Source organism: Phoca vitulina, unplaced genomic scaffold, assembly GCF_004348235.1.
Source record: "Phoca vitulina isolate PV1807 unplaced genomic scaffold, GSC_HSeal_1.0 scaffold1, whole genome shotgun sequence".
In the NCBI taxonomy this organism is placed as follows: Eukaryota; Metazoa; Chordata; class Mammalia; order Carnivora; family Phocidae; genus Phoca; species Phoca vitulina.
The window spans coordinates 77,923,878-78,068,056 of NW_022589704.1; the positions used below are offsets into that span (position 1 = coordinate 77,923,878).

Genomic DNA, 144,179 nt, shown 5'->3' on the forward strand with positions numbered 1-144,179 from the left:
GCCAGTTTTCTCTTCAGGGATAAAGAAATGAGGCAGAGAATAAAGATTGAGGCCAGATTCCAGGGGAGGGGGTTGGTTGTAGATAGAGGAGCTATTGAGTAGGGTAACATTCATCCTCAAAACTGTCCCCAAAGGCACCCTTTCACCCTATCCCTTTGTGTTTCTACAATCTACACCCCTAAGTCTTTGCCCCTCTACATAGTCTTGTCCACCCTGTGCAGAACTCCATGCTTCATACCTCTTGTTCTATGTCTATATATACCTTAAAACTAGTAGTTGGGTTTCATTTTGCTGCACATTTTCTGGGGCAAACCCAAAAGACCAGAAAACTTGAGACAAATTTTTACCAAGAAGAGTTTTCTGGGACCAGAACCTAAACTTAGTTATCAAAGGTATTACTGGAGAAACAGTAACAAGAGATATTTCCTTCTCTCCTCTTGTGCCCCAAACCTTCTGTTTTTAACTCAAAGTCCATCAGGTTTTTTCCTTGCAAGGTGACATGTGGCTTATCCAATAAACTGAGTCTGATTCCCCACTCCCAGTGTCCTCCATGAAGTCATTAATTATTGCAAACTTTTATTTTTTATTTTTATTTTTATTTTTATTTATTTATTTATTTTTTTAAAGATTTTATTTATTTATTTGAGAGAGAAAGAATGAGAGACAGAGAGCATGAGAGGGAGGAGGGTCAGAGGGAGAAGCAGACTCCCTGCCGAGCAGGGAGCCCGATGCGGGACTCGATCCAGGGACTCCAGGATCATGACCTGAGCCGAAGGCAGTCGCTTAACCAACTGAGCCACCCAGGCGCCCTTTTATTTTTATTTTTTTAAATTTTTTTTATTGTTATGTTAATCCCCATACATTACATCATTAGTTTTAGATATAGTGTTCCATGATTCATTGTTTGTGCATAACACCCAGTGCTCCATGCAGAACGTGCCCTCCTCAATACCCATCACCAGGCTAACCCATCCTCCCACCCCCCTCCCTTTAATTATTGCAAACTTATTGAGCATCTACACTATGTTGGGAACCATGGCATGGAATGCCAAGAAGAAGACAAAGCAAGCTCCTATACAGATTTCACTTAGAGAAATTGAATATACAAATTGACAATGGCCAGGTCATCTGTAAAAATAGAATGCTGACCTGTCCAGGGAAGCAACTCCATTATCTACAATAAACAAGCCAGAAAGCCAGCCTGCTGTACATCAGACTTACAGTGAGCCTGATTGCAATCTCTAATAATAATCCAAGAAGCCAAACAATAACTTTTGTAACAATTAGTGCAGAATGGTCAAGACTTGACTAATAACTGACAGCTTCCCTGAATTTTGTTCCTACTTCAAACTTAGGACCAATCCAGAGAAAGCCAAATATGCACCCCTTAACCAATCACATGGAATGCCCTGCTTCTAGTTGGTCCCCTATAGCTCCCCCAAGCCAATAGCATCTAATCAGGGAATACTTGCAGCCTTCCCTTTTTTTCCACTAGAAAGCTCTTCCACTCCCCTGCATGCCTTTGAGTCTCTGCCAAAACGCAAGTGATGGTGGCTGACTCTCTTGCTATGGTAAGTTCTGAATAATAGCCTCTGCCTTTCTCATTTACTTGGTCTTGGTTTATTTCCACACTTTAATGCAAAAGAGTTGTTTTTGGCAGTTCAGACACTGAACTGGTGGGTTGTAAATCGGGAAAGGGTAGAATGCTGAAGAAACACCAGTATTCTCTTACCCAAATCTGGAGAGGTCTGGTCCAAACTCCCAGTCAAGGAAGCTACAGGTAACTTGGTTATTGCATGAGTGACAGCCTGTAAGGTGCAAAGCAGGAAAACAACTTTATTATTTTAACTGCACTGTCCTTGAACCATTTGTACTATGGCAAAAAAAAAAAAAAAAAAAAAGAAATCCCCTAGGATTAGATCAGGGGATGGGAATGATTTGACCAGGGCTGTTGTAAGTTGCCATGGGAACCTTATAGCCACATAAAATAGCCACAGAGGCAATGCTGTGGCAGTGGTGATATTCTAAAGGACTCTAGGGAGCAGACTACATCCTTGCCTGTGATCTGGGAATTCCTATAGCAGAACCGGTTCTGCTCTGGCAAAGGTGGAGAAGCTGGGAGTTCATGTTATCTTGAATTCAGGCCTTTGACAGCAAAGGCCTTAAACCAGGGATTATCAGACTTTGTAAAGGACCAAGAAAATATTTTAAGGCTTTTTGTTCCAATATTCAACACCACCCCTGTGGCTTGAAAGCAGATATAAACATTTGGCAAGTTGTACAAATAAGTGTGCAAATATGCAAATTAATCTGGTTGTACTGCAATAAATATTTATAGTCATCAAAATTTGAATTTAATATACTTCTTATATGCCATGAAAGACTATTCTTCTTTTTATTTTTTCCCCCAATAATTTAACAGTGTAAAAACCATTGTTACCTTGCAGGCCATAGAAAAACTCAGTGGGCCAAATTTGGTCCACAGGCCATTGTTTGGGGATTATAGCCTTATACCAACAGAAAGCCACTGCGTATAGCAGCATGAGAGTGGGAGGGAAGGATGTTTCTAGAAAATGGCTCCAGAGATGACCATTAGATCCAGGTATATTTTGTCAAAGGAGGCACAAAAGTATCAGCTGCTGTTCTGGAAATAGAGGGAATGAGGGTATCCAGTCTAGTAGCCAGGCCAAAGCAGGGGCACTGAAATGGAGTTCAGTACAAGGAGGCAAGGAGCTGTTCCTGCAGGAGGGTTGCTATGTCATAGCAGGAAATCAGCAGGGTGGGTGGGGGGGAAGTGAAGGCCAGGTCCTGGATATTGGAAGGGATGTTGTTAGAGCTCTTAGTCATGGCTACCATCCCAAGTTTGGACCCAGGTTCTGTATAGTAGCTAATCAGAGCAAAGGCAAGTCACTTGGCAAGGACTTAGTCTTACCACATATGTCAAAGCTCTGGACGCCGTATTGAGTAGTGGTTAAGATCACAGGCTCTGGTGTCCGATTGCCTAGGTACTAATCTCATCACACTTTCTAGCTTGGTGACCTTGGGCAAGTTGCTGGGGAATAAGGAGTAGTATCCCTCCATCCAGTGTTGTTGAGGAAGTTATTGGTGTGAAAATCAAAACCATCTACTTACTTAATCACTTACTACATTAGACAGATTTTACTATTCCACTGTTTTCCTCAACGTAACTTTATTATTCCAGCTAACTCTTGGTTGGAATGTAAAAGTTGCAAGTAACTTTATTATTTATCCCAAGAACTTTCTGAAAGACCAAATAACTCTCCAACAGAAAGCATCAGATGATAGTTTATACCCCAGGACTGTTAGACTCTTTGCTTTCTTTGCTGTGCCCAGTAATTCTGAACTATGATGTCATGATTTGTACCCAATCCCAGTCAAGTCCTCTGTTTAAAAGACCTATCTTAAATCAAAATTTCAATAATATCCCAACATTGCCTTTCTCTCTCTGAGATACAACCAAGACCCTGTCAAGGTAATGCTCTCCATTATAGCAGTGAGTAAGAACCGCAGCTTTGTCTTATCAACGTATTATTTTGGTGATATTTTTGAGTCATCATATAGAAAGCTCTCAGGTTGATGCTGGTCTCATCATAAGTACTCTATGAAGTTAAGCGTATTGATGCCCAGTAGCATTATTCACGATAGCCAAAAGGTGGTAGCAACATAAATGTCTATTAATGGATGAATGGATAAACAAACTGTTATGTGTAGTAGTGTATACATGCAATGGAATATTATTCAACCTTAAAAAAGAAAGAAAATTTTGGCACATGCAACAGCATGGAAGAACCTTGAAGACATTATGCTAAGTGAAATAAGCCAGTCACAAAAAGACAAGTATTATATGATTCCACTTATGTGAAGTACCTAGAGTAATTAAATTCATAGAGATAAAAGGTAAAATGCTGGTTGCCAGGTGCCAAGGGAGGGGAGAATGGGGAATTACTGCTTAATGGTTATGGCATTTCAGTTTGGGATGATGAAAAATTCCTGGAGATTGATGATGGTGATGGTTGCACAACAGTGTGAATGTATTTAATGTCACTGAATTGTACACTTAAAAATGGTTTAGATGATAAATTTTGTGTTATTTATATTTTATCACAATAAAAACTATATAGATGTCCTAAAGGAATTGAGACTTTTTCACTGTGGCCTTCACATGTCCTTGTCCCTTACCCCTAACTATTCCATTCCATTCTTCTTGATAAAGTACAGAGCTCTCAAATAATGGCTACTAATCTATAATGTCTCTATCCTCAAAACTAGCTATAGTTTGACTAATACCCCTGCTAAATATACATATAGTTTATATATATTTTATATAGTTTGACTAATACCCCTGCTAAATAAACCCTGCTAAAATCCATAAAATATTCTGTTGTAATTCCCCACATTAGAATGAGCTCCTTTGTGGCTGTCTTGTTCCGGGAATTTTCTAATAAAGGCATATGCTAATGATGGTCTGGCTGATTTTCTTTGTGTGTGTGTTTGTGTGAGTGTGTGTGTGTGATGAAAGAGGGACAAAAGCAGAGACTAGAGAGACACAGAGGGAGAGAAAGAGAGAGAGAGAGAGAGAGAAACAGCACCAATGAGCTTGGAGGTCTGTAATCTCAGTACTGCTTAGGTTCCCAAAGCTTTCCTTGGAATATTAATACCTGGTCTAATTAGGTGGAAGAGATTCAGGAGGCCTTAAAGGAGGTCAGCAACGGCATCTGGGTCTGGATCTTTGGACTTAATGTTGAATTCCACTGACAAACATCCAGATGCCAAATGCTATTAATTTATATTCTGTTCCAGGCAGAGTGGATCAGAGTCAGGTAGCCCTGAGGCCACGGAGACCCTTACAGCTGGAAGGAACAGGAAAAGTCACTTCTGCTTGCTGGTGAAGTTTGAAGACAGACTTGGCCAGGAGTCAGTAAGGAATTCTGAGCACTTGTAAGTGAGGAATCCCACTGATGTCTATGGGGAGAATGTGGAATCCAGTGAAAACATCCTGCAGTACATGACCAAGAGATGTTGAGACATGATATTGGTTAGCACACTGTGTCCTGAGACAGCAGTTTGTGGAACATGAGGGTAAATCCAAGTTGTCCAGACCCCTGGGTGTTGGAGGTGCCTATAGAGGATTTCAAGAGCTGCCTGTGACAGAGGACTCAATAGGCTCCTAACTTGGAGATGGGCACAAGTATGGCGTTGGATCCTTGAGGGCTGTGATGGTCAATTTTATATGTCAACTTGACTGGGCTAAGGGGGTGCCAGATAGCTGATAAAACATTGTATCTGGGTGAGTGAGGGTGTTTCTGGAAGAGATTAGCATTTCAATCTGTAGCCTGAGTAAAGAAAATCCCCCTTATGAATGCAAGTGGTCATTCAATATGCTGAAAGGCTTGAATAAAAAAGGTAGAAGAAGGGGCAGATTTGTTCTCTACTTGAGCTGGGACTTCCATCCTGTCCTGTTCTTGGACATTGGTGCTCTTGGTTCTTGAACTTTTGGACTTGGATTGGAACTTAAACCATTGGCTCCTTCATTCTCAGGCCTTAGGGTTTGGACTAGAACTACACCACTGGCTTCCCTGGGCCTTCGGTTTCCAGATGGAAGATCATGAGACTTCTCATTCTCCATATTTGCATGAGCCAATCCCTCATAATAAATCTCCTCTTACAACTATCTGTCTATTTTATTGGTTCTGTTACTCTGGAGAACCTGACTAATACAAGGACGGAAGCACTAAACAGAAGCCTTGCCTTTGCAGCTTTGGCTTAAAACAACAACCAATCTAAAGAATAGTCATCAAGAAAATGTTAACTTAGATTCAACATATTCAATTAAATAAAAACAAACAGGGAAAGGTATGCCTATCCTTATAGAAAGATTGATTTTAGAGATGTTTAAAAAACCAAAAACTCGGGGCGCCTGGGTGGCTCAGTTGTTAAGCGTCTGCCTTTGGCTTAGGTCATGATCTCAGGGTCCTGGGGTCGAGCCCCACATCGGGCTCCCTGCTGGGCGGGAAGCCCGCTTCTCCCTCTCCCACTCCCCCTGCTTGTGTTCCCTCTCTCGCTGTGCCTTTCTCTGTCAAATAAATAAATAAAATCTTTAAAAAACAAAACAAAACCAAAAACTTGGTGCCAAAAGTAGAAATCTTTGATTATCTAAGAAGTTATTTAAAGAGTGAATGCCCTGAGTCAATAATGGCAGATGAGTGAGGGGTAAAAGAATTATACCAAAGGCTGATCATCCTGAAATACATGAAAAGCTTCAAGAACAAATGTAATACAATCACAAATTGCAGTCCAGAGTTCTGAACTGATCAACAAGCTGGGCAGGGGGTAACCTTCTCCCAGTGAGCACCAGTTGGACCCAGTGCTGTTTGCTCTTAAGCCCAGTTGCTGAAGGATATCCAAGCAGGTGGCTGAATCTTTTATTGGTACAGTGGCTGGTATTCATCATCTTATGGAGAAAGGTAAAAACTTTTTTCTGTTATTCATGTACTACTTTTTATGGTCCAAAGGAGCAGTCACTTAATGGCTAGAGAGTAGGCAAATTAATAATAATGGACCAGACTCTCATCCCATGCAATCAGGTAGATGTTATTCTCTACTGAGTTATGTGGCATAAGAATCTCATCCAATAACAGTAATAAATAATGGGGTAATTTCCATGCCAACTGCTGACGGTGTCCTTGCTTCTAACCAGGGTTTTGTATTACTGTATTTCTACCTTCAGGAAACGACACTCTCAGAACTGTTTTAAAAGCCTGCACTTTTGGGGCACCTGGGTGGCTCAGTTGTTAAGTGTCTGCCTTCGGCTCAGGTCATGGTCCCAGGGTCCTGGGATCGAGCCCCACATCGGGCTCCCTGCTCCGTGGGAAGCCTACTTCTCCCTCTCCCTCTCCCCCTGCTTGTGTTCCCTCTCTCGCTGTGTCTCTCTCTGTCAAATAAATAAATAAAATCTTTAAAAAAAAAAAAAAAGCCTGCACTTTTTGCTTTTTATTGCTGCCGTTTTTATGGGTTGTCTCAGAGTCCAGAGTTGAATTTTTAGGTCCCTAAGAGAGGCAAATGTGATAAAAACAGTATTGTTAATGGAGCTTGATGCGATTATTATGGAGGGGAGTTCAGTATCTCCCAGAGATTTGGGGGACTTTAGGACTTGGGGGACTTTGAATACAAGTTTTTTTCAAGGTGATTTGTATGATACTTGAGGAAGAATATGTACTTTGCAAATAATGATTATTTTGCTAGTGGTTTGGATCTTTTCTTTGGTAGTATGGACTGACTGACTGACTAATGAAGTTTAGTGAAGTAAGCTTACCTGGGGTTCTGAATCCAATAGTATGTAATAAGTTGATTTTATATAGTGTGTATTTAAAATTTCTGGAGATAGCTCAGAAGATAAGCATAGTAGAATCTTTGTATGGACTTATAAATACTCCTGTTTTTCTCTTCCCTGTGTCATTTTGGATGATCATTTTGCTATATTATCATAGGATGGTTTACTACCATCACTCTGGTGTTCTAGATGCGATGTGCCTTAACCTCCACCTTCTTGGGATTTGTAGGTACTTGCTTTTGTACATCTATTTTAACATATCATTGTTTGGATGTTACTTGGATCGGCTGTATACTTGTCTGTTTTCTCTGCTAGACTGTAAGTCCCTTTAGGCTCTCTGTTTTTGTTTTTATTTGTTTATTTATTTATTTATTTGCCTCATGGAATAAGTTATCACTCCCGATTGACACAAGTGGAAACTGAAACACAGAGAAGTCTATGTATCCAAGGTTGCAGAGCTGGCTGGCACAGAGCCAAGGTGGGAGCTTGGGCAGTTTTGCTCCAGAGCCCATAATCTTAACCACACTCTGTTGCCTCTCTTGTGAACAGCTAGCATGGCACCATAGACATGGTTTGTTGAATGAATCACTTCACCCACAAAGATGGTATATACACATAAGATGGTATTCTTGTGAACAAAAACTCTTTCTTGGGAAATGGGGCAGATGTGTTCCAGGAATCTTCCAGTTCTTACATCTCTGGAGGTGTGTCACATCTTTTTGGTCCTTCTATCCCCAGCAATGCTGCTCTGGGTCTCTGGATCTTTCTAATAGAAAGAGGGAACATCCAGTACTGAACCTGCTTCTGTGAGCTTGGAAAAACTCCTGACATAGCCTCCTCAGGCTCTAGCCCCAAAAAACTCCCCTTGTAGGTAATCTTCTTGGCAAGGAGATTGTTCTTATTCATCACATGGAGTAAGAACTCCTGACATATCATTAATATTCCTGAGAGTAGGGGAAATAACATGAAATAGAATATGTCTCTTATAGTAAATGATCCATTTCGATGAAAAGAACATTTACTATAATACTTCATTTCCATATCCTTACAGTCCCATTTTAAGACTTAACAGTTTCTAAATTATGAAAGAAGACTTTGACAAATACTCTGCTGCATTCCTCCAGACTGTCTTCCTGGTGGCAATACATATGGAGAGAAGAGACTAATTTTGGATCCAGACAGTCTTTTGGTTCTCTGAATGGATTTTCCTAAACAGACTGCTGAATGCCTCAAAAATGAAACCTGTGATGTCTAGCACAGGTTGTATAGAATACACATAAAAAAGATTCCAATACTCATCGTCAGATGGGTTCTGATATGCCCTGGCTGACGGAAGAATGTGTGCTTGTGAGATCAACTAAAGGAGAGTTGGAAAATATTGAAGCTTTGTTGTTGTTGTTGTTTTTATCCCCAATCATGGAAAATAAATAAACATTTGTAAACAAACAAATATCATACATCTGAGAAGGATTCTGATAGCAGAATTTTGTATCAGAAGAACAGTTGCTCTAGGGGGTTTCATAATTATTTCTTGTGAATAGCTTTTTGTTGCTGTTGTTGTTTTAGGGTAGCAAAGTTCTTTGGCCCAGGGACTGACTTTCTTTCTTTTTTTTTAAACTTTTTTTTTTAAGGTTTTATTTATTTGTCAGAGAGAGAGAGAGCACAAGCAGGGGGAGCGGCAGACAAAGGGAGAGGGAGAAGCAGCCTCCCCGCTGAGCAGGGAGCCCGATGTGGGACTCAATCCCAGGACCCTGGGATCATGACCTGAGCTGAAGGCAGACCCTTAACCAACTGAGCCACCCAGGCGTCCCCGCCCAGGGACTTCCTTAAATGAAAGCTTAACATTCAAGTGCAAATTGTCTTGTATATAGCTCTGTGACTGAGCCCATCTTACCATTTCCTAAACCCTCCCTATGAGTCAGATACACGCAACTTCATCATGAGAGTGGAATCTGCTTATTTGTATTGAGGAGTGTGGGCATATGTATGTTGGGAGCTAACCAAAGGAAAGTCACCATGAAATCAAGAAATAGAACCAAGCCTTATATTCGAGAACAAAACAAGGCACAACAGCAGAAGATGAAAATCTGAACCAGATATGACAGAGAAAAGAGTGAGACTCCATACGTTTGTAAAAGTCTTGAATGAGGCATTGAACTTTCTAAAGTATGTGAGATGGGATTTTCAGTCAATTTTAGATTTTAAGGATCAGAGTGACCCCAGATGTTATGTGGATTAAAATTAATTCAACAATATTTACTAAGCACCTTGTATGTGTCAGATGGTCTTTTAGGTCCTCAAGGGTGTGTCAATGAACAAAACCATGGTACTTGACCCACATACCATACTCCTATTATGCATGCTAGAAACCATATCAACTGCTTATAGGCATCACTGAATTTGACTTCACCTCTCAGTGAAGATAAGAGTTCTAGAGATTAAGTGACTTGCCTAAGGCTACACAGCCAATAATTGACACTACAAAGATCATACACTTAAGCTCTTCACTGGATCATATAGTGCAGCTACTTGGTTTAAGGTGGGTAAAATATTAACCCCATTTTTTATGTGAACTAGTTGGGGCCCAAAGAGACAACATAACTTGTCTAAAACATGTAAGTGGTAGAAGAAACCACATTTCATATGCCTGGCTGCTCAGATGGTGCTTTTTCATTGCTCTGTACTGCCTGCAAAACTAGATATGAAACACAATTTGTATGTTTATCCAGTATTACAAAATACAATTTAATAGCTGAAATAGAATATAAGACTGTCTTCATGAGATGGAATTGATATATCATAATAATGAATGCAGAATAGTCATGATTAAAAAAAAAAAGGTTATTGAATAGCTACACTTGAGCCTTTATTTTTCAGATAGATCTAAGAGTTTCCAGAATATACTGTTATATTTGAATAGGGTATTATATTATTACTGTTAATACCTTAAAAACTATTTCTCCTTTTCAAATTTGCAGTGCTCTTCTAAATATGCATGGTATTTAGCTCATAAAGAAAAAAAACAGACAAATCAAATGAATAAGTTATTAAGGTGTCAGTAACATACTAAATTATTAGGATGGATGAGAGCATTTAAGAATAACCACAATATGAAAAATTCAAGTAATTCTCTTTAAGTGGTTCATAATTTCCTTGTCCTTATTACTTCTCCTGTCCTCCATACCCACAAACTTCAAGTTAATAGAAAACAGGAACACGGGTGTGTGTGAGTGTGTGTGTGTGTGTGTGTGTGTGTGTGTTTGCAGGCTCAGGATATTACATTTGTGTATCCAAGCGTTGGTTATTTTATTCAGTTTATTTGGAATTTGGAAAAGCAGGAAACACATTTAACTCTTAAGCATCATGGGAATAAGTCACATAACACAGTCAGGAACCTCTCATAACAAATTAAATATAGCCAGGTGTGAGGGAAAATAAATTCCATATGTTTAAAAATGATTGGAGTAGATAGAATTTCACTGGAAAATATAAGTGGAATTTGGGGGTGTTTTCATTAAAAAGTTTATTAAACTATAACATGTCTGATGGCCATTGCTTATCTGAGAATAGGGTGAAATTACCATTGTGGGTATTTATTCAAAGTACCTTGTTCAAACTAAACCCAAGACTTGACTTGTTCAAAGCAGGCTTCTCTTCCTTCATGGGTTAGAATATTCACTGAGTCCTTATAAAATGTCTGGAATCAAAATGAATGTTTAAAAACTTCTTTATTCCTGAGAGATGGCAGTGTGTCCAGGATCTGGGAAGACAAGTGGACTCTTACTCCAGCTGAGGAAAAGCTGTTAAAATAAGCCTGACCCTGTGTTAAGTACTTTATATAGATAAGCATGTTCCATGCTCACCACAAGCCTATGAAGTTCTATTATTATCTTCCTTGGTCAGACATGGGGATGGAGAGATTTAGCAACTCACTCAACTTTCCCCCTGCTTGTAAGGACTAGTATTTGAATCCAGATCTGTCTGGTTGCAAAGCATTTCTACTGGGTCATGTTACCCCTCATTGGAGAGAATTATAAAGTGATGAAGAAAATAAAATAAATAATAGTGAAAAGAATGCCTGCATACAAACAGGGTAGAACAAGGGTGTGAAGTGGTGGTAATAGATTGCAGACATGTAGAAATAAAGCTACTCAGTTACCTTCTGGCTGGCTAGGTGTTTCCTTGTTGCTGGACGTCAGCCATCCTCCATCCACTGCCCGACATGAGCACCAGTCCTGATGCTATGTTCCTGGATGGTGCTTTCTGTCATTTCTCCTTCATAAGGGACCTGATACTTCACTTTGTTCTTTCCATTATGGTGCTGCCTTTAATGATCTCATGCTCAGTCCTGGCTGAACTTGACCTATTATTACAGCACCTGCCTTTTTCTTGTGGGTTACAAAATAATCATTTGTTGTTGTTGTTGTTGTTGTTTTTAAGATTTTATTTATTTATTTGAGAGAGAGATATTGAGAGAGAACACCTGTGGGGTGGGGAGGGGCAGAGGGAGAAGCAGACTCCCCACTGAGCAAGGAGCCCAACATGGGGCTCAATCCCAGGACCCTGGGATCATGACCTGAGCCGAAGTCAGCTGCTTAACTGACTGAGCCACCCAGGTACCCCAATAATCACTTGTTTTTTTAAGACATTGTTGGATTTGTAGTGACTATCTAAGGCACATTTTTAAGTGCTTGACAGTTTTCTTTTTTTTAAGATTTTATTTATTTGACAGAGAGAGACACAACGAGAGAGGGAATACAAGCAGGGGGAGTGGGAGAGGGAGAAGCAGGCTTCCCGCGGAGCAGGGAGCCCGATGCAGGGCTCTATCCCAGGACCCTGAGGTCATGACCCGAGCTGAAGGCAGACGCTTAATGACTGAGCCACTCAGGCGTCCCTAAGTGCTGGACAGTTTTCAAAAACATACAGACTCTCTTTTGCTCTTTTTAATAAGTGTGATAGTCAGAATATGGCAAATATTATTATGCATAGGTACTTCAAAGAAAGTAATCTAATGGAAATTTCTGGCCAAGTAAGAAGATCACTATGTCAGCTTGGGAATGCTTTCAGAGGAACACAGAAGACTTAAACAAGTTAGGGCAGCCTTCAAGGATGCAGTGGCTCAAGGACAAGGGGCTGCAGTCCCTGGCCTTCTCCTGATTTCCCTCATGGTGACAAGATGGCCGCTGTGGCTTCAGCTGTCGAGGTAGTGGAAGGAGAAAACTGCAAGGGAAACATGACAGCACCTCTATCAGGAGAGCAAAACTTTCTGAGTAATCCCCAGAAAATTTCTGTTCGCTCTAGCTGTACATACACAGGTACAGATTATTTGGGGAACTGCCGTAGGGGTGGGAATGTAGTACCATACATAGAAAAATAGTTAAAACCTTACTTTATAGTTGTCTTTATCTACTTAGGGTAATCCCATTTGGTTTCTGGTTTCTAGAAGCACCACTGCCCATAGCAACTCTTTCAAAGAATAAGCTATCGATCATCTACTCTGTGTGTGCACGTGTGCTTGTACATAGGGCTGTATTTCTATGCATTTTTCTAAAAAGTAATTTAACAGTACAAAGATAATGAGCACTTTACACTGTGACTCACTTCCTTTTCACAGGATGTCTCTGGCCCTAGCCATGAAATGGGGTTAATGAGTACTGTTGTTAGAACAGTATGTGCTCCAGTATGGAATGTCTTCATGTTACTGAAGTGAAAGAATGTATTAAGGTAAAGCCCCTCAGGATATCAAGAAGTTTTCTGTTGATTTGCTGCTAAAGATGGCACATGATTCAGCAGGGTAAGAAGTGAAAATCATTGGACATAAACTTTCAGCTCCAGGAACACATGGTGAGGGTTAGCAGGCTTAAATTCAGGAGCTTGGGGTATGGAAGACAGCATACTTCACATCTCATCCTTGCTTTATTCTGAAAAAGATTGTAATGACTTTCTGGGGAGGAGAAATTACATCTTGTTGGTAATCCCAGGAAGCATGGAGGACAAAGACCAAAGGAAGAAGAATGGAGAAGGGTAATAAAATTTATTGTCAGCTGTATGCTGGGAACTGTGTTGGGCTCTTGAATTATTAACTCACTAAATCCAGAGAACAGTCCCACAAGCAGGTATTTATATTCCACTTTTATAGGTAGGAAAGCTGAACTTTAGAGAGATTAAGTGCATTTTCCAAGGTCACATAGTAGTGAGTTGGAAGGTCAGATCTTGCTAATCTCGGAGTCTGTGCTTGTTGCCCATACTGCTCTCTATAATTGATACACTATCCCCCAAAACACTACAACTAGCTCTTAGTGTGAAAAATGTGCTAGACACACAACCTAATCTACCAGTTCCAAATATTTCCTTCCCAACTCTGACCAGTTCCTACTTCATTTTCTTTCACTCTGAGTCAGTCTGTAAAAGGGTGATAATGCTTCTAAATGCCATCTCTAGGGATTTAACTCTCAGGAGTGGGAATAAGGACTGGTTAGCATCAAATCCCTCCAGACCATTTCTCTTACCTGCCTTAAAGTCCCAGGACGGGAAAACCAGTTCATAGACATATTGCAAAAGATTAGCTGTTTGGATCATGAACATTTGCAATGTGAATATACAAAATACAATTTCAGAGTAGTATTAAATTAATATAAAATCTGAACAGACCAGTTGCTTCTCTTTCACTGTGGCATTCTGGGTTTACACTAATTTGTATCAAGCAGGCAAAGAACCCTTGGGTGGCTGAGCAGACTGCTCAGAAGGGATGACTGGAATAGTAAGTGTAATCCCAGTTGCCTATGACTTTATGTATCTTACCCCATGTTACAACCGTACTGTTAGAATTTTTCTGTCTAGGGTAATTTGGTTTTGTAGTGTAGATCCCAAGCTCTCAGTTTGCTCCAGGTCCAGAAGGAGCACCCCAAAATATGAGTCTGCATGTTTTACACTTAATGAGTAAATTAGTGGATGGCATGAAATGCATTGAGTAGTGATTGAAGATCTGGATTCTTGCAGCTTCTGCCTTCTTAGGGGGAATTTCCCAGGCCAGCCAATTTGTAGGTAAGTTGGTGTTCAGGTTAGGGTTAGAGCCTTCCTTGTGTCTCTTTTCTGTCTTTCCTACTTTGCAATGTCAGAGATGTCAGTTCGGGAACTGAAGTGGAGGAGATGCCTCTCAGAAGTCAAGATTCTGGTTCATTAGTGATCCTTACCCCCAGCTCCATGGAGAATGTAGTTCAAAGCTAATGCCCTGATTTCCCTCTTCTGAGCATCCCACACAATGGGATGCATGTTGAGAGCATGTTTACTGTAATTAATTTGTCTTGTAGACAGCGGATATATCCACTGATCATTTCAATTTCAAACAGGAATTGTTATTCACTCGAGCTAATGGTATTTGCAGCTGTTCCCTTTTGGTTACTCATGGTTAACTCACCTGCTTAACGGGTAGACTGCTAGTGATGGCACAAATGGGTGGATTTAGGTAGGATGATTTTATCAGACAATGAAAGAGGTATTCCCCTTATTTTAAGAAGTGATACAAAGTATTAAGTATCCGCGTTCTTCTTTCCCAACCTCTGCACCACCTACAAAACATCTTGGCTCAGCTGCTTTACATTAATAAAACAAGGTTTTAGGTTCAAGGTGAGCCTTATGGATGTGTGATCTGTGCAGTCCCACTGGGACCCATATTCAGAACCCCATACTTGGTTTAATGCTCTGTGGTTGCCATCTTGACACTTAAGAATTCTCTGACAAGGGGCCCAGCATTTTTATTTTGTGCAGGGCCTTGCAAATTATGTAGCTGAAGTTGCCTAGATTATCTACTTTCAAATCACCAAAAGGAAATGGTTGGAGAGAGTGAGAGTAGAAGTTGGCAGTTTCATAATCCCAGAGACTTGCATGCTGTGAGCAGACACAGACACAAGAGAAATGATTAGTGAGAGTGGAGCAGGGGAGCAGGACTTGGCAGTAGTTTTCCAACTTTCAAGTCACATCTTTGCATCAGGCTTAATTATGGGGTTTATAACATGAATTCCCTGAATAGAGATAGACTAGTAATCGCACCATTTGAAAAATGCTTTCCAAAGTCAAATGCCGATGCTTTTCGAAGTTGTTGATTCTTTACTCTTGCTTCTCCATAAGCTCAGATAATCACAGCTTGATGGCTAACCTGTTGTGCAAGAGCCAGAGTAACTGGAGACAGGGCTCCCCAGCACCCTGGCATGAAGATGCATCCTCTTTCTCCCAGACATCCTTCCCGTCTGCCTACTTGTGGTATGGCTAATATGCAGCAAACTAACAGGCGCCGGATTTTTTATTCATTTGAAAGTATAAATAACAGTCTTGCTATTGCCATCTTTCAAGAAACATACCCTATGTGGTGTCCGATTTGGGGATGCATAATTTTCAGCAGCAGGCATACCTTTGTCTTTCGTTTAAGCCATGCTACCTTTTCCCTTGATTGTACACTAAGTCCTTTTACTTCCTATTTCCTGACTCCTCTGCTGGCCCATAGCCTTTCCACCCCCTTACTTCAGTCCCTCCACACTTCTCTCATTCGAATCACTGTTAACTTGTGTCAGATTAGTCCCCATCTGATACATAGTCCTCCCTGAAACCAGGGCAATCCTTCTAAAATGCAAGTCAAAGATAAACTAATGAGCAGGACTGATTTTGCCACCTTCATAACTTATTCAGTTCAATGGCTTCCTTTCTTTTTAAAAACAAGGTCCCTCTCCTCGTGACGCAAAGATCCTTCAGAGAGACATTGAAGATGCCTTTGCCTTCTTCCCCCGTCTCATCTCTCATCACTTCTTCACGCATACCCTCAGCTCTAACAGTTCCAGGAAAAAGTCACGTTCTGTCTGAACTAGAGATTTGTGCCCATTTCCTTTATTTAAAGCTACTTACGCTGTCTTCTTCAACTGGATCACCTCTACTTGCTTTTCAGGGCTTAGATGAAATGTGACTCCTCACTCCTAGTTAGTCAGGTACCCCTCTTCTGTGCTTCCAGAGAAAACTGGAATGATGCAGCACTCTGTCATAGCACTTACTGCTGAGTATGATACATGTTTCCTTATTGGTCTTCTGCCACTGGGCTCGACCACCTTGAGAAAGGACCCATACATTTTTGGTATTTGATATGTGATGCTCGTAGCTTAATAAGTGAATGAATAAGCAAATGGGTCAGTTAATGGAATGGACCAAAAGATATGTCATTATTTATGAGAATTTCTAAAATGTCAAGAATTAGAACTTCCATGTTCCTCTAACAGGCTCTTATTTGGCAAGCTAACCAGGCTTGGCAATTCCTTGAAAGGACTCAAATAAAAATCCTTCTGGACCAAGTCAACAATATAATATTGTAAATCAGAGTTGTTATAGAATTATGAAATTTAAGCATGGAAAAGAAAATAGATTGTTATATTTAAACAAATTCTATGAAGTATAATTTCTAAATCTACAAATGGCAAATTTCAGCTTTGAGGGGATATTTCCCATGGGCTGGGTGGACCGGGGCAAGAGTGCAGCTTCCTTGGAGTGGGGGGAGTATATTGGTGTGAAAGGCAGGGTGAAAGTCAATTTCCCCCTCTATGTCTTCTCTAAAACAAAGGGCCTTGGGTTGGAGCTTCTTTGAGAGGAGGAAAGAGAACATGAACACAGTAGGGTAAGTAAGGAGAAGGAATTCCATGTTCAACTTCAAATAAAACTAGTTACATATCCCCAAGAAGTGAAAATATTTGAGTCCTATTAAAGATGAGTGTAATGTCTTTGAGGTATCACTCTATGCTTATTTCTATCTATAGAAAAGTATTTTGAGTTCCATTATTGAAAGCAAGAATGATAAACCCATGGCCCTGGTTGGACAGATCTCAGTCCTCCATCACAATATATTTTCCTTCTGAGCCTGGATTGGGCCTCAGAATTATTCTCAATAATATATTAGAGTTGCCGAATAAGGTAAAATCAATCTGGCAATTAATTCTTTTTCTAATGGGTATATATATCTATCTATCCATTGGTTGGGTTATCCTAATTTTGGCACCTCTCCTTAATTTCATGACCATGGTTAGGGGGACAAGGAGAGCACATGAGGATTTATGGACCCAACTCCCAGTATCAAAATTTGTATTTGTGGGGTGCCTGGGTGGCTCAGTCATTAAGCGTCTGCCTTCGGCTCAGGTGATGATCCCAGGGTCCTGGGATCGAGCCCTGTGTCGGGCTCCCCGCTCTGCAGAAAACCTGCTTTCTCCCCCTGCTTGTGTTCCTTCTCTCAGTGTGTCTGCCTGTCAAATAAATAAATAAAATCTTTAAAAAAAAATTTGTATTTGTCAGGGTTCTCCAGAGAAACAGAACTAGGATGTGTGTGTGTACACACATGCACACGCAAACATGCACACATATACATGTGTATATGTATGTGTGTATATACACATATTTATGTGTGTATATAATAAATATATCCATGTAAAATATATTTGTGTATATATATAACGTGTATATATATAATGTGTACATATATATTATATATATATTCAGAAAGAAAGAGAAAGATTTATTTCAAGAAATTGGCTCATGTGATTATAAGGGCTTCCAAGTCTGAAATATGTGGGGCAGGCTGGCAGCTGGACACCCAGGGGAGAGTTGATGTTGCAGTCTCAAGTTCAGTCTGGAGGTAGAATTCCTTCTTCCTAAGGAGTCCTGTCTTTTCTCTTAATGCCTACAATTGATTGGATGATGTCAATCCTCATTTTGTAGGGTGATCTGATTTATTCAAAGTCTACCAACTTTGATGTTCATCACATGTAAAATACACCTTTACAGCAATATCTAGACTGATATTTGACCAAATTTCTGGGTACCATAGCCTAGCCAAGTTGACACATAAAATCAACCATCACAAGCTCTATTGGCTGAAAAGAATACGCATGTGATGAAAGGAATTCTTCCCTCGCTTCCTTCCTTCCCTTCTTCCTTCTAAGTATCTGTACACTATTGTACATGGTATCTTATGTACCATGTGCGATCCTAGAACTGAGGATACACTGGAAGATTCCACAACTCCAGGAAGGATCTTTTATAGAGACTAAAACTTGAATGAAGCAATCGGAAAATCTTTCTGAGCCAAGCTTTGGGCAACAAATGCAAAGCAGAAATTTCAGGAACAATGAATATTATGCTTTTCTTTGGTTATAAGTGATCTCAGCAAATAACTTCTGCAGAACAATTCTTCTTCACTAGTAGCAGTGTTTTAGTTTTGTGAAACGAACCTGAATATCTTCTGGTTTGAGGACTTTCCAGAAAACTCTCCCTTGCTAAAGATATTTCTTCTCCATGCTTATTTTCCTTCTCTTATAATGAAATACATATTTGTTTCCTTAACATGCCACTTCACAAGGTGTTTTCTGTTCAATTCTTTGTGCTGATGTAAACAGGCATAATAAATACATTACAATTTTTTATTGTGGTAGAATATATATAACATAAAATTTACCATCTTAACCACTTTTTAGGGTAGAATTCAGGGGCATTAAGTACATTTACATTATTGTGCAACCATCACCATCATCTGTCTCCAGAACTCTTTTCATCTGCAAAACAAACACTATACCCATTAAACAATAATTCCCTATCCTGCCTTCTCCTTAGTCTCTGGTAACAACCATTCTACTTTCTGCACCTGTGAATATGACTACTTTAGCTACCTCATATAAGTGGAATCATGCACTGCCTTAGTGGAATCATGACTGCCTTATTTCACTTAGCCTAATGTCCTCAGGGTTCATCCATGTTGTTGCATGTGTCAGAATTTCCTTCCATTTTAAGGCTGAATAATATTCCATTATATGTATACAATATATATCCACCACATTTTGTTTGTCCTTTGATCTGTTGATGGACACTGGATTGCTCTCATCATTTGGCTACTGTGAATAATGCTGCTATGAACATGGGCATGCAAATATCTCTTTGAGTCCTTGCTTTCAATTCTTTGGAATATATATCTAGAAGTGGAATTGCTGGATCAATTGTAATTTTATTTTTAATTTATTAAGTACATTTCAAAAGGTCTTGATTCATATTGACTTCTCAGCTTCTTATTCCCAGAACTTCATCCATCATTTATGATTCTAAGAGGGCATGGAGATAACCCTGGTGGGTGATGAGGAGAAAGAGAGCATAGAAGCTCGGGAGGCAGACAGTGAGGCAAGTATGCTTTCCTTACCCAGCCCCTATTCCAGGCCATAATGCCAGGGTGAAGGGTGTATTGGATGAGTTGAAGGGGAAATTGAAATCAGAGAAGAGTTTGCTTCATTTTCCATTTGGGATTCACCTTGAAGGGTGGTCTCGACACCACTATGGGCAGCCATATCAAGGTAAAATTGGTAGATGCAGAAAATAGCTAATGGCACTGATGGGTGAATTTGAGCAAGAGGAGGTGCAATTTATAATATGGGCATCAAATTGCCTTTCATCTGATGGAAAACCTTCTGGGACAAGACAGGGAGTCACCACTAGTCTGCAGGGTGGATAAGAATGGCACTAAGAACTGAGGGTAGAACATGATGGCAGAGATGCCCAGATTTAGGGAAACAGACCTCAAGTTCACCAGCTACAAATGTCAACATGGCAAGCAAACACATGACACAACAGAAGAATATAACCACTGAAGGTGGCAAAAAGGAGAAGGAATAGGGAACACAAATGTGGAGGATCCAAGAGTTATCTGAAAAAGACAGTTATAAACTGAGTTATCGTTAGTAAACCAGGTTAGGTCTCCCTGTTGCCCTGGGTGATAGTGCATGAGGAAGATCACAGCAGTTGTAAGAATATAGATTATTATATAGACTATGATGCTGACAAACCTACAACATGCAGATTTTCTCATTTACAGATTAACTATAGAACTGGTGAATTGAAGGAAAATATATATAATAAACACATCATATTAAAATACAACCATTTTAGAATAACCTCATAATTAACTCAATATTGTGTTTTGTTTGGGTGAGAAGAACTCATCTAAGGTCCCTTAGATGTACAAAGTGGTGTTTGGTGGCTGGTCTGTGAAAATCTCATTACTCCTTATATTTAGAAGAAATAAGGCTCAGTGGAAAGTAGCAGGGGCAGACACATAAATTACTGGGTTTTTCCTGCTGCCACCAACTATCACTGAGGAAATTAGCTTCATAAACTGAGGAACAAAGTTAGTCACCTCCATGAATCATGATAGGTTTAGTTACACTGACTTGTTGGGAGAATTTTAAGAGTTACCAAGAGTGAGGAGGAGGTGAGAAAAAGACCCCACATTTTGTGACGCATGAACCATCACAGACTTCCTCTTCTCTCCCTTTAAGGTAACTAACATATGCTGCAGCCCTTTATGACCAGACAGTGTTTCAATATGTCAAGGAAACAAAGTACTGATAGAAACAATACTAATATTCTTCCATTTTAATCAGTGTTTCTCAGGAAAAGGAAAGATTTGTTTAACAATCTACCTTTGGTGCATCTGAGCCACAATGTGGAACTCTACACAGAGTAGAGATTCTGGAAGGCTTCAAGTCCTCATTCAGTTATTAAGAAGTAGGAGGAATTTCTTGCAAAAAGAAAGAAAGAAACAAACAAACAAACAAAGCCAGCCATCCTCTGCCATTTTCTTGCCATTATGTATTCAGCTCTGAATCAGTCTTGTTGGATATATGGGGCTCTCAGCAAGGTCCTTGTTCATGGTTTGAATCTCTAGCATGGGATAGAATATTTACTCATTCAGCAAATATTTCTTGAGCATCTACTATGTTTAGGTACTCCTAAAAATACTGAAGTATATTGATGTACTGAAAGATAATTCCATTCTCTTTTATTTCTGATGTTTTCCCCACAAACCAGTCTCTTCTGCCTCACTTATGAATAATTGAAATGAAAAAGGAAAAATAATTAAGAAAGAAAATAGGAACAGGTCTAGTGCCCAAAGCTCACATGTAGAGGAAAGATCACTGTACAAGATGATTCCTCCTGAGTGAGACTCAGTCTTCAGCAAGAGTTGTTTTGCTATTAACCCAAAGTAAGAAAATCTTCTTTGAGGGGCGCCTGGGTGGCTCAGTTGGTTGGGCGACTGCCTTCGGCTCAGGTCATGATCCCAGGGTCCTGGGATCGAGCCCCGCATCGGGCTCCCTGCTCAGCAGGAAGCCTGCTTCTCCCTTTTCCACTCCCCCTGCTTGTGTTCCCTCTCTCACTGTCTCTCTCTGTCAAATAAATAAATAAAATCTTTAAAAAAAAAAAAGAAAAAAAGAAAATCTTCATTGACATTTTTCCTTGGGTTTTGTATTTATAGTTAAATCATGGTCTTTGGAATTTTGTATTCATAGTTAAAATATTGGGGCAATGTATGTGCGTATACATGTCAGCAGTGGGGAAGGGGTAGTGTGAGCGTATTTGGAACAGGCTAAGAGCTGTGATCTTAGTTTAACAATGGAGGGGATTATAGAATGAGATGGAATGACTAGGAGGAGGTGTGTCTTGAAAATGTGGTCCAAACTAATCTATTTCCTGTGTACGGTTAGGCAGTCTATATTTACCTCTCACACATTACTTTCAGAAAAAAATATAAGTCCATTTGGCAATGTTGTGTTTTCCCAGTTTGCTTTAAATGCACTAAAAAATGGATTCTGAGCATCATAGCATTTTATCTGGTCAAAAGGATAATAACTTTACACTACTATGTTTTTTTACTATACTTTAACTACTGTAAAATAATATTATACCAGACATCCTCATATATATATTTGTGAACTTTTCTGATGATCTTTCTTACAAGACGTTTTTATAGGTAAGATTCCTCAGTGAAAGTTATACATATTAAATAATATTAATTTGAAAAATTTTTGGATCAAATTATGCTTCCACTTAAGATGTGTAAGAAAACCCATTTCCCACCATCCTCATCAGCCTCTGAGGTAATTTTTTTAGAACTTTACCAGTTTTCATTTGCATTTCTTTAATCGCTAAAGAAGTTAATATTTATCTGTGTTTATTGGCTGTTAGTATTTTTTTTTTTTGAATTGCTTTTTTTTTTTTAATGTCTATTTTCCCCTTAGGTTTATAGTATCTTCAAATAATAGCATACTGAATGCATTTTGAAAAATCTATCAAATCCTTTTTAACCTTATAATGACTGTCTGGAATGGTGAAGATAAATTTTACTGCTTTTATTGGAAATATAGAGAAGCAGCGTTCTTCTAACAAGCTCATGGTGGAGGCAATCACAGAATCCTGGTCTTATCCACTTCTTTTGCTTCCCCTTTTGTCCTGCCTTCTCTCAACTACCCTGGGTGACCAGCACACTCATTAGCAATAGCAGTAATTGAACATGAAGAGTATCCCATAAAACAAGATCAGACGATATGGGTGACTTCAAATGAAATGTGGCTCAGTTCCTAGAGATGCAGTTTACTGAGCAGCTGTGAAACATCAGAAGGGACAGGAGACTTGAAAAGAGAATCGAAGAAATCAGCCCCTCAAACTGCATCTGATAAACTAGGCATCTCCTTGGTCTGCGTTAGCGTTTATACTTTGTAGTGTCGTATGTGAGCTACTCAGGTAAAATTCCAAAGCCGAAGAAACAAAAATGGAAGAGGTCTAGGTCATAATTTACAACTATGTCAATCTGCAGTAGAAAAAAATTATGTAAATGCAATGGATTATTTAGAAAGCTTTTGCAGTCCTAATTTCTAAGTAATGTAGAATACCTGAGGTATCTAAAGTTGTATATATCTTGAAGAATTTGACAGTTGTGTGGCAGAAGATGGTTCTACACTGAACTATATTCAGTCCCATCAAATAAATATATTTATTGTTGAAACTGAAAGGAGAAAGAGAAACAGAGAGATCTATATCTTTTTCATTAAGGAATCTGATAGTTAATGCTAAGTATTTCTGAAAAATTCCCTATTTCCTAACCGTTCTTTACAGATATTTTTATATTAAAATATAATAAATGGTCAGAGGAAGACCTTACTGTTTTAAAATTAGTTTAAATTAACTCAAAAGTCAAACAATACTGTAGCATTTTTCAAAGACCATTTTATATATTGGCTAGCAAAAAACTTAAGGAAATTTCCTTTGGGAAAGAGGGAATAATGCCAGAAATAATTGTTAAATATAAAGTGGTTTCAGGAAAAGATTATTAACTCACAATTGCCCTACAGACATATATAAATACTGAGGAAGTCTGAATTCCATTGGGATTTTCATCACTTAGTCCATAGTGTTAGCAAAGAAATCTGAAATCTCCCCATTAGCTTTCAGAGTGGGGCTCAAAGGAAATGTAAACCAGATGAGGCCTGTTTCCAGAGACCTGGAGCCCAAGCTGTCGGTGAGGTCCCCGGCACAAGAGGAAGAGAGAACACACAGCCACACTCAAGCAGTCTAAACTTACCAAGTCTTGACACGGAGAGAAATGAGTGTTATTTACTTTGGCGACCACTTGCCTGATAGGAGATATAAGGTCAACCAGCTGGTTTTGAAACTTAATTTACTGTCTTCTAGATTCACATTGTATTTATTTGAGAAGGAAGAGTAGCCAAAGGCTCTTATTTATTTTGATGTGACCAACGCTAAAGGAAGCTAAAGTGGATTTTTGAAGCATCTATTACCTGCTAAATGCACATTACCCATTAGATTATGGGGTTGTGTTCCAGCCCCAAGTCATTTTGCTGGCAAGTCAGATTAGAGTGAAATTTATTACAGGTGAAAGAGGGTGTCAGTTTCCAGTGTGGTTGCTCTCCTGAAGTGCAGGAAGGAAAAGGAGAACGTGATATGAAGGCAAGAGGTTATATTTGTGGTGTTGTGCTTAAGAATGTGTCCTTCTAAAATGATTTTTAAAAGTCACTCATTGAGCATTTATGGGGTACCTAATCTGTGGCAGGCACTGCTTATCATGTGCTGGAGAAGAAAAGGTGAATAATATTCACCAGTGAGAGGTACCATCAATCTAGTTGTGGAGCCCTTAAAAATGAAAAGCTACATTACCTATTTGAGCAGAGTGAGTTTTTGAGAATTTAATGTAGTGGGACATGAAAACATGACTAATGGTTGCTTTGAAGAAGCAGGCATGGGGAATGGGACATGAACTGCTGGATTTCTAAGGGCTCAGTTTTATCTCCTGGAAAGGTGGAAGAGTCCTTTTGTGTTCCAGAGTTGAACTCTACAGCACTTGGCAATAAAATCTTAGTTCCCATGGTAATAGAAAATTGACAGGATGGATGACGATTATAGTGGTGGGTGAAGAAGGGGCTTCGGGGGAGAATATCCCACCCTGAATTGCAGAAATTGGGATTTTCCTTACTACGACTATCCCAGAAAATATAAGAGAACGGCATAGTAATGAACCCAGAAGGACCCATCGGTGGTGTCTATCTCTGGCTTTAACAGACACATACCAGACATGCCAATTTGCTCTTCCATTCCAATGTGATGAATATTATATTAGCAGGACAATTTATTCAGATTTTAATGTGGCTAGATATGAAAACTCAATCACGATGGGGGTTGAGAGCTATAGAATCTCCATGCCATTTTGTTGGTCTCTGGTAACATTGACTTCTGACACATTGAGTAAAGGAATTTTTCCAATAGTTGGAAAGTGGCTGTGACTAATTTCTTAGAGACAGACTCCCTTGGTGTCCATTAGGGGCTGTGTAGCAGAGATTTCTTGCAGAGTAGGTCACCTCCTATGCTACATATCTGCCAAACTGGCAGAAGTGAAACCGGGTCACCTGCCTCCAGGAAGACTTCTGATGTCTTCCGGTTGTTTGCTTAGGGAAGCCGTCTCCCAGTTAAATGGGAAACATGCATACAGGGCAGTGTGGGCAGTGCAAAATTGGCCTAGGTGTGAGGATTTCCACTCTATCGGCCTAATTCAACTTTGTTTTTAATATAGACACAGCCTATTCCCTTGACTCTCTTTTATGGACACACATTAACCAAGGAAGAAACTGAGGTTTATTGACCATATTGTCACTTAAAACATCAGTGCCTAAGCTGCTGAAGGTATACAAATAATGAGATCTGTGTTACTGCCATCTTTGGGGCAGATCTGCTAGCATGAGGATGTTACAATGCAACTGCATTGCAGGGAATCAGATGGACTACAGACCTTGAGAATACTTCCATATCTAGTTGAATTTAGATTAAGTGTAAAATCCCCTAGAATTATATACAAGACTTAAAGTCTATAAAAGTGTATGTGTGTGTCCATGTTTGTCCATGTGTGTGAAAATATGTGTGAGCTTGTGTCTGGGAAGAGTACATGGCTTTGATAACATTGGGATGGTGGGCAAGAAGAATTATTTGGCAGATTCTATTCATTTAAAAAAGTAGTAAGATCTAAGGACTATTTATTCTCTTGTCTGTAGTAAAGTCTTTGGTAGTGGAAGATTGTTCCTATTTTGCTCCACGTTGAGCAACCCTCAGCCCTTTTGCTGTGTTAACGTCTCAACATCATCACTTTTTTTTTTAAAGATTTTATTTGACAGAGAGAGATACAGTGAGAGAGGGAACACAAGCAGGGGGAGTGGGAGAGGGAGAAGCAGGCTTCCCGCCGAGCAGGGAGCCCGATGTGGGGCTCGATCCCAGGACCCTGGGACCATGACCTGAGCCGAAGGCAGACGCTTAACGACTGAAGCCACCCAGGCGCCCCTCTACATCATCATATTGCAAGAAAATCTCTGCTGCACAACTTGTAACACTGGGAAACATTTAATGAGTTATCAGCAAACACCAAAGATAAAAAGAACTTTGATTGAATTTCATAAGCTGCTTAAGATTCCTGTGTTCTGCAGATTGCAGTGTGTGTTTACACTTCTGTTAATAAAATTCTATCAAGCACATGACAGGCACCAATTAAAAGCAGTCACAAAGCATATTCTTTCCATAATCCCTGAAGTAGACTCTTTAAACATTGGTTTGCAGAAGCATTACCTGGCATGGAACATCTTTGATCCTCAGCAACTTCTATAGCCTATGGGATTTCAGCCATTTCAATGCAGGAGAGTCAGAGGAAACAGAAACTGACTTTTGGTGTTTGCTGAAAATATCAGGTATGGTTCAAGCTGCTGAAACTGTTGATATCTGTCTTAGTTGGGAAATCTGAGCCGTAGTAACAAGTAGATCCCCACTTTAAAAATGGCTCAGATATAGTAGAATTTTAGTTCTTTTTTTTAAGATTTTATTTATTTATTTGAGAGAGAGAGAGAGAGCACAAGAGGGGGGAGGGTCAGAGGGAGAAGCAGACTCCCCGCTGAGCAGGGAGCCCGATGTGGGACTCGATCCCGGGACTCCAGGATCATGACCTGAGCTGAAGGCAGTCGCTTAACCAACTGAGCCACCCAGGCGCCCTAGAATTTTAGTTCTTACTCACTGAAACTCTAGCAGGTATTTCTGGGTAGAGGTTGGCTGTCATTCAGGTAGTGTCATTAGGACCCAGGCACATTCTGTCTATGGCTTCACCATCATTGTCACCTTTAGCATCCAGCCTGCAGCTGCACTTGTTACAAGAGTTAGGCAGGAAGTGGTACACATCATTTCTGCTTACATTCCACTGATTAGAATTCAGTCACAGGGGCACACCTGACTCATGGGAAGCTGGGAAATATAACTGTGCCGGAGTCTGAAGTGTAAGAAAATAGAAATTTGTTGAATAGCTAAACATTGCCCTGATACCTAAGTATGATTCCTGTTGGACAATTTCTTTTTTTTAAGATTTTATGTATTTATGTACTCATTTACTTGTTTATATAGAGAGAGCATGTGAGTGGGTGGAGGAGCAAAGGGAAAGGGACAGAGAATCTCAAGCAGACTCCACACCCAGCACAGAGCTTGACACGGGGCTCAATCTCACCACCCTGAGATCATGACCTGAACTGAAACCAAGAGTCAGACGCTCAACTGACTGAGCCACCCAGGCACCCCCCGTTGGACAGTTTCTTTTGGAGAAGGACATTTGGAAAGGGCTTGCCTGTGGGTCTGCCTTAAGAGGGTTACCTCTGGGGTAGAGTCAGGCTGGATGTCCCAAGAGAGGGAAGTAATCACAATTCCTGCAAGTTTCCTGAGAATGTATCTTAATTCAGATCCTCTCCTTCTAGCCAGCGCACCTTGAGAGTTGATCAGTCTGGGAATCCTGACAGAGAACATCTCTGGCCCAGACATTGGTTTTAAAATGTATCTGAGATTTTGTTTTTATTCAGGTATGGTGAGGCCAGCAGATTAGGAGATGATTGCCTTTGAAAAGATAGCTTGTTGCTCATAGTTCCTAAGAGGAGGGGGAATACCATGCCACACAGAGCTACATGGGAAGCTCCAGGGTTAGTTAGGGGCAGAAAGGAGCAAGGGGAGCATGGACAAAAGCTTCATTGTGATTTTCGTAGGCAGGGATAGGTGAGACAAGGTAAACATCTAAGCCTTTAGGACTGGATAGTTTGAACAGTTTTGCTGGTCTCTGGGATATAAGGGTAGGTAGCCTCTACTTGTCAGTATCTGGTTCCAGGGTGATTTGGGGCAGGAGGCATAGTGTCCTGGATCGCAGGGAGTAGTCTGATAAAAGGAGGTAGATGTGGGCATGGATTCTGGATTGATTGGTTTGGTCACAAGCACGTTGTTTCCTCTCTCTAGGGAATAGCTAAGTCTGAGAGGGGCAGTCCTTTTCAAGTACCACAAAATCCCAAGATATTAAAGCACCATAAAAATATAGAAAAAATTTGAAAATATAATTAATACAACGTCTAAGTTCTCATGAAAGGCCTTGGCATCAGTGGCCCTGGGGAGATGCCGCTCTCAATTGTCTTTCGTGGCAGTGTATGTAATCATGAGGCATCCCAAGAGAGTCTCAGAAGGAGGACTACCATGCTCTGACTACTCACTGGAAGGTTTATATAGAGGGGAGGCACATGTTTATGATATCTGAGTTATTGCTCTTAATCTGATCCCTTTGGTACATGCGGGCTCAATGGGCTCATTTGTACAGATGACCAACATCCTACCTGCAGTTATTTGACTATTTCCCTCTCGCTACAGGCTTAGTGGAGATTGAGAACTAGTTGCTAACATTTATTGTAACATTTCACACATCTGAAGACTGCCTTAGACACTTCTTTTTGGGGATGCTTAATCCTAACTTTCTCTTTTCTCCTGAGCCTTGTTTTCCTGAACTTTATAAAAATGTTATTGCTTCCCTTATATAGAAGGGAGTACAGAATACTAAGTGCTGATAACAAACTTGAACTTCAGGAATGACTACTCTTCATGTAGACACGCGTTTACATTGTACTTGAGAGCCTTTGAGCAAACTTAATAAGCCTGCAATTAGCTTCGTTCCAAACTGTTCTGCAGTAAGAAAAGTATAGGAATCTGGGGGCATGGGACAGATGAGCTAGGATCGAGGGGCACAGATGGGGTCCAGAAAATCATCGGAGTGCTGGATCCACAAAAAGGAGATAAACGGTGGTGAGGGTGACTGAAAACTTCTGTGGGTTTTCTAAGGTAAAAGCTACCTCCCTGTGCAGCTCTGAATATTCAGTAGAAACTTAATTTGCATTGAGTGGTAATTTGGAAAAATCAAGGAAAAGAGGCTGTGTCTAGTGCTGGGGTCAATGAAAAAGGAGAGAGATGAGGAAGCCTAACAATGCAGCCAAATCAGAAGATTCAAGCCTAAGGGGACCTGCAATCCATGTGCCCTCTCTCCCCTCAAGGATCTCTAGATTTGGAGGCAATGAGTTACCCCTTCCTAGGGTTTCCAGATTTAGTAAACAAAATATGGGATGTCCAATTAAATTTGGATTTCATATAAACAATGAGCAATGTTTTAGTAATAAGTATTTTCTCGGGCAAGACTTAGGACAATCCTGCATTTTATCTGGCAACTCTTTTCCCTCCTGGTCCTACATCTGTGGTGTTTGAAATGATATTTTTGTAGATCTAAAAGGTCAAGGTGATCCTCCTAGGTCACTAAAAGATTAGAGGTATGTTCTGAGATTTAAGTCACACCTCCATTGGCGATTCTCATTTCGATTGGGGAACTTAGTGCGAGATTTCTTTTTCATTGTATTTTCCTTCTGTTGACTACATAGAACAAAATGACAAAGGGAGATTGAGAAGACGCGTCAGAACATGGGCCTCCTGCCTATAGTTAGGAACTTTTGGACACTAGGGAAATGTTGAGGGAAGAGTTTTGCATAAAGGACATTTTAAGGTGACCCATGCCCTCTTTTTGAAAAATATGTCAAGACAGTAGTTAAAATATGGCATCCTAAGAATATTTTCTTTTTTTTTTTTAGAGTTTATTTATTTATTTGAGAGAGAGAGTGAGCAGGAGCAGGGGGAGGGGCAGAAGGAGAGGGAGAAGCAGACTCCTCACTCCCCATTGAGCCCCCATGTGGGGCTCAATCCTAGGACCCCGAGATCATGACCTGAGCTGAAGGCAGCTGCTTAACTGACTGAGCCACTCAGGCACCCCCTAAAAGTATTTTCTATGCAAATGTAAGTACTTGGGATAAAAAGGCTAAATGTTAATTTGGAAGACCTTGCATATATAGCAACTACTTTGAGAAGACAATTAACCAAAAAATTCAGGGTCTTATTTTTCTAAACCCAGGAAAAATGAGTGGTATCATTTCTTCTTTGGTACAGAGTTATTGCCTGGAGTGGACCCAGCCTGACCTCTGTATTCCTCCCAGTACACCCTATAGCATTTTGCAGTGGTCAGGGAAACAGCAAAACCACGGACAGTGGTTTCTGGGTAAAACTGGGTGTTACGGTCTCCCAAATGAACTTGCCGAGAGAGGGTATGGAGGAGGAGCTGAGCTCTGAGAGTGGGACTGGAGTCTGTTAGGGATTCCAGAGCCAGGGGCCCAGGAAGGGCTTCTTCCGGCTGGGGTGTGTGTGCAGAGAATCTGAGCTCCTCTTATAGAACACAGATGCTCTATTGGAAGGAAGCAGCTCAGAGTAAAAGCTGGGCAGCATCCAGGGTCATGAACTTAGAGTTTAAAATATCTGTCCCTGACCCCACCAGCCAGTTAAGATTTCCTGCTGACCTTAGAAATTCAAAGGATTCTAAGTTGGCACAAAAATTAGCCTCCTCTTCATAATCCAGATGTCTAAGAGTTTCCAGGCTTGGAAACAGGTAGCAAATGTTTTGTGATTTTGCTGTTGTTAATTAATGGCTGAGTTCAACACCTTGAATAATAGAAATAGCCAAACTACACCCCAAAATAATACAAGTTGAAAGGAACAAATATGAATTCACTGGGTTAGATAAATTATGAGAAAGAAGGATTTAAGAAGTAAGAGCAGCTGTGTTATTCTTAAGGAAAAGAGGCAGCTGGAATCTATAGGATCCCAGTCTGGGTCAGTGGCCCAGTAGACTAAATTTTAAAACTGATTGTTAAGTGTTAGGAAATAAAAAATCACAAACCAGCTCTACTAGAAGAAGACATTCACTTGTTTGCAGTGGAAACAGTATCAACAAAACATGAAATTCTAAACTTGGGGATTATTTTTAAGGAAAAATAACTGTTAAAAGATAATTTTAAAGGGTATAATTATGACTCATGCAAATATAAAATAAACATGTGCTGAAGATTTCAGTTAACTCATTAATTGAGGAAACCAATAAAATGTAACAAGCAATTCAAAGGAAAATTCGAAGAACCATATAATAACACACACATACACACACACACACACACACACAAAGAATACTGAAAATAAATTTACAAATAAATGCAAAAGTGGCTTTTTGCAGAGGGTGAGTGTGGAGGGTTGGGGGGGGAATCAATTGTATTTCCACCTAGATATAATTAATTTGCATGTCTGTGGACAAGAATCCTTTGCATTGCTATTAGTTATCTACAAATTACAGAGTTCTAGAATAGCTCAAAGACAATGAAAGATGCAAACCCCAAGGATTCAGAAGATCTGGAATTAGATAAGTCCTAGTTTTCCATTAAAGATATCCAGTAATCTTGTTGGTCTATTTTAAAGTCTTTCACAATGTATCCTGACATATGTGACACTTGAAAATATGGCAGAAATATTACCATGAGACTTTTCAATATCCAGCTAGAGCTGTGGTTCTCAAAGTGTGGTCCCTGGACCAGCAACAGAAGTAGCACATGGAACTTGTTAGACACGCCAATTCTTAGGACCCATCCCAGACTGGAAACTCTGGGAGCAGGGCCTAGAAATCTGGCTTAACGAGCCCTTAGTGTGATTCTAACGTTCACCCAAGTTTGTGAAGCACTGATAGATGATGCAACACTTATTACTGGTTAGGATCTAAACTCAGTAAAGTTAGATATTACCTTGTAGGAGATTGAAAAGTTGTAAATGATTCTTGTTGGGTGGAGATGCAAATAATTTCTGCTTTGTAGACAAGATGGCAGCAAAGGCTGTGATTTTTGCTTCTTTTCCTAGAAATTGTATTTCAGCATTCTATTTTTCATTGACTATATAGCAGTTTCCCCTGTCTTTGAACCAGCTTTGTCATCCTGCTGATTTCCTTATTAATGAAGTAAATACATTTGTGACAAGTGTTCACTATATATTTGGGAACCGTCTTTAACTTCATGAAAATTATATTTTGACATAATGTAACTTAAATAAGAGGTACTTTGACTTATTAAAGGGAATGCAGTGCAGGTGAAGCAATTGCAGATTATTATCATCATTAAAGGTCAGCATGTGGGACTGGATCTGTTTGGACCTTTTTTGGACAATAGTGATGTAGGAAAGATGTTAGCACTCAAAGCCGACAGCCAAGAAAGAATTCTTGAGACATCTTTGGTGCAAAAAGGTGGTTTTATTAAAGCCCGGGGACAGGACCTGTGGGCAGGAAGAGCTGCACTGGGGTCATGAGGAGTGGCCCATGATATACTTTCAAGTTGGGAGAGGGTTAGGGATAGCATAAATCTCAAAGGAATTTTGGAAGCAAGGTTTCCAGGACCTTGAGGGGGCTAGCTATTGTTAGGAAAATGTCATTTATTACTTTCTGATAAAACCTTAGTCATGAGACCCTTCAAATATATATTGGTGGGTCATATCCTTGGGGGATGATTGCCAACATGTATCTTGGGGGGTAGAGATAAAGGAAGCTTCCAAAGGAATTTTTATATGTTAAAGTACACTTACAGGATCCTGGGGTTCAGGCTAAGATTGCCTTTTGCCCTTAACAAAGTATTAACATCGAGGCAGCTGAGTTCCTAGAGGAATGTCACTCGGCCTGTTTCAAGGACAATGGGCTGCAAGTAGTAAGGAAATTTAATAATTTTACTTTGGCCTTTGTTTCCCACATCAATAGGCTACCATAAATCAGGCTTTATTATAAACTTTTCATACAAGTATGAGTTACCTGAATATTATCCACTTCTCCCCATGGTTGTCTCTGGATGGATTCTCACGCCATTCATTTCTTTCTGTTCCCGCTTCTTGCTCCTCTCTGCTGCCGCCATGCCACCACAGACATCCAGTTTTGCTTTGTCTCTCTAGAGGTCTATGGCAATCCTCACATCTACCGATTGAGAATATCGGTGATGAAAACACATTAATGACTAGAGAGAAAAACTGAGTTGAATTTTTATGATAAAATAAAAATAAACCTCAAAGGTTTTTAATTATGCTCTACTTGGAGCTTCATATAAATACCTTAAGGATGCTTATTAGTTTTTACCTGCCTTTCTGGGTAGCTTGGTGGAAAAAAGTTTAAGACAGAAAAGGAGTCCTAAGAAGACTTTCTGTCTTTGTCAACTTCTGCCAAACCCTCAAGGGAAACACACATTGTATTTTTTTAAATTTATTTTTATTTTTTATTATTTTTTAAAGATTTTATTTATTTATTTGACACAGAGAGAGAGAGAGTACAAGCAGGGGTGGAGGGGTAGAGGGAGAAGTAGACTCCCTGCTGAGCAGGGAGCCCAATGTGGGTCTTGATCCCAGGACCCTGGGTCATGACCTGGAGCTAAGGTAGACGCTTAACCAACTGAACCACTCAGATGCCCCCACAGCTGTATTTAAGGCAACTTTCTGGGCTAGGAAAATGTACCTGGGAGTTCTGAGGAACAATTTTGCTATGCTTTCAAGTGGAGGAGACTTTCTACTAAATTACAGAATTTTCTATTTGCTCAGATAAAATTGGTCACTAAAGGGGCTCAGTAGGGAGCCACAGACAGATTTAAAAGGCAGAGCATAAAAACTAGAGTGAAAGGTCTTAAAGATGATATTGGACTGAAGAAACCTAAAAGTCAGTCATTACTACAAATTCATTTCAAAATGTGTTGTCTCCAAGCCCCACTGTAAACAGAAGAAAGATGGTGGATCTAAACACAGGCAGGAGCATGTACAAAATCCCTTTGCATCCACCTATGTTGATCTCATGACTTTTTCTCCATGTGCTCTCTGCTGTGGTTCTGTGGTTTGTACACTTATTAACACATTAAACACAATGTCACCCGTACACTGTTTTCTTTGACCTGGGTGCCATTTAAAACACGTCATTTTTGAGCGTCTTTTAATTTGTTATTTGCCACCTTATCTGACACATGAGTTGGTCATTCTCTCCTAGACTCCTTCTCCTTTGAGATTCTCCCAATTATAGGTTCAGGTTTTATACTACATGTAAGAAAATGGTTCATTAAATAAACATAGGCACTATTACACTCTTACAAGGAGAGGAAGAGAGAGGAAAATGTGGCAAAACCTTATAAAACCTTATAAAACCATAGATTTGGAATAGGTCATAGATTTGGAATAGGGGATCATCACGTCCTTAGCGAATTTGAACCTTCCCAAGAACATGAAGTTATCTTCATATACATAACCCATGGTTCTGACAGATTAACTTGATTTTCTGTTTCCCGTATCTGTCCTGGTGGTAATAACAGAGGCAGTATGACTCTCTGCACACAGTCTTTTCATCTCTGTGAACCATCTTATAATGTAAACCAGAGTGGTTACTCCACTTCCCTTAGTCTCTGTGAGACCTTAACATGCTATGTAAACAAGGAAAAGGCCCCCTCAGTGCCTAACTCTCAATGGTAATGAACTTCAAAGACATTTGTGGTATTCCATTCACAAGTATTTCTAATTTGGGGCAGATGCACATATGCAAAACAACATTGTCAGCTGTAAGTGGTATTTACATCGTGAAGCTTTCTGCCCAAGTACTGTTCTCTCCCTTCCTGTTGTAATTTATATAGAGGAAATAACTAGGAGGTAGGGAGAGAATGGTTGGTGGCAGTTCAGACTGGCAGGCTGGATGTGTGTGGCCTTGGGGAAAGTCTGCTTTGACTGAGACCACTGACTGAATTTTCATCACTAGAAAGAAAGAATGCTCAAGGGAAATCATCCGCATATAAATTCCTTTGCCCGGAAATCAGGAAGGGAAGAATTTTCAGAGATGCCGTAGGATACCTTTTGTCTCTTAAAATGCATTAATAGTAAGTGCAGCTCTGTGCAGACAGAGCTCAAAGCTTCCCCCAGCCAACCCAAAATTACAAAGTATAATATTGTCTTTATTTGTCTAAATCCATTCCTTTTTTATCAACAGTCTGTGAGATGGGAGGGAGATGGGAGAGGCAAAACATCTGGGAATGAGAACCTCTCTTCTTATCCTTGACATTAATTTTAATGAACATTTTTCTTATTCTTTTTTATTTAACCAAATTCTATCAATTTATTTCTTAGAATTAACTCTCTCTTCTGTTTCTTTCTGTCCATGTCACACTGCTGCCATTTCACTTCAGGTACTAAATTCTTATGCCTGGAAAACTGGGGAACTACTCCTGGTCTCTCTTTCTTCACCAAAGGACTGTTTTAAGTCATTCTAAAACTGCAACTGATCAAATCACTTTCCTGCTCAGATTTGGCATTCACACCTTTCATTTAGAAACTCTTTGAGTATCTACAGTATGCAAGTGATAGTTCTAGACCCTGAAACATTGCTCCCATTTTTGTTTTCAGTTCTATCGTCTACATTTTCCAAGCAATTTGTCTGCTCGCTCTGTCCTGAACACACCTGTTAAGTTTTTGACCTGTAATTTTTGCTCACTTTTTATCTCCACCTGGTGTGCCTGCTCCTCTTGTTACCTGCTAAACTCCTACTCCTCTTAGAAGGTCTGATCCAATTCCACTCATCTGTGAAGCCTTCCATGAAGCTGCTCTGGACCTCATACCTCTCTTTTCTCCAAACTTATGTAATTAACAGTTGACTTTATCAGCCAATTGACTTCATTTACTATTGAGCATTGCGTTTTATTTGTTCATGTTTCACTCTATGTCTCCACTGTGATTATATGTTTTGGAAAAGAGGAACATACATATCCATGAGCATAATCATTATTTGAAGCTGGTAAGCTTCTCCTTCTTATCTCCACTGTTAGTATTTTTAGGTCTCTTCCCTTGGGCAGTTTAGACTCCTCAGAGAATCAAATTCAGAGAATATTAGCCTGAATATTAGCATTTTGGGAACCAAGCAAAGGAAAATGGCTGGAGTTCTCAACATTCAGTTGGTAAGCTTCTATTTAATCTCCCTGTTTTCAGTAAAGCACAATGAGCATGGAGAGTCCTCAGCCAGAGACACTGACTCTCTCCAGTGGGATCAGTTTGAGGCCACGTTCAAGGTGTTCGTGTGTTTCAGATGACCTATAGTGAGAGCCACTCCACAGGGTCTTTGGCCGTGAAGGAGTTGCTCCCTGTGGTAATTTCTTCAAAATCTCTTAAATATGGTTGTTAAAAATGTCTCTTTTATATTTATTATGAGTCATAAATTCAAAAACATTCTACATTGTGTTCTCTGGATGTTAAGTAGAGAAGATTCACCCAAGCACAGATAAGTAAACAACTCAAATTGGAAAATAATTTACATATCTTGAAAAAAAAACCCAACATTACTAACTAAAGCACCTATTGATTAGAAAGGAATACAACTCTTGTTGCTAGAATTTGGTACACGTATTCAATTTGTACCATTAAAGTAAAGGGGGGGAGATTCTTACTGATTTCTGAATTTGACACCTGTTAACATGCTATTTTGTATCAGTGACATGATTGGCTTTAAATGCCTGAACACTGGCAGTACCAGCACATTTTTTTCTCTTTTCATTTCTTGTACCAAGCTCTTGATGTCATATAAAATATCTTCCTGGAGAGCACATTGATGGTGCTTTTATCATAATTATGATTATTATCACCTACTCTCATCATTTGGGACCATCCATTTTCTTCCTGTATGAAAGGAATAGCTTTTTAAGTCACATGGCCTTTTAAAAGAGCAGGAATTGAAAAATAAGTTGAAACTTCCATCTGAACTGACCTTTGACTTAAATATAGCTGCAGACTTTTTAGGGATTGTCAATCTCAGTGTGAGACAATACAGTTTTTTCCTTTTAAAACTTTTCTTTAGAAAGCTATTTCATAAAAAAAAATGAAAATTAATAGGTCCTATGAAAAGATGAAGGACCAAGTTCTAATAATAGCTGTGAATTCATTGTGTTTGTTGAAGTTAGAAAAGGGCATTTGTAAAACTGTAGCACTCTATAAAAAGGAATTGCAAAACTGATTTGTAAATTAGCCAGTGTCTCCAGTTCCCTTAATTCCAGGGATAGAGATGGTCTTCACTGCCAACGGAAGCATTCCAAAATAAGGATCCAGCACACTACCTGGTATACTTTAAATACTAAATACTCTGTCAAAGTTTGTACCTTCTAATGTTAGTAAGCTCAATTACGAGTGTTTTATATTTGGGTAGTTTAAAGGCTCCTTTGGGAGATCTAGCATCTAATCTATGAGGGAATCTTGCGGGATTTGCATTAGTGACTGATGAATAATACAGACTTGAAACAAATATTTAGCTCTCATTTACAAATGAGTGTTGAGGGAAATTCAGAAACTGTTTAAAAAGTCTAATGAAATACTTGAAAACAAATTACTCTTGAGAAAGTATAAGCTTTCCAATTTAGGCAGTCCTTCAAAAGATAGCTCATAGATTTATAAATTTTATATTTTTAATGTGAAATAGTTCAGGTGTGTAGAATTGTACAGAGAATAATATAACAGATACTCACTCATAAGTCTACCATCCAGACCCAAAGCATATATATTTGCCATAGTTTTTTCATATTACTTTTGTTTTTAAAGAAATAAAATTGAGAAAACTAAAGCTAAAGCCCTACCGCATTTCCTTTCTTTGTCTCTTCAACTATCCTGAAATTTATGGAAATCATTCCCATGTGAATTTTTAAATTTTTACCAATTTAAAGTATTGTTTGGATATTTAGAGTGATTTTAAGTACTGAATTGTTTTAAGTACTTAAAGTGTGTATAAATGGTATTATATTTTATTAGTCTTATGTAACTTTTTTTATTCACCTTTATTTTTTTAGATTATTCACATTATAGATAGATCTAGTTCTTCTATTTTATGTCTTGCTGCTTAATAAAATATTATTGCAGGGATAAACCAAATTTTATTGATCCATACCCTTACTAATGGACAACTCAGTTATTTCTAATGTTTTGCTATTACAAACAGTGCTGCAATAAATACATTGGCCCATGCCTGCTTGATAATATGTTTAAAGGTTTCTTTAGGACAGTGGTTCCCAACAGAAGATGATTTTGCCCCTAGGGGACATTTGGCAATGTCTAGAGACATTTTATTTATTTATTTATTAAAGATTTTTTTGATTTATTTGAGAGAGAACGTGAGACAGATAGAGCATGAACAGGGGGATCAGCAGGCAGAGGGAGAAGCAGACTCCCCGTTGAGCAGGGAGCCCAATGTGGGCTCGATGTGGGGTTCAATCCCAGGACTCTGGGATCACAACCTAAGCCGAAGGCAGACATTTAACCCACTGAGCCACTCAGGTGCCCCTGTCTGGAGACATTTTGGATTGTCACATCTGGGCAGGGGATGCTATTGTTACCAGATGGATAGAGGCCAGGGACACTGCTAAACACCCTACACTGCACAGGGCAACAAAGAATTATCTGGCCCTAAATGTCAATATTGCTAAGGTTGAGAAATTCTGCTCTAGGATATGTAACTAGAAAAAGTAAATAGAGAGACATACTGTGATCATGGATGTTGGATTCAGTAGCCTAAAGGTAATAGTGCCTCTCAAATTAATCTATAAATTCAGTCTAGTTCTAGTCAATATTCCCATAGGGTTTTACATAGAATTTGACAAACATTGTTCTATAAGTATATTTTTTAGTCTTCCCAGCACTATCAGTGGGTCTAATGCACACTGCTAATGGCTCAAATTCATAAATTTGGAACATACAAAGGGAGTCTGATTATCTTCCAATAGCATGTTTTTCAATTAAGAATTTTTCTCAGACTGGATTTGGGGTGGTATCATTTGGCACACTTGGTGCCATGCTTTCTTTTTCTTAAAGTACTTATATGGACTTGGCCATAACACTTGCAGCCTTTCCAGCTCCTATAGGCTACAATGCCTATAAATAACATTTTAACACTTCAGCATGGACTGGTGATAGGATCCAAAGGCTAGGTAACTTAAACTCTGGGGGCAATCAGTGCCCTAAATAAGAATCCAGATTCTAGATAGCATTATTTCAGAAAGAAGCACACCTCAGAAGTTAATTTCTCAACTTTCCTAGCCATCCATATCTTCATTAACTCTTGGAATTTTACTAAATATTATATTTAATGTCAGAGATGGGTTTTTATTGTCACATTAGCATGATGAATACTGAAATGGGCTCTCCTTGGTGAAATAAAAGTGGTTTAAGTTTAAGTAACATGGTTATTTAAAGTTTTCATTTTGGTTTTAGAGAACCATCTCTCTATGCATGCAGGTGAATATTCCTGTTGCTTTTCTGTTGCGGATTATGAAAGACTTGGCTTTGATTGCGTCCACTAGGGAGCTATAAACTTCCTTGCAGAATCTTTGAGGTCTGCTACACATTTCAAGTTTCTGCTAAGTTTACCATTTCCCCAAGGCCCTGACGAAGTTAGAACGAGATCTTAATTATTGTTGTGACCTTGTTGACCAATACTGGTATCATAATATATTTGGCCTCATATGGTCCATTCTGACAGCTTCATTATAGGCTTGGGAGCTGTGGCTGGTTGTTGTGGTAGTCACTTCTTCCTTCTTCTCTTTAAATTTAATGGCTTCATGAATAAATAGAGTGCTGAGTACTACAGTCTTCTTCCATGATTGTATGCTCTGATTTGTCTGGGTTTATATAATAATTATTTATTTATTTTACTCATTCACTTGACTAATTACTGAGCACCAACCTGGTTTAGGATCTTACCTAACCTGCATATGTGGGACTTTCTTCCATATTGCTTTTATACCAGTTGTCTCCTTTTATAAACTCCTGAGTTAGGTACCCCTCCTAAGGGCTCCAGTACACTCTGTGCTTCTCTAGAAATAGCATTTGCCACACTGGAATGTTACTGCTTATCAGCAATCTGGATTCAGATTAACTGGTTCCGAACCCTAGCTCTATTCCTTACTAGCTCTATGACCAAGGGACGTTACATATTTTCTCCGAGTTTTTATTTCTTTACCTATTAAATGGAAACGATAACCTACCTATATAATAGAGTTGTGGTAATTATGTTTACTCATTCAGCACATAGTTATTAAGGAACTACTGTGTATCAGTCCACCATTCCTAATGCTGATATAAGGCAAGGGACAGAACAAAATCCCTGTCCTGCTTACATTTTAGTAGGAGAGAGACAATAAATATATAAAGATGTAGCATGATGTGGGCCTAGAGAGTAATTAAGAGTATACATTAGATAGGAAGGGACATTGAATAGAAACTGAATGAAGATGGAGAGCACTGAGAGAAAAGCCAGGTTTTTGGAAGGTGCAGTGGGGTGAGGGTGGAATGGGATATAAAGATCAGTCTTGGCCATGTTAAGTCTGAGATTCCCATTATTCACTGGAGTGGAGAAGTTGAGTATCTGGTTTTGTTATGAGCTGAATTATATCCTCCCAAATTCATATGGTAAAGTCCCTACCCCAGTTCCTCAAAATGTGACTTTATTTGGAGACAGGGTCTTTAAAGAGGTAATTAAGGTAAAATGGGTGGGTCCTAATCCAATACAAGCGGTTTCTTATAAGAAGAGGAAATTAGGACACAGACATGCACAGAGGGAAGGCAATGGGAAGAAGGGGGGAGCCAAGGAGCAAGGCATTAGAAGAAACCAATACTGCTGACCCCTTGGACTTCTAGCCTCCATAACTGTCTGAGAAAATAAATTTCTGTTGTTGAAACCACCCAGTCTATGCTATTTTGTTATGGCAGCCCTAGCAAACTGATACAAGTTGAATAGCTACATAGGCAGTCTACTGTTCAGGGGACACAAATGAAGCTGGAGTGATTGGTATGTGGAAGGTGTTTAAAATTACCAAAGGCAAATAGATCACCTAGGAAGGTATGAGGCCAGAAGTAAGAAAAGGTCTGAAAGCTGAGGCCTGATACACTCCCACATCAAGACATCAGGGCGATGAAGAAGAACTAGCAAAGGAGATGGAAGAGGAGCTGCCCTATAAGATAAGAGGAAAGCAGGAGAGTGGTATTCAGGAAGGCAAGTATAGGAAGTATTTCAAGACAGAGGGAGAGGTCAACTTTGTCAGATCTATCCGAGAGGTTGAACAAGATGAGGACTGAGAAGGGCTCAATTGGATTTGGCAACTTGGTGAAAGTTAGTGACCCTGAGCACAGTGATTTCAATGAATTGTGGGAACAAAAGTCTAAATTGTGTCATTTCAAGAAAGAAGAGGAGGTGAAGATCCAGAGACAGTGAGTAAAGACAACTTATTCAAGGATTAAATAAGATAATACATTTAAACTGCTTGGAACCATCCCTGGCACACATTATGCTTTCGATCAGTGTTAGCTGTTGCTTTTAATATTCTCATTACTCTTATTATTTACTACTTGGCTGCAAGCCTCACAAGGGTAGGGACCGTGACTGTTTTTGTTGAGGAGTTTATTTTCAGTACCTAGTATAACATGTAGACTTTTCTTTCACTCATATAGAAAAGGAGACTCAAACAAATCTTTTGGTAAATTGATAAAGATTTTCTCTGCCACAAAGGAGAAACTGCTATTAGCTCCCTAGTTAGAAATAACTGTACTGTAGAGCTTCTTTTAAAAAAGCCAATTCACTTCTTTGAACTTTTGTGGAAGTTCACAGAAGAGTACAGGTCACTGATGGTAGATACACTAGTTCAGAATAGTCAAAATTGAGTGTTATCATGCAAACAATAGTGTCGTAGCTGAGTTATGAGACAAATACTGTTGAGAAGCAGAGCAACCCCCCCCCCCCCCCCCCCGCCACACACACACATATGGTAAGGGTTTAGAGGGAGACAAGAAGCTGAAGAAAGGGGAAAGAATGACATGGTTTTCTCTAACCAGTTTGCTGAGCAGGATTAAGAACAGAGTTGCATTATGTTCTGTCCTCCTGACAGTGTGGTACTTCTCTTGTAGGGACCCTTCAGTTCACAGAGCACTTTGACCTATGTGACCTCATGTATCCATCTCAACAGCTCTCTGAAGAAGACACTGTAAACTTTATCTTAACAAGATGAGAAAATTAAGGTTCTGGAAGATTTGGCAACTTGTTTATTGCCAGACAGGGGGAATTAGTTAGGCTCCTTACTTATTTAGTACTTGTTTGTGACTTCAACATATCTGCTCTTACACCGCTGAATTTGAAGAGTTCTCCTCTGGGGTGAGTATCTTCCAGGCCTGCCTGCTTTTCTCCTCTACCACACACTTTCTTATTTCTCTTTAGAAAAGCTTTGAATGGTGTTAAAGATCCCTTTTGTCTTCTTTTATATTAAGCATTTATTATAGATTTAACATAATATTGAAATAAATGCCACACATCTTGGCTCTTCAGCTAATTAAGAATTTGGTTAAAAAAAAAGCTGTAGAGGGTGCCTGGGAGACTCAGTCGTTAAGCAAATGCCTTTGGCTCAGGTCATGAACCCAGCGTCCTGGGATCGAGCCCTGCATTGGGCTCCCTGCTCTGTGGGAAGCCTGCTTCTCCCTCTCCCACTCCCCCTGCTTGTGTTCCCTCTCTCGCTATCTCTCTGTCTGTCAAATAAATAAATAAAATCTTAAAAAAAAAAAGAAAGCTGTAGAAATCTCATTATGATCCAATTCTTGGAAGTATTAAGTTAAATAAAATAAGACAAAAAATCTCTAATTTTCACTATTTCAACAAAGCTCATGAAATTTCAGGCTATATATGCTGAAGTACAACATTGGTTGAGAAGGGTCTGTGTTACGTTGGATGATGTAGGTTTTAGATGGTGGCAGTTGGCTCAAATGCCTACACTTGAAAGTCCAAGGTGTCAGACCAGAGCTCTGATATGTCCTGGTTAGAGGTGGGTACAACCCATAATCACAGAAAGATTTCAGATTGATACATGTTTAATTTCTATCTCCATGAAAGGCTGGCATCCTCAGCTAAGTGGCTAAATGAGCAACAGCTGGGTTTAGGGAGAGAGATCCATAGGATGTAACTTGTCCTGGGCAGTCACCAATGGACTTGTCCAAAAAGAAAAATTATGTTCATGGACTTTTCAATACACTGTGGGACTGCTAAAGAAACTGTCTCCATCCCACCCTATTGGCATGGAAAGGCTAATCCACAATGCCCTAAGGAAGGGTGCTTTACTCAGAAATGTGGCATTCAGTTTCTGTAACCCCGCATGGAAATTCCTTTTAATGCTGTGCATTTCCCAAAATGCAGTAATTGCCTTGGGGTATAATGAATTACAAAAGATGGTAGTAATCACAAAGAAAGAGCATAAAGGCGAGGGAAATGCATAGAAACCTCATTGTTTCCAATGATCATCAAAAATAGGTCATACAACTTCTGCTTTGATGTTTGATGTTTTTATTTTTAAGGAATTCTGCAGTAATGAAATGTAACCTCAGCAAAGGGAAACTAGGCTCAATAAAGAGCCAGAGAACTTGTTACGGGAAGAGTGTGGGATGAGTCATCTTCGTGAAATATTTGAAAAGAATCTCAATTTTTAGGGTTTCTATAAAACATTTTTCTTAGCTTTACTTTTCTTTCAGTTTGATTAATCCACTAAACTGGATGTAGACAGGTGGGAAGGATTTTACATGGAAATTATGCTCATATCTTCTTTGGCAAAATTATAGGCATCCTTGTCATGCATTGTAGGCAAAATGAAGAGGGCAGTGGTTGGAAGCATGTGTCATATAGACCTGGTTTTACCATTAGTTCTACCATTTGCTAGCCATGTGATTTTGGCCTTAAGCCTCAGGTTTCCTATCTGTAAAATGGGAGTGATTATAATGTCTTATGCTGTTGACCTGAGGATATTAAGAAACCAATGTATGCCAAACTCCTGATATATCTGATACATATCCCCTGCGGAGGGGCCTGCTTTATCATCTCTTGAGGTAGTCATCAAATGCCCAGAGGAAACTGTGTGTGTGTGTGTGTGTGTGTGTGTGTGTGTGTGTGTAGTGTGTGGGATTGTTTCTGGCCGCTAGAGAGATGAATTTCTGCCCTGGATGAAGTTAGACATCTAGACAGACATACTTGGTGTGGGCACTTGAGAGAAGCTGAAGCTTCCAATCTCCCCTCTTACCTTCAGCCTTCCTTCCCAGTAAGAGGTGTTTTGTAGTTTTAAGGTTTTGATAAATAAAAGAGCTGGGACTCAGTGGGATGTACATGGTTCACTCCCCTCTGCCTCTCTCATTCTGCCTGTCATAAATTCTTGGTAACTGGGAAGATGTCTCAGATACATCAGCAGTTAAGCATGGGACTGTTTGTGGTAGAGTTGCACCACATGCCCAAGGGCATATATCATAAACTCTTAAGTTCAATTCTGTAGGAGAGAAATAAATCATTTTCCTCTACCCGTCTTAGGTTCAGTGACTGAGGCCATGCAAATTAGACGGTGAAAGACAGATTAACAAGAGAAAACAAACCGAAGCTTATTAACATGTGTATAATGCACACACATGGGAATACTAAGTGATGAGTAACTCAAAGCAGTGGTTAGAACTTGGGCTTATATAGCGTCTTAGCAAAGAACAATAATTTTGTAGAGAAGTGACAAAAAAAGAAAAAAAAGAAAAGGACTTTGAGCTTCTAGGGGTGGCAAATTATGGGAAGGCAAATATATGGGGAACATAATGCAAGATAAGGACTAGTTAATAAGGTTTGTTCATGTAGACTCTTGGTGCCATCTCGTCTCTGATGATAAGGTTGTTATCCTCTTTCAGGTATGGGAAGAGGAGACACTTTCACAAGGGGGAATTTATGTTCTGTTTACAGGTAGATAAGGTGAGGGTAGAAAGCTCAGCCTTCAGCTCAAAATAGTCCTATGCTGGTGTGGCATATGTTGGGGTGGCATGCTCTGAACCCTATCAGCTCACTAAAAATGTGAACTTATCTGCAGTTCAGATACTGTAAAGGTAGTTAAACAATTCTGGGTTGAAAAGTCTTTCTGCAGTGCTGGTGAGACTCATTTGGACACTGACACTCACCCATTGGCTCCCTCTTGTCTGTAGTATATACATATGAATATTCACTTCTTTAAGTAGAGGTGAATATTTATGAAGACAATGATGATATAACCAAGTTTGTTAGGCATAGCTAAGGCTATTGGGCAGCTATCTCTCCTAAGATCAACTCAGAACAGGGATATGGATGTATTCACAACACACACACACATATCCATATTTATGCATATAACCTTTAAATATTTTTTCATGCTTCACCTATAGTGAAAGAAATATCCCTTCTTAATATAGACCTCAGAAAGAAAATTTATCAAATTCTTTTACGTTCCACATCTGTAAAAAGGAGATAAGCTCACTACAAGCATTGATGCAGTAAAGTCTCCCCAATTTTTGAAATGAGCTCTAAATTCATTTCTGTGTGCTGTTTCTGCCCATATCATCTCTTGAACTGCTTTAAATGCATGTCACTTCCCTTTACCTGCATTGAGGCGTTTAAGGCTTATTTTCAATATTTAGGTGGATGGCTTCACACAGTCTTTCATTTCATTTTAGTTTATAAAATTTTAGATATTCACCAACATGCTGTTAGGCACACCTCTAAACCAGCCTTCAAAACATTTTCTGTTGGAAAACTGATAGGACTCAGACAGTTGCCTGAAGCAAATATATGCATCCTCTGAACTCCAATGAATATATAGGGAGCGAGGGAGGGATGGAAGGAAGGAAAAGAGGGAGGGAGGGAGGGAGGAAGGAAAGGATGGAAGAGAAAGAGTGGGGGAAGAAAATGACATATTTCTAATTAGACCTACTGACTTATTTTCATTAAGTCTGTCTGCATAAATCTAGGATTCTGGGCTCAAGGCTGGTGATGTGCAAACCTGGGATACTCAGTGAGGCTGTGATCATAATTTTTCCCCTCTTCAGGGGGCGTGTTCTTTCCTGCAAATGAGGGCCTATTTACTCTTTCCAAGATTTAGGCAGAACTCACTGATCAGACTAACTTTCCCTTGTTCCACTCTCATTCTGAACTTCTTACACCCCCCGACCCACATACATTTTCTTTTAACTCTCTGGCCTTCATTTTGATGGAAGACTTCACCAACTTGAAGATCGGTACTAGTACCTGAAGTAAGTTTCTTTTCAAAGTTTTACATTTGCATTTTTATCCTAGGGGACAAGGCCTTACTGATAGAAGTAATGTGAATGTTCCAGATGCTATATACTTGAATGTAGGCTACTTTTGTGGTGTGACTTCCTAATAATAAGCTCTCTCTTAGATAATGATTACTGTCTACCATGAACACTATGAGATAGGTGCTACTGATGTCCCAATTTTATAGATGATGCAATAACACTGAGAGTTAAGTGACTTACCCAAGGTAAGCTGGATACCTTTATTGACTCTTATCTATCATTTTCTCCTAATTTATTTGACTAGGAAGCAAACACTTAGTGCTGAAATGCAGTTACCCTTTTGTTCTGCACATCATAACTCTCCTTGTAACACAATTGCTAGTTTTTTGTTTTTTTTTTTTTTAAATATCTATCCACTTATTCTGTGGAGGAGGGGCAGAGGGAGAGAGAGTCTCAAGGAGACTCCATGCCAAGTACTGGGCCCAATGTGGGGCTCGATTCCACAACCCGAGATCACAACCTGAGCTGAAATCAAGAGTTGTCGACCCAACTGACTACACCACCCAGGCACCTCTACAGCTGCTAGTTTTTTAATGGGGCTCCTGGGTCTGAGAACTGGACTTACATTTTGGTCCAGGCCCCAGTTATATACATATCTCTTTGCCTGGCCAGTGACCAGAACTTGTTAATGGGCAGGACTAATGGCTGACTTGTTTTGCCGTAAATAACCTGCCCTGCACTGTGGATGAATCTCAAGTATACCAACAGTTCTTTCCCTGCATGGGAATATTATTCTATATATCCAGCAGGGGCAGGAAACAGATTTATAGAAGTTTCGTGGTTTGCTTAAAGTTTGGTCAATTTCTTAAAGCTTCTTTTGAGAAACATAGGAGGAAAATTTTTTTCTGTTCATAGGTCTAAAAATTACACTGAATATGAACACTATAAACATGTTCAAAAAAGATATTTACCTCAAGGGCCCTGAAGTCTCTGATTAACAGCTTTTAAATATTAAATGTGAACACTGATGGCTATGTTCTGTCATCACTTAGCTAATCTCTAAACATTCTGGGTCCCAAGTGTTTGGATAGTTAACTGTGACTCTTTCCTTGCAAGACATGTGCCTGCTGAATAATGGTTGATCCAATGTGTTCACCCCTTAGATTTGTTTCAATTTTGTTAAGTGATAGGAACTCAAGAGGTAGGAATTTTTGTTTTTGGTGATGGTAGAGCTTCACGATGTAGGTGTTCCATTATGTTCTCTGTATAAACATGCGGCTAGGGTTTGTGGGAAAGAATGAGTCCATCAAAGAACTGGCCCCCTCCTTTCTCTTCATAAAGAAGTGCTTAAAAAAAAGGCTTCGGCACCAAATATCCTGGTCCTTTGGGGTAGCGCCAAATCCTGTTGTATAGTCATGATTTAAAGCCATGTGTCCTGAAGTCAACATGTTGTTGTGGATATTGCTAAAATTGGAAGCAAGATGAACTTATAGGAAAAACATGTTAAAACACGAACATATATTAATAGCTTTAAAGAGCTGGAACTTAACACACTCAAAATCACTTCCCCTTATTTCTAGAAGTTCATGACATTTATGAAAGGAATATACAATCAATCATACACTAAGAACATTGTGGGTGGGGAATTTATTCACATGTTTTATGTGGGGGCCTTTCTTACCCAGTGCCTGGTCTATAATAGGCACTCAATAAACATTTGCTGCCATTCCCCCACAACACCCCTCCCCCCCATCCAACATTGGATGAACTGAGGACATTCTTTACCTAAAGTGGAATAATTACAGAGAAGATGTTTCAGACAATCCTTACTCGCATATATTAGCAAACCAGATGTGTAGATAAAACATCGTTTTCACTCCATGCTCCCATTTGCCCAAAGGATTGATGTGTGTTTCTTTTAATCAGTTCCTTTATTGGTTTTCTCTGTATACTTTGGCTTTTTTAGAGACACATATGCACTCCTTCTAAATAGTCAAATGTCTTCCTAGACTGTCAAGCTCAAGCATGGTTAAGTGCTCCTGAGATGCTATTACCAAAAATAAATAGATCACATTCATTAAAATGAAAGACTAAGCATTTGATAGAGCAGAATTATTCAAAGAAGGGTAGGGCAATGAAGCAAGTAAGTCTTTTGTAGACTGGAATGCTTCTTCATTTTCCTTTTATTAACAGCTGCATATCTTCATATAAGGGCAGGTGAGGCTAAGCTCTCTTCAAAATACATTACTTACATGATGTTGATCAGACAATTATCACAGATTATGCAGATCTAGTATATTCAGTAAAGCTGACTAGAACATTTAAGTATTACTATATTCTTGTAGTGGAATAATACAAAATGATGTACTAATAAGAAGTAATTTACTAATTTTTTGGGATTAGTAGTTTTGATGTCATTTTTAATTTAAATATGGTCTTATTTCCTCCAACTAGTATAATAAAGTAGTATTAACTGAGCATCCATTTGTACATCATATAAGTTGGGAGATGACTTACTAAGGTCAACAAAAGTTACCTTCTTTTTCTGTGTAGGGGAGAAAAAATAATTTCTCCTTGTCCTTCTGAGTTCTTGGCTAAGACCCTATAATAGAAGATGAATAAGAGAAAAGCAAGCAAAAGTTTATTAACATGTTTACCTTATATACACATGGGAGTTACCCAGGGAAAAATGAGTCACTTGAGGTGGCTTTGAACTTTGACTTATATGGCATCATCAACAAAGAAAAATACATTTCTGGAAAAAAACTAGCAGGACAAAGACAGCAGTTTTAGGTTTCCAAGGGCAAAGATAAAGGCTAGTTAGAAAAGTTTGTCATGTAGCTTCCTCTGGTACTGTTTCCAGGCTGATAGGGTCTTAAGTTGTCTTCAGGTGATTAACATTTGTCCTTCTTGGTAGAGAGGTAGGGAGGGACACCTTTGAAAATTTGTGTCCTGCTTTTATACAAATAGGAGTTGGGCAGGGGAGATGTTTTTTTTTTTTGTCAGCTTCATCTCAAGACAGATCTTATGCCAAAGTGGCGTATTTTGGGTAGCATATTCCGTTACCCTTCATCGGGAGACAGACTGAGTAAATAAATGCCTACAAGATCACTATACAATATCACATGCAAAGATATTCTGAGCATAGCTATAGCTGGGAAAATCCAAAATAGACCCAGCCAGAAGTGTTTTTCATAATAATGCCCAGGAAATCCTAGCACAGGGTTTCTTTTTCATTTTGGTCATATGGAACCTTTGCATGTATCCATTTGACTGCTCTACTGCTCAGCAAGCTATTACAGTCCTCTAGGACTTGGCAAACCATCTAAAATAGAGGAGTGAATGCGCTAGAAGAATCAGGCTCAATGATCACTTGCTCAACAGTTTTTAGGAGCTAAAATGTCAGTGATTGTTTTGAAGTCTTATTTTCTTTAATTGACAAATAATTTCCCTTAAATTTCCTTTCTATCAACCCTGGAAAACATTTATTAAATAAGTTGGCAGACTACATTTTATTCTAACTTGATAATTATCTTTTCCCACCAATAACTTAAAACCATCACAGTTAAACTAGAAGCCATAACTTGTGCACATTTCTTGTATTATCAACACAAGTTTAAGGATGGTAGCTGAATTTGAAATAACTTATGCCCTTTTATGATTTGAGCAAGTGGTTTTAAATGCTATTTTGGATCTTGCCCATGAGACGTGTAGATTTTTGAATATAGCAAACTAATAGGATTGAAAACTCCCCAAAGGAAGATATAGTACAGGTCCTCAGTAATTTATCCGTAATTCTGAAAGTCAGAAAGTTCTGAAAACTATAAAATTTTTCCTTCTTATTTGGTTGTGAATCTTGACTTGATCTGAACTGATTTCGTGGCAAAACATGAACTGAATGTGAGGTTCTTTTGGTCATTATTTATTTTACTAATGTGAATACTTACATATTATGTTGCAGAAATAGCATTAGGTTTGATTACACGTGTTGTCCCAGACCTGCAAGAGGTTACTTAACATAAGGTAAATGAGCAACATCACCTTTATAAAATTAGAAAAAAAATGCATTTTAAAACACATCAGTTTCCATGCACAAGTTGTCAGATTGTTGCCCTGTATGACCATTAGTTTTATTTTAAGATGTCTTATCAGATAAAGAATTACGCACCGCAGTTTCCAAATGTATATGACATGGGCTGAGTCTGAATATGCACTCAGGCCAGAGCTGACTGCCCCATTCTACATCATTTTCTTGCAGTTTTCTGTGTACTGAGGGAATGGTGCATCCATGGCTGAGCCATGAAATCTGTTCCATAAATATTTTTGAAGCTGTCCAAACAAGAAGATAAAGGATGGAATCAAAGCCATGTCTAAAGTTCACTGGCTTCTGAACTGAATTAACTGAATTAATGTTTATAATTAACTAGAGTAACTCTGCCTCAATTGTGAATAGAGTTTGCTGCCCCCATGAGATAACCCATCCACTGCAGTGCTTTTTCTTATGCCAAGCTTATCACTGGGAAGAGAAGAAAAAAATTCAGAATATTCCGGACCAACCTAGAACTTCTACGACAGTTCAGCTAAAGGGTGGCTAATAAGAGAACATAACTGAACATCTCCACTGTGTCTTATCCTTCATTTTATCTACTCCTAACAGTAATCACGTTAAAAAAGGGGGGAATTATTATCCCTATTTTACATCTAAAGGAAATGGAGGTGCAGGAATACTAAATACCTTGACGGAGGTCTGGCGCCAGAAGCTACAGTGCCCTTACTTGAAACCATGTCTCTACAATGCCAAAGTGCATGCAGCCTCCCTAGGGAAAAAGGAGAACCTAAAGCCAGAAATAATAGGTGACGTCAAAATTCAAAGTGCTTTTCCCTAAAACTTAATTGCTATTTCTTGCTTTGCCAATAATGTAAGTTTCTAAAAACTGGCCAAAAAATGCAGACATTTGAGAATACCTAAAGCATTGACCAAACCTGTGGCTACAGTGAACCTCCATACCTCTATCTCAAGAATATCAGACACTCCTTCCCTGCCTTTAAACTGAAATCCTGGGGAGGCAAAATGTGATGTGCCAAGTCAAATGCATTTTGAAAAAGTAAGAATGTGGAAAACACATGCCTACGGTTTCATTAAGAGTTTGCATTTTAAACTCTTACCATTTCCTGGCCCTTGTTAAATAATAATCAAGCTATAGGTGCTTTAAGAAGATGGGATGACCAGTGGAGAGTCAAATGCCAGCAAAAGGCAAGTTAAAAGCATCATTTGTTATCTGTTTTATTTTTATTGCTTTGCAGTTCATGGAGAAATGTGCCTCATTCCAAGAAAAAAAATTATAAAAATGTTCTACCTTGGGGCGCCTGGGTGGCTCAGTCGGTTAAGCGTCTGCCTTTGGCTCAGGTCATGATCCCAGGGTCCTCGGATTGAGCCCCGCATTGAGCTCCCTGCTCGGCGGGAAGCCTGCTTCTCCCTCTCCCTCTGCCTGCCGCTCTGCTTATATGTACTCTCAATCTCTCTGTCAAATAAATAAATAAAATCTTTAAAAAAAATGTTCTACCTTGAGTAGCAACGTAGGGAGAGAAGTGTGTGTTATATCACCTTTCCTTCTTTCCCCCTGCCACCCAGCACACACACCCAATACACCAATTTCTCTTTACTGAGTGGTTCTCAAACTTAAATATATCAGAATCACCTGGCGGGTTGTTAGAGCACAACCCGTGCTCACCTGGGGAGTTTCTGATCCAGTAAGTCTAGGTGGGGCCCAGGAATTGGCATTTTTAAGTACCCAGGTCATGCTGATACTGCTAGTCCAGGGACCACACTTGGAAGACAATTGCTTTGGTGAAGACAGGTGTTGAACTTGTGCTCAACAAGCCTCAGGGCAGCAATTCTAGAAAGGTAATGAACAGCATAATCACCTGGGAGCTTGTTAAAATTCAGCGGCCCCACTGTTGATTCTTGACCCTGGTTGAACATTAGAATCACTTGGGGAGATACTGTGCCCGGATCCTACCTCAGACCTATTGAGACAAAATCTTGAGGCTGGGACTGAGGAGACAGTTTTTAAAAAGCTCCTCCAATGATCTTAATACTATGGAAGGCTCATATCCCCTGCACATCTGATTTTAAAAGTGTTTGTGGCCATGGGGTAGGCATTGAGAAACATGTCCCAGGCAAGTTTCATGCACTTTGAGGGTGCTTTGGGTTTGAGACCAGAACCTTGCTCAAACACTTACCACCTACCCCCTTTGCCTCCAAGTGCAAGCTCTCTCATGTACAGTTTCAGGCTTTGCACTTGCTCCTCCCCTGTCTGGAAAGCTCATCTTCTCCTCTGCTCACCAGCTTAACTCTTTTATATCCTTAGACATTAAGCTCAGGGAGCTCCTCCCCCAGAAATCCTTAGATGCTCCTCTTCTGTGCTCTAGGGGACCCTCTGTTGTCCTTTATTGTAGTGCTGATTACCCCTTTTGGTAGAGTTTCTTTCCACTTTTCTACAGGTCTCTCCTATTGAGTTGCTAAACTCTAAAGGCGGGGGTGATGATTTTACTTTTTGCTTTGTTTACCCTTATTGAATGTAATTTTCACAACACTAGGTGCTCAATGAAATTAAATGGATTGATGTTAATTAAAGTCTACAAAGAGAAAAACTTGATTTTATCCCTTTGGCATAGTATTCTCTCTCCTCCTTTCTTTTTAAAAACATGAATCAACATACATCTGGCTTTGTAAATATGGTAAGACAGCTTCCTGGGATCAGAGAAATCCCTATGTTAAATAAAATCAGCAATAGTACATCCAATAATCGTGAGAAAAGTCTCATTTTTTTCTTTACTCGAATGAGGTCTGCTCTGATACTATGAGATCATTGTAAAACTACATTTAAAAAAACCCTACACTTTGCCTGCTGCTTTAAATCTTCTCACTTAAGTTCATCCTGAATTTTTAGGCTGCATTTTCGGAGGGGGAAGCCATATGTTCAAACAATTGTTTTATCTATGAAATTCCTTAGCACACTCCGGGAAGTGATCCCTGAATCCTGAAATGGCAGGCAGGAACCGGTACTGACGCTGTGGGCTCCTGTGAAAATACGGGGAGTATCAGATTGCTCAGGACAGACTGCAGGCATCGCTAGCCGTCAGGACAGTCACACATCACAGATTTCTACCTTGTCACCTCTCCGTGTGGCTCTCTCTTGCCCCGTCATATAATGCCACGATGCCGTGCAACAGTGGTTTGCCACAGCAAAGCACAAGTCTTTGAGTTTGAGATGGGAGAGGGGGTGGGACATGTTTTGTTTTGTTTTCAGCCCAGGATGTGCTCAGTGTTTATCTCAGCATCCACGTATTTCTCATTCTGTTATAAAAGCCAAAACTTGACCACAAATTATTTATAACCAATAATATCCTATGTCTGGCTAAGGGGGAAAAAGTGAATATCAATGAAGGAAGGAAAACAAATGCTTGGTTCTAGGGATTTTTTTTTCTTCTAGCATATACTATATAATGGTATGCATGTTTCCTGCTTTAATGAACTTAAGCATTCCTGTATTACTCAATATAGTTTTATTGTTGTGACAACACATACAAATTGTTAGACCACAATCTGTTGTCAAGCTACGCTCCTGTGGAAAACCATATCATGGACCATTATTTATTCTGCATGTGAACAGACGCTCCTCTGTTTTGAGATTACACTAAAAATTTTGGACTAGGTATATAGTATTCCAGTTTGAACACAAAATTATTTCTAGACTTTTGGGATAAAGAGGTCTGTCCTGGAGAAGAGTGATAATGTTCCCATAAACATGGAATCAGTGAACACAGGCAAAGCCTGCAAATCACCCTGAGGGCTTCAGCATCAGTAAAGGCAGGAGGGGCTTTGACCTTCTACCCCTAATGTGCTTCACCTTTGGATTTTCCTTAACAAACCACTATCTAATCCTGCAATGTCTCTACCTCTGTCTCCAATGTGATTGCAAATATATGATTACTGGTATATATGATTATTTGTGTTTCATTTTAATGCAATATTTTAACTAAATGGAACATGGAAATGGATGCTTATAATAATCATCCAGTTAATTTGTTTTCCTTTTAGCTTTTAAGACATTGGCTCCTCTTGACTCTTATTCTATGTCTTGGACTATATTTTATCTTTTGAATTCGCCTAAGAATATGATTTTTATTCAGTAGATGATGAATGAGGGGGCACTGAAGGTTTTTGAACAGGCAGGCTGTATGACTGGGGATGGCTTATGGAAAATTAATCTGGTCCCATTTTGTAGAATGGATTGGACCTGGGAGAAGTGGGAAATAGGAAGCTGGATTGGGAGACTGTCATAATCTCAGGAAGATCACATCAGGGCCATGTCAATGGAAAGAGGAAGATGTAATTGTGTAGAGATAACAGTTGATGTTGTGTAAGCAATAACATGTATGCGGCAAGATAGAAGGAGATACCAAAAGTGACTCTGAAGGTTTGGGTCTTGTTGATTTCAAGAATCATGCTACTAATACAAACATGGGGAATATAGGAGGAGGAGAAGTTTATTTTCAATGGTATAGGTTCAGTTGTGTTTTAAAATGTACCTTGGGTTTGTTTTAATCAGGTGTGTTAATACACATAGACATGAGAATGAGTATCACAGAAGAAGAATTTTTTATATTCATAGATCTCTAGCAATAGAAAGCATGGCATGCCATACAGAACTATATGGGAAAGCACCAGGACTGGTCAGGAGGCAGAAGGAACAAGGGAAAAGCACAGGCAAAAGCCTTTATTATTCTTTTCAAGGGAAGGAATGGGCAAGGCAGGGTAGGCAGCTAAGTAGGCTTAGGATTGGATAGTTTGAATATAGTAGTGGTTTCTAGGTTTCTAGTACCTGGCCCTGGGATGATTAGGGCAAGGGAATAGTGTCCCAGGCTTCAGGAGCCTGATACGAGGCAGGTTGGAGTAGAAACTTGGAATTGGTTGTTTTGTCTATCAAAGGTGTGCTGGGAGGCAAGTTATTTGCTATCTCTAGGAATTAGCTAGTAGCCCTGGGAGGGGCAGTCTCTCCCAGTCAGCAAGACCCCAGGTGTCAGAGCATCATAAAATACAGAAAACAAAAAACATGATTAATAGAAGTTGCCTAGGTAATAGGTCAAGGTAGAACTTACTCCTCAAAAGCTGGATGCTGGAGGATCTGAAGAAAAGTTAGGATTCTAAAAACAGAATTTTGCAATCACCTATATAGAATGGGGCTCATACAAGCAGATGACACTGTCAGGAGAGAGAGAACATGTAAAAGAGAAAGGAGGATGACCAAATACAGATCTCAAGGAATGCCTGCATTGAGGAGGTGGAAAAAGGAAGTGGAGTGAAAAGAGACCCCAGAGGTCTCTGCAGTGACAGGGAAGCATGCAGAGAAAGTGTTCTGGAAGGGAGGTAGAGGTTAAAGAAGGGGTCACTCCAGGGAATGAGCAAAGACCTAGGCGCTGGGCAACCAAGGAGTCCTTGAGGACTTCTGATTATATAGAATAATAGAGCTACAGGCCCAAAAGCCTGATTGCAAGGAGTTACAGCATGAGTGGTCTTGGAGCAACAAATGTGGACCTCTTTTTAGAGAAGCTTGATGTAGAAGGAAGGAGAGGGATGGGGTCTGTTATTATTAGCTGATGCTTAGTGGGCACTCCAAAGCCGATTTTTGTAACTTCATTTCTCTGTTTCTACCAGTATCCTACAGTTTTGGGAAATGAATTTTTTTTTTACCCTACTGTGTCCTAGTATATTTGTACTTGTCTGTCTCCTCCATAAAACCGTAAGCTTGAAGACAGGAATGCTGTATTACATGACTAACACTGTTTCTGCTATAAACTGTGCTCATTGCATGTCCATTGAATAAAAGAATGGATGGATACTTCTCAGAAGAGTAGTTTACCTATCCAATATGCCATAAATTGCATGTCTTGAATTCCATTCTTCTGTATGTGTATTTTCCTCTTTGCTTATATCTATTAATTACTTCAAAATGCAACTGGCAATTCATTTCCTCCAGAAATCTTTTTCCAATTAATCTAGTCTAAACTAAACAGTTATTTTGCATATTCTAAGTGCATCAATTATGTATTCAATTTGTATGAATTTAAACTTTACTTAATAAATTCTCTTCTGTAAGTATTCCTAGGTCACAATATGTACGTAAGTTTTCTATCCTCAAATATAAGGAGACATTGTACATGCTGAGCAAATGTTAACAGGCATAGATAAACTATAAAATACATCTGAATATACAAATATCATAAATTAATATCATAGATCTGCTACCTCTGTGATCTATAGGCAGAAATTTTCATCAATGTCACTGTTCTGGGTTACATAAAACAGAATTTCATGAATTAGTGACCTTAGAAATGTCGAAATAACACTCCAAAGATAATGCATCAAGCAATACGTTGTTACCATTCTAATTTTGTCTGTTGTGGCAAAAGTGAAGTGGCTAACGGAAGTGTTCTAGTCATTTAGTTATGAAAGGTATTGTTTCTTCATTATGATAATTGAATTTTACACATTTGGTGCCCACTTATTCATATTTTTATAAACATCTAACAAGTGAATTATTTGATTGAGAATTATTACAAATTAAAAGCTAAGTCAGAAGCACTCAAGGAGGACACAGGACTCTCAGTATGCAAAATCTGCATAGAAATTGTAGTAATGGGAACTAGAGAAGTAGAAAGAAACATCAATTCATGTATACAAATAAAGGTGCAGATTATCCAGCAGGCCATATTTTGTACACCTATTATTTCAGGGGTTACACTGTTCTGATTACAGAGATAGGTCTTCAAGGATATTCAGTAAGATGAGATTTTTAGATGATTTTCATGAGATCTCCGTATTTTTTCACATTGTCTGAATCTTTTCATGGTGAGCTCAGGTTAACTTTATAACAGTGAAACTGTTTTCAAAATGTAAGTAGGACCTCAACTCTATGGTCAACTAATCTTCGACAAAGCAAGAAAGAATGTCCAATGGAAAAAAGACAGTCTATTCAATAAATGGTGTTGGGAAAATTGGACAGCCTCATGCAGAAGAATGAAACGACCATTTCCTTACACCACACACAAAAATAGACTCAAAATGGTTGAAAGACCTCAATGTGAGACAGGAGTCCATCAAATCCTAAAGGAGAACACAGGCAGCAACCTCTTTGACCTCAGCCGCAGCAACTTCTTCCTAGAAACATCGCTAAAGACAAGGGAAGCAAGGGCAAAAATGAACTATTCAGACTTCATCAAGATAAAAAGCTTTTCTGAAAAACAAACTGAGGGTTCTAGAGGGGAGGGGGGGGGGAGGATGGGTTAGCCTGGTGATGCATATTAAAGAGGGCACGTTCTGCCTGGAGCACTGGGTGTTATACACAAACAATGAATCATGGAACACTACATCAAAAACTAATGATGTAATGTATGGTGATTAACATAACAATTAAAAAATTAAAAAAAAAGATAAAAAGCTTTTGCACAGCAAAAGAAACAATCAACAAAACCAAAAGACAACTGACAGAATGGGAGAAGATATTTGCAAATGACATATCAGATAAAGGGCTGGTATCCAAAATCTATAAAGAATTTATCAAACTCAGCACCCAAAGAACAAATAATCTAATCAAGAAATGGGCAGAAGACATGAACAGACATTTTTCCAAAGAAGACATCCAAATGGCCAACAGACACATGAAAAAGTGCTCAACATCGCTCGGCATCAGGGAAATCCAAATCAAAACCTCAATGAGATACCACCTCACACCTGTCAGAATGGCTAAAATTAACAAGTCAGGAAATGACAGATGTTGGCGAGGATGCGGAGAAAGGGGAACCCTCCTACACTGTTGGTGGGAATGTAATCTGGTGCAGCTACTCTGGAAAACAGTATGGAGGTTCCTCAAAAGGTTGAAAATAGAGCTACCATACGACCCAGCAATTGCATTACTGGGTATTTACCCCAAAGATAGAAATGTAGGGATCCAAAGGGGTACGTGCACCCCGATGTTTATAGCAGCAATGTCCACAAAAGCCAAACAATGGAAAGAGCCAAGATGTCCATCGACAGATGAATGGATAAAGAAGCTGTGGTATATATATATACAATGGAATATAATGCAGCCATCAAAAGGAATGAAATCTTGCCATTTGCAACGACGTGGTTGGAACTGGAGGGTATTATGCTGAGCGAAATAAGTCAATCAGAGAAAGACATGTATCATGACCTCACTGATATGAGGAATTCTTAATCTCAGGGAACAACTGAGGGTTGCTGGAGTGGTGAGGGGTGGGAGGGATGGGATGGCTGGGTGATAGACATTGGGGAGGGGGAGGGTATGTGCTATGGTGAGCGCTGTGAATTGTGTAAGACTTGAATCACAGACCTGTACCTCTGAAAGAAATAATACATTATATGTTAAAAAAAAAAGAAGAAGGTAGTAGGAAGGGAAAAATGAAGGGGGGGAAATCGGAGGGGGAGACGAACCATGAGAGACTGTGGACTCTGAGAAAGAAACTGAGGGTTCTAGAGGGGAGGGGGTGGGGGGATGGGTTAGCCTGGTTATGGGTATTAAAGAGGCATGTATTGAATGGAGCACTGGGTGTTATACGCAAACAATGAATCATGGAACACTACATCAAAAACTAATGATGTAATGTATGGTGATTAACATAACATAATAAAACAAAAAAATACAAAAAAAAAAGAATATAGTAGGAAGGGAAAAATGAAGGGGGTGGAAATCGGAGGGGGAGACGAACCATGAGAGACTATGGACTCTGAGAAACAAACTGAGGGTTCTAGAGGGGAGGGGGGTGGGGGGATGGGTTAGCCTGGTGATGGGTATTAAAGAGGGCACGTATTGATGGAGCACTGGGTGTTATTAAAAAAAAAAAGTACCCTTATGATGAGCACTGAGTAATGTATATAATTATTGAATTACTACATTGTACACCTAAAACTAATAGAACACTGTATGTTAACTATACTGGAATTTAAAAAATAATCAAGTAAAACAAGCAATCACTAATAATACAGGCACAAAGAAAAAAAAAATGTAAGTAGGATATAAATTGAACCAGGAAGCCTCAGGTCCCAGTCCTGCTCCTTAGTCCTGTGGCAAACAACTTATCTAAGTTGAAATTTAATCTTATGTGAGAAAACAAATCAAATAGATCCGCCCTTTTAACACTCTGGTATTGCTTTGAAGACCAGCATGGGTATGACCTTGGTGTAAAACTCAGGCATTACTTTTGTTTGTTTTAATTTTTACTTTCAGCCCTCATTCTGTTCCATCAATAGGAAACTTAATCCTGGCTTTTCCTGGAGTTTCATATCCTTGCCCCCCGCCCCCCCCCCCCAAGTTTTACTTGAGTTCGAGCATCTTATATGGTGTTAAGGCTTGGGGTTTGCTGGGAACAGGTGAGGCAGTCACTGGTTGGGAGTCCACAACCATAGCCGATGGGATGTCCATTCCACTGGCCCAGAGGGGCTCTCTTCTACTTCCGGATAACATTTGGAGTGCCAGGTATTTTGCAAATCTTCCAGTAGCCCTGCCTTTGCAAGCCACCATTTCTCTCTCAGTTCTTGCCCACACATAGTTGCAGGGTCTAGAACTTGGGCTGGGAAACTCCTCTGCTTTCAGAATCAGAAGCTGACCTCCCTTCTTCTCAGAACCCAGCAGAGTCACTTCCTTTTCTGGGGACAGGGTAGGGAAAGCTTTATTGTCCCTGCTCCCCATCCCTCACCCCCTTTGCCAAGACATGTTATCTCTACCAGAAAATCCTCTCCAGCTCTGGGACTCATAAATTTCCTCTCTTTTACATCTTGTCACAAGACTGTGCCAAGGCTATGAGCCCAGGGTACCTAACTGAGTGAAGGAAAAAGACACAGGAATAAAAGGAGGAAACAAAGCCCAGAGGTATCTTGAAATATTTTCCTGACCTTTGTGAAAATGTTATGATCCTAGGAGAGTAGGCAGAGTGGACACAGACTAAATAGAAGACACTCTACCAGCCTTGTCAATAGGGTTCTGAGAGGGCATTAGATCCTAATGTCCCAAGACATCCATCAGAAAAAAAAAAAAAAAAGACATCCATCGAATGTAATAAATTATTTCATCTCTCTTGCACCTAGAGTGGTATTAGCCATACACTCCCCTTTTGGGAATTGAGAAAAATGGTTACTCAAAGCAGCTCCCAAGGGGACTAATTCTGCCCCTGAACTTGTTGGGAAAGACCCACAAGACTGCTAACTGTGTGGCAATTCAAGTGAGGAGATCCTTAACTAAAAAGGTAGCAAGAAAATTGTAGCAAAAATGCATAGATGTCTACCCCAGGAATGAGGGATCAAGGAAAGTGTTCTCAGGAGTGAATGGCAGGTATGAGAATGATTGGCAGGAGTCTTGAACTCTAGAGAATGTGATAATGCTAGTCCTGTATTATGAGCAGGTGAGACTTTGGCACTGTGAACAATAGAAGCTTAGGATATGGGGAAAACAGGAACAGGAAATAGGAATTCTTTTGGCTTTTGTTGTTTGAATATCTTAAGAGGATATGAAAATATCCTGGACCCAAAATTGTGGCATTCTACAAAGCTAGCCCTAATGGTCCATATTTTAAAGAGAAGTACAGAAATTATGGTCAAGATTACAAAGTGAAGAGGAAGTATGGTCTCTGAGGTTGGACAGGTGGCCCAAGTTAAGAGTCCACCTCCAACATTTCCTTAACTTCAGATAGTCAGTTTGAGTTTCCATAAAAATTGAAGCTGCCATTTTTCTTGTAAGATTGTGGGGAGATTCAAATGAAACAGATGTAAAGAGTCAAAGATAGTGTCTGGCATGTAATAGATGCTCTATAAATGCCAGGCATTATTATTTCTCTTGGTTTTACCTTAATTGCTCCACAATAAGACAAGTATACCTACTGTCTTAAGAAATAAAAATATAAACTATAAAAATACTTCATCTTTTCTCCTTTCCTAGTCTTTTGAGAACTACTCAAATGATAAGAACTTGTGATTAAAAAGAGGGAAAGAGAGATAGGTTACAGAATCCATGACTTTCCTGGGAAGCATAAGGAGCTATTTTGTGTCTCTTCCCATTTGCTTAGTGATAAATAGATTCATTGTTTATATATTTTATTGCAGGAGAAAATGGGATGTGTGGGTAATTGTTTTTCTTGTGTGGGTGCATGTAGTTCTATTTCTATAAAGTGCTGATCCTGGTTGATTCTAAATACCTTTAATTTTGAAAGATCTATTTTCTTCTGTAATCCTCTTGTACCCACAAAGTTAGTAATGGAGTATCATTTAAATAATATACTGTGGTGAGAACATAACAAAGTGGTTAAGAGAAGCATTTTGAAGGTTGACTTAAAATACATTGACTTTGAAATAAATATACATCTGGTGTAAAGAATGGATTCAACTAAATATACACATTGGTTTTCCTAACAGATAAGACTTTGGGAAGATACATATTTTGGTTTAAAAATATTCTAGTTTGAGTTGAGTTGTATTATAGCTTACATAATACTAATTAGATGCTGGCTTAGAACTATGTGTTAGTCATGAAATTTTGGCTAGATTCACATCAAAAATCTGATAGGGCAAAGAACAACGTGATTATTCAAAATGTTTAAAATCTTGAGAAAAACACACTATGTACCATTTAGTAAAATTTTTCCATGATGTTAAGGAGAAACAATAAAATTGTTCCATGAAGAATCTCAGCAATGCTAGGTTCAGAGTGACTAGATTCAGGCCTTATTTCTTAAACATTTAACTGAGCTGGATGGTGATCTGTGACCCCCAGCTCTCTGAGGCAGGATTTCTTTTTTTTTTTTGGCAGAGAAAATGAAATTTGTTTTATTTTTTTTTTTTAAATTTTATTTTATTATGTTATGTTAATCACCATACATTACATCATTAGTTTTTGATGTAGTGTGCCATGATTCATTGTTTGTGTATAACACCTAGTGCTCCATTCAGTACATGCCCTCTTTAATATGCATCACCAGGCTAACCCATCCCCCCACCCCCTCCCCTCTAGAACTCTCAGTTTGTTTCTCAGAGTCCATAGTCTCTCATGAGCCAGGATTTCTAATAAAACAAAGCGTAGAAAGCATCCATCTGACAAATATTTTTTTAATTTCTTTTGATAAAACTAATGGAGATTATTTAATGTAATAGACTCCTTTTATAATGCTTGCTTTGAAAGATTAGAAAACCTCCTACTTTATAAACTATTTTATATTGGGTATTTACCATTAGTAGTTAACAGATACATAGATATATGATTTCACCTGCTGTATTTAAAGAAAGGAATTAATAAACTTATTGAATACCTATTATGTGTTCAAATAATTCAAGTTAATATCCAAAACCATGAGATTATCAAAACTGTTTTTTCTTAATCTTTCCAGAATTTCAATGCTAAATTCACCTTAAAAATAGTAAATATATGGGTGCCTGGGTGGCTCAGTCAGTTAAGCATCTGCCTTCAGCTCAGGTCATGATCCTGGGGTCCTGGGATCAAACCCCACATCAGGTTCCCTGCTCAGTGGGGAGCCTGCTTCTCCCTCTTCCTCTGACCCCCACTCATGCGTGCTCTCTCTCTCTAGTGCTCTCTCTTTCTCTCTCAAATAAATAAAATCTTAAAAAAATAAATAAATATAAGGTAACTTACTGATTATTCAAAATAGCTTAGAATCATAAGAAGTGTGTTCTATTCCCCTGTCTGCACTCTATATGTGTGGTATGTTCAGAAGTGCTAAGAGGAGTGAAGCCATGTGGCTGATGTCAGAAGGTGGGGTATGTGTCTGTGGTGAAAGAAAAATGCCTTAGGATGTGTCTTATTACCAACTTCCTATTCCCCTTAAAGTGGTCTTCATCCTTGCTTGCCCTCCTAGCCTGCTTGACTTCTGGCCTTTCCAAGTTCCTGCCTTCTCATTGGCTTTGGGGTGGGGCCTGAGGCTGTACCTCAGCTTGAGTCCAAGTGTTCAGAGAAGGTGTGATTTTGTCCTTTTGTGGTGCTAGAGCTCAGCTTGCCTTCCCTCTCTATTTACCTTTGATAATTTTGTGCACACAATAAACAGAAAGGGATAGATCTAGCTGGGCATCCAGGCATCCACAGACCAATGGATTACAGCAAGAGAGAGTGAAGGCGCACCTGGGTGGCACGGTTGGTTGAGACTCTGACTCTTGGTTTTGGCTGGGGTCGTGATCTTGGGGTTGTGGGATGAGCCCTGTGTGGGGCTCCATGATCAATGCAGGGTATGCTTGGGACTCTCTCTCCCTCTCCCTCTGCCCCCTCCCCCCACCTCTAAAATAAATGGATTAATCTTTTAAAAAAAAGAATAAACATGATGACACCATTAAGATGGCATCATACGTTGTTCCTAACTTCAGTGCCCCTCACAAGAAGACCATAGACAATTCATAGACAGCACAACATTGAGAAAAATCCTCAAATCCAGGGGTGAGGCTGAAGTAGTCCCTAGACAACAGAGACCAAGAAGAACAGCACTAGACAGGTGAGAGGAGCTGCTACACTCCGATGACATTGCCCCTCCCCCAGGCCAGCAAAGAGCCACATCAGGATCCCCCTGGGCCTACAGTTTCTCCGGTGGGGGAAGAGTCTAAGGTGAACAGCAAGCTCTCCTGGCATTGTGGGATGCTTCTCAAGAGGCCCACTCAGATCTTGCCTTCTGGAGACCACTGGGGATGAGAGAGATAGGGAGAAGGTGGTGGGGCTTACTGCAGCCAGCACTCAGGTCTGGGTGGATTGCATTCTTCCTGGCAGCGTGCCTGAGCAGAGACGCCGGCTAGTGGCTCTGCAGATGTGGCCCTCTCTGACCAGGGAGTTCAGTTGGCAGTTCAGCTTGGTTTGGATCTTTAGCCAGCTTGTCTAACCAGCTGTGGAGTCTCTTCTCCAGCCCTGCCAGAGTAAGAAAGCAAATCTGTAGCCCTGCTTAACTGCTGAGTACAGCTTCCAGTCCCTCCCAACCAGTAAGTCTGACCGGAGAATCAGGCCTGATACAAATAAATAAATAATTAATAACTAATTAATGAATTATATTAAAATATATATGTGATGGAATATTCAGCCACCAAAAAGAAAAAAATTCTGCCATTTACAACAACATGGATAAACCTTGAAGGCATTATACTAAGTGACCTAAATCAGAGAGAAAGACAAATACTGTATAATTTCACTTACATGTGGAATGTGAAACAACTGATTTCATAGGAAAGAGAGCAATTTGTTGATTGTTGATTGCCAGGGGTGGGGGTGGGGCACTGAAGATGGGGAAAATGGGTGAGGGTGGTCAAAGGCTATATATTTCAAGTTATAAGATTTTGAAAAGGTCTGGGGATGTAATGTATTACATGATGACTATAGTTAACAATATGGTGTTGTATATTTGAAAGTTGCCAGGAGGGCACATCTTAAAACTTCTTACCACACACACATACACACACACACAAATATAAGTGCAGGGAATGATGGATGTGTTAATTAATCTTACTGTAATCATTTCACAATATATATGCAATATATATGTATATTAAATCATCACACTGTACACACATAAACTTGCTCTTCTCCCTCTCCTTTTTTCATGCTCACTTTGGGTACTGAGTTTGTTTATTTATTGAAATACAATACCAGGAGGTAGGGGTCATTGAGGCACTCTTAGAGGTCACTTATCATAGAGTTCTTATTATTTTAATAGTTGAGGAAGCCTCCTGGTGTTTGCATACTTGTGTGGTTCTCTCTTCTGGAATGTAGGTTGCGTGGAGTGACTCTCTTCTAATGAGGAGAATATGGCAGATGTGATAGGACTTCGTTCCCAGTGTTGGGTTACACAAAGACTGTAGCTTCCTGCTTGGGGGTGCATTCTTGTGTTATATGTCAATTATCTCAATGAACCTCGAAAAACATATAGTCTGTAATGTGTATTTCAATAAATAAACAAACTTAGTACTCAAAGTGAGTGTGAAGAAAGGAGAGGGAGAAGAGCAAGGTTATGTGTGCTCTCCATGGCTGAAGAATTACTGAAGATAAGTATTTCATTAGATCATAAAAAAAGAGAGAGATGGGAAGATTCCAGGATGAGTCTGATTCTGGTTATCATTTTATTTAGATAAATGGTAAGATCTTTTGCAAGGAAATTTTCTCCCTTTTACCCAATCCTTTACAAAAATTTGTTTTTAATGGAACTGTGTCCCATAGTCCTGTTGACTTTTATATATCCAGGCTTAAATTACAATGAGTATTCTCCTTGTCATCTTCAAGAAAAGCACCATTAATTCACAGCTTGCAGGGTAGATACTAGCGAGTTTTATCAAGTTTTCATTAGTGTTGACACATGGTCAAATAAAATCATTTGTTGAATGAATTTATAATGAGCAAATGAAGCACTATCTAAAAGTGCTCACAGGTTACAGAGGCAATCTTGAAAATAATGTTTTCATTCGCTGGTGGGGAGGTGGCAGGGGAACCATTTCTTACAAATACATTACTAGGTATTTGTGTATATAAACGGTACATATGATATATGTATATATATATCCCATATATGTAGATAAATATGTATGTAAATGTACATAGGTACATAAATAAGAACTCAAAGCAAATTTAAATAAGCACAAAAATTTACAAAAGGCCAAAAAAAATGAAGCAGAGGTGACTCAAAAATTCTAATGAAAACACGTACACAATGAAAAATCTCACTTAAAAATGCAAGGAAAAGAGAATCTCTATTCCATTCTCAGAACTTTATTTAAGATCAGAGTTGAAGCGTTGGGCCTTTTCTTTAGAATTGCAATGTACTTTCCAAACACCTTTCATTTTAATGTGACTCTGGCTGATAGTTCTTAAGATTCTAACATTTGGGCACTGTAAACATTATTTTACTCTCGTGGCCCACTGAACAACCTCAGAAAAAAAGAAATTTTGACAACTAATCTGTAAGCGAAATGAAGTAATCACCATTTCCCATTTCTCTTTGGATTTCTGACACAAGCCTGCCAATGCTGAGTGAAAACACTTTGTAAAGTAGTAACTGGGATGTGAATATAAAGCAATATTATGGCTTTGTCCCTCCATGTTTCCCCAGATCCAGTGTTCCTGAAAGAAAGTCTTCCATCCTCCTATTTTGATTATATGAGTGGCTGTGCCCTCTGGTGTCAGAGTTTCTCTTATTCTGAGGCAGAAGGCTCATCTTCATCAATTAATGCATTTAAATGGATGTGAAGATGTATTCTCAGATTCATCTGAAAGATATTCTCTGACCTCAATTTTTTATATGTTTATTCTGGTGTGAAGGCTGATTCAATTTCTTAATAAAGTTGGCTGGAAACAATCTGAAAAGCAGTCTAATGGTAAGAGGTGAAGAAGAAGAAGAAAAAAGCATTATTTTGTGATCTTTTCCCAAATTCTGTAGCAAAACATTTGCCAAGCTGTATGAGTCTAACTAAATCCCCTTGGTGTTATGAGTTTCAGTCAGCACATGCTCAAGCATTTGCATCCTAGGAAACAAATGTAGAGCACATGTCTTGAAACAACTTAATGTGAGAGTGAGTAGTCTGGACTCCAGAGCCAAGAACGTGAATCTTGGCTGTAAACAACAGCGGGTTAAAAAAAATGTCTACATATAGAAATAGAACATTTGTCTTTAATGTCTAGGCTCTTTCCTTAAAACAGTGGGAAATCATTTTAATGAATGAGAGGAACCTGCCACGTTGCGGTGCTAAGTCCTAGCAGTTTGGCTGCATGTGTTTGACCATGTGACAGGTTTTGTAAAATAGAAAATATTGTTGCATTTTCAACCATAACTAAAACCATAAGGCAAGGTTTCTGCCTTCATTCACAGCTTACTGATCAGGCAGGTGGACCAAATGCTGACAAAGAGCAAAACAAAGGAAAGCAAAAACACTCATATTTATGGAAATGTTACCTGATCTAATTCACCCGCAAAGCAAGAAAACATTTAAGTTTTCTGAATAGTTTTAAGTATGGCATACCTTTTAAAAATTTGGTGGAGAGGGTGAAGTTAGGATTTAGTCATAATAGAGATGCCGTTTTGATTAGATATTTGGTTGAGAAAACACAATGATGCAATTAAAAAATACCTTATTGTGTACATTCTCATTGTAGAGATTCATGGGTAAACTTCAAGTATGATAGAGAAACTTTTTTTTTGTTCTGCTTTACTTTACTCTTAAAGAACACATAAACAATCCTGTAGGTAGGATGTCATCTTGCTGACTGTGTAATTCAGCTGAATACTACTCACCTTTTTGCAATGTATGAGTAGGTATGTTAGAATTTAAGATTTGGGTAAAATAGCTTGTTAATTAACCGAAAATCAAAGCTTTGTTTCCCTTTTGATAACATTCACTGTGACCCATGGATGGCATCCCTAGTCCCCAGTGACCATCTCAAAAATACGTGAGCAAGTTTAGAGCATAGGTTCAGAGTTAGGAAGACCTGAGCTCCAGCCGAGTCACTACGTCTATGAAATTGGGCCAGTTACTTGATTCTGAAGCCTCACTTTTCTCCTCTATAAGTGAGGCGAATACTACCATCTGCCTCCTGAGATTTTAGTAGTAAAAATTAGAGAATGCGCCAAGCACTCAGTTAGCACTCAATAAATGTTATTCTTCTTCATGGTGAACATAAGGCTGAATGATTAAAAGCAAAGTAACTCAACGGGGATGCACTGCTGATGGAATCATTGACAGTGTCCTCACACTTGATTGAGAGCAAACCAATAAGGAGAGGCAGGGTCAAGGTCAAGGGTGAACAAAACTGACTTCTGGCTTCTCTCACCACACAAATCCCCCTTCTTTCTTTTCTGCCAGTTCAAACTCAGTAGTCCCAATTTGCTCTTTTCCAAAAAGTTCAAAACAGACAAAACAAGAATAGAACAAGATGGACTGAGAAGAGAAAACTTTGGCCCCAAGCCCTGGTAATGTCAGGTCTACTTAATTGTGTTGTACAAATTCAATATGATTTTTTAAAATTTAAAATTAAATAATTATATGAAGATATGTCATTTGGCTATTTATGTTAAAAATGTTTATAGCTAATTAAACTAATTTTTCATGTTTATTTTTATATGGTAAAGATTTGCTATGCAATTCACAGATACTGTCATTTTTAATTTTCACAGGGAATGATAACAAGTGGTTACTCTGAAATTTACTGAGAATAAATAACACAGTTTTCCAAATAATAGTACTTGGTGCATTAGATATAGCAGTGTATTGGAAATACAGAAATGTAGATTGTAACAAGAGGTACAATCGCATCAAATTCTTTACTAAGATTAATATCATTCTCTAAAGAGAAATACTTTTCCTCCTTCACCTTATTAATGGTCCATGAGGGGCTATTAAATACAGATGCCTAGATTCGCAAGCATGAAAACTATTTTTATCTAATTTCTATGATGAGAATGTTCTCCAGCACAAATCGGATTTTCAGCCTGATGGATAAGTGAAAAACAAAAGTGTGATTTAAAGAATAATCCTCAAAGTTTAGATGCTAGTGATCTGGAAATCCCGTAGGGAATACTCATCATGAAAAATTTATACCCTTTTCTCTTTTTGCCGAATGAAGTATATTGTGAACAAGCAACCTGTCTCTCAGAATTTTGTCACTTATGTTACCAGCTGGTTGCAATCGATATAAAGATGAAAAATCCAAAGCTCAAACTATCCATGTGTTCATAAAATTGCAGGGCAGTTCTTAAACATTTAAGAGCTCGCAATGTGTTAGGTGTTAAAGAAATGCAGGTGAGTATCTTAAGACTGGAGGCAATGCCGAAGTTTTCTCCACAGGAGCAATACATAAAAATGAAAGCCCTGATGCAGGGGTTCAGCTGTGACACATTCAGGTGGGAGAGAGGTGACAGTTGGATAATTCCTCTGTGCTGACTGGGATGCAGGCCACTGGGTGTGCATAGAGGGCTTGATTGAACTGATAACACAGTTGTCTGAAAGCCTCTCTGGTTCTGCTGTTGCTAATTCCTGTATTGTGATAAAACGTGCACCAAGACAATCCTTTCTTTACTTGCTCTCTGGACTCATTTAACTCGTGGCAAGCATTCCGACCCGAGTAAGAAATATCAGGATATCAGTATCCCCTATATAAATGACTTGTGGTGTCATAGCCTCTTAAGAGTTCTGCATTTGCTTTCTTTTTGAGATAAAAAAATAAATAGAAACTTCGGCTCTTCAACTGTAGTGCAACACCTAGGTTGAGGCGGGATGTTTGTAATCATTCTCTAATAAAGCTAACCCTGTGCAAAATCCCATATTCTTCTCTCGCAATAACCCTAAGCCAAATACACACTTCTAAGCATCCCAGTTCATAAAAACATACAAAAACGTGTGTCAATCATTTCTTGTTTTATCAACTAATATACAAACCTGAAGGAGCGATGAGCTTGAGAAAATTGCTAGATACTGAAATGTATAAAAATATATTGAAAGTCCAGCAGTGTAGGTCTGTATGTCTAATAGTGCAGTGCATTTGATAAATCTGTTACTGCCATTCATTGGTCTTAAGCTTTTCCTGTAGAAGGGGAAATGGTCATCCAAACCTATTTAGCATGAAATAGGTTAATTTCTTAAAATATATTTATTTTCTATTGCATATTGATTAAGAACTTGATCTCTGAGTTCCAGTAGCCTAGAAATGAATGTCTGTTACATTATAGAACAATCAAATGACCTTGGGAAAGTTCTTTATCTCCTCTACACCTTGGTTTCCTCAACTATTAAAATAATAAGAACTCTATGATCGCCGCTTCTAAGAGAGCCTCAATGATCCCTACCTCCTGGTGTTTGTATACTTGTGTAATTCTCTCTTCTGGAATGTAGGTTGCATGTGGTGACTCTCTTCTAATGAGGAGAATATGGCAGATGTGATGGGACTTTGTTCCCAACATTGGGTTACACAAAGATTGTAGCTCCCTGCTTGGGGGTGCATTCTTGTTCTTTCCTAAACCTTTTGCCCTGAGGAGAGCAAGTTGCTAGTTGTGAGCAACCCAATCAAGAGGCCCATGTGGCAAGGAGCTGGTGTCTCCAGGGAGATAATAATGGTTATTGTTTTAAGCTATGAGATTGGGGGTTAGTTACACAGCAATAGGTACTAAAACAAACTAGGATAATAATCACCTTATAGGATGGTGGTGATGGTGAAGTGTGCTAATTTATGAACAGCACCATCACTGTAAATGACAGCTGTTATTCCTTGCATTGAAAGGGAATTGTTATGATCTGAATGTTGGTGTCCCCCACATTCATGGTTGGAAACCTGCCCCTTAAGGTGATGTATTAGGAAGTGGGACCTTTGGGAGGTGATTAAGATTAGTGCCCTTATAAAAGAGGACTGACAGAGCTCCATAGCTCTTTCACCACGTGAGGATACAGAAAACGTCCATAGACCAGAAGAGGGCCCCCACCTGACTATGCTGGCACCCTGATCTCAGACTTCCAGCCTCCAGAACTGTGAGAAATAAGTCTCTATCGTTTATAAGCCACCCAGTCTGGGCGATATTGTTATAGCAGCCCAAACAGACTTAGATAAAAATGAAAACTTCTTAGTTTTAATATTTTTAGAACAGAAGAAAGCTAATTAAGCACAGCCTGTTCAATTAGGGTAACTGTTTTTCATATTTAACTGCTCTTTTTTTATGTTTATAAAGTCTGTTTATAAGTCATATTTGTCTAAAGCCTCCTTACATTTTCCTTTCTATAAGAGGGAAAAACTTCTGTGACTAATTTCACAATATCATCCTGGATCAAATTATTCAGAACACCTTCCCCCCCACCCCAGGAAAGCATCTAGTTATCTATATAACCCACAACCTCTAGTCCACACATAGCCACCCAATATTTTGAGTTGCCTACACTAAAGTTTATCATCCTGGAGGAAAAAAGTCACTACTGCTCTTTCTGTATGTGGGGTACATGACTGTGGAAATTTGTGCTTTCTATTCATTTTATTGATTGATTGATTTTTAAAGATTTTATTTATTTTAGAGAGAGAGTGGGGAGGGAGGGAGAAGCAGGTTCCCCGCTGAGCAGAGAGTCAGATGTGGGGCTCGATTCTAGGACCCTGAGATCATAACCTGAACAGAAGGCAGATGCTGAACCCACTGAGCCACTGAGCCACCCAGGCACCCCTGTATTCATTTTAAAATCACTGTGGGATTTTGTTACAGCACATTTTTCTAAGTGTTTTTGAAATTGTATCTGGAAAACTTAGATTAATGAAAATGACTAGTAACTTTACAGAATCCATTCATTTTTCCAGACATCTCTTTTACAAAAGTCCAGCTTTCAGAAGACAGCTTTGGCAATTAAAAATTCTGATGGGGTCATTTGAGTACGTCCAACATCTCACACAGTAGGATATGTTTGAAGGTAGAAAAAGTACAGACAAGAAGAACTTCTTTTGTCTTTCTCTATGGTTTCTGGACCCTTTCATATAGCTAGGGAGAAAGAATTCCTTTTACATGAAGTGGAAAAACTTGGTATAAGACCAGAATTTTTAAAGCACCTCACACTCTTTAAAGTACAACATCATTATTCAAGTGCCATAAAAGCCAAGGCATGTGCCTTGGCTGTGGTTCAGGAAGGATTGTGACCAGCTTGTGGATTCCACAGACATTAACAATACACTTGGGTGCACTATTCAATAGGTCAGGGACTCTTTCTCCAGAAAGTCATTAGTGCACTTGACCTTTCCCAAGGAGGGGTGGAAATCATGAAGGACAGATCCTGGAGATGTCTGTCTGCCAAGCCCAAACATATTATTTAATTCATTAGATTGGCAATAGCTAAATAATCATTGGAAATTCCCATTTCTTCTCACAATGTTTGGTTTAGGATTTCCATGCACACCACTTTAGAAGAAGCTACTATGTTGCCTTTGGATGTTTTAGGTAAATCAAATTCATGCTTGGAGAGGCTGTGGAGTGTGAAAAAAAGATAGCAATTAAACAATTTTCATTTCTGCTTTTGGCCCTATCTTTCTGTGTGACCTCAGGCAAGTTTCTTAATCCTTCAGAGCCTCGTTTTCCTTATCCGCAAAATATCTGCCCTCCTTCAAAGGCTGTCCTGGGGATTGGGTCTTGTCAATGAGGGGTACATGTGTTTCTATAATGTCATTAAATTCTTGACTGAAAGTTATAGATATCTAAGTCAAATGAGCATAACAAAAATAAAAACAAAAGCAAAAAGCATAGAATTTTTTGGGAGGATATGTGACGTCTCAACAGAAATAGACTAGATTATACCCATGCCTCAGTAACAACTGTATCCGGGGATTCTAATACTCCTACTTTTACTTTCTTGTGGGACATCTTTATTCTTCTGTTCCTTACCTTTGTTTTTTTTGTTGTTGTTGTTGTTTTGTTTTTTGTTTTTTGCTTATCTTGTTCGCAAGGTAGGCAAGAGCTGCTAATAACTCCTAAGCTTCATGGCTTAGCATGGATCAGATGCCTACAAACCAATAGTGAAGCAGGGAGATGGATGTGGTAGATGAGGTGGGGGTGGGAGGAGGAGGTTGTTGGGCAGATAACACTGTAAGGCTGTAGTCTGTGGAGGGCCTCAGACCAACTCCTCCAGATGCAGAGGGGAAGGATAGAAAAAATGCGAAATGGTTAGAAGTACTGCCAGATCATTTGAAAGAGAGCGCCAAAGCACTGGTTCTTAGCCCTGACTGAATGCTCAAATCACCTGGAGAGCTTTTTAAAAACCTAAAGCAAAGTCCTTTGTCTGTTGTCATCAGAATCACCTGTAGAGCTTCTGAAATTGGTAATCTTTTCAGATCTACTCAGACCTATTCAATCACTCTCTAGCGTGGGGTGGGGGGAGGGGGTGGCGGGAACCAGGACTTTTGGAGTTAAATTCCCCAAGGATTTATTTTTTTGCACATTGAAATTTGAGAATCATTGCTCTAGATTGGTGACTCCCAAATTGTGATTCTCAGACCAGCAGCTTCAGCTTCAATTGCGAACCAGTTAGTAAAGCAAATTCTCAAGTCCCACCTCAGACATACTGAATCAGAAACTCTAGCAGTTATGCTGAGTGAAATAAGTCAATCAGAGAAAGACATGTATCATATGACCTCACTGATATGAGGAATTCTTAATCTCAGGAAACAAACTGAGGGTTGCTGGAGTGGTGGCGGGTGGGAGGCATGGGGTGGCTGGGTGATGGACATTGGGGAGGGTATGTGCTATGGTGAGTGCTGTGAATTGTGTAAGACTGTTGAATCTCAGACTTGTACCTCTGAAACAAATAATACATTATATTTAAAAAAAAAAAAGAAGATAGTAAGAAGGGAAAAATGAAGGCGGGGAATCGGAGGGGGAGATGAACCATGAGAGACGATGGACTCTGAGAAACAAACTGAGGGTTCTAGAGGGGAGGGGGTGGGGGGGATGGGTTAGCCTGGTGATGGGTATTAAAGAGGGCACGTATTGAATGGAGCACTGGGTGTTATACACAAACAATGAATCATGGAACACTACATCAAAAACTAATGATGTAATGTATGGTGATTAACAGAACATAATAATAATTAAAAAAGAAACTCTAGCAGTAGAGCCCAGCAACCTGCGTTCCAAAGAGCCGTCCAAGTGTTTGAAATGCCCACTAAAGTTTGAGAGCTACTGCTCTCAGACGCATTTGATCTCTCCAGTAATTCATTTCTATAGTATTTTACAAATGTATTGATCCCGGGTTTTGGCATTTAAAATATGTAATTGCTTTTTCTTTAAACTCCAAATATTTGGTTGGAAAATGCAGTGTTGGGGCACCTGGGTGGCTCAATCAGTTGAGCATCCGACTCTTGATTTTGGCTCAGGCTGTGATCTCAGGGTCATGAGATCCACTTCTGCATCGGGCTCCACGCTCAGCGTGGAGTCTGCTTGAAGATTCTCTCTCTCCCTCTGCCCCTCCCATGCTCACGTGCACCTGTGCTTTCTCTCTCTCTCTCAAAATGTTTTTTTAAAAATGCAGTGTTGCAAAGGTCACATAAAGGTAAATTATCAACAGCTACAGAGCTGAAATAAAGATAGCTTTTGTCATGTTTTTGTTTCCTAATTACAGTTTTCCCAACCTCTCTGGAGTGTTTTCTTCCCTTTTGTGAGTCTGGAACTAACTCTCTAATGTCAGTTTCATAATTTAATCATAGGCAATACAGCTGTGGCTTGAGAAACTTTATCTTTTAATCTCCCCCCGTTCTAAGCCACTGATCCATTCTGAAATATAAGAAAAATAGAATATTTTTATCTTAGAATAAAATACTTTTGAATCATAAAATAACTTTAAATAAACTTAAAAGTTTAGGGGCACCTGGGTGGCTTAGTCATTAAGCGTCTGCCTTCAGCTCCAGTCATGATCCCAGGGTCCTGGGATCGAGTCCCGCATCGGGCTCCCTGCTCGGCGGGAAGCCTGCTTCTTCCCTCCCACTCCCCCTGCTTGTGTTCTCTCTCTTGCTCTGTCTCTCTCTGTCAAATAAATAAGTAAAATCTTTAAAAAGTAAATAATATATAAATAAATAAACTTAAAAGTTTAGAAAGTTTTTAAAAACAATTTTGAAATACCATTGCAAAACAAGACCATAAAGTGTATGTACTTGTTATTGTGTTTCTACATGGGGCAGGAAACACTTTAGAATTCCAAACATGATAATTTACTGAATAAAGTGGTTATAAAATCCTAACAGCTTTAATGGAAGATAGCTAGTAAGAGAGTAGTGGAAATACTTAGGAAAAGGTCAATAAATATCTGAAAACACATGTGTTTATACCCTAAACCTACTATCTTTGAAAATTTTAGAGAATAAACAAGAATACACAAGTACACAGTCCATTAGCCAGTAGGGAAATGATGTCACCACATGTCAAGTGTACATTCATGGGAGAAGAAGAATGTGAAGGCAAGTAATATTGTAGTACTGTGAAGCAATTTTGGCCTCAGAGATATTGGGGGCTTTTAGGCATTCCAGAACTACAATTTAAGAATGGTAAACTGGGTCAAAGTCATATAGCTAAATTCAAATCTGCCACTCTGATAAACCTGACCAAGCATAAAGTGCTATGGTAATAAAAAAGGGACGTGTGGCCTGTGCCAGGGACTTGTGGTCTTGTCAGAGGAGCAAGCTGAGAGGGATCTGAGGTATACGGGAAAGTTATGTTTTTGGAATGTTTAATAAAATATTATGAAGTTCTTGATAAGGAAAAGAGATTAGATATACCTGTCTCAGAAGAAACAGACCTCCTTAGAATCTGTATAATAGGAAAGCTTTAACGGTTGAGAAAGGGTATTGTAACCAAGGGAAACTGAGGGAGAAAGAAGAAAAGAATAAGCACAGGGTGATACAGGAAGATCCACAGAAAACTACAAAAGAGAAGTACTCAACAGCCCAAGGTAAACAGGAAGGAGGGAGAGGTAGGGGTAGGGTGGAGAGAGAAAGCAGAAAGGAGACCTCAAATCACTAAGAAGATCATCACACATATGAATAAATCATAATAAACATTGGTGATATCAAAGACATATAAAACTCAAAAGGTTAAATGACTAAATAGGTCTCTGAAAGAAAAGGAACTCTGTATAACTATTTATAGAAGTAGGTGATGTAAAGAGAAAAAAACATTCGGCTTGGAAACTCAATCTGAGGTCCCTGGGATAGTCAGAGAGGAAAGCCATACAAATGAAAATTTTTAGTATAAGAACAACTATGTGGGTTTTTTAAAGAAGGTTTGTGAGGTTTGGGTGAGCCAGTGCATGATAATTATGAATAAATGAAGGGAAATTGGGTTTATAGAAATGAATGTCTATCATTCAAGGAATTGGAATGTGGGGGCAAGCTCTTAAGGAATGTGGTGGCCTTCCTCCACACTCAAGAGTTGATCATAAATTTCATCAGCTTCAGAAAACACATGTCTGGTCTTGCCACATCCCACATCCAGGGCTCTCAAGAGCCCTCAACTGCCCAAGCCTACTGTTGAGGTCTTCCATGTTTCACCCCTTTCTCACCTGTAGCCTCATTTAAGTCTTTCCCCCTACCAAACCTATGAACCATTTGGAAGACGTAACAACCGTTTGTTTAACAACAGACTGGGGTACGGTTTTTTAATTCAAAGACAGTTCAAATCCTGTATTATCTATGTGGCAAAATTTTGGTGTATGAATTCCTATATGGTCAAAAAATCAATTTGTCAACACAATAACTAAAAACACAATTATGTCTAGCTATGAATCACCATAATTGAATTTGTTTATCTGTTACTTGTGTCGGCAAATAATTTCATTTCATATAATATCTTTAATATTATAAACCCCATAATATATAACTGCTATTGCTTTAACCAAAAAATGATTATTTTAAATTAAAAATGGCATTGTAGATTTCTGGGGCTCTTCCTTCCTTTCTGAAAGTCAAGGCTTCCATCTAGAATAATTCCCTTTACCCTGAAATTCCTTCAGTATTTCTTGTGGTGCACATGTGCTGGTGACAAATTGCCTCAGATTTTGTTCAACTGAAAATATCTTTATTTTACTTTCAATTTTGAAGGACGTTTTTGCAAAGTATGGAATTTTAGATTGATGTTTTACCCCCCTTACAGTGCTTTAAGATATCAAACCAGTTTCTTCCAGCTTCCATTATTTCTGAGAGAAGTCAGCTCTAATTCTTATCATTGTTTCTCCAAATGTAATGTGATATTTTGATCTCACTTTTTTTTTTTTTAAGATTTTCTGTTTTTTGTTTTAGGGACTGTGGCTGTTATATGCCTAGGAATGATTTTCGTAGCATTTATCTTAAGTTTTTCTTCACTTCTACAATCAGTGGTTTGAGGTCTTTCATTGATTTTGAAAAAAATCTCAGCTATAATCTCTTCAAATGTTCTTTAGCCTGATTTTCTCTTTTCTCTATCTGGTATTCTAATTACACATATATAAGACCATTTGTTATTGTCCCACAGGTCTCTGAAGTTCTTTTTTCAACTCTGTGGTTCAGTTACTATTATTTCTATTGACCTGTCTGTGAGTTATCTAATTGTTTCTTTTACTGAATCTAGACTGTTAAGCCCATCCAACAAATTATTAATTCAGATATTGTATTTTTACTTCTAGAATTTCCATTTGTTTCCTTACGGAGTCTTCGTTTCTCTGCTGAAATTCCCCATCTTTTCCTCTAAATTCTTTAAAACTTTGTTTTATTTAAAAGTCCTTGTATGTTGGGGCACCTGGGTGGCTCAGTCGTTAGGTATCTGCCTTTGGCTTAGGTCATGATCCCAGGGTCCTGGGGTCGAGCCCCGCATTGGGCTCCCTGCTCCGCGGGAACCCTGCTTCTCCCTCTCCCACTCCCCCTGCTTGTGTTCCCTGTCTTGCTGTCTCTCTCTCTCTGTCAAATAAATAAATAAATAAATAAATAAATAAATAAATAAATAAATAAAATCTTAAAAAAAAAAAGTCCTTGTATGTTAATTTTTACCTGCAGATCATCTGTGGTTTTGCTTCTATAAGCTTTTTAAAAAAATCTCAATTATGGGTCATATTCTTCTAAAAACTATATCATAATTTTTAAACGGTATGGCAGATACTGTGTTTAAAAGGTCCATAGATACTAGAATAAATCTTTTCTCCATAGAGGTCCTGCTTTTTCCTTTGTCAGATACTTAGAGAAAGAGAATGGTTTTTGTGATCCAGTCAGGAGTTGAGCTAGATCTGAGGCTGGGTTACAACTTTATTAAGTTCAGTTCACCTCTTGTGTCAAACATCCTCAGGGCAAAATCTGTTCTATGTGTATTACAGGCATCTCTCTCTAGTGAGACTTTGGGATCTAAGCACCGTTAGGACTGGAAGAGATCTTTCCTTGTTTTCCAGCCCAGCACTGAGCATCCTGAACCCCTACGAACTTGTGGGATAGAATCAGTGGCAACTGGGAGGAACTATTTCTGCATTTGAAACTGCTCTAGATTCCAGTCCTTCAAGCAGGTTCATGAGATTTCTAAAAGTTTTGTTGACTTCTCCTTCCCCAGCATACCAACCCTTTCCTCTCCCTGGCCTTTGGGAGGCAAGATACTCTGTTTAAATATGCCCAGACGTGGCAGTTCCACCTATGGATGAAAGTGGTAACTAACCTCAGATCAACTAGAAAGAGCTCATCCCTCTTTACAATTCAGTTCCTTTGAGTATATAGCTTACTGGTGGTTTAATATATGTGTACATATGTATATGTGTATGTATGTATATTTATCAACAGTCTGTTGTTACTCTTTATATCCTTGAATTCAGTTTCAATAGAATAATGACTACTCTAAAACAGAATATATTAATGAACTATTTTCTTTCCTTTTTTTTTTTTATAGATTTTATTTATTCATTTGACAGAGAGAAAGAGAGCGCACAAGCAGGCAGAGAGGCAGGCAGAGAGAGAGAGAGAAGCAGGCTCCCCACTGAGCAGGGAGCCCGATGTGGAGCTCGACCCAGGACCCTGGGATCAGAACCGAAGGCAGACACTTAGCAGACTGAGCCACCCAGATGCCCCATTAATGAAGTATTTTCAATCTTTCTCGTTTTGGGTCCATTTGAGCCATTTGTGGGAGTGTGCCCATCTCAGTTTCATTTTTCTTTGTAAGGCCTTATTTGATTATCTAAATAATCTGAAAAAAGTACTTCTGGCTGTATTTTTAAACTATGGATTTCAAAGAAGATATTTGCTGGAAGTGTTCACTTTCAATTCTTTCTGCTTTGGTTGCTCCAGGGGTATTTATTGATCATTGGAATCTCTATGCCACAGTTTCAAATCTGTTTTCAGGGAAGAAAAAGAATTTAAATCTGACTGTATGTTTCAAGCATAACTGAAATGTATAAAATTAGAATTAAAAAGAGAACAAATTTAGGGAAGTCCTAATATTTGAAATCACTGATAACCTTACAAGGTGACTTAGGAAACGTCTGAACTTACTTAAAATGCATTTGCTGATAAGTTTGTGTCTGTGCCCACAACCTCTGGGTCCCCGATACGTTCCATTTTACTGTAAGGGGCGAGTACATAAAAACCTGACTCTCTTCATGGCTTAGACTCCCAGACCCACTTCAGAGAAGTTATTGCACTTCAGAGAAGATACATTTACTCCAGTATAGCTAATTTGGAAGATTTGGAAGCTACAACCTCTTCTTCCTGAAAACTCAGAGCACTAATTTGTACTTCTTAATGTATCTGTTCTTGTATGTGTTCTTTGTATGAGACCTACGTGCCCTAAATGGGTATTATGTATTTCTTGACACTACAAGCTATATTTTATTTGCTATTTTATTCCCTGTAGGACTTAGAAGTACCTCACATAAAGTGTAATTTCAATAAAATGTTCATTGAATAGTTAGCTATTCTTCTAAATTTTTTTTAAATTTTTAAATTAAAATTTAAAATTTTTTTAAAATTTTTTATTTGTTTAGATTAAAAACCCCAGTTAAGTTATAGTTTATATGTTGTTCACAGCAAGATTACACAATAAAACCATTGAGTGGCAATCTGAGTTCTCTGCAGAGTAAGATACTGGGAAGTAGTAAGACAGCTTGCAAATTCCACTTTGTTCCTGTTGCATTATTTAATTATCTTCTGGGCCTTGATACTCTGGCCAGCAATTATTGTTCTATCTCATATAAAAATTGTCCATGGGCCAACCAGAAAAAAACTCCCACATACATCAATCTTGCCAAATTACAACAAAGCTGTTTCAGAAGAAGAACAACTGAGAAACATATTAATGCTCAGTAGGACAGAATGCATGCTCTCACTTCTACATATCACAATAGCAACTTTGTTTTTTCATGTGTTTTCTTGATTCCTATAGGTACGCTTGGTATGAAAACTCCAGTTTTGCTTTTCCTTAGGTTTGATGCAGGGGTAACTGGTGCTCATAAAAACCTAAATAGAAAGGCTTGGGAAGGGACACAAGGGATCTGCTCACAATGTTCTAGAATGCATTACCTGAAGACTGTAAATCACCTGAGCAAGAGAAAAGAATTATTGACTTAAGGATGAGTAAGCAATTGGGTGAATCCACTTAGCCTAAGAAAATGGAAATTTTCCATGCACTACTTTTCCAGCGTGATTTCTATTTGATCATCATATCCTGCAGTATTTTAAACAGATAGAGATACTGAGTTATGCTCCAAATGAATATTAAACAGATTCTGATTTTTTTAATCACATGGCTACACATCATCTTACGCTCTTCTTTGCCGATGAACAGAGAGAATGCTTGGAGGAAAGGAAATGAAGGTGTGATGCTTTTGTATGTTAAACAAAAAACTTTATTCCTGACCAACATACTGCCTACATTTATATGTTTATCTAGTTGAGACCATGTGGACTTAGGCCAGTATTAGTAAAAAAAAAACCATGTTCATGATCCCTAGCCTTGGAGTTCCAGTGTATTTTACTCCCCCCCCTTTAAATCTTTTTAAGGCTGCTGATGGCACCCCAGGAAAAAGCTTAAAAATAGAGCAGAAAGCTTTGGGTTTTGTTGTTGTTAATTTGTTTGTTTGTTGTTGCTGGTTTTTTTCCAATTGGGCAGCAAAACTTTAGTTGTAATGAGTTGCCAAAAACTGCTCCACTATTTCATTTTATCCTAAAGAATCTGAATTTGGATAAGTAGTCACTGTTTCTAACTACTATGAAGTATTTCTGTTAAGTTCTACAGTATTAACTGTGGCATTTCTCAAGAGATTAATGTTTCCTAAGAACAAATTTAAAATGTGTTGCTTGATCAGAGGGAAAGAGGGGATTGTACAATAAATTTAGAAGTGACCTCCTTGTACCTTCTAAAAATGATATTTGGAATCACAAGAATTTTTTTTCATATTTCCTTTCTCTTCTTAGTTTTATTTTTTTTTAAAGATTTATTTATTTATTTATTTGACAGAGAGAGACACAGCGAGAGAGAACACAAGCAGAGGGAGTGGGAGAGGGAGAAGCAGGCCTCCTGTTGAGAAGGGAGCCCGATATAGGGCTCGATCCCAGGACCCTGGGATCACGACCTGAGCCAAAGGCAGACACTTAACAACTGAGCCACCCAGGCGCCCCTCTCTTCTTAGTTTTAAAAACGTTTTAGCAGAGTAGTATGTCCTAAAAATAACCTAAGTTTGCTGAGCACTTATGCGTCTGTCACTCAGCTACACACCTCATATAATTTATTCTACCTTTACAAAACACTGCAAGGTAGAAACTATTCATTTTTCTGTTTCCTAGTGGAAGAAACTGAAACTCACCAATTTGACCAAGAATTCAAACCTGGCCTGGTTGCTAGGATCACACTTTTGGACTTCCATGTAGGTGCTCTTCTTATTGCGCATTTTATTTCCAGAATAATAAACAGGAAAGGTTTTGGAGATTCTTTCCCCTAAGGCCCTAGGAGGTCAACACAAGGGCACATTGATGACTATAAAGGCAACTGACAACTGGAGGGAATTCGGTTACTCCCACAACAAGTAGCTGGAGAGTTACTGGCTGGCTTCTCCATTTGTCCTCTCTCTGTCAACCACTCCCAGTTAGTTATGAAAATACCTCACTGGGAACAGGCAAATATCTATTCAGAAATCAGATGAATATATTAAATCGTTTTTAGAAGAATAGACCAAATAATTTGAGAACCACGTCAATCATAGAGAAGGCAGACAAACGTAGGATTATGTTAAAAATCCTCACTTGAAGGAAGGTTTCAGAAAGTAGCTTCAGATAACCAGACATGCTTTGATGATTGAGATTTTGGGATTCAAAACCTAGCTTCAGAAATCCACTTGGTGTCACCAGGGAAAAGGCCTTAAGTTATTTCATGGGAGGCAATTTGAGATGTGCTGGCTTGGTTCTACTTGTCAACCTCACCACTGAACGTCTGCTTCAGGTGCTATAGTCAATTGAGAACTTGGCCCCGTGTAAAAAATACTTCATAAACATCTTATCCTCTAAGATTGGAGTTGCTCTTAGAATATTTTGCACATCCTAAGAAGATTGATGGAGTTTGAGTAGATTATGAATGTGTACCTTGAGAACACTGTATTTTAATTTTAATTTCACTGATCAGATTCAATTTAGCAAAACAATGTGGGCTGAAAATCATTACAGTAAACTCCCAGATTTAGTGAACAGATAACCTCTCCAGTCAATAAAGCAGGTCTTAACTATAAATCTTGTGCTTGTAATAAGAGAACTATAGTACATTCACAGGGCTCAGTAGCTATGGCAACTGCAGATTTCAGTCAATACCCTTTGATCTTCAACATTAGGTAGTCATGTCTGATTGCTGCACACAATCCTTTTCCCAAAAGAGGTCAATATATTCTTGCTGAAGTACTTCAAAGTGTTCTGGTCCTTGGAAATGCCTAGGGGTTTTTATATTAGTTACTCCCATTTTTGATCAATAGTCCTACTTGAAAAGTTATGTGATGCTTACACAAACACACAAACACAAGCCTACATAGAAAATATAACTTGTGCATATGTACATGTTCTTCACAGAGGATGAACATTGTTGAATATTTATGCATATAAAATCCATATCCAATATATACAGACATATGATGCATTATATTTGTGTTTTATATAATACAACCACACCTGAAAATAAAAATCCCAAGAAAATATTAGTAGTAGATATTTTTTTAATAATGAAAACGTGTTTTAAATAATGACCCCGAAATGATTGGAGGCAATTCCAGTACTATTGTCATTAATATTATTAATTTAAGATAATAATGATACCTTTATTTAAATAAGTCTACTTAAAAACAATAATTTAAAAAGGGGCAATTTAAGAATGTGTCTTAATGTACTTATTATTCATCCCATTTTTAGCTAACTATTCAATGAACATTTTACTGGAATTACACTTTATGTGAGGTACTTCTAAGTCCTACAGGGAATAAAATAGCAAATAAAATATAGCTTATACTGTCAAGAAATACATAATACCCATTTAGGGCACATAGGTCTCATAAAAAGAACACATACAAGAACAGATACATTAAGAAGTACAAATTAGGGCGCCTGGGTGGCTCAGTTGGTTAAGCAACTGCCTTCAGCTCAGGTCATGATCCTGGAGTCCCTGGATCGAGTCCCGCATCGGGCTCCCTGCTCAGCAGGGAGTCTGCTTCTCCCTCTGACCCTCCCCCCTCTCATGTGCTCTCTCTCATTCTCTGTCTCAAATAAATAAATAAAATCTTAAAAAAAAAAAAAAAAAAAGAAGTACAAATTAGTGCTCTGAGTTTTCGGGAAGAAGAGGTGCCTTTTTTGCAGCAGAGATCAGAGAAAGCTTGCTTGGTGGAGGAAGTAGCATCAGATCTGGGGCAGAGTATATGGAGAATTACAACAATGTGAGTATGGCTAGGGATGATTTCAGTGGAGGGACTAGTGTGCATAAAGGTATGGAGGTAGGAAGTGCTGGACATCCACTGGGCAAGGGGGTAACCTCCAAGGGTGCAGAGTGCACATCTAATGAGGGGATCTTGGCCAATCAAATCACCTGAAAGAATACTTTAGAAAAGATAAACTTTAGATTTACAGGAATGCCATCACAAAAATAAAAAGATTAAAATCAAACATGCTTTGGGCTATTTTTTAATTAGAATTCTAAAAAATTCTAAAAAACAGTTCTCATCCTGAAATACCAAAACATTCTCATGGGTATTATGGTAGAAAAACAATTGAGTTTTGCCTGTTTTGGGAAATAATTTTTAGTAGTGGTCCTTTAGAACTGTTTCTTTTTCTTTCTTTTTTCAACAAGATGATATTTGAATGGAAACTTAAGGGAGGTGAAGAAGCAGGGTCTGTGGCTATCTGTGGAAGGAATGTTCCAGGAGGCCTGAGCCTGGAGTGTACCTGGTGTGTTCAGGATGCAAGGACGCCAGGGTGGCTAGAGCAGAGAGAGTGAGGGAAGAGCAGTGAGAAGTTAAGGGGCAGGCAGGGCTTGCCAGGTTTGGTAGGCAATTGTAAAATCTTTTTGGCTTTTACTCGGAAAGAGATGCCAAGCTGTCACAGGATATTGAAAAGAGTGCTATGAGCTGGCTTGTATTTTAACAGGATCAATTTGGCTACTGTGTTGACAAGCAGGGAGACCAGTTAGGATGCCACTGTACAAAGCCAGGTGAGAGAGATGGTGTGAATCAGGGCAGTACTAGGGGGGATATGAGATGTGCTTGCAGAAATTCTGGATATATTTAAAAAGAAGGACTGACCAGATTTGCTGTTGACTTCGACAAGGGGTGTGAAAAAAAACATTCAAGAATAGCACCAAGGTGTTTGGCCTGAGCAACTGGAAGCAGGACGTTATCAATAACTGAGAGACTCCATCCAGTGAGGAAGAGTGTGGGTGAGGCACATTGGCAGAGGGAATGATAGTTGCACTTTTTCTTTATTTCAAGTTTTTTATTTAAATTCTAGTTATTAATAAACGCTAAACTTGGCTTCAGATGTAGAATTTAGTGATTCATCACATATTAACAGCCAGTGCTCATCACAACAAGTATCTTCCTTAATCCCCATCACCTGTTTAGCCCATCCCCCACTCAACTCCCCTCCAGCAACCCTCAGTTTGTTCTCTATAGTTAAGAGCCTCTTATGGTTTGACTCCCTCTCTCTTTCCTTTTTTTTTTTGCCCTTCCCCTATGTTCATCTGTTTTGTTTCTTAAATTCCATATTTTGAATATGTTAAGTCTGAGGTACCCGGTATGGGGTTGGCCAGTGAGCCTCTGGATGTAGGAGTGTCATTAGATTCAGCAAATGAATGTCATTGGTGACTTTGACTAGAATTATGTTAAGAGTGGTATGGTCTGGGGGCGCCTCAGTGGCTCAGTCGTTAAGCATCTGCCTTCGGCTCAGGTCATGATCTCAGGGTCCTGGGATTGAGCCCCACATTGGGCTCCCTGTTCAGCTGGAAGCCTGCTTCTCCCTCTCGCACTCTCCCTGCTTGCGTTCCTGCTCTCGCTGTCTCTCTCTCTGACAAATAAATAAAATCTTTAAAAAAAAAAAAAAAAGAGTGGTATGGTCTGATTAGGGTGAGTTTAACCTTTGTGAAGTTTAAAAGTACTAGTTCAGTATCTGTCTATTATTGAAAGATAAGCAGAAAAAACCAATCTTAGGACATTTTGATAGAAATATGGTACCCAAATTAAGGGAGGGACACATCCAAATCTACCCTATTGGAGTTGGACTTTAGCTGGAGCTTCTGCATTTTACTTTTTATTTTATCTTTTTAGAGAGACAGAGAGAGAGAGGTGGAGGGAGGGGCAGAGGGATAGGGAGAGAGAGAATCCCAAGTAGGCTCTACAATCAGCATGGATGGAGCTCAACATGGGGCTCTGATCTCATGACCCTGATATCACGACCTGAGCCAAAATCAAGAGTCAGATGCTTAACTGACTGCCCCCTGGAGCTCTGCATTTTAAAAGTCACCTTAGCAAACTAGAGCTGATGTAGTCTGATAAATGATCCACCACTATTGCCTATGAGAAATGGGAAGGAATTGGTATCTTCAGGCTGGAAAGGAGTAAATGGTCTTAGGTATCTAAGCTCTGAATAGACTTTCAAAAGGAGGAAGTCTTCTTCAGAGGGCCAAACTTGAATGAAAAGGGAGGAGGTAATAAGATGTAGAATTTCTTAAAGTTTAGTTTAATTTAATTTTTTAGAATTTTTTGTTTTTAGAAGAAATGTAAAAAGGAGTCTTGGCCTGGCAGAAGCTGGGATTTCTCATGATGAATCCAAACAGCAATTCTACTGCTGAGTATTCAGTTGTACTCATCAGTTTAAGCCTGTCTAATACCAGAGTTCGAGCAGATTTTAAAAATATTACTGATAGAAGTGGCTCTGTGGAAGTCGGATTGCAAGAAAAGACAAAGTTGGCCCCTCGAGAGAACAGCTCGTTAAAAAAAAAGTGTGGCCCAGGTGCAATAACTGGGTCTGCGTGCTGGAAAGCAATGACAATTCTAGTTTCTCCATTGGTGGCTAATCTTGTATTTTGTTTGACCCACCATTCTGGCTGTTTGTGCATGCCTTAAGGGAAAAGGGGATGTGTCTGTGAATCGAAAGAACCATTCTGCCTTAACATTTATGTGTCTAAGCAATCTTGCCACAAGTTCTCTGAGAGACTGGGAATAATACAGAAGGCATGTTCTTTGTAAGCAAGCACATGTTTCTAGGCTGGGCTTCTAGGGAGAGCATCCAGTCCCAGTGGTGACAGTGATGGGGCAGAGTTTGAGGTTGGAGTAGAGTGTTGGTAGAAATGTCTGGAATTGCTATGGAAACATCCCAGGTACACTGGGTAGAGTGGTGAGCAAGGACCACAGTACATAGTCCCAGGAATTTTCTGGGAAAACTGGACTTCCTGCAGTTGTGTGGGTGACCGATTGGAACCCCTGACGCTCAGCTATCAGTAGAAGGAATGACATTTACTCTCCCTGGTTGGCACAATTTCCATTCAGAGAAGTAGACAGCTTTAAATGTAATGAGCCCACCATTATAAGTAGTATTTAAGGAAAGACAGGATGTCTCTGTATGTCTGGGTTCATACACCGGAAAGAGTGCATTTGTATATATTTTGTAAATTGTAAAACATACTCTGCAATGTAGAGATGTTATTATTGCTATGTATATTCTGAGTATGAAGCATCACTGCAGAAATGAATGATGACTTTCATAGTCTCCTTTTCAACTCAATGATTCTGTGAATCCATCAAAATAAAGTAGGGAATTTTAACAAGCAAAAAATTATGTCATGCATGCAGATTCAGCAACTGGTCATAGCTTAAGAATAAGGAGATTGATTGCTCTGTTTTAAGCAGAAGGTTTTGTAGATCTGTTATGTCTGCAAGTGGTTAATAAATGATCTCAAAGAATCCATGGCAAATTATCTTTTGATATAATCTTAGGCTGCAAAGATAAGGAAACTGGGGAAAGAGGAGTCAGATGAAAGAGAGAAATGAATCTACCTGCTTATGAGCAGCCACACCTCAGTCAAACCCTTATGCTGCCCCACCTGACATCTTGACCCCGGGGAGTAATGAAGTGGGGTCTCAAGCGTCCTTGAGAAAATCTGCTATATATATGACTTTATATTACTCAATGCACAGAAGCTTATGTTTAAATATCAACATTCACATGAAGACATTCAAAAGAAGACACATTAAGTAATTCAAATAGACTTTAAAAGCTTTCTTCAGTTGATGTACAGCGGTAAAAACCTGATGACCAGGTGACAGAGTTGAATCAGGGTTGAACTTTTACAGGGTAAGGGGTGAGGGAAATATGTATTTTTGTGGTTTGGCTCAGGTAGCAATTTTATCTTAAATTGCCGTGAAACTTGCTGTTAGAGATTATTCTGTTTTTCATGTTTCTAGCTCAGGATTGGTGGTGCCATCCTGTCTGATAACAGTCAGAGTCATACTTCCCAAGAGCTGTGTTTTTGCAAGCCTTGTGGTTTGTTGGTTAGTCAAGGTTCAGGGGGGTAGGTGAGGTAGCGCAAAAAAATAATAAAAAATAAAAAAATAAAGCGTGAGTGGGAGAGAAAAAATGGGAGATAAAGCCACAATTGAAGGCAGAGGGGAAATTGAGAATCCTCTAGCATGTCTGCTTTAGTTTTTTTTTTTTTTACAAGACATACTGTGTTTTATATTTTCTGTGAATGTCGAGTAAGGAAGCACACATATGCAAGCTTCTGTGCAGTTTTCATAGAGATGGAGTAAAACCCCATAGTGATATTACTAGACATTTGATTTAGATTTCTTACCGTTCTACTGAAAATGCTCTTCTGGATCGAATGTCTTAAGGCCAGTAGAAAGTACCACATCAAACAAATTGCTTTTCTTTTCCTCCTACTTAGTTTCAATGAAAACAAAATGTTTTTATGTTGAATTAAAATCCTTACTATATGGCCTTCCTCTTTAAATTTTTTTATCCAGATTTATTGATTGCTCAAATATCCCCATTTTCATGCATTCTCTTGAGTTAAGATAAAAATGGTTTCTTCCACTGCAAAAGCAGACACTTGAGAGGGTAACACTTGAAGTTCTTAGCAGTCATAGCATCTTGCTAAAAATGTGCTCACCAAACTGCTCTCTTTTAATATAGGAAAATTTAGTATTATCTGGCTGCTGGCTATGTGGATCTGGATTATTTAGGTGAAGGCAGAGGAATGGGGAGGAGGAGGGCTGTAGTGAAATAGGAGAATAGGAGGTCAGTGCTGGGAAAGGATGATAAAAAGGCACAGAAAGAGAAAGGAGGTCATTTGTAAAACTGTCTGCTTACCTCACAGGTTGGCCTACAATTTGAACTTTGTTACATACTATGCTGAGAAAAAAAAAAAACCCACAAATGCTTTTCCTAAATCTCTGTAACATTAACTACCCTTGCTGACGATACGTCTCTGGAGCTTAAGGAATTGTCCTGCTTTGATAGCTGGGAAAAATCACAACTCCATCTCTCAGAGGGACACCTGATTTATTACCACTCGGCAGTGGTTGAAGCTTCAGTCATGACCAGAATCATAAACATTTGTTGTTGCTGTTGTTGTATTTCAGACTTGTTCATACTCTTTGAATGTGGCTGCAGTCCAATCGTACAACTATTTATTAAGCACCTTCTTGCACTCTGTAGGCACTATGCCCAGTACTGGAGGGACAAATGTGAGTAATCTAGACAATGTCACCACCTTATGGAGTAATATCTGGGCAATACAGATGAGTAAAAAGACAGCCACATAAGAGTGTCACATGCTGATTTCAGACTGTTGAAAGATCCTTCCTGCTCTGGGAACTGGGTTCACTATTACCTCTGTCCCACAGAGCTGCTGATCATGGAGGTCTTGGATGATGCAGATGTTCTTTGCATGGCAGCCTTATGGTCCAAGTAATGAGGCCATGGAACTTTTTAGTTTGCACCAAGAAAATTGATTCGTAAGAAGTGACAAGTGTTACTAAGATTTGGCGTTTCTCAAAAATTCAAATGCAGAGAATTTTGGTCAAAGATCCTCCTTGAACTCTCTAGGTGACTGAGCCCCCAAGCCCTCCCCTCTATGAAGATGTTTTAAAACAGTTCGAATTTGCTCTGACTAGCCTAAAACTCATCTTTTCTTTTATCTCCTCCCTATATTAGCCAAAAAGTTTGATTAGCATTTCTCTGCTCCTATATACTATCATTTGAAACATGTTAAATATGTGGGGGCAGAGAGACATAAACACCTAGGGTTTAGCTTTCAGGCACACTCTTGAAATGTAAGTCCTTGTCTACATCTCTGCTTCCCTCCCTGCACACATCCTACGTTGTTTATCTTATCTTACTGCTGGTGCCAACTTGTTGCTGTAGTTCTTGAGATACTATGCTCAAATTAAACTGGATGGTGGGTATATAATGGAATGGTTATTTAAAAACTATTCGTAGCCACTTTTGCCTTCTAGGTGGAGGGCTTTGGAATCATTCATAACAGAAGTTAAATTTATACTGTTTCTTTTCTCCTATGATGACCAGTGGGGGGAGAAAAAAATGTAGCACAGATGTTCATTGGGGTCACCCCTCTCCTCAGCGTCAGGATAGGATAGGGTCAGGTCAAACTCTGCAACTATGTTTTATGGCAAGTCCAATGCCTTCAGGATTTCTGCACATATATTTGTGCTAGTCACTTCTGACTCCAGTTTCCTGCTTTTGTTGAATTCTCATTACTCTGAGTCTTGAGGCTGCTTTATCTTTGCCCTGGTTTCAAGTCAGATGTGGGAGCATTTCCTTCTCCTCTATTTTATGTCCTGCTTGTCCTCCTACTGCTCACAAGAGGCAGCTGTGAATACAAAAAATTCACTGAGATTTGGGGTTTTATAGTGTAGGGAAGGGGCATATAAAACACAGATAACTTGAAATTGGATATTAAATTTTTCTGGCCTCATAAAGTTCCTTGGCCATTGTTTCCAAATCAAGCTCTGACCTCTGACTTCTCTCTGCCGTAACCCTCTCTTTACCTCACCTTCTGCCCCAACGGCACAAATAACCATCTCACTTTCACATGCAGAAAAATGCAACGCTCCTCAAACTTGAGTGTATTTTCTCTTGGCACATATACTGTGTACACTTGAAAAGAGCATATATTCTGTTGATGTTGAATGGAGTGCTTTATATATGTCAATGAGATCAAGTTTAACAGTATTGTTCAAATCTACATCTTTACTGTTTTTTGGTTTACTTGTTCAGTTAGTGATTGAAGAGGGGTGGTAAGATGTCTAACTAAAATGTTGGATTTGTTTCTTTTTGTGGTTCTATCAGTTTTTGCCTCATATATTTTGAGGCTCTGCTTCTAGGTGTACAAATGTTTAACATCCTTATCTCCTTTTGATTAATTGGCCCCTTTATCATTATGAAATGACTTTTTCTTTAGCTCTGCTAAACTCCTTTTCTCTAAAATCCTATCTTGTCTAATTCTAATATTGTCACTCCATCTTTCTTTTGATTATTGTAAGCACGATATTTTTAAAACCTTGAACTCCATCACTGTCAACACCCTCCCCCTCCACCAGAGGGGCACATTTCTTATAATCCATAAATCTAGACTAACAGATTATTATCCCCAATGTCCATGGTTTATCTTAGAGTTCACTCTTGGTGTTGTATATTCTATGTGTCTTGACAGGTCTATAGTGTCAAATATCCAGCACTGTAATATACAGGATAGGTTTACTGCCCTAAAGGTCTGCTCTGCCTGTTCATCCTTCTCTCCCACCCAGCCCTTGGCAACCATTGATCTTTTCACGGTCTCCATGGTTTTGCCTTTTCCAGAATGTCACAGAGTTGGAATCATGCAGTATATAGCTTTTCTAGTTTGAATCTTTCACTTAGTAATATGCATTTAAGTTTCCTCTATGTCTTTTCATGGCTTGGTAGCTCCTTTATTTTTAGTATTGAATAATATTCTATTGTCTAGATGTATCACAATTTATCCATTTACCTACTGAAGGATAGCTCAGTTGCTTTCAAGTGTTGGCAATTATGAATAAAACTCTCTAAATCTGTGTGCAGGTTTTTGTGTGGACGTGAGTTTTCAATTCATCTGCATAAAGACCAAGGAGTATAATTGCTGGATCACATGGTAAGAATATGCTCAGTTTTGCAAGAAATTGCCAAATAGTCTGTACCATTTTGCATTTCTACCTGCAATGAATGAGAATTCTTTTTGTAAGAGCACTCCAACTAGTCTTAAGGGTTAACTTGCTTCAAGTTAACACACTCCTTGCTTGCTGACTTAAGGCCCTTGATCTGTAACAGAACTAATTTACTTTCTTTGAGATTTGTAGACAATTGGCCTTGGGGAATGAAGGACTAGAACATTTCCAGGCCACAGAGGCCAGTAGGTCTGTTAGAAGCCCCTTTAGCTTTCTGATTAGCCCAGCAATCTTTTAGCAAAATGTTTTTCTTTTTTAAGGTCACACAAGTGACTTTACTGACCTCCCTTTGCGCATCTGTAGACCTTTCCCTCCTTTGCAGAAAGAGCAGAGTACTCTTGCACAGCCCTTGGGTACCAAGGAACTAGAACTTCTTGCACAGCCTCCGAGCGCTGAGATAAATCTGGAGCTGGCATCATCAAGTCTGCACATAATCAAGAAATGTCACAGACCACTGCACTCCTTAACTGATTAAACCTCTTTAAAAATCTCTGCACCAGGCAGAAACCTTGGAGTTGGCCTTTGGACAAGAGTCTGTCTCCTCCGCAGGTGGCCGGCCTCCTGAATAAAGCTCCTTTTCCTTTCCAGTCAAAACTCATCTTTTGAGGATTGGCCTTTCGAGTGACAGGCAGCCGACTTGGGTTTGGGTGACGCTATTGCTCCACATCCTCGCTAGCATTTGGTGTTGTCAGTGTTTTGGATTGCAGCCATTTTAATAGGTATGTGGTGGTAGTTCAGTGTTGTTTAAATTTGCATTTTCCTAATGACATATTATGTTGAGCATCTTTTCATATGTTTATTTGCCATCTGCATATTTCTTTGGTGAGGTATCTGTTCAGTCTTCTGCTCATTTTTTAATCAGGTTGTTCATTTTTTTATTGTTGAGTTTTAAGAATTCTTTGCATATTTTAGATAATAATCCTTTATCAGATGTATCTTTTGCAAATATTTTCTCCAAGTCTGTGGCTTGTATTCTCCTTCTCTTGACATTATCTTTTGCAGAGCAGAAACTTCGAATTTTAATAAAGTCCAGCTTTTCAAATATTTTTTTCAACTATTTTTTTCATGGATGACAATTCAGTTTGTAAGGGAAAAATGTCATATTCGTATTTATATCTTCTGCTTCTGGCACAGTTGACTGGCACATTTTAGGCACTGAGTATTGAATGAGAGAGTAAATGCCTTGTTCAAATAGTTATCTTTTCAAAACAGGATCACCTACATTGTTATATTAATAAAAGAGCTTAATGGATTTAACAAGCAAAAAGAGTAATAACAAGTGATTGGCTATTTGCTTATCAAGCTGATTCAGCTCTGACATTTGTACAGCTTGCTATCTACTTTCCTCCATGAGTTACACTAGAATGTTTATTATGTTTACCAATTGTCCCTGCTTCAGATATGAGAAAACTTTCTGTTATACACAGGAAACCTCTAATCTTCTAGTGTGATTGAATCCTGAGGATTTGTCTGTTGTTCAGAAATCATCTCATTTTCTGTAACCCAAACCTAGATAGCAAAGTTGCACACTACAGTCAAATGGCATTCTCTTATTAACTAAAATCTAGTCTCTCCCTCTTTTTAGCATTTTACTATAAGCATCAAAAAATGCTTGATAATTTATCAGAAATGTTATCTTTATGAAATTTAGGATGTTCAACTGTTAATTTATTTCTGAATAAATCCTAAGTTATACCAAATATATTGTGATTGAGCCTTAAACATGAGCATGAATATAATATAGAGGTAATGAAAATATTCTTCAAAATAAAAATGTTGTAAGATAGGAGTTATGAACACATTTGTATAAATGTCTCTCAAAGGTTTAAATATTCTGTTTAATAATTTCTTGAATATAAAATAAATTAAATAGAAATTGCCTTAGAGAACCAAGACTCATGACTTTTTGATATATATAGGGCAAAATCATTTATTTTGGACCCCATTAATTAGAAATTTAAAAATATTTAATAAGAGAGCATATTACCATAAAACTTTGTTTTAAAGCCTTTTCTCAACATGAAATGCAAATTGCAATCTACATGGGACCGTAAAATTACTATGATGTATGATATTAACAAAAAATTTCAATCTGTACATTCTGAAAATTTATTAATAAGCAACAACAGCACTGTCTACACTATAAGTCCTTAAGGATGTTCAATAATTTATATTGTTCTTCATTCACCCATTTGAACTGACTTTTCTCCCAGTTAACTTGAATTTGAGATTACATATATTAATTTCTTTATGTTAATTTACTTTTTACAGTGTTATCCAAATGTAGGTTTTGACACTATTTATTGTCACTAAAAGAATAAGGGATGTAAGTGTGTCTTTTTTTTTATTGAGCACTTTCTGCATCTTAGGCGCTGCAGAATGTGTTGGGGGACACATGATACAAAGATGAATTAGAGGGTCTGATTTTTTTAAGATTTATTTATTTATTTGAGGGAGAGAGAAAGAGAGAATCTCAAATGGACTCGCAATGAGCATGGAGCCGGATGTGGGGCTGGACCCCACCACCCTGAGATCATGACCAGAGCTGAATTCAAGAGTCGGTTGCTTTACTGACTGTCACCTAGGTGCCCCTAGACTGTCTGAGTTTTATTCTCTAATTTCAAGTAGCTAATAATCTAACAAGTTAAAACAATTCTACACAAATAACTGTGCTGCTAGGTAGAAGTTAAGGAGTTCTGAATAACACAAAGAGATCATCTGAGGGTCAGTTAACAAGTACTTTGTATTTGAAATCATGAATAGTCTTTAAAGAGATACATTATTACTTATGAATGGGTTTTATTTTTAAGGGAGAACATTCATTATTAGAAAACAAACTGCATAAGCAAGATTTGTAAACAATGGATCGTAACTATTAACCAATTTTAACTCTATTAAAATATCTTTTAAATGAATTTCATATAATATTACTATATTTAACCTTTTGGTGACTCTTATAATCATCAGAGGCTAGTGCTACCATCAGAGGCTAGTGAACTATAGAAGGTTGCTTACTCCACACTAAATGGCCACAGACTGGTCTACTTTTGGAGCTCTGATTTCTGCTTTCTAAAGCCTTTTTTCTTTCACATTCTTTTTTATCTGTCATCACAGCTTGCTGCCGTTAATGTTCATGTCTCAAAATGAGGTCCTGTCTGCAACCAGCTTATTACTTCTAATTTGCTTTTAGGCAGTAAACCAGTTAACCAAGCTTGTTAGAAATTTCTAAAATAGGAGTTAATTAAATCTGATTAGGACTTTCCTAGGAATGAAATGTATGAGCTTTAATGGATGTATTTCTTGGAAGTTAATATATAATGGATCACTAATCATTTATTTGCATTTTTACTTAGGATTTCATATTTAGCTTTAGACATAAGCCCAAAAGAATAGCTTTTCTATTCAATATTTATAATATCCATGGAAATATCTTTCATGGAAACATAATAGCACACTTATATGTCTGTCACTTGATTAATTTTTTTTCTATTTCAGCAAATATGAACAATCTTAAGTCATTATATTGGTCCAGTCAAAGCTGGTATTAATAACTCCAAGTACGTTACTTAACGTGGAATATTATACCAGGTGTGGGCAGGTTAAATATTAGCAGCAATGTGGTTGAAAAATTCTCTCATTTCAAATTTATGAGGCTAAAAATGCTGTGTGGAATTCTGCTAATTTTTCTTCTTAATCACATGATTGTAACTGCCATAATTAGTGAAAAGTCTAAATGAGAGCCATTTTGTGAGAATTATTCTAAGTGCAGATGTTATTTTGTGTGTGTTGGGGGGGGGGGGTTGTTGAATTGTATGCATGACCAAATGTCCATCATAGAGTTTTCCCAACTAATAACTAAGAACTATTGCTTCTCCCAACTAATAGCAGAATGCCTATTCAGTTGATAATGTCTACCAGTTCATAGCGAGCCACTGTAGACTGATTTTTTTGGATTTGAAAGTTCTCTGACTTTGATGAATTTTAATGTCTAAGTACATGTTTTGAATTGCCAAAATAAATTTCTGTTGACATAGTGAGATCCTCTGCTCTGCCCAACCATAAATATTAGTACTTCTCAGGGTTTTAGCCTCAGCATTTAAATCATATTTCAACTTTTCTTAGGTGATCTCACCAATTAATACTTTGCTTCAGTTATCAACTGTCTGGTGAGGACTTAAAATCCTACCTCACCCTTTGGAGTTTCAGACCCATTACACAACTACCTTTTGGGCATTTCTATTATATGTGTATTTCAAATTCAATACATTGAAAATTAAACTCCTAATGTTTTCATGCCAAGTCTTGCCCCTACACTGGTGTTCCAGCCAATTAGAATCCGGGTCCCAAATCTGAAATCATTCTTTACTGATCTTTTCACACTACCACCTTACCAAGCAAATACCAAGTCCTGATTACTAAAGTTCAATAAATGTTTGAAAATTTGTCTACTGCTCTCCATTCCATTTGCTAAATCCTTAGTACAGGACATTACCTTTAATTTGAATATTGTCATAGCTTCCTGTTCTCTTCATTTTGAGACTTCTATTTTTCTAATGAATCGTGGATCACTACATCAAAAACTAATGATGTAGGTGGGGGGAGGAGCAAGATGGAGGAGGAGTAGGAGTCCTAAATTTCATCTGGTCCCAGGAATTCAGCTAGATAGGTATCAAACCATTCTGAACACCTACGAAATCAACAGGAGATCGAAGAAAAGAATAGCAGCAACCCTCTGAACAGAAAAGTGACCACTTTCTGGAAGGTCTCTTCTGATTTGTTTAGTGTATATTTTCTGGGGATGTTGTTACCCTGTTAGCATTTTGTTCTCTCATTCATCTATTCTCCTCAGGACAAAGTGACAAGATGGAAAAAATCACCTCAACAAAAAGAACAAGAGGCAGTACCGACTGCCAGGGACTTAATCAATACAGACATTAGTAAGATATCGGAACTAGAGTTCAGAATGACGATTATAAAGATACTAGCTGGGCTTGAAAAAAGCATGGAAGATACTAGGGAAACCCTTTCTGGAGAAATAAAAGAACTAAAATCTAACCAAGTCAAAATCAAAAAGGCTATTAATGAGGTGCAATCAAAAATGGAGGCTCTAACTGCTAGGATAAATGAGGCAGAAAAGAGAATTAGTGATATAGAAGACCAAATGATGGAGAATAAAGAAGCTGAGAAAAAGAGAGATAAACAACTACTGGATCATGAGGGCAGAATTTGAGAGATAAGTGATAGCATAAGATGAAACAATATTGGATATTGTTAGATATTATTAGAATAATTGGGATCCCAGAAGAAAAAGAAAGAGAGAGGGGCAGAAGGTATATTGGAGCAAATTATAGCAGAGAACTTCCCTAATTTGGGGAAGGAAATAGGCATCAAAATCCAGGAGGTACAGAGAACCCCCCCTCAAAATCAATAAAAATAGGTCAACACCCCAACGTCTAATAGTAAAACTTACGAATCTCAGAGATAAAGAGAAAATGCTGAAAGCAGTTCAGGACAAGAGGTCTGTAACCTACAATGGTAGAAACATTAGATTGGCAACAGACCTATCCACAGAGACCTGGCAGGCCAGAAAGGACTGGCATGATATATTCAGAGCACTACACGAGAAAAATATGCAGCCAAGAATACTATATCCAGCTAGGTTGTCATTGAAAATAGAAGGAGAGATAAAAACCTTCCAGGACAAACAAAAAATAAAAGAATTTGCAAACACGAAACCAGCCCTACAAGAAATATTGAAAGGGGTCCTCTAAGCAAAGAGCGAGCCTAAAAGTAACATAGACCAGAAAGGAACAGAGACAATATACAGTAACAGTCACCTTACAGGCAACAATGACACTAAATTCATATCTTTAAATAGTTACCCTGAATGTAAATGGGCTAAATGCCCCAATCAAAAGACACAAGCTATCAGATTGGATAAAAAAACAAGACCCATTGATATGCTGTCTACAAGGGACTCATTTTAGACCCAAAGACACCCCCAGATTGAAAGTGAGGGGGTGGAAAACCATTTACCATGCTAATGAACATCAAAAGAAAGCTGGGGTGGCAATCCTTATACCAGACAAATTAGATTTTAAACCAAAGACTATAATAAGAGATGAGGAAGGACACTATATCCTACTTAAAGGGTCGATCCAACAAGAAGATCTAACAATTGTAAATATTTATGTCCCTAACATGGGAGCAGCCAATTATATAAGCCAATTAATAACAAAATCAAAGAAACACATTGACAACAATACAGTAATAGTAGGGGACTTTAACACCCCCCTCACTGAAATGGACAGATCATCTAAGCAAAAGATCAACAAAGAAATAAAGACTTTAAATGACACACTGGACCAAATGGACTTCACAGATCTATTCAGAACATTCCATCCCAAAGCAACAGAATACACATTCTTCTCTAGTGCCCATGGAACATTCTCCAGAATAGATTACATCCTAGGTCACAAATCAGGTCTCAACCGGTACCAAAGATTGGGATCATTCCCTGCACATTTTCAGACCACAATGCTTTGAAACTAGAACTCAATCACAAGAGGAAAGTCAGAAAGAACTCAAATACGTGGAGGCTAAAGAGCATCCTACTAAAGAATGAATGGGTCAACCAGGAAATTAAAGAATTTAAAAAATTCATGGAAACAAATGAAAATGAAAACACAACTGTTCAAAATCTTTGGGATGCAGCAAAGGCAGTCCTAAGAGGAAAGTATATAGCAATACAAGCCTTTCTCAAGAAACAAGAAAGGTCTCAAATACACAACCTAACCCTACACCTAAAGGAGCTGGAGAAAGAACAGCAAATAAAGCCTAAACCCAGCAGGAGAAGAGAAATAGTGAAGATCAGAGCAGAAATCAATGAAATAGAAACCAAAAGAACAGTAGAACAGATCAACGAAACTAGGAGCTGGTTCTTTGAAAGAATTAACAAGATTGATAAACCCCTGGCCAGACTTACCAAAAAGAAAAGAGAAATGACCCAAATCAACAAAATCATGAATGAAAGAGGAGAGATCACAACCAACACCAAAAAAATACAATTATAAAAACATATTATGAGCAACTATATGCCAGCAAATTAGATAATCTGGAAGAAATGGATGCATTCTTAGAGATGTATAAACTACCAAAACTGAACCAGGAAGAAATAGAAAACCTAAACAGACCCATAACCACTAAGGAAATTGAAGCAGTAATCAAAAATCTGCCAACGAACAAGAGCCCAGGGCCAGATGGCTTCCCGGGGGAATTCTACCAAACATTTAAAGAAGAATTAATATCTATTCTTATGAAACTGTTCCAAAAAATAGAAATGGAAGGAAAACTTCCAAACTCATTTTATGAGGCCAGCATTACCTTGATCCCAAAATGAGACAAAGACCCCATTAAAAAAGAATTACAGAACAATATCCCTGATGAACATGGATGCAAAAATTCTCACCAAAATACCAGCCAATAGAATCCAACAGTACATTAAAAGGATTATTCACCATGACCAAGTGGGATTTATTCCTGGGCTGCAAGGTTGGTCCAACATCCGCAAATCAATCAATGTGATACACTACATTAATAAAAGAAAGGAAAAGAACCATATGATCCTCTCAATAGATGTAGAAAAAACATTTGACAAAGTACAACATCCTTTCTTGATTAAAACTCTTCACAGTGTATGGATGGAGGGTACATACCTCAATATCCTAAAAGCCATCTATGAAAAACCCACAGGAAATATCATTCTCAACGGGGAAAAACTGAGAGCTTTCCCCCTAAGGTCAGGAACACACAGGGATGCCCACTATCACCACTGTTATTCAACATAGTACTAGAAGTCCTAGCCACTGCAATCAGACAACAAAAAGAAATAAAAGGCATCCAAATCGGCAAAGAAGAAGTCAATCTCTTACGCTTTGCAGATGATATGATACTTTATGTGGAAAACCCAAAAGACTCCACCCCAAAACTGCTAGAACTCATACAGGAATTCAGTAAAGTGGCAGGATATAAAATCAATGCACAGTAATCAGTTGCATTTACATACACCAACAAGAAGACAGAAGAAAGAGAAATTAAGGAGTCGATCCCATTTACAATTGCACCCAAAACCATAAGATACCTAGGCATAAATCTAACCAAAGAGGCAAAGAATCTATACTCAGAAAACTATAAAATACTCATGAAAGAAATTGAGGAAGACACAAAGAAATGGAAAAACGTTCCATGCTCATGGATTGGAAGAATATTGTGAAAATGTCAATGCTACCTAGAGCAATCTACACATTTAATGCAATCCCCATCAAAATACCATCCACTTTTTTCAAAGAAATGGAGCAAGTAATCCTAAAATTTGTATGGAAGAAGAAAAGACCCCGAATAGCCAGAAGAATGTTGAAAAAGAAAAGCAAAGCTGGTGGCATCACAATTCTGGACTTCAAGCTCTATTACAAAGCTGTCATCATCAAGACAGTATGGTACTGGCACAAAAACAGACACATAGATCAGTGGAACAGAATAGAGAGCCCAGAAATGGATCCTCAACTCTATGGTCAACTAATCTTTGACAAAGCAGGAAAGAATGTCCAATGGAAAAAAAAACAGTCTCTTCAACAAATGGTGTTGGGAAAATTGGACAGCTATATGCAGAAGAATGAAACTGGACCATTACCTTACACCACACACAAAAATAGACTCAAAATGATTGAAAGACCTAAATGTGAGACAGGAGTACATCAAAATTCTAGAGGAGAACACAGGCAGCAACCTCTTCAACCTCAGCCACAGCAACTTCTTCCTAGAAACATCACCAAAGGCAAGGGAAGCAAGGGCAAAAATGAACTATTCAGACTTCAACAAGATAAAAAGTTTTTGCACAGCAAAGGTAATAGTCAACAAAACCAAAAGACAACCGACAGAATGGGAGAAGATATTTGCAAATGACATATCAGATAAAGGGCTAGTATCCAATATCTATAAAGAAGTTCTTAAACTCAACGCCCAAAGAACAAATAATCCGAGCAAGAAATGGGCAGAAGACATGAACAGACATTTTTCCAAAGAAGACATCCAAATGGCCAACAGACACATGAAAAAGTGCTCAAGATCACTCGGCATCAGGGAGATGCAAATCAAAACCTCAATGAGATACCACCTCACACCAGTCAGAATGGCTAAAATTAACAAGTCAGGAAACGACAGATGTTGGCGAGGATGCGGAGAAAGGGGAACCCTCCTACACTGTTGGTGGGAATGCAATCTGGTGTAGCCACTCTGGAAAACAGTATGGAGGTTCCTCAAAAAGTTGAAAATAGAGCTACCGTACAACCCAGCAGTTGTACTTGGGTATTTACCCCAAAGATACAAATGTAGTGATCTGAAGGGGTATGTGCACCCCGATGTTTATAGCAGCAGTGTCCACAATAGCCAAACTATGGAAAGAGCCAAGATGTACATCAAAAAAACCCCCGGTATCTTGCCATTTGCAACGATGTGGATGGAACTAGAGGGTATTATGCTAAGCGAAATAAGTCAATCAGAGAAAGACATGTATCATATGATCTCACTGATATGAGGAATTCTTAATCTCAGGAAACAAACTGAGGGTTGCTGGAGTGGTGGGGGGGTGGGAGGGATGGGGTGGCTGGGTGATAGACATTGGGGAGGTATGTGCTATGGTGAGCTCTGTGAATTGTGTAAGACTGATGAATCACAGACCTGTACCTCTGAAACAAATAATACAATATATGTTTTTAAAAAAGAAAAAAGGAGCTGATAGGAAGGGAGAAATGAAGGGGGGGAATCGGAGGGGGAGACGAACCATGAGAGACTATGGACTCTGAGAAACAAACTGAGGGTTCTAGAGGGGGGTGGGGGGATGGGTTACCCTGGTAATGGATATTAAAGAGGGCACATAGTGAATGGAGCACTGGGTGTTATACGCAAACAATGAATCATGGAAGACTACATCAAAAACTAATGATGTAATGTATGGTGATTAACATAACATAATAAAATAAAATTAAAATAACAAAACTAATGATGTATTGTATGGTGACTAACATAACATAATAAAATAAAATTAAATTAAAAAAATAAAAATAAAATTTTTTTCACTCAATTTTCTTTTTCTACTTTTAAGGTCTTTTAAAACTTTTTAAAGATAAATTGACATACAGTAAAATGCAGAGTTTTGGAGTATACAGCTTGATAAATTTTGACATATTTATACACCTGTGAAACCATCACTACAATCAAGAAAGTAAATATATTAATTATCCACAAAACTTAGGAGTTCCTTCTTAATCCCTCCCTTCTGCCCCATCTACCTTACCAGTACCCAGGCAACCACTGATCTGCCTAGGTCACTATAGATTAGTTTGCATTTTCTAGAATTTTATATACATGAAATCATACACTATAAATGCTCTGGGTTCTTTTTCACTCCTAGTTATTTTGAGATTCATCTATGTTGTTGTGTCAGTAACTCGTTCTTTTTTGTTGCTGAGCAATATTCCATTGTAAGGATATACTACAGTTTAGCTATTCACCTATTGATGAACATTTTGGTTGTTTCTAGTTTTATACTATTACCAAAAAAAGCTGCTATGAACATTCACATACAAGTCTTGGGGTATTTGCTTTCATCTCTCTTGGGTAAATACCTAGGAATAGGATTACTGGGTCATAAGGTAAATATATATTTAATTTGTTATGAAACTGTGAAATTGTTTCTTAGCAGTCAATTCATATTCTCATCAACACTTGGCATGGGAAGTTCTTTTAATTTTAGGTATTAGTGTTATCACATTGTGGTTTTAGATTGTATTTTCCTTGATGGCTATTGGTGTTGAATGCTTTTTTATGTGCTTATCAGTGGTACATTCTTTGGTGAAGTGTCTCTAGATTTTTTATCCACTTTCTATTAGTTTTTTTGTTTGCTTTCTTATTGAATGTTGAAAGTTATTCTGGATATAAATGCTTCAGCAGATATTTAATTTTCAAATATTTTTTTTAATTCGGTGCATTGCGTTACCATTTTACTAACAGTTTCTCTGGAAGAGCAGAGGTCTGTTTTGATGAGGAATATATGCGTGTGTGTATATTTTAATGAATCATGTTTTGTGTAGTATATAAGAACACTTTGCCTAACATAAAGTCGCAAAACTTTTCTATGTCTTCTAGAAGGCTTATAGTTTTGTGTTATATTGAAATTAGTGGTCCACTTTGACTTTATTTTTAAATATGTTGCAAACTATGGATTAAGTTCATTTTTATTTGCATATGAATATCTAATTTTCCAACACTATTTTTTATTTTTTTTAATTTTTTATTGTTATGTTAATCACCATACATCATTAGTTTTTGATGTAGTCTTCCAGGATTCATTGTTTGTGTATAACACCCAGCGCTCCATGCAGAATGTGCCCTCTTTAATACCCATCACCAGGCTAACCCATTCTCCCACCCCCTCCCCTCTAGAACCCTCAGTTTGTTTTTCAGAGTCCATTGTCTCTCATGGTTCGTCTCCCCCTCAGATTTACCCCCCTTCATTCTTCCCCTCCTGCTATCTTCTTCTTCTTCTTTTTTTTTTTTTAACATATATTGTATTATTTGTTTCAGAGGTACAGATCTGTGATTCAACAGTCTTGCACAATTCACAGCACTCACCATAGCACATACCCTCCCCAGTGTCTATCACCCAGCCATCCCATCCCTCCCACCCCAACCCCCACTCCAGCAACCCTCAGTTTGTTTCCTGAGATTAAGAATTCCTCATATCAGTGAGGTCATATGATACATGTCTTTCTCTGATTGACTTATTTCGCTCAGCATAACACCCTCCTGTTCCATCCATGTCGTTGCAAATGGCAAGATCTCATTCCTTTTGATAGCTGCATAATATTCCATTGTATCTATATACCACATCTTCTTTATCCATTCATTTGTCGATGGACATCTTGGCTCTTTCCACAGTTTGGCTATTGTCCAACACTATTTATTGAAAACACTGTCCTTTCTCTATTTCTCCTTTATCCTTTGAACATTGTCAAAAATCAGTTTTCTCCAGAATCATTTGTTGAAAAGACTATTCTTTCTCCACTGAATTTCCTTTGAACCTTTGTTTCATATCAGTTGTCCATATCTGTGGTTGTATTTCTGAACTCTATTCTGTTCTATCTATATGCCAAGCCCAAACTGTTATTATGACTGTAGCTTTACAATAAGTCTTGAATTCAGGTAGTCTAGGTCCTAAGAATTTGTTCATCCTTTTAGAGTTGCTTTGATTATACTAAGTCATTTGCATTTCCTTATAAATTTTTGAATCAGCTTTTCATTTCTACAAAAAAATACACTTTGCGATTTTGATAGAATTGCATTGGATCTATAGATCAATTTTCAGAGATTGCCAACTTATACTGAGTCATGTGATCCATGAACACAATTTACCTCTCCATTTATTTAAGTTTTCCTTAATATCTCTCAGCATTGTTTTATGCTTTTCATTGTAAAGGTCTTGCACATATTTAAATATATTTATCTGTATTATTTCATATTTTTGATATTTTATAAATAGTATTTTTTAAAATTCAATTTGAGTATTTTAGTGGTTAGAAATACAGTTGATTTTTTGAAATTTTGATTTCATGTCATGAAAGCCTGCTAAACTAATTTATTCATTCTAGTAGCTTTTATGTAGGTCCACATATGACCATGCCATTTCTAAATAAAAACAGCTTTTATTACTCTTTTCTAATCTGGATGTCTTTTATTTCTGTTACTTATCTTACTGCACTGGCTACAACCTCTAGAACAAAGTTGGATAGAAATAGGGAGAGCAGACTTCCTTGCCTTATTTATAATCTTAATGAGGAAGGTTTTAATCTTTCATTACTACTTACGATATTAGCTGTAGATTTTTCATAGATGCTCTTTATCAGATCAGGGAAGTTCTCTTTTATTTCTAATTTGCTGAGAATTTATATCAGAAAGGTGTTGGATTTTGTCCATTGCTTTTGTTGCATCTATTGACATGATCATGTTTTTTTTTTTTCTTTTTTGCTTATTAATATAGTAAATTTCATTGATTTTTTTTGAATGTTAAATCAGCTTTGCATCCCAGGGATAAACCTCACTCAGTTGTGATGTGTTATACCTTTTATATATTATTGCTAATATAATATTCAGTTTACTAAATTTTTTGTTAAAATTTTTCATATTTATGTTCATGAGAGATACTGGTAGATAGTTTTCTTTCCTTGAAATGTCTTTATGTGGTTTTGATATCAGAATACCACTGGCTTCATAGAATGAGTTTAAAAGTTGTTTTCTCTTCAGTTGTCTGGTAGAGTTTCTGCAGAACTGATATTATTTCTTTCTTAAATGTTTGGTAGAATTCCCCAGTATAGCCATCTGGGCCTGGAGTTTTGTTTGTAAGAAGATATTTACTAATTTTTTTAGTAGATGTGGGGTTCTTCAGGTTATCTATTTCTTCTTGAGCGAGCTTTGGTAATTTGTATCTTTCAAGGGATTTGTCCATGCCAACTATGTCGTTGAATTTATTAGGGTAAAGCTGTTCATAATATTCCCTTATTCTTTGAATATCTGTATTATCTGTAGTGATGTCACTCCTGATATTGGTAATTTGTGTCTTCTCTGTTTTCCTTGACCAAAATAGATAGAGTTTTATGAATTGTTTAATCCTTTTAAAGAATCTCTTTTTGAGTTGATTGATATTCTCTATTATTTTTCTGTTTTCAACTTTACTGATTTTGGCTCCAATCTTGATTTCTTTTCATCTGCTTTCAATATTGCTCTTTTTTCCCCCCAACTCCAACTTTATTGAGATATAATGTCAAATAAAAATGGTATACTTTTAAGATGTACAATGAAGTGACATTTTTGATATATGTATATATTGTGAAATGATCAAGCTAATTAACATATCTATTACCTCTTATTTTTCTTGTGAGAACACTTAAAGATCTATTCTTTTAGCAAATTTCAAGTACACAATACAGTATTATTAACTATAGTCACCAGGCTGTACATTAGATCCCCATAACCTATTTATCCTGCATAACTGCAACTTTGTACCCTTTGTACAACATCTCCTCATTTTCTCCACACCCAGGCCCTGGCAGCCACCATTCTACTCTCTGTTTCTATGTGTTCAACTTTTTTAGATTCTACATATAAGTGAAATCACAGCATTGCTCTTCTTCATTCTCTGTGACTTATTTTTCCTCCTCTGAAAGTTGTAAATATTTTTTCTATATCCCTTGCATTTTGAAATTTTACAATAGTGTAACTTGGTGTGGGTCTTTTTCAGATATTTTCCTGAGCACTCAAACAGTACTTTTAGTTGAGAAATGCATGTTCTTCAGTTCTGGGAAATGCTATTGTATCTCTAATATAAAACTCTCTGTATTCCACAGTACTCATATAATTCAAATGTAGAACCTACTGGATTTATCCTCTTCTTTTCTCTTTTTTTCATCTATATTCTTGTTTTCTTATTTGGGACGGTTCTCTAGCTTTATCTTTAAACACTTTTATTCTATTTAATTCTCAGGTTTTTTAATCTGATGTTCTCATACTGTTCCATTTTTATAACCTCTTGTTCTTATTTCATGGATGTAACACCTTTTATCTTAGAATATAAATTATAGAATCCCATTTCAAAGTATTTTCTTATATTTCCTCCATTAATTCTGTTTTCTTTTGTTCCTTTTTCTTTTTTTTTTTTTTTTCCTCTGCCTTTCTTGCAGCAGGGTTCTGTCATATGTCTGGATGTGTAATTTTCTTGCCTCTCTGTTCATACATAAGATTGAAGCAGTAAAAGTCATATGGAAGCTCTGTGTCATGAGTGTGTTTATGTGGTGTGTATGTGTGTCTTATGGAGAGAGATGACTGTCATTGAGTTGGCTTTATGGTAGGATGATTAAAGGAAATTTGACCAATTTATTGGAAAGTCCTAACTATCGATGTCTGTATTTCTTTTCTCTAGGCTAGCTAATTTCTCCCAAAAGAAGTCAGTATTCTGTGAATCAAAGAGAATTCTCATCTCTTTAGGATGTGGAATTTCACTGATTTTTTTTTTCTTGTTTTCTAAATGGATCTCATGCCTACCCTTTACTAAATCTTGTGGTGCTGATTTTAGAACTTTTCCACTTCCATTTCTCTACGGAATAAATAGCTGCTCTTCCTCCTAGAGCAGCTATTTATTCTGTAGAGTCGCCTAGTTTTGTGAGCTAGAGTGGAGACTTGAGATCTAGTTATTCCTCATAAAAGCTTGAAATCAATCCTATTTTAAGCCATGTCATTCTCCACCCCCCTCCATCTCAGACACCTTGAGTCTCTATTTGCTAAGTCTAGCCTTCTCCTGTGAATCATTCTGATGCTCATTCCTGTCCCTCCCTGTAGGCATTTAGACTTCAGTTTTCTCTGCACTGCATAAATACTCTTCCATTGACTTGCCATCATGCAAAAATCTATTTCCTTCTTTTTTTTTTGTTTGTCCTCCTGGCTTCACACCATTTTTATTACATTTTTCCTTTTTGTCAGTTTTAGGGAGGAGTCAATAAAAACCCATATATTTGGATCTTTTGTGTTCAAGGAACAATCTCTCACATAGATCTTTTGTACTGTCTTCAGAGTGATCTTTCTAAAGTGCAACTCTAACAAGATTTTATCATTTCACTGCTTAGATATTACCATAGCCTACCATTATCTGCAGTAAAAATTACTTCTCATATCATTCAGGGCTCCCTGTGTTCTGTTCTGTGCTTTCTTCTGCAGCTCTGTGCTTGGGAGCTGTCACACTCATGCTTTAAGTGTACTAAAACACTCATTGTTTCATTGATGTGTGGCATTGCAGACTTTCCCCCCCTGCCTTTCCCTTTTTTACCCCTGTACCCTTTCTAATTGTGGCTTGGATAGATCAACAAAGATAAGCATGCTTCCTGTGTACTCCTTCTACATGACTGAAGTTGTTCATGTACTTGTCTTTCACCCTGGCTAAACTATAAGGACTTGTGATAAAAGGCCACATTTTCATCTATTTATTCCCAGCAGCTACTATAGTACCTGGAACAAAGTAGCCAAATCCATAATTAAAGTTTAACTAACAGGTAAATTTATTATTATTTCTATAACAGAATAAACCTGGTGAATGGATAATGGTGACATTTTAAAGGAATTCCTATCAGATAATTTTCAGAGTTCCTCAAACTTAATTTCTAAGGCTACATGCTGTGGTGTAGATACAGTTATGATTTCTAGTTTGGTCTATCCTAAAACATCTTCAGTTAGTGATATTTAAAGGTTTTATATAAAAATAGTTATTTAAATAGTACTCTTTAAAAAGTTTTCTTTTTTCTTCCTTGTTTTCCCTTTTCCCCTCGACTTGTTTTATATATTACTGACAAATTATGAATTGGATACCAGATAACCCATTCTGGTTCAAAGATCAAGCTAATAACTTTGCAGTACACTTTTGATATACAACCTAACCTTTTAAAACACAAGACTCTAGGAACTCTCCAAAAGTCAGAGAAGGTGAAGTGTGTTTGCAAATCACAGTGGAACTGCTCTTCACAAGCACTTCAGGGGAAAGAAAGCAATAGTGTCCGGAGGCAACACAAGGACTTACATCCAGTGAGATAGTTCATGATGTATTTACTTTAGAATAAAGCTAACTCTTTAGCATCCTCTGTGTGTGTGTGTGTGTGTGTAGTCATTAAAACACAAAACAAGACGTTAAAGTCAGTCCTCAAGTTTTCTTCTTTTCAGTTGTCCAGAATTGGATGCCAATGCTATGTAAAAGTGCATCCATATTAATCTGTTTCATGGGATTAGTAGAGAAGAGCAGATAATTTTGTTTACTGATATAACATGACTAGAGAATACGGTTTGGTATAATAGAAGAAATATAAGGTATCTGTTGGGGTTTTGGATGGATGGGGAAAATGTGGAGGAAGGTACATCAAATTTTACTATAAGTGGCTTCTTAGCTTTTAGAAGAAAATATAAAATCATAAAAGATAGTGACAGTCTTAGAGAATAAGAATACTTAAGTGAAAGAGACAAGAGAAAGAGGGACAGAAGAAGAAATGAGAGTGGAGTGGGAGGGATACTTTTCTTTAAAAACACATGATGTGTGGTCAGTGCGGTGGCATGGGAGATCTCTCCCAGGGGCAGATCTGTCTCTGTCCTTCTGACAACTTAAATAATTTCACAGGTAATTGCTAACAACCATGAAATACCGTTTTCACCTTTTGTGTGTGGAGCTCAGGTTGTTCAAAATGTCCAAGTTAATTAACATGAACTCTGCTTTTTAGGTGGGGAAGGTGGATGGTCCTAATTAGCCTTGCCCAGCTGATGAGTCCATTTGGTCACAAGGGTTGGGACTTTTGCTCGAGGATATTCTGCAGCTCAGCTGTACAATCTGAATTGAACACAGTCTCTTGATACCCTATAGCTTAGTTCCTCCCTCCCTGTTTCCCCCTTCTCTCTCTCTTTTTTTCTATCTCACTTAACTATATACAAAACTAAGTCTATAAATGCTGGGAGAATCTTTAATCTTCAGTTGAGGAATCCATTTCATTTTCAACATTCACCAATATTTGTCATAAAGACAGACAATTTTTTATTCTCTTCTCTATTGTCCTGTTAGCTTGACTCAATAAACAGTTTCTCTTGAAGCTGCTTAACTCCTCTTGTACATTTGTTGGGGAGGGGGGTGGAATGGGTGAATAATTTTTAAAAACATTTTCTAAATCTGTTTGCTTTTAGTTCTGGGATTTTTAAAAAAAATCTGTTTCGGATCAATTTGCCATTGAATCTCAAATCTGAATCTCCAATCAGGCCCACTAACTGATTATCAGTGGTCAACTTGTCTGGTTTTCGTCGCTGGGTATATCCCAGTGGTTGGTTTGTGCTAACATTTGCCCACAGGTAAAAAGTAGCCATATGGTTCTGAAGAATAGTTTCCTTGACACATTGAGTTGATACACAGATCGGGATTTCTTCCTCTTTGTCTAGGTGTTCTCCATTTCTTTAGAGTTGTGCTAAGCTCTGCCCTCGTTAGAATACTGCAGAGATTCTTAGGTGAACTATTACATCGTGGAGCTTGTGTTCTGTGGTTTATAATATGTTTTGGGCCACATCAAAGAAAGAGAAGCCATATGGAGTGTAACAGCTTAAACGAAAGGCAACAGAAATTGTCAGAAGAAGTTAACCCAAAGGCAGCATTGAAAGACAGGGGTCAGGCGAGGGGGCAGGAGATGCAAGCACGGCTGAAGCAGGCAACAGTGGGACATGCGTTGGGTCATAGGATAATATTCTCTGGAGGAGAAAGATACTTTTAAGCTGTTAGAAAGAAATGTAATAAATATTTCACAAGCCTGCCAAGAAAAGCAAGAGGTGGAGAAGTTATTTATCATCTAGAGACCTCCATATAGTTGATTTCCTCCTACACCAGGAAAGGAAAAAATCGTTTAGCTTATCTTTATAATATGATTTTTTTTTTGCTTGCTGAAATTAAATTGGACTGAAATAAGGAAGAACCATGGACTGTCAAAAGGCTCAAATAAATAATGGATGCATATTTCATTATAGCTTCACCCCTAAGCATTTGTAAAATAGACAAATAGTGTAAACATTACCTGATAGTCAGTGACTGAAAAAATCAAAGGTATTTAGCCACAGTTAGGTGAATGTAGGTTTCTTTTTTTCTGTATAAGACAGTGGTAGTTCTGGATATCAGTGTTTTCTTTCTCACTCCAGGTTGCCTATTTGATTCCATTTTTTCTTTTTTTGCACACAATGGATCATGTATGTTAAGCCAGAGAAAGGATGTCTTAGCATGCCACTGGCAGAAGACTGGAACAGGAGTGGTTGGCATAATAGAAATCTTTCCAAAGTGACACTTAAGCTGAATCTTAGGAGAAAGTGAGTTGGCAGAGAGGCACCTGGGTGACACAGTCTGTTAAGCATCCAACTCTTGGTTTTGGCTCAGGTCATGATTTCCAGTTCGCGGGATGGAGTCCCCCCTCGGTCTCGCGCTCAGCGTGGAGTCTGCTTGAGATTCTCTTCCTCTCCCTCTGTCCTCCCTCACTCGCTCGTGCTCTCTCTCTAAAATTAAATCTTAAAAAAAGAAAGTGAGTTGGCTGAGGTAGGTGGTCCGGGCAGGGAGACCCGCAGGGGCAAAGGTGCTTGCCGAGCTGTGGGAACTGCATGCAGTTCAGTGTGGCCCGCCCGCGCTGTTAACAGCTCTAAGTCACTTAAAGGCTGACAAAACACAACAAACTAAAAATATGTAAGGTCCAGAATGTGGGATCATGATTTGGCTCTGCTGCTTCCAGGCTGTATAACCCTGCACAATTTACTTGAGTTGTCTAAGCCTCAGTTTTCCAGTCTGTAACATGAGATGATAATTGTACCTCCCCATGTGTGTTATTTTGAAATCATTCATTTGAAGTGTTCAGAACAGTGCCTGTCAGATCATAAGGAATAGGTGTTAACTCTTTTTTTTTTTTTTAAGATTTTTATTTATTTATTTGACAGAGAGAGACACAGGGAGAGAGGGAACACAAGCAGGGGGAGTGGGAGAGGGAGAAGCAGGCTTCCCGCTGAGCAGGGAGCCCGATGCGGGGCTCGATCCCAGGACCCTGGGACCATGACCTGAGCCGAAGGCTTAACGACTGAGCCACCCAGGCGTCCCTGTTAACTCTTGATTGTAAGTAATAAGTCCCAATTTTAGTATTAGTTCACCTCCCTTATTATGCACGCATGTTTTGCCATCAATGGTGATTGTTGCTAAATCACCCTGTTATCGCTGTTTGATGGAGCTCCCAGTTCTCTTCTGTTGGCTTCAGAGATTTCTTTACTATTCCAATGAGATTGACGTCTGCATTACATTTGTTACTTGTGGACTAATAAAATAATATTATAGGCTTCACTTTGAAAAAGATTCACTGGCTGGAGTCTATAAAAGTCCTTTGTTAGTGTTTCTGTTATATGGTCCAATTAATTAAGCTGAAGAAAGGACTCATATTTTATGACTTGCAGCCCTCTTAGATTGGGGTATTATGGAGCCTCCTTGGTGGGGATAAGCTTTCTCTTGGAGTGTTCAGCCCTAATGCTGGGTTGGAATGAGACAGGCCTGTTCAGCTAGAAAACTTAGAAGCATCACCTTAAAAATATGCCTGCCTCAGTTAAGAATAAAAGGGTTAAGATTTGGGATGCCTGGGTGGCTCAGTCATTTAAGTGTCTGCCTTCGACTCAGGTCATGATCCCAGGGTCCTGGGATGGAGACCCTGCTCAGCGGGGAATCTGCTTCTCCCTCTCCCTCTGCCTGCTGCTCCCCCTGCTTGTGCTCTCTCTCTTTCTCTCTCTGACAAGTAACCAAATAAATAAAATCTTTATTAAAAAACGGTTAAGATTTTTTTCTAGATGCAAAAAACAGAGGTTACATTAAAGAAGTGGGAATGACACATACCTGGCAATTCTCGGGCCTTGTGTGGGGCTACTGAAGAAAACAGGGTGATCTAAGCGGCCAGCTTTGCAAAATTGAATAAAACTTAAGTTGTTTCTAGCAGTGAGCAATATGGGAGAAACTTTCTGCAAAATCGTTTTAAATCATGGTTATAATAATAGTTCCTCCACCTCAGGATTGTTGGAAAGATTGGGTGATAGAAAACCTGCAACATGGTCTCCGTAGTGCATGGCAAAGTGGGAGGGCTCAGTAAATGTCACCAATTACCCCCCCGGGAGGAGGGTACAGGTAGTTTAGTTTGGTCATTAAATCAAGTATAGCTGGGTTTGAAACCCAGCTTGTTACTGAGAGCCGTCTACCAGTGGGCAATGGCTTATCCTTCTATGCTTCAGTTTCTTTGCTATAACTAGACATGCATTGTTGGCCATGTCAGAGGGGCTTGTGAGGAGTACAGGCATGAGCATCCAGAAAGCACATGCAATACTGTCTGGCCCATAGTAAGCGCTAAACTAAGTATGAACTCTTAACAGCAGTAATTCTATTGCAAACAATTCATATCTGCCCCCAAAGCACAGAATTATCGTACTTTTCCATTAAATTGACACGTTTAGATAAAATAATTGTCTTGATAGTTTACAGATGTCTAAGTTGTGAAACTAATTTCATTTGTACCTTTTGAATAGTCATATTCTATATTATTCTGTATTATTACTATTCTAATATTAACTGTTCTGCAAACATTAACCATAAAACACTGAACCATTTACTGACCTTTTTGACCTTCAGAAATATGATCTGCATTACATTTTTCCAAGAAAACGGTTCAATGACTCTTCATCATCTCCTCTCTCTGGGGATCTTGGTGAGTTGTAGAAGGTGGCATTGAGGGGATGGGGCGCTTCTGCAAAGATGGAGGCCGGCAAGAGGCACTTGGCTGGCGGCCTGGGGCGGAAGGGAGACTGCGGCTGGGATCGCTGCGGGCCGGCGAGGTTTGCCCGGCCCCGGCCCCTTGACCGCGGCGTGGCCGGTGCGGCCCTGGCAGGCACAGGAGTGGCATGGTACCATGGCCGCATGAATGTCACGGCACCTGAGGGCAGCCTCACCGTCTTAGCACAGGAAAATGTTGACTCTGGAGAGATGGGAGAAAAATTGTCCCTTCGTAAACAGCGCTTCATGCAGTTTTCTTCACTGGAAATGAAGGAGAATATTATATGACACCACGAGACTTCCACTTTTCAGGAATGTTTGATAAAATGGAACGTAAAACTTCAGTGAAGAAGCTGACAAAAAAGGATATCGAGGATATACTGGCAGGAATCCAACCAGCTCGTTGTGGATCAACCTTTTTTAGAGACCTTGGCGATAAAGGACTAATTTCATATACTGAGTATCTTTTCTTGCTTACAGTGCTCACTAAACCTCATACTGGGTTTCATGTTGCTTTTAAAATGCTGGATGCAGATGGTAATGAGATGGTTGAGAAAAAGGAATTTTTTAAGCTACAGAAGATCGTAAGTAAACAAGATGACTTGAAGACAGCAATAGCTAATGAAACAGAATGCCAGGAATCAACAGTGAAAGAACCGGAAATTACCACAACCCTTCAGATACATATTTTTGGAAAAAGAGGAGAAGGAAAACTTCATTATAGGGAATTTCGAAGATTTATGGAGAATTACAAACGGGGGTACAAGAAATGGAATTCCTTCAGTTTTCTAAAGGTTTGAGTTTCATGAGAAAAGAAGACTTTGCAGAGTGGCTACTTTTCTTCACTAACACTGAAAATAAAGACATCTATTGGAAAAATGTAAGAGAGAAGTTGTCAGCAGAAGAGAGCATTAGTGTGGATGAGTTCAAGTCATTTTGTCATTTTAGGACCCACTTGGGAGACTTTGCTATTGCTATGCAAATGTGCGGGTTAGCTCATCGTCAGACTGGCGGAGCTTAAGAGGGCCGTGAGAGTAGCAACAGGACGGGAACTCTCCAACTATATTTTGGACACCGTCTTCAAGATCCTTGATGTGTATGGTGATGAATGTCTTAGTCATGGCGAGTTTCTCAGGATTTTAAAAAACAGGATGCATCGAGGTTTATGGGTACCACAACAACAAAGTGTAGAGGAATACTGGAAATGTGTGAAAAGAGAAAGCATTAAAGGAGTAAAAGAAGTCTGGAAACAAGCTGGAAGAAATCTCTTTTAGAAAAAGATAATCTGGGAATCATACTGCTCCAAATGTCAGAATTTGGAATTTGTTTAAAATACTAGATTTTTGTCTTCTTGATTTTCTTTGTAATATAAAGATGCCTTGTATTTACTTTCTGAATCAATAATTTCTTAATAAAATTTCATAAAAGAACTTAGTAAAAATAGATACATTCTGTCAGAGGGCCTAGAATTGAAGTAATGCTTTGTACTTTGATAAGATGGAAAACCTAGTTATTCACTGATTTCTTAGACACAGTAGTACAACGTGCTCTTTGGAAGGGTGTCAGCTAGTACTTACAGAAAAAAGTGTTTGATACACAAGGCCAATATCAAGTCCAGGAGTCCTGATGTTCCCAGTAGGGCAAATTAAATTAAAAACTTCTCAGGTTTTCTCATCTGTATTTCGTAACTCATAAGCTTCTTGTGTATTTTATTTCAGTTAGTTGTATATTAGTTGTCTTAAAAATAATGTGTAAATTTCAATATCCTATGTAGAAAAAGAATAAAGTATTTACACAGATTAAAAAAAAAGAAGGTGGCATTGATTATTTACTTTTTACATTTTGTTTTATCCATGGAGAAACAGATGGGTTGTATGTGGGTGATACCTGTCTTAGGAACTAAGGACACACTTTTTTGGTTTGTTTTTGGCATTAAAATGGTAAAGAATATAGGGCTTCAAGAAACTTTTTGAGACAAAGTCTGCCACTCACTCTCCTTCCTTTATATAACCCCTCTCAAAAATAAACAAAAACCTATAGCTAAATTCTATGCTGAATCACCACAGCAGGATGTCAGAAAGGATTGAAACAATAGTATTAAAACAGAAATTTCTGTCTTTCCAGTAAACCTGGCATTCTTATTGGGACCTGAGGAGAGTAAATCTAATTTGTCTATGACTGGGAAATCTGTAAAGAAAGAGGTCAGGAGAGATAATGTTACCAAAGAGAAGCATTCCAAAAAGGAAGGTTCTGGGCTCTAGTAGCCAAGAGAATGGAGAGGACTTCCCCACACTAGAACAGGAGCTGGGACACAGGTCTCTCACTATGATGGTAACAGGGGAGTGGTGAAGTGACTGGGCAGAGCCTGAGGTGCTGGCTTTGCAAAAGGCAGTGAGCATCCACCCCTATACCTGGAAACTGAGTCTCCAACTTGGATCCTTTCATACATGTAGGAAGATAGCCAGAGATGAGCCTATTTAGTATAACTAAGAAGACTGGCAGTGTGGGCCTCTGACACTGAGTCACAAGTAATTTGGATTCCAGTCATTCATTTATTCATGAATATTTACTGAGGGACTGCTACGAGCTAGGTACCAAACTTGACCCTAGATATACAGTGGAGAGAACAAAAGAGACAAGATTGCTGCCCTCATGGAACTTATCTTCTGGTGGGATAAAACAGGTAATAAGAGGACAAACTAATGGACTGGATGCTGTAGAGAGTGATAGGTACCATGAAGGAGTACCAGATAGGAGGGAGAGTGTCTGAGGAGTTGAAAGTTCTCCTTGAGGAATCTGGGAGAGACTTAAATGAGGAGAAGCAGTCACCCATGCATGTGTAGATCTGGAGCAGAATATTCTAGACAGAAGGGTCAGTTTGTGCAGAGAGCATGAAGCAGGAGTGACCTAGAAGAACACCACTGTTGTTGGAGAGAATGAGAGGAGATGTGATCTAAGAGATGGGCAGGAGCAGGTCACTTGGAGCTCTGTAGGCCATGGCACAGGGTGTAGATTTTATTCTAAGTGGGATGAGAAGCCACAGAGCTTGGAGCAGAAGGGAGACATGACAGGATGCACATCTCGTACAGTTCACTTTAGCTGCCGTGGGCGGAGATGCAAGAAGGCATGCTGGCCCCTCCGGTGAGAGGCCGTGTGCATTAAGAGATGAGGATGTCTTGGGCAAGGGTGGTCTCCGTGGAGGCAGAGAGCCCTTAGGGGGCTCAGGGTGCACCCTGCAGATGGACCTACAGGACTCGACCAACTCCATGCAGGCAGGAAGAGAAGAAGGGAGTCGAAGGAAATCTCTTGGATTTTGTACAGTACATGGTGACGCCATGAACTGAGACTGAAGGACTGGGGACAAGAAGAAAAAGACTTTTGGGGAAGAAAAGGTTTTGAATTAGCCATATTACATTTGAGATGACAGTGGACAGGCAAGTGTAAATGTCAGATTTGCAATTAGAGATTTGAATTTGAAGCTCAGTGGGGAGGTCAGAGATAAAAATAGAAATTTGGGAGGCATGGATGTGTAGTTGGTTTTTAAAACCATGTCACTTGGTAAAGTCCCATGGAGATTGTCTGCTTTTTTTTTTCTTTAACAGGCAATATCTAAATCAAAATGAAACAAAACACCTGCAACGTTTCATTTCAGTCATTGTTTTACCTTCAGACTTTCAAATACCATTCTCTTTCAAGGCCGTTGCTGTTAAATACATATTTCATTGGATGTTTTCACATTCCCTGTGACTTACTATCAGGAATGTCCTTCACTTCAAGTCTTGATCGGTTTCTCTATCTCTAGTTTTGTTTCTGTACCTTCAGACCCTCAGACAAAGGCAGCTGATGCTCCATAATTCCCCGAGGCCATGAGTGTCTTAATGAGGACCCAGAAGAAGCATCTGAAGAGTTAGACAATAATTTATTTGAGCATAAGAAGGAAGATCCATATTTAGATAATTCTCTTCCCACAGCATCATTATCTCAATGCTTCTGCTGACAGCCTTAGAGATAATAGCATTCAAAATGTAAATAATGAAACAATACACATGGTAATGAGGGAGACTCAGAAAATACAGTAGTAATGAAAAAATAACAAGACAGCGATTCTAATATTGTAAATACACAAGTTTGCATTAGTGACAGATTATCTCTGTAATGCCAAGCTGAAATAATTTCAAAGCCAGTGTAACAACTGCTGAACAACATACAAGGTGTCAATCCAGTGCCAGTTAATACATTTAGAGAATTAGGCAGACTCTGAATAATTATGAGCATAGGCGGATCTGGAATGGGCTGGTTGCTGCGAAGTATGGGAGTGGCAGACCACACAGCAGCTAACATAAAGAGCGCTTCTAGGCAGGTGCATATAGGAAATCAGAGGCAGAAAAATATTAAAAAAAACAAAAAATCAAAAGCCACAGACTTGGCTACATATGCAAAAAACCCATTGGAACCACTCTGTTGAATAGGCTGAAATCTGTTTTCTACAAATAGGAAAGGGCTTAATTATTTTCCAACCTTACTCTTCCAACGCGCTCTGTTGGATTTCTGTTTCCCTATCCCTTGGTTGCCTTGCTGGCATAATTCATGCTTTTCCAATATTAGCAGAGTCACATCTTATTAATAGGGACTCATAGTGGGGTAGTAAAAGTTTCAGTGTTGTCTAAATCAATCTCACGTTTAGTTCACAGCCTCTCACTTCCTGTTGTCTTAGGCCTGACCACGGGGCCGGGCTTGTTGTGTTCTCTCACTTCTCTTCATTCTTCACTTCAACCCCAAATATCACCCCTGGGTCTTCCAAGGGGAAGGAGAAAGCTGACTGAAGGAAGCCTTGACTTGTTGGGATTCAACATTGTTGTCTCTGTAGGGCAGAGGTTCAGATGTTGGATCCTTCATGGGACATATTTATGTGGTACTTTGGAAGTCCTCTGAGAGCTCTGACTTGGGCCATTTGTCCTCAATCATTTGAGATGCACCTCTAAGCTTCTTAATGCTGGAGTCCCTACGACCCAACAAGCTGCCTCCTTGGGCAGGATATATCCACTTCCTAATCCCTGGAATCTGAATGTTAATGGTAAATGGGATTTTGTAGATGTGAATAAGTTAAGGATCTTGAGATGGGGAGATTAGCCTCGATTATCCAGGTGGATCCAATGTAATTACAAGGGTCCTTGTGAGAGGGGGGTGGAGGGTTGGAGTCATACTGAGAACATGTAAAGACAGAAGGAGAGGTCAGAGAGGACAGAAGATGCTACACTGCTGGCTTTGAAGATGTAGGAAGGGAACATGAGCCAAGGAATGTAAACAGTTTCTAGGAGCTGGAAAAGACAAGGACACAGTTTCTCCCCTAGAGCTCTAGAATGAAAGTGGCCCTGCAGACCCATTTTAGCCTTCTGACCTGCAGAACTCCAAGAGAATAAATTTGCGTTGTTTTATACCATGAAATTGGTGGAATTCCTTGCAGTAGTAAAGGGAAGCCAATACAGGTACTTTCCAGATGGCTTGGGTTTTGCATGACGTCCTTTTGAGCTGGCCTTGCCAAATGATCAGAGCACAGACTACTCCCACAGCTGCTCCCCCTCCTCACCCCGGTACAACGGCTCTGGTCGATCTCCATCTTCAGAATCCTGAAGGCAGAGACAGGCACCAGTTTCAAGGTGCCCCATTGCCTCCCAAACCCAAGGGAAGCATGTCAAACTCTCCCGAGAATATTTTCACAGTGGATTTGAACTGCAGCTTATGACTACTCACAGTGAAGGGAAATGGGCATCTCTTTTCCTTGCCCTTCTAATTATCATGAGTAGTCTGCAGAACCTTCCCTACTTTCTTTAAAAGGGAAGAGTCCTCTCTACTTCATCACATTGAGAAAAGAAAAGTCAAAATGTGTCCAAGACCTGGTAACTACTTAATTTCTATGGTTCCCCCGGGGAATTGCTAGTCAGTTATTTATATAGGCTCTTTGGGGTGTTTGGAGGTGAGGACTGATTTTTGTCAACTCTTAATAACTCACATGGATGTATTTGGCAGCTTTTTTGGGTAAGATTTTATTTATTTATTTAGCAAGTGCACACAAGTCGGGGAGGGGCAGAGGGAGAGGGAGTGAGAAAATCTCGAGGAGACTCCACACTGAACACAGAGCCGACACAGGGTTTGATCCCACAACCTTGAGATAATGACCTGAACCGAAATCAAGAGTCAATCACTTAAGTGACTGAGCCACCTAGGCACCCCTATTCGGCAGCTTTTTATAATATAAGGCAGTTTATTGGTTTTTGTCCTGTTTAGGACTTAATCTCAAATTCCAAGGTAACAGGACAAGTTCCATTTAACATGTTGTTGAACAATTTGTATGTTAAGTTCAAGGATGATTTTCTAAACAGAGAGAATGGATGTATACCCTGGGATTTGAGAATTCTAGGAGAGTCATTTTTATGTAAAACATGTATATTTCTGCTTAAAATTCTTTAGCCAGTGTCTACGTCTTTGGGTTAACAATCTACAAAATACTTCTTGAAAAATGCAGCAGAGTGGGATTGTGGATAACTGAGTAAGGATCGATCTTTCTTACTACTGTGTTCACCAAGTTGGTGATGGTAGTATTTTTCTAGTGACTAGCATGGTGCCTGATGCTAAAGAGACACCCAGCACATGTTTGTTGAATAACTGAATGAATAAATGAATCATTATATCTACTTGTGTATGAATAAATAACCTCTAATAATGTGTCATACAACAGCTTGATCTGGGAATGACTACTTAGGCTGAAGGCTGAAATAAGACATTCTTATAAAGCTGGCAGGAAGCCAAAGGACTCTAGAATGTGGGAGGTTGGGGAGAATATGCAGGAGGGAGGTGTGAGCCTGATGACAACCTCATCTGCTTTGGACTTTCCTTCTTGTTTTTGACTTTGGCTGCTAAGAATCTGCAAATGATTGACACATTTATTACACCATGGCTAGAACAGTAGTGAGAAGGCCTTGGGTAAAACAAAACACTTTAAAAATAATTGTGTTATTTCCCCCACCACCTGAAAGACTAAATTTGGGTTCTGTCTTGATCTGGAGTCTTGGTATCTGGCCACCCAGCCATTTGGGAGTCCTTTCCGTAGAAACTCTATCATCATAGGTGATGGAGCCAGAAGTCTTGGCTGAGCTTCTGTGGACCACATGGGGTCATTTGGAAGCTTTTATTTGGTTTAGTAATGAGGCTCCTTGCTTTATATTACAAGTGAAGCACCGTAGATGTGTTACCCATGTTTCTGTCTTATCTACATTCTGTCCTTCCATGCCATCTTACAGTTTTTGACTCTGAGATTTTTTAGACGATTGGAATAAGTAAAAAATGCAACACTATAAAGGTTTCCAATAACCAAATGTTTTAACTAGGATATTCAGAGTATTCTAACCAGTCAACACTTAGATCAAGTTTTAAATCAGAATCATAATTATTAAATCAGTATGGAGGAACCAGGCACAGATATATAAGATTATTTTACTTTTGAGACATTTATTTAAGCTATGCTCTGAGGATAGCATTTCATTATGTTTAATACTTAATGTAAACATTTTTTCTCACTGATGTGTTTAGCTGTATCATGGAGAAGTTTTTAATGTCTGATTATATTGATAATTTAGTGATTAAAAAAACTGAGCTCAATTTGTGTCAGAAAAAACTAGATTTAATTTTCTATTTCATGTCATGCTTCCTAAAGTTAGTGAGTGATATATTGGTATAATTTCGTATTTTGGTTAGATAGATTTACCTTAGTCCATGTATGCATTACCAGTTTTAAATTATTTAAATATAATAAAATAAACTTATGCTTAGAGTAAAATTGAATATAACCAAAGCCTTCTTTGAAAATGGAAAAAGACCCTTTGTCTTTCTTACATGTGAGAATTACCTTGTGAACTCTTTTATAGTCGTACTGGCAAAGCACGGATATGCTGGTTAATAAACACTGCTGGATGCTATTACTACAATGAATGAAATATTGAACTAGTTGAAATGTATCCAGGAAGTGAATTGTAGTACATATTGTGAGGTACTAAGTCAAAGAATTTTTAAACTTGTCAGTTACCCTTGACACAGCTACACGTACTATTTAAACAAGATATTATAGCTCTAAATTACCAGATGTTTTACCATGGGGGCAAAAAGTAAATAATTAAAAGGGTATTAAATTTGTGTAGCTGTGGGTCAACGAATGATTTCTGAATAATAGATTTTTTTTTTTGGAGGAAAGAAGAGTAGGGGAAGGAGATTAAAATTTAAAAAGTGAAACAACATGCTCAGTGGGAGATCTTGGGCTTTGGACCTGGCAGATGGCTTTTCACCTTTGCTTGCCTCTTAGTAGCTGTGCGTACTTGACAATTTATTACTCTCTTGTGCCTTAATTTCTTCAGTTTTAGAGAAAATAATTCCTGCCTTCCAGGGCATTTATAAAAACTAAATAATGTATATAAAGTAAATTGCTCAGGGCCTGGCACTATACTTTTGACACAACAAATGGTAATTCCTTTCTCCCCTCTAAAGAAGCCTATTCAGACACGAGATTGTCCAAATGGAATCATAAAATTATAGAATTTTAGAGATGTTTGGCTCATTTAGAAATTACCTATTGCAATTCCTTTTAATGTGGAGATACAAAATAGGCTTTGGGGGCCAGAAGCAGTCCATGAAGAGAGAAAGAGGAGGAATTTATCTGCCTCCTCTTATTTCACATATCATTTCTCAGTGGTGAAATTTACTCTACAGGATGCTCAGGTTCTCACACTTCCAGGTGGGCTTATCCAGCAGTCTGGTGTCCATTCAGCAAGCCAGATCCCTAGGGTATGGATTTCACCCAACCATAAAGAGGCTGTGCGGCTCAGTGAGGTGCTGACCAAGAGAAAGACAAATGGAGGCAGTCAAGGGCATCTGAAAAGATTTACACCCAGTACAGACGCATTATCAAATTGAATCCTTATAACAATCTTAGGAGATCAGTATTATTATCCTGTTCATTGTTGTATCCCAATAATGGTACCTTGTGGGCAGTCCGGGTACCCTGGACTGGCGGCAGCAGCGGGTGAACACTCGCACCATGAGGAGTGGGAAGGCCGCACCTGTGGACCAGCTGGGGACTGAGCACCGCTATGATCCCAGTGCGCCCCCCAAAAGTGTGGAGGTACCAGGTGCTGCTGTCACTGATACTCTCCAGCCAAACCGAAGACCAGCTCGGGTCCTGACAGTGGACAGCATCCTGCAGGCAGATGACAGCAGGCTGGGCACGCTCATGTACCCCGTAGGCTTCTGGAGGAACAGGGTAAAGTACATCAAGCAGACCAGTGCTATGTTGCAGCAGCGCTATGGCAGGGAGGGGCGTTGGGCCCAAGATGGCACACTTGGCCATGGCGGTGGCCTGGGGCGCCGTGTGCGGCATCGCGGTGGACACGCACGTGCACAGAATTGCCAACAGACTCGGGTGGACCAAGACAGCAACCAAGTGCCCGGAGAAGACTCGTGCTGCCCTAGAAGACTGGCTGCCCTGGTGCGACAGGGTGGGGACTGGCGGGGCTTCTGCTGTCTCCTCTGACCTCTCACCTTCACAGGGAGCTGTGGAGGGAGATCAACAGACTGTTGGTGGGTCTCGGCCAGCAGACGTGTCTGCCCGTCCACCCATGATGCCAGGCCTGCCTCAACCGAAGCCGGTGCCCCGCCGCCCGGAGCCTCTGCGGGCGTGAAGCTTCGGCCCAGCCACCACTCTCGCCCGTCTGTGGCGTGCCTTTGCTGGGGAGCCACAGCCTGTTTATAATAAAGCTTGGGAGTTGTTTGCAAAAAACAAGGGCGGGGTCATACATGTTGGTCATCTGAATTACTGAATGATTAAATGAGTAGATGAATGAAACACTACTTCCTATCTCCCAAATCAAGACACTTCCCATTTTGTTGTAGTTTCCCATGTCAAAAGGATCCCACATTTGTGTTTTTTCAGAGTCTGACATAAACAAGTAAGCAAAAGATCCAGAGTCCCATTTACTTGCCTGGTCTGTCTCTTAAGAAAACGTTTGGCTTCTCAAATAGATCTTCATTTAGAACTGGAGCATCAAGCTCAACTGCCTTCAGCGACCAGTCAGAAAATGTAAATGAATAAATCCGGTATAAAAGCAATAGGCTAGGGGCACCTGGGTGGCTCAGTCAATTAAGCGTCTGCCTTCGGCTTTGGTCATGATGCCAGGACCCTGGGATGGAGCCCCGTATCGGGCTCTCTGCTCAGCAGGGCGCTGCTCAGCAGGGCGTCTGCTTCTCCCTCTCCTCCTTACTTGTGCTCTCTCTCACTATTTCTGTCGCTTTCTGTTTCTCTCTCTCAAATAAATAAATAAAATCTTTAAAAAAATCAATAGGCTTCGGGCAGTGCAAGTGCCACCTAATGTCATTCAAATTTAAATTTTAGCCAAATAAAATAGGTCTGAAGCCAAAGTAGGCCCTCTCCAATTAGCTCTTCACTTAACATCAATTGTCCTTATATTCTTACAAATAACTTAGATGTCTACATCCAAAACAGGAAAGTTATTTTTTTTAATGAAAATTAAGATTACCTGATGTTAATACTGAATTAGTAGTATGTACAATCACCAAAAGTATCTTTCCCAAAATGTTGCAAAACCTTATTAGGACATCTACTGGCATTCCCGGCTGGACCTCTTTCCATTCTCACCAGAGTTTGTCAGCACAGACTTGGAGCTTGGGATCTGACATATTACCTCTAAGAAGCATTGGTATGCATATTAGGAATATGTAATGAATCTTAATAGCATTAACTTATTATCCTAGAATGTGCGGTCATAGTAATGCAGGTTCGCACTGGCATACACATGCTCATAATTACGGGAGGGATATTTCTTTACCCTTCTATCTGGTCTTCTCTGATAAGTTGTTATGCGGCTGGCATTCAATGCAAACTGGAGTTTGCTGGCTTCTGATATGCATTCTCTTACTAATCAGCAGATTACTTGTGTGGAGGCTGCCCACCTCTAAAGCTGTGCTGTCACATTTGGAATAAATAATAGAGTCTTGCCTTGAATTTATAAAATACTGAATGGGCTAGTTTAGACTCATTAAGTAGAGCTTGGTGAGTATGGTTTTCATGCGTAAAAAGGACATTTGCTGGACATAGTAAAACCTGGAAAATGAATACTACCATATCATTGTAATAGTGATTACCATTGAACAGAATTTGGTATAGAGTGGTTACAGCAACTGAAATACAGAAAAGTTATAATATGGTCCCTCTGGTCTGGACCAATAAAACCTTTACTGAAAATGCTAAATATCCCCATTACAACTAGAGGATTAAATTTAAAATACCTTTTCAAATTTACTTTAAGCTACTAGGTCTTCCTTATAGAAAGTGTCCTTAACTCATACGGGTGAATTTAGTATTCATTCCTTGATAATGAGTAAAAAGAACTATTGACAAAAGCAACAGGTTCTGAATAAATAACAGCAAGAGAAAAAATTTTGTAAGTGCAATTGAAGAATTTTTTGGTGAAACTTGGAATGAGCTGGAGAGATCAAAACAATTTGATTTCAGGAAAAAAATACTAACAAAAATAGGTACTATGAATTAGATTAGAACAGTGAAACTCTGGACTGATTTTAATCCTCATCTTGGCTCTAAAAGGAACTTCTTAAATGAGAAAATTGAGGTGCAGAGGTGTTATTTATTCAACTGATAAGTGGTAAAGTTGGCATTTATACTTATATATTGCAGACTCCAAAATCTTTGTTCTTGTCCCCATCCATAATCAGCAGGCTGTCTTGGTGGCAGGTTGAGAACAGTTAGGTAAACAGAGTTATGTGAAAAAGAGCTCTGAGGAGGGCATTTGTTTTTTTCAGACCACTGTTTACACCTACAGCCTGATGTTAAGAAGGAAACAAGCTTTTAAAATGTTAAAAAAAAAAAAATGACTCTGTGCTCCTGGGTTTTCAATAAGGATCTTCTTCTAAAACAATTTAGCTAAAACCAGGTTGTTCAATACAAGTGAAGGCAGATGTCGAATTTACAATACTCTGACACCTGTGCAAAATACATATGTACTAGCAGATGTCAACTTTGTCCCGAAGAACCAGATTCTTTTAATCTTTATAAAAGAGATTCACAGTTTCTGTGAGTGAACTTCAAATAAGTTACCATCATGTACCAACAGGTTTACTTTTTCATCTTCAGCTCCTGAGGGGCAATTCCCACTACCCTGGTTTCAATACCCTTTAGACAGCCATTGTCACTCTAGATTCTTTTTTTTTTTTTTTTTTTTTAAAGATTTTATTTATTTATTTGAGAGAGAGAGAATGAGAGAGAGCACATGAGAGGCAGGAGGGTCAGAGGGAGAAGCAGACTCCCTGCCGAGCAGGGAGCCCGATGCGGGACTCGATCCAGGGACTCCAGGATCATGACCTGAGCCGAAGGCAGTCGCTCAACCAACTGAGCCACCCAGGCGCCCCAGTCACTCTAGATTCTTGACATTTTATGCTGCTGATTATAAATTTAAATGTATATGTGTGAGAATAAAAAAAGACATGTAGAGATTTGTGAGGAGCATTTTTTCGACAGCATGTGGTCAAGGTACTTTTTTAGATCATCCCATCAAGTGACTTTTGAATAGTAAACAAGAGATATTAGTATTTTTTGAAATGTGGAATTTGTAGTACTATATGTATTCAGATCAAGCAGGTGGCCATTACCCAAACCACCTTTATCCTTGGTAGTGTAGTTCATTTTTATGTCTTGGCTATATTAGTTTTCTGTTGCTGTGTAACAAATTGTCACACACTTAGTGGCTTAAAACAACATCCATTCATTAGCTTACAGTCTTTTATGTGAGTAGCCCAGGGCAGTAAGGCTGAATCCTCTGCCCAGGGTCTTGTAAGATCAAAATCAAAATGTTGGCAGAGCTGAGTTCTTGTTCTGAAGCTACGGGGGGAGAATCTGCTTCCAAGCTTATTCTTGTTGGCAGGATTACATTTCCTGCAGCTATTGGACTGAGGTCCCTATGTCCTTGCTGATTGTCAGCTGGGAACTATTCACAGCATCTGGAGGCTTCTCTCAGGTCCTTTCCATGAGGCCCCTTCTATCTTCAAGCCAAGAACCTTATTTCAACTCCTTCTTATGCCAGAAATCTGACTTCCTCCTCCACTGCTCACTAGAGAAAACTCTGCTTTTAAAGGGCTCATGTAATTAGGTCAGGCTCACTTAGGTGGATTTCCCTTTTGATTAGCCAAAGTCAACTGATTATAAACTTAATTACATCTGCGAAAATCCCTTTTGCCATTGTATTAGAGTTCTCTAGAGAAATAGAACCAATGGGATATTGAATCTAAACATAGGCCAAAGCTGCTTGGTCCACCCCATCTAGCTCAAATGCTGTCAGGAACAAAATGGTCAGGTCTTAATGACAGTGGAATAGGAGAGTGCAGAAAGGGTTAACCAAAGGTGAACTCAATCTAGCTGATGCTATATGGCTCAGCCTCAGCTCAACCAGACTTTGAAAAAATCTAAATCCTTATCCACTTGTTCTAATTGCCAAGCAGAGAAAAAGGCTTAAATTATCTAGAAAATAAAAGCAAAAAATAATCATATTTCAGCCTCTATTCCTTTAAACACAATGCCTGGAACTCAAGTAAAACATATGAAACATTCAAGAAAGCAGGTAAATATGACCCATAATCAAAAGAAAAAGTAGTGAATAAGAGCAGACTCACAAACAATTGGAGTCCCAGAAAAAAAGTCCTGTAAAGAATATTTCAAAAAAAACAAAAAATTTTCTAAATTTTTATTTTTTATTTTTTTAAGATTATTTATTTATTTATTTATTTGACAGAGACAGAGATAATGAGAGCAGGAACACAAGCAGGGGGAGTGGGAGAAGGAGAAGCAGGCTTCCCTCTGAGCAGGGAGCACGAAGTGGGACTTGATCCCAGGACCCTGGGATCATGACCTGAGATGAAGGCAAATGCTTAATGACTGAGCCACACAGGTGCCCCAAATTTTCTAAATGTTTAACAATTTATTTATTTTTATTTTAGAAAGAGGGGGGCAAGGGCAGAGGGGAGAGGGAGAGAGAATCTCAAGCAGACTCCTCACTGAGCGTGGAGCCTGATGATGGAGGGCTCGATCCCATGACCCTGAAATCATAATCTGAGCTAAAATCAACAGTCAGATGCTCAACCAACCGAGCCACCTAGGTGCCCCCAAATTTTTCTAAATTTAATTAAAATAATGAACCCATAGTTCTCAGAAGTTCATTGAATGCTTCTCATAGAATGAACTCCCATACCACATCACACCACACACACACACACACACACACACACACACACACACTCGGGTACATAATTATCAATTGGCTGAAATCCAAACCAAAGAGAAAAATATTAAAATCAGCAAGAGAATGAGAACACATTAATACAGGGGAGCAAGGATACAAATTATGTCTGATTTCTCATCAGAAACAAAATGAAAGCCAGAAGACAATGGAGTGATATTTTTAAAGCATTTGATGAAAAATCAAGTTGTTGTGATGATAATTATATGCATAGTTGAAATTTGAAGGCATGTTTTCAGATAAGCAAAAGTTGAGAAACTCATCAGTAAAAGACCATTACAGACATATTAAAGGAAGCTGTTCAAGCTAAAGGATCCTGTAGATCAAGAAACTTGGATCTGTAGAAGGAATAGAGTGGTGGAAATGGTAAATGTGTGCATAAATATTTTTTAAAAAATTAAACTTAAAGTTCAAAATTAAGGCAATTTCTTAAAGCAAAAATAATTATAATTTGGGGGGGTATATGATTGATGTACAAGTACTATATATGACAGCAACAGCACCAAAGGAAGGAAGTAGTTGAATTGTAATACAGCAAGTTTTTCACACCATACTTTTTGAGTGGTATAATATTAAATAAAGTTAGATTATTATGAGTTAAGGATGCATAGTGTCATCATAAGAGCATCCATTAAAAAATTAAGACAATGAGATATAGCTAAAGAGCCAATGGAGTGATAAAACTGATTAACAAAAAGTTGATCCAAAAGAAGTAAAAGAAAGGAAAAAGAAAGAACAAACTAGAAGGTATAGAAAACAAATATCATAATGGTAGTCTTAAGCACAACTTAAAATATTACAACTAAGAACCAATAATTTAAAACCTAAGAATCAATAATCATATTCCATATAAATGTTAAAAACTTAAAAGGCACAAATGATTAGTATTAAAAGAAAAACTCAATCATATGCTGCTTACAAGTGATCACTTTAAATATAAAGACACAGGTAAGTTAAAAAGATGGAGAAAACATATTTCATGTATATACTAGTCACAAGAAAGCTTTTGGGGCTGTATCAATATCAGACAAATTAGGTATTACTACAAAGATCATTACAAAAGATTAAGTAGAACATTGCATAATGAAAGAGTCAATTCATCAAGAAGATATAACAATCTTAATTGTCTAATAATAACAGAGCTTTAAACTACATGAAGCTAAAATTGGCAGAATTGAAAGGATAAACAAATATTGGGACAAGTAGATGAGAACACAGTAAGAATGAAGATTTGAACAATATACTCAACAAATTTAATATAATTGCTATTCATAGAACACTATTCCCAACAACTGCAGAATATATATTTTTGTATGTTCATGCGGAATATTCACCTATATAGACCATATACTGAACCACATAGTAAGTCTTAATAATTAAAATAATTGAAATAGTACAAAAGATGTTCTATGACCAGGAAGGAATTAAATTTGAGATCACTAACACTAAGATATTAGAAAGTCCCAAAATATTTGCAAATTAAGTAAAACACTGCAAAATAATCATGAATTGAAGAAATCACAAGTGAAGGGGCGCCTGATTGGCTCAGTCGTTAAGCATCTGCCTTCAGCTCAGGTCATGATTCCAGGGTCCTGGGATCGAGCCCCACATCAGGCTCCCTGCTGTGCAGGAAGCCTGCTTCTCCCTCTCCCACTCCCTCTGCTTGTGTTCCCTCTCTCGCGTGTCTCTCTCTGTCAAATAAATAAATAAAATCTTTAAAAAAAATTACAAGTGAAATAAGAAAATATTTTAAATGGCATGTTAATAAAAACACAAAATATCAAAATGTGTGAGATGTATATTTTTTTACATTTGATTTTGTTTATAAGTAATAATATAAATTGCTTATATATAATTATCCTTACTTTTTGTTACAAATTTTCATATAAACTATGTATAAATACAAGACTGGATAAAATATGCATAATTTTATCCTATGTAGGATTATTCCCCCAAATAATGTTAAGTCATTCTTTTTTGTATATGTGTGTGTAGGCTACAATTTATTTGAACTGATTGGTATAAGTTTTATCTACTCATTATATATCAGATTTTATTTATTTATTTATTTATTTATTTTTTGTTTCTAGTTTTTATTTAAATTTTAGTTGGTTAACATATAGTGTAATATTGGTTTCAGGAGTAGAATTTAGTGATTCATCACTCACATAGAACACCCAGCGCTCATCACAACAAGTGCCCTCCTTAATACCCATCACCTATTTAGTGCATGCCCCACCCACCTTCCCTCCAGAAAACCTCAGTTCTCTATAGTTAGGAGTCTCTTATGATTTGCTTCCCTCTCTCTTTTTTTCCCTTCCCCTATGTTCATCTGTTTTGTTTCTTAAATTCCACATATGAGTGAAATCATATGGTATTTGTCTTTCTCCTGCTGACTAATTTTGCTGAGCATAATACACTCTAGCTCTATCCACGTCATCGCAGATGGCAAGATTTCATTCTTTTTGATGGCCGTGTAATATTCCATTGTATATATATACACCCCATCTTCTTTATCCATTCATCAACTGATGGACATTTGGGCTCTTTCCATAATTTGGCTATTGTTGATAATGCTGCTGTACACATCAGGGTGCATGTGTCCCTTCAAATCAGTATTTTTGTGTCCTTTTGGTAGATACCTAGTATTGCAATTGCTGGGTCATAAGGTAGTTCTATTTTTAACTTTTTGAGGAAACTCCATACTGTTTTCCAGAGTGGTTACATTTATTTATTTATTTATTTTTAATTTTATTATGTTATGTTAGGCACCATACAATACATCATTAGTTTTTGACGTGGTGATCCACGATCCATTGTTTCTGTATAACACCCAGTGCTCCATGCAGTACGTGCCCTCCTTAATACCCATCACCGGGCTAACCAATCCCCCCTCCCCCCTCCCTTCTAAAACCCTGTTTGTTTCTCAGAGTCCATAGTCTCTCATGGTTCATCTCTCCCTCTGATTTCTCTCCCTTCATTTTTCCCTTCCTTCTCCTAATGTCCTCCATGCTATTCCTTATGTTCCACAAATAAGTGAAACCATATGATAATTGACTTTCTCTGCTTGACTTATTTCACTTAGCATAATTTCCTCCGGTCCCATCCATGTTGATGTAAAAGTTGGGTATTCATCCTTTCTGATGGCTGAGTAATATTCCATTGTATATATGGACCACATCTTCTTTATTCATTCATCTGTTGAAGGGCATCTTGGCTCTTTCCACAGTTTGGCAGAGTGGCTACATTTAAAACAGAACTTTGAAAGAAATTTCTACCTTTAAATGCCTATATTATAAAAGAAAATTTTATTAGCTTCTTAACTAATAAAAGAGTAAATTAAACACAAATAAGTAAAAAGAAGGGACAGGTGAGTAAGAAACCAATGAAAGAAAAAGATAAAATAAAAAAAATCAATAAAGCCAAGTTAATTATTTAAATAGAATAATGAAATTGATAAATCCTTGCAAAGGTGATCAGAGAGAGGAAGAAAAGAGAAAGGCGAGGTAGAGGAGAGGAAAGATGACGGAGACAAATTAACAATATCAGAAATGAATAATCCTATAAGAAGGAAAAGCTTAATAATGAAATATTATGAACAAGTTTATGCAAATGTTAAATTCCTTGAAAACCACAACTTAAAAGTTGACACAGAAGAAAACAGAAAATATTGACAGCCCTATATTTGTTAAAGAGATGAAATTTATAATTTAAAAATTACGCACAAAGAAACCTCCAGACCCAGATGCCTTCATAAGAATTCTATCAAACATTTAAGGAAGAAATAATACAAATCTTACCCAGATCCTCTCAGAAATCATGGAAGGAGGAAATATTTTTTAACTTACTTTATGAAACCAGCATAAACTTGATATAATCATTATGAAAAAGACATAACCACAAAATAAAATTACAGACCAAAAATCAATTGTATTTTTAGATATGAAACATCAGTCAAGAAAATAACTTTTATTGGGGCACCTGGGTGGCTCTGTCGGTTAAGCATCTGCCTTCAGCTCAGGTCATGATCCTGGGGTCCTGGGATCAAGCCCTGCTTCAGGCCCCGTGCTCAGCAGGGGAGTCTGCTTCTCTCTCTCCTTCTGACCCTCCCCCTGCTCATGCTCTCTCTTTCACTCACTCTCAAAAATAAATAAAATCTTTTTTTTAAAAGAAAAGAACTTTTATTAATCACAAGTAATACTTGAAAGTCAGTGTTACTTATTGCAGAAAAACATCAGTGGAATGTTTTCTCTTCTTGGTCTATGGGATGTCTCCTCAAGGACTGCTTTTGGTGAGAAAATGTGGCAGAAATTGAGCAGGCACTGGGAAGTTGAAGCATGTGTGTGTGTGTGTGTGTGTGTGTGTGTGTGTGTGCGCGTGTATTTGTAGGAATGTCATGGATTAGAAATGTGAATACCTTACTTGGAATAAATTGAATATAAGAAGGATTATAATGGTATCCTAAAATGGTGATATTAAAAGATTTTTTTTGGACTGGGTTTGTAAGATATTGGAGTTGTATAGTAATTTCTAGTCTTTTTATGTGAATGTTTACTCATCATTGGCTCACTTTTTACTAAAATATGGTAACACTCAAAGTAACAAGCAAAGTCTCTGTGAAGGATTGGAGAATTTTAAGGATTGCAGAAAACTTGAAATAAATATAATCTGACTGTGTCCCTTTTAAAAAAGAGAGAACTTATTTTTTTAGAGAAGTTTTAAGTTTATAAAAAAATTAGGCAGGAAGTATAGAGTTCTCATATTCTCCCTGCCCCCACACATGCATAGTCTCCCCCATTATCAACATCTCTCACAGGAGTGTACATTTTGTTACAGTTGATGAATCTACATTAACATATCATTGTCACCTGAAGTTCATAGTTCACACATTAGGATCTGCTCTTGGTTTAGCACATTTTATGGATTTGGACAAATATATTATAATATGTATCCACCATTATAGTATCAGACAGAGTATTTTTACTGCCCTAAAATTTCTCCATGCTCTGCCTGTTCCATCTCTCCCTCCCTCGAACCCCTGGCAACCACTGATCTTTTTATTATCTCCATAGTTTTGCCCTTTTCAGGTTGTAATATAATTGGAATCATACAGTATGTAGTCTTTTCAGATTGGTGTCTTTCACTTAATAATATGCATTTAAGATTCTACCATATCTTTTCAAGGCTTGATGGCTCATTTCATATTGAATAATATCTCATTGTCTGAATGTACTACAGCTTATTCATTCACCTACTGAAGGACATCTTGGTTGCGTCCAGGTTTTGGCAATTATGAATAAAGATGTTATAAATATCTATGTGCATGTTTTTGTTTGAATGTAAGTTTTCACCTCCTTGGATAAATACCAAGAAGTGTGATTGCTGGATTATATGGTAAGAATATGTTTAGTTTTGTAAGAAACTGCCAAACTGTCTTCCAAAGTGGCTGTACCATTTTGCATCCCTACCAGCAATAAATGAGAATTTCTGTTGCACTACATCATCACCAGAATTTGATAGTGTCAGTGTTAGGGATTTTGGTCATTCTCATAGATATGCAATGATATCTCATTGTTGTTTTAATTTGCATTTCCCTGATGACCTTTGTTGCAGAATATCTTGTTTTCCATCTGTATATATTCTTTGGTGAAGTATCTATTAAGGTTTTTAGCTCATTTTTCAGTCAGGTTGTTGGTTTTCTTTTCTTTTTTCTTTTTTAAAGATTTTATTTATTTACTTGACAGAGACAGCGAGAGAGGGAATACAATCAGGGGGCGTGGGAGAGGGAGAAGCAGGGTTCCCACTGAGCAGGGAGCCCGATGCGGGGCTCGATCCCAGGACCCTGGGATCATGACCTGAGCCGAAGGCAGACGCTTAACAACTGAGCCACCCAGGCACCCCGGGTTGTTGGTTTTCTTATTGTTCAGTTTTAAGAATTCTTTGTGTATTTTGGCTATTAGATATGTATTAGGTATGTATTTTGCAAATATTTTCTCAATCTTTGGGTCATGTTTTCTTTATGTCTGTGCCTTTCACAGAGAAGAAATTTTTAATTTTAATAAAGTTCCGCTGATCAATTCTTTTGTTCATGGATTATATCTTTGATGTTATATGTAATAAGGTCATTGTCAAACCCAAAGTCATCTAGATTTTCTCCTATGTTATATTCTAGGAGTTTTATAGTTTTGTGTTCTACATTTAGGTAAGTGATTCATTTTGAGCTAATTTTGGTTAAAAGTTTAAGGTTTGTGTTGTTGTTGTTGTTGTTGTTGTTGTTTTTGTATGTGCATGTCCAGTTGTTCCAGCACCACTTGTTGGAAAGATTATCTTTGTTCCATTGTCTTGTCTTTGCTCTATTGTCAAAGTCAGTTTACTATCTTTTTTTTTTAAGATTTTATTTATTTATTCGACAGAGAGAGAGACACAGCGAGAGAGGGAACACAAGCAGGGGGAGTGGGAGAGGGAGAAGCAGGCTTCCCACTGAGCAGGGAGCCCGATGTGGGGCTCGATCCCAGGACCCTGGGATCATGACCTGAGACGAAGGCAGACGCTTAATGACTGAGCCACCTAGGCAACCCATCAGTTTACTATCTTTATGTGAATCATTTGTTCTTCATTCATCTATTTGTCTATTCTTTCACTAATACTGTTTTGTACTGATTATTATAACTTATATACTAAGTCTTAAAGTCAGGTAGTGTTAGTTCTCCAACTTTGTTGCCAATTTGGATGCCTTTTATTTCTTTTTGCTGTCTGATTGCTGGTGCTAGGACTTCTAGTACTATGATGAACAACAGTGGTGAGAGTGGGCATCCCTGTCGTGTGACCTTAGGGGAAAAGCTCTCAGTTTTTCAGCATTGAGAATGATATTCACTGTGGGCTTTTTGTAGATGGGTTTTATGATATTGAGGTATGTTCCCCCTATCCCTACACTGTGGAGAGTTTTAATCAAGAAAGGATGCTGTACTTTGTCAAATGTTTTTTCTGCATCAATTGAGAGGATCATATGGTTCTTGTCTTTTCTTTTATTAATGGATCTATCACATTGATTGATTGTGAATGTTGAACCACCCTTGCAGCCCAGGAATAAATTCCACTTGGTCGTGGTGAATAATCCTTTTAATGTACTGTTGAGTCCTATTGGCTAGTATCTTGTATTTTGACATCCATGCTCATCAGGGATATTGGTCTATAATTGTCCTTTTTGATGGAGTCTTTGGTTTTGGGATCAAGGTAATGCTGACCTCATAGAATGAGTTTGAAAGTTTTCCTTCCATTTCTACTTTTGAAACATCTTCAGTAGAATAGGTATTATTTCTTCTTCTTTAAATGTTTGGTAGCATTCATTTGGGAAGCCATCTGGCCCTGGACTCTTGTTTTTTTGGGAGGTTTTGATTGCTGCTTCAATTTCCTTGCTGGTTATTGGTCTGCTCATATTTTCTACCTCTTCCTTTTTCAGTCTTGGTAGTTTATAAGTTTCCAGGAATGCATTCATTTCTTCCAGATTGCCTAATTTGTTGGCATATAGTTGCTCATAATATGTTCTTAAAAGTGTCTATATTTCCTTGATGTTGGTCATGATCTCTCCCCTTTCATTCATGATTTTATTAATTTGGGTCTTTTCTCTTTTCTTTTGGATAAGTCTCTCCAGAGGGTTATTGATCTTACTAATTCTTTCAAAGAACCAGCTTCTAGTTTCATTGACCTGTTCTACTGTTCTTCTGGTTTCTTTTTCATTGATTTCTGCTCTAACCTTTATTATTTCTCTTCTCCTGCTTGGTTTAGGCTTTATTTGCTGTTCTTTCTCCAGCTCCTTTAGGTGTAAGGTTAGCTTGTGTATTTGAGATTTTTCTAATTTTTTGAGAGAGGCTTATATTGCAATGTACTTCCCTCTTAGGACCGCCTTTGCTGTATTCCAAAGGTTTTGAATAGTTGTGTTTTCAGTTTCATTAGTTTCCATGAATTTTTTAATTCTTCTTTAATTTCCTGATTGACCCACTCATTGTTTTTTTTTTTTAAAGATTTTATTTATTCATTTGAGACACAGAGATACAGAGAGAGAGAGAGAGAGAGACAGCATGAGCAGGGAGAGAGGCAGAGGGAGAGGGAGAAGCAGGCTCCCCGCTGAGCCAGGAGCCCAATGCGGGGCTCGATCCCAGGACCCTGGGATCATGACCTGAGCCGAAGGCAGATGCTTAACCATCTGAACCACCCAAGCGCCCCCCACTCATTCTTTAGTAGGATGCACTTTAACCTCCAAGTGTTTGAGTTCTTTCCAAATTTCCTCTTGTGATTGATTTGAAGTTTCAAAGCATTGTGGTCTGAAAATATGCAAGGAATAATCCCAATTTTTTGGTATCAGTTGGGACCTGATTTGTGACCCTGTATGTAATCTATTCTGGAGAAAGTTTCATGTGCATTCCAGAAGAATTTGCGTTCTGTTGCTTTAGGATGGAATGCTCTCTGTATATATTTGTGAAGTCCATCTGGTCCAGTGTTTCCTTGTTGGAAAGCCCTTGTTTCCTTGTTGATCTTCTGCTTAGATTATCTGTCCATTGCTGTGAGTGGGGTGTTGAAGTCCCCTACTATTAATGTATTATTATCAATATGTTTCTTTACTTCAGTTATTAATTGGTTGATATAATTGGCTGCTCCCAAATTAGGAGGATAAATATTTATAATTGTTAGATCTTCTTGTTGGGTAGACCCTTTAAGTATGATATAGTGTCCCTCTTCATCTCTTATTACAGTCTTTGGTTTAAAATCTAATTTATCTGATATGAAGATTGCTACCCCAGCTTTCTTTTGAGTTCCATTAGCATGGTAAATCATTCTCCACCCCCTCACTTTCAGTCTGGAGGTGACTTTAGGTCTAAAATGAGTCTCTTGTAGACAACATATGGATGGGTTTTGCTTTTTTTTTTTTTTTTAAAGATTTTATTTATCTGACAGAGAGAGACACAGCGAGAGGGGGCACACAAGCAGGGGGAGTGGGAGAGGGAGAAGCAGGCTTCCCGCGGAGCAGGGAGCCCGATGTGGGGCTCGATCCCCGGACCCTGGGACCATGACCTGAGCCGAAGGCAGACGCTTAACGACTGAGCCACCCAGGCGCCCGGGTTTTGCTTTTTTATCCAATCTGATACCCAGTGTCTTTTGATTGGAGCATTTAGCCCATTTACATTCAGAATAACTATTGAAAGATACAAATTTAGTGCCATTGTATTACCTGTAATGTCCCTGTTTCTGTAGATTGTCTCTGTTTCTTTCTGTTCTATGTTACTCTTGGGCTTTCTCTTCACTTACAGGATCCCCCTTAATATTTCTTGCAGGGCTGGCTTGGTGGTCACATATTCTTTCAATTTCTGTCGTCCTGGAAGCTCTTCATCTCTCCTTCCATTTTGAATGACAGCCTTGCTGGATAAAGTATTCTTGGCTGCATATTTGTCTCATTTAGTACCCTGAATATATCCTGCCATTCCTTTCTGGCTTTCCAGGTCTCTGTGGATAGGTCTGTTGCCAATTCAGTGTTCTTACCCTGTAGGTAAGGGACCTCTTGTCTCGAGCTGCTTTCAGGATTTTCTCTTTATCTCTGAAATTTGCAAGCTTCATTATTATATGTCGGGGTGTTGATCTATTTTTATTGATTTTGGGAGGGGTCGTCTCTACCTCTTGGACATGAATGCCTGTTTCCTTCTCCAGATTAGGGAAGTTCTTAGTTATGATTGCTCAAATACACCTTCTGGCCCTCTCTCTTTTTCATATCCCTTAGGAACCCCAATAATTCTGATATTGTTTCATTTTATGGCATTGCTGACTTCTTGAAGCCTCCCCTCATGGTCTATTAGTTTTTTTTTTCTCTCTTTTTCTCAGCTTCCTTCCTTTCCATCATCTTGTCTTCTATATCACTTACTCTCTCTTTTGCTTCATTTATCCTCATTATTAAAACATCCAATTTAGACTGCATCTCAGTTAGAGCATTTTTAATTTCAGCCTGATTAGATCTCATTTCTGTACTAAGATATTCTCTAATGTCTTTTATGCTTTTTTCAAGCCCAACTAATAACTTTAATTGTTATCCTGAATTCTATCTCCAACATTTTACTTATATCCATATCGATTAGATCTGTGGCAGAGAGTATTACCTCTGGTTCTTTCTTTTGTTCTGAATTCTTCCTTCTGGTCATTTTGCCCAGAGAAGAATGGATGAATGAGTGAACAGAATCAAAAATATCAACCACAACCCAAGCAAAATACACACTAGATAAATCCAAAGAGGTCAGAAACCAAAAAAGAAAAGCAAAGGAAAAAGCAAAAGAAAAAAAGATGGAAAAAGAGAGAATATAATCTCACAGGGTGGGCAAAACAGGGTGATCCACTTGTTCCTGAGTGTATTTTGGTCTTTGTATTAGAAGACACTAAATCCTAAAATTGTAAAGAAAGGAAAACTTATATATATACATATTAATATATTGTGTGTGTATATATATATATATATATTTATAAAAAAATAAAATTGAATAGAGTGAAAGGAAGACAAAAATGAAGAATATATCTATAAAATGTAAATGTAAAAAATGAAAGTTAAAAAAAGACTTAAAAACAAAGAATTGATAAAATAAGGAACTAGTTGAAAAGGGAAAAAAGAAAAAAGAAATGGACAGTTTTAAACTGAAAGATAAATGAATCATGAGAAAAAAACTCGAATTCTATGAATTCTATATACTATTTTCCCCCAGCGCTGGAGTTTTACAGTCTTATATGGTCCATAAACTTGCTGTGCACCTATTCTTCCAGTTGGTCTTCTTGGGGAGGGGCCTGCTGTACTGCTTCTCAGGTGTCTTTGCCTGGGCAAAGTTGCACTGCCCCTTTCCCGAGGGCCGGGCTCAGTGTTAGGTTGTCCTCTGTGTGGCCTTTGTCCCTGAAGGCTTTCTGTCCCTTTTTAGAGGATCAAAATTAAAATGGCCATGCCTCGATCTCTAGCTCCAGAGCCAAAAGTTTGTGGTCGTCTCTCTCCAGTAAACCCTCAGGGATAAACAGTCTACACTTTTGTGTGTGCCAGACTCTGCAGACTCCTGCAGTGTGCACCCTCACTGATTTTCCTGGCAGAAGGCGGAAAGTCCTGAGTTACTGCACTTTGTAGGGCCCTGGCGGGGAGAGCGGTGGTGGAACAGTGCGTGCACCCACTCCGTCCCTCCTGGGGGAAGGCAGAGGATCAACCATTACTGTCCTTTACAGGGCCCCTGCCCTGAGAGCTGTTTCCTGGTCCTGTGCGCACCCACTCCGTTCCTCCCAGGGGAAGGCGGAGAGGCCCTGTGTTCCTGTCCTTTGCATGGTCCCCACACGGAGAGCAGTCACCTGATCAAGGTTTATGGGAAACCGAGCTGAGAGCCCCCTCCTGGGCTTGCTGACTGTAACCAGTTTCCCCACTTCAATGCTTGGGAACTTTACTGGCTCAGTCACCCCCATTATTTCTGTGACTCTGGGGATCACAATGTCCCACCTAGAATTCTGCCCCTTTTCACCACCTGAGCACCTTTCAGGCAGGGATGTCTCTCACTAGAGCAGATTTCTAAAAGTTCTGATTTTGCCCTCTAGGGCTATATTACTTTCAGGTAACTGCTTACTTAGGCTCCCTCCCCCATATCCCCTCAGATTCACTTCTCTGCACCTCCTGTCTTGCAGAAAGTGTTTGCTTTTCTATTTGTGAAGTTCCAGATATTCTTTTCTTACATCTCAGGTTGAATTCATGGGTATTCAGAATGATTTGATAGTTATCTTGCTAAATTAAATGGACCAGATGAAACGAGGTCCCCTACTCTTCCGCCATCTTTCTCCTCCCCTCTCTCATTTATCAGAGTTTTGTAGTTTTCCTCATATAGATCTTGTATTTTGTTAGACTTATACCTAAGTATTTTCTTTTGGGGGTGCTAATGCAAATGGAATTGTTTTAAATTTTAAATGTCATTTGTTCATTGCTGGTATATAGGAAAGCAGTTGATTTTTATATATTAACTTTGTATCCTGCAACCTTGCAACTAATTTCTTATTAGTTCCAAGAGGCTTTTTTATTGATTCTTTTGGATTTTCTACTTAGGCAATCATGTCATTTGTGAACAAAGACAGTTTTATTTCTTCTTTCCCAGTCTGTGTACCTTTTATTTCCTTTTCTTGTCTTATTTCATTAGCTAGGACTTCCAACACAATGTTGAAAAAGAGTGGCAAGAGAGAACATCCTTCCTTTCTTCTAACTGTCATAGAAGGAAAACTTCTAGGTTCTCACCATTAAGTATAATGTTAGCTGTAGATTTTTTGTAGATGTTCTTTATCAAATTGAGCAAGTTTCTATTCTAGTGTGCCAAGTGTTTTTATCATGAATAGGTATTGTATTTTGTCAGATGCTGTTTTTGCATCTGTTGATATAATAATGTGATTTTTCTTATTTAGGCTGTTGAGATAATGGATTATGTTAATTGATTTTTGAACATTGTACCTGCCTGCATCCCTGGGATAAATCCCAATTGGTCGTGGTGTATAATTCTCTTTATACCTTCTTTTATTCAGTTTTCTAATATTTTATTGAGGATTTTTGCATCTGTTTTCATGAGAGATATTGGTCTGAGTTTTCTTGTAATTTCTTTTTCTGGTTTGATATTAAGGTAATCTGCCCTTATAGAATGAGTTAGGAAATATTCTTTCTGTTTCCATCTTTTCAAAGAGATTGTAGAGAATAGATATAATTTCTTCCTTAAATGTTTGGTAGCATTCACCTTTGAAACCATTTGGTTCTGATGATTTCTAATGTGTTGAAAGTTATTAATTATTGATTAAATCTCTTTAATAAATGTGGGCCTGTTTAGATTATCTATTTCTTCTTGTATAGGAAAGAAAAGCACCTTCATTATAGGACGTTTAGAGGTATTTTTACATTAATTAATGCTGATTACCCTAATAAGTGACCTTGGGCAAATTCCTTAACTTCTCCAAGCTTAACTTTCCACATCTGTAAAATGGAGATAAAATTAATACTTATCTCATAGGGTCACCACAAATATTAAAAGCAGTAAAACAACAATTGTTTTAATTTCAATAATTCTGTGAAACAGTAACTTTCATTTTCAATTTTACAAACTAGGAAACCAAGGCATAGAAATACTAGGCAGGTTGTATCAGTCAAGATTCTCTTGTTGCTTACTTAAGCAGATGAGTATTTTGATTTTTTTACTAGGAGTTTTGATGCGTGAATCTGGTTTTTTGGCACACACAGTTTCGAAATTTACACAATGTTATTAGAGCTCTCTGTGTATCTCTCTACATGTAGAGCCTCATCTCTGCTTTCTTTTGGTGGCTTAACTCTCATGTGTAGGCTGCCTCAGTAACAAAAATGACCACCATTGACTTAGCAATTATATCAACCATGGAGAGTACTCTTCTTGTCCTTACCTGGCTCACATTCTCATTCTTAGACATGTTACTACTTTGCAAGGAATGGCGTATAGGTATTGACCATCTTGGCCTTGAACTCAGTCTGTGACAGGCAAGGTTGGAATATAAATTCTACAGTCCCACCCAGACTGTATGCTATCAGGGTTGGAGGACTCTCCAAAGAAAAGGAAGGCACTATGACCCAAAGACAAGGTGTGCAGGCAAAGCAAGATACTTACTGTAAAAGTTGTCAAAGGTCTACATCTCATAGCACAGACTTCAAACTAGGCCTGTACAATTCTGAGACCAAGCTGCCATAGACAGATGTTTCAGTTGGTGACAGACTAGTTTTGTGATTTGTAAGTATCCTGAGCTTGTCTCTAATACACATCTAAAAATTACATAGAAAGGATATTAGTGACACAGAGTCAGATAGTTGATTGGGTTTTAAGTATTCAAACTGATGCTCTTCCTGAAAGGATAGTTGCTTTGCCCTTACCGTGCTCTAAAACTATAATCATAATTAGTATTGATTTATTCATTGCCTACTTCTGTTTATGAAGTGAGGAATACAGCTTATACATATTAGTTTCCTAAGGCTCAGCTATCATCTTTAAGTACAGAAGATTAGTTTAACACCTTTTGCATGTATTCCAAGCAACAGAATATACTCTAATTAGGTCTGTAAAAGCTGTTACCTTGATTACGAGATATACTAATTATCTTGTCAGTCATTGATCTTATAATTATGAGGGAGGATGCTGTTATTTTCAAATGATCTGGACTAAATTCTGTCCTTGAGTTCAGGGGCTTTAATTGAGTCCCCAGTGGATGTTTAGCCTACCCTTGTATATACAGTAATTAGCTGCATTTCTTTATCCTACAGGCTTTAAAATTAAAATACTTTCTTGTCATACCAAAAAGGCTCAAACCATCTACTCCCACCACCCTAACATAATGATTTAAATTGAAATCCATAAATAGTGAGAAAAAGCTTTATATTCCATCTGATTAATTAAATTAGCTTAATTTTAATCAGTACACATTATTTGTAGATTTTTCTTAATGTCTATCACAGTTTGCACCAAGTGTTTTATATTGTTGATTAAGATGGTAGTAATCTTTATTTTTTCTTATCTGGGCTATATAAAGAAGTGTATTTAACTCTATTATGCTGTGTATTTGCTTTTAGAACATCACATGTACAACCACTTTCTGCAGGTATAGACTCTAACATTTTATCATCATCAACTTCAAGGTGGTGGTTATGTCTTTTTCATCTTTGCAACATTCACAGGCCTTAGGGCTGTACTTCACATTATCAGGGGCAATACATGTCTTCTACCTCTTTATAAAGCAGGAGTGATGGCTGGACACTTAGAGACAAGCTGCTGCCACTGTGCGCCTAATCTAGCTCCTCCGTCACCTTCCCTGTTCTACTTTCTCTGGCCTGTTGGCCTTTACTTGGTCACTATCAATAAGCAGCCTGTTTCAGGAAGGCCTCATTGTTCAAGTAGTTTTTTATGTTGAGCTAAAAGTCTGATTTGCTACAACTTCTACCTATTGGTCTAATGAACCTAATATGACTCCAGTGGAAGGACACAATTCAAAGCTAAATCCTCTTCATATTACATTGTTTGTGAAGAAAGGTCATAAATGTGCTTGTATCAGATTAAAAACATGTAACATCATGAACAAGCTTCAGATGAGGGTTCAGTGATCTCAACTGAAGCCTTGCCACTGCCATTCCCCCCCGGGGTGGTTTCTAACAGATCATTTAGACTTTTTTAGCCTCAATTTACTTATCTAGATATTAAAGCAGTAGCTCTTTTTATCTTACAGAGATTTGTTTTAACTCATGTTTATGGTTGTATAATTTTCAGATGGAAAATTCTACCCTCCAAAAGTATAGTTTGTCAGCTTCTGAGAACTTTAGAGCTACCACCACAATCAAGATATAATCTTAAAAATTTCTCTTGTGTCCTTTGAAACCAATTCCCTCTACCAACCTCCAGCCATTTTGGTTTTCACATCTGGGAGGCGAGATATGCCACTGGCATCTAGTGAAGAGCTAGGGGTGCTGTTAAACATCCTACAATGCAGAGGACAGCACTGCTCCCCCCACTTCTCCCAGCAAAGAATTATCGGATTCAAAATGTCAATATCTTGAGGATGAGAAATGCTGAGATAAAAAGATAGAGAAATAGATATGGATGTGGGTGTGCGTGGGTGTTTAAGTTTTTTCTTAGCTCTGTCTGCTGAGAGTGCCTAAAAGTAACGACCCCCCTAAAGGCCAAATCTTGCTTTCTAAATACTACACTGATAGGAACCAGGGCTCCTTAGAGAAATGGCTAGTTCTAGGGAAGGGACATTTTTTTGTGTGTGCCGTAAAATAAAGCTCTCGAGAAATAAGGATAGGGGAACCAACATGAAGTGGCTCACTAAGGCCAATCTGAGACCATCTGGTCATCTAAATAATGATAGGTAAGCATTATAACCCACTGAATAAAATAAGAATTCATGACTCCCACAAAGAAACACACACACACACACATACATACACATACATGGAGAAGAAGGAAAAGATCTTCTAACAGTAGAAAGCCAGCCAATGAGTGGGATGGAATTTCAAAAGTCACCATTTGTCAATCTTCATAATAATATCTGATTCAGTCAAAAATCAGTTGATACTGGGGTCCCTGGGTGGTTCAGTCATTGAGCAGCTAACTCTTGGTTTCAGCTCAGGTCATGATCTCAGAGTTGTGAGATTGAGCCCCACATGGGGCTCTGCACTCAGTGCGGTCTGCTTGAGATTGTCTTTCTTCCTCTGCCTCTGCCCCTTCCCCTGCTTGCAAGGGTTCTCCCTCTCAAAATAAATAAATAAAATCTTAAAAAAAAAATCAATTGTTACTAACTAGTGGTTAAAAGTGTGAAAAGTGCTAGGATATTTACCGAGCCTCAGCCTATGTTCCCACAAGATACTTATTTTTTATTTTTTTTTTAGAGACCTCGCATGCATGTGTGTGAGCAAGAGGGAAGGGACAGAGGGAGAGAGAGAAAAAGTATCTTAAGCAGGCTCCACGCTCAGTGGGGCTCAATCTCCGGACCCTGAGATCATGACCTGAGCTGAAATCAAGAGTCAGACACTTCACCAACTGAGCCACCCAGGCACCACCCCCACTCAAGATACTTATTAATTAAAAGGCCAAAAATAGTAACTTTACAGTGAGGAACTCAACAGATACTACCTGAAGCAAATGAACAAAATTAACATCACCAGCAGTGAGACAAGTTGACATCATGTGCATCTCTATATGTTGTACTTAAAAGAACAAAACATCACTTCTATGATATTCTGGCCCCAAAATGCATGTTTTGAATCTAATTATAGGGAACCATTAGACAAACCCAATTTGAGGGGCATTCAACAAAATCATGAGACTGTATTTTTTAAAAATATCCATGAAATGAAATAAATATTACAACAAAATATAACACATAAACTGAGATTTTCTTTTGTTGTAAGCAACATTGTTGAGATAATTGGTGAAATTGAATGAGTTCTATAGATTATCTGATAATATTTTATTGATGTTAATGTCCTGACATTGATAATTGTACTGTGACAATGTAAGACAACAGTCTTGTTTTAGG

The 144,179-nt window shown here is 38.5% G+C and overlaps 1 pseudogene across 1 annotated transcript; it reads left to right on the top strand.

The window, feature by feature from the left end:
* Positions 1 to 41,033: 41,033 nt before the first annotated feature.
* Positions 41,034 to 114,056, top strand: LOC116631718 (annotated as a pseudogene). Its single transcript, XR_004299252.1, has 2 exons — positions 41,034 to 41,176; positions 112,720 to 114,056. The product of XR_004299252.1 is annotated as a calcium uptake protein 2, mitochondrial-like (transcript).
* The last annotated feature ends 30,123 nt before the right edge of the window (positions 114,057 to 144,179 follow it).